General features: G+C 41.6%; 9 protein-coding genes across 27 annotated transcripts; 3 read left to right on the top strand and 6 right to left on the bottom strand.

Annotated features, from left to right (window-relative positions):
* Nucleotides 1-1,695: 1,695 nt before the first annotated feature.
* LOC110987891 (DDB1- and CUL4-associated factor 10-like) lies at nt 1,696-15,517 on the bottom strand. Of its 4 annotated transcripts, XM_022251040.2 has the most exons (7): nt 15,447-15,498; nt 12,467-12,621; nt 11,079-12,130; nt 10,437-10,550; nt 9,747-9,944; nt 8,443-8,842; nt 1,696-7,310 (listed from the first exon to the last, which is right to left on the bottom strand). In XM_022251040.2, the coding sequence occupies exons 3-7, from the start codon at nt 11,375-11,377 to the stop codon at nt 6,924-6,926; spliced, it is 1,398 nt and encodes a 465-aa protein (XP_022106732.2). In that variant the 5' UTR covers nt 11,378-12,130; nt 12,467-12,621; nt 15,447-15,498; the 3' UTR covers nt 1,696-6,923. The 4 variants fall into 4 exon arrangements, with proteins under 4 accessions (XP_022106732.2, XP_022106731.2, XP_022106730.2 ...); XM_022251039.2 differs by lacking the exon at nt 12,467-12,621 and having other exon boundaries at nt 15,447-15,517; XM_022251038.2 differs by lacking the exon at nt 12,467-12,621 and having other exon boundaries at nt 15,133-15,507.
* A 2,111-nt stretch (nt 15,518-17,628) lies between these two features.
* On the bottom strand, nt 17,629-37,379 carry LOC110987885 (uncharacterized). Its single transcript, XM_022251019.2, has 5 exons — nt 37,181-37,379; nt 29,478-29,571; nt 23,362-23,514; nt 22,428-22,635; nt 17,629-21,279 (listed from the first exon to the last, which is right to left on the bottom strand). The coding sequence occupies exons 1-5, from the start codon at nt 37,247-37,249 to the stop codon at nt 20,718-20,720; spliced, it is 1,086 nt and encodes a 361-aa protein (XP_022106711.1). The 5' UTR covers nt 37,250-37,379; the 3' UTR covers nt 17,629-20,717.
* A 4,151-nt stretch (nt 37,380-41,530) lies between these two features.
* On the bottom strand, nt 41,531-53,719 carry LOC110987882 (serine/arginine-rich splicing factor 12-like). 5 transcript variants are annotated; one of them, XM_087144779.1, is made up of 6 exons: nt 53,568-53,719; nt 51,601-51,707; nt 47,326-47,427; nt 44,726-44,933; nt 43,686-43,736; nt 41,531-42,705 (listed from the first exon to the last, which is right to left on the bottom strand). In XM_087144779.1, exons 1-6 carry the CDS (start codon nt 53,633-53,635, stop codon nt 42,690-42,692), a joined length of 552 nt encoding a protein of 183 aa, XP_087000905.1. In that variant the 5' UTR covers nt 53,636-53,719; the 3' UTR covers nt 41,531-42,689. The 5 variants fall into 5 exon arrangements, with proteins under 5 accessions (XP_087000905.1, XP_022106707.1, XP_022106706.2 ...); XM_022251015.2 differs by lacking the exon at nt 51,601-51,707 and adding an exon at nt 49,792-51,101 and having other exon boundaries at nt 47,326-47,432; nt 53,568-53,709; XM_022251014.2 differs by lacking the exon at nt 51,601-51,707 and adding an exon at nt 49,792-51,101 and having other exon boundaries at nt 47,326-47,507; nt 53,568-53,709.
* A 1,666-nt stretch (nt 53,720-55,385) lies between these two features.
* brd8 (bromodomain containing 8) lies at nt 55,386-79,634 on the bottom strand. 10 transcript variants are annotated; one of them, XM_087144772.1, is made up of 18 exons: nt 79,508-79,634; nt 74,727-74,839; nt 74,512-74,581; nt 74,107-74,156; nt 73,388-73,591; nt 71,783-71,856; nt 70,952-71,103; nt 69,900-70,022; nt 68,811-68,874; nt 67,734-67,903; nt 66,981-67,082; nt 64,284-65,051; nt 61,070-61,273; nt 60,176-60,420; nt 59,670-59,741; nt 58,277-58,523; nt 57,123-57,203; nt 55,386-56,325 (listed from the first exon to the last, which is right to left on the bottom strand). In XM_087144772.1, exons 2-18 carry the CDS (start codon nt 74,819-74,821, stop codon nt 56,245-56,247), a joined length of 2,802 nt encoding a protein of 933 aa, XP_087000898.1. In that variant the 5' UTR covers nt 74,822-74,839; nt 79,508-79,634; the 3' UTR covers nt 55,386-56,244. The 10 variants fall into 10 exon arrangements, with proteins under 10 accessions (XP_087000898.1, XP_022106715.2, XP_022106714.2 ...); XM_022251023.2 differs by having other exon boundaries at nt 61,070-61,276; XM_022251022.2 differs by lacking the exon at nt 79,508-79,634 and adding an exon at nt 75,728-75,965 and having other exon boundaries at nt 61,070-61,276.
* Nucleotides 76,125-84,543, top strand: LOC110987888 (clarin-1-like). The gene is made up of 3 exons (XM_022251032.2): nt 76,125-77,084; nt 81,335-81,514; nt 83,296-84,543. Exons 1-3 carry the CDS (start codon nt 76,817-76,819, stop codon nt 83,589-83,591), a joined length of 744 nt encoding a protein of 247 aa, XP_022106724.2. The 5' UTR covers nt 76,125-76,816; the 3' UTR covers nt 83,592-84,543.
* Nucleotides 84,544-85,185: 642 nt separating this feature from the next.
* LOC110987895 (clarin-2-like) lies at nt 85,186-92,117 on the top strand. The gene is made up of 3 exons (XM_022251050.2): nt 85,186-86,234; nt 88,827-89,006; nt 91,516-92,117. Exons 1-3 carry the CDS (start codon nt 85,937-85,939, stop codon nt 91,818-91,820), a joined length of 783 nt encoding a protein of 260 aa, XP_022106742.1. The 5' UTR covers nt 85,186-85,936; the 3' UTR covers nt 91,821-92,117.
* A 3,047-nt stretch (nt 92,118-95,164) lies between these two features.
* On the bottom strand, nt 95,165-107,711 carry LOC110987905 (metabotropic glutamate receptor 1-like). Its single transcript, XM_022251063.2, has 2 exons — nt 105,588-107,711; nt 95,165-97,599 (listed from the first exon to the last, which is right to left on the bottom strand). Exons 1-2 carry the CDS (start codon nt 107,610-107,612, stop codon nt 97,060-97,062), a joined length of 2,565 nt encoding a protein of 854 aa, XP_022106755.2. The 5' UTR covers nt 107,613-107,711; the 3' UTR covers nt 95,165-97,059.
* Nucleotides 107,712-112,004: 4,293 nt separating this feature from the next.
* LOC110987900 (trace amine-associated receptor 8b-like) lies at nt 112,005-113,741 on the top strand. The gene has a single exon (XM_022251056.2). It carries the CDS (start codon nt 112,248-112,250, stop codon nt 113,376-113,378), a length of 1,131 nt encoding a protein of 376 aa, XP_022106748.2. The 5' UTR covers nt 112,005-112,247; the 3' UTR covers nt 113,379-113,741.
* A 391-nt stretch (nt 113,742-114,132) lies between these two features.
* On the bottom strand, nt 114,133-137,405 carry LOC110987899 (gamma-aminobutyric acid type B receptor subunit 1-like). 3 transcript variants are annotated; one of them, XM_022251053.2, is made up of 18 exons: nt 137,061-137,405; nt 135,105-135,245; nt 131,446-131,616; nt 127,783-127,884; nt 125,669-125,783; nt 125,350-125,498; nt 124,928-125,072; nt 122,652-122,749; nt 121,972-122,035; nt 121,721-121,813; nt 121,288-121,438; nt 120,854-120,986; nt 120,114-120,221; nt 119,215-119,337; nt 118,486-118,669; nt 118,155-118,303; nt 117,370-117,513; nt 114,133-117,160 (listed from the first exon to the last, which is right to left on the bottom strand). In XM_022251053.2, exons 1-18 carry the CDS (start codon nt 137,286-137,288, stop codon nt 117,080-117,082), a joined length of 2,379 nt encoding a protein of 792 aa, XP_022106745.2. In that variant the 5' UTR covers nt 137,289-137,405; the 3' UTR covers nt 114,133-117,079. The 3 variants fall into 3 exon arrangements, with proteins under 3 accessions (XP_022106745.2, XP_022106744.2, XP_022106746.2); XM_022251052.2 differs by having other exon boundaries at nt 124,901-125,072; XM_022251054.2 differs by lacking the exons at nt 131,446-131,616; nt 135,105-135,245; nt 137,061-137,405 and adding an exon at nt 128,378-128,687 and having other exon boundaries at nt 124,901-125,072.
* Nucleotides 137,406-143,242: the final 5,837 nt, after the last annotated feature.

Consider the following 143,242-nt stretch of genomic DNA (forward strand, 5'->3'; position numbering starts at 1 on the left):
TGCAAGCTGTGTAAGATTTCGCCCCAAAATTTGTTGACATTTAAGAAAGTGTTTTAAATAAAAGTTTATTTCAATTAGCGAGTTCATGATTTCCGACATTGTGTTTGCATGCTCAAAAAGAGTCCCAAATTAGTAGTGATGGAACTGTTTTTAATTCTAATGTGTACGACTTACATTGTTCATTACAGTTCATTTGAAAACATTTCACAGACCTGTTTGTATTGTAGAATTGTTTGAATTTTGAAGAAGAGAGAAAAATGCTGCCTGGAAACTAATGTTTAGTTTCCATGTTTGAAAAAATCTTCATTACCCTTCCATTATTCACACATTCAGTCAATGTAATGAAGTATTTCACCTGGACATGATGCCTGAGAATTAATTATGATTATTTAAAAATTGACACACAATGGAATGAAAAAAATGATTAATTTTGTTCTACACTGGACAGCAAAAGAAACTTGCCACTTCTGTCAAAGGCTACACATAAAAATTCACTCCATAGAAATGAACAATTTTTGTACACAGGTATGGAGCAATACCCCTTACTAATCACATGCCCCAAAGCCAGTGATTATCTTTATAACAAAGAAGAAATTGACATGCACAACAACTTGGTGTATAAAGAATGGCATTCTGAAAGGCATTATTGAACACCGACAATGAAGAGAGAGAAATATGTAAAGCACTGTACAGTACGGTAGATTGTCCTTCAAGGCTAAATTTGGAGACAAAATTGGAAAAACTAATTGACTGGTCAACACAACTTGGAACAGCAGGGCATATTTTGCTCTCTGTCATTTGATGGGAGAAATGAAGGTTGATTGGGCAAAACTCTCCTGCCAGATGTTGGTATCAGGAACTGAGGTTTCACACTGCATGTTGTCATGGAGTTTACATTTATTTCACTGCTAGGCATCTGCACAGTTTTCACATACATGTAGTTATGGAGGTGGGAGGGCATCTATCAGTTATAAAAAGGGGACAGGGGCACCCAAAACTGTAGGTGAACCCAAATGTCCAAGCTGGTGCATATTTTTGGGACAGTTTCTATCTTTGAAGTTATACAAGAGCAAAGGTGAAAGAAAAAAAACCCAGAAAAAAAGGCATCTCTAAATTGACAAACGGGGGAGGGGTAAAATTCAATGCCAATTACTTGTATGTTGCATTTAGAATTTTGAGCTATTCTGTTGCTGGCAAATTATCAACGACAGTAAAACAATATCTGTGTTAACCTTTTGTAAATGTGGTTAATCAAATGCATAGAACTACACTGTACTTCCATCTTTTTGTGGCAATATTATGGTGCTGTATGCTATAATCATCTCAGCTCATCATGCATAAACTCCTTAGATCAACATGTCATCAGCTCCTTACTTCGCTGTAAGTGGCTAACTCAGACACAACAGTTGTCTCAGCTCTCACGGGTATCGATATTACTTCTGGGTTGGGAGAAGTGATTTGTGGCAGTATCTCCGATTCTCACCCAACAAATGCACTAGAATTCAAAAGACACCGTTCACAAAGCTTACCCACGTAATCCTAGAATTCAAAACACAAGACCATGTCCACAGGTAATGGCATTTTAAATCAATTGATCAATCCACTGATCAAAGAGACAATAATTTTGTTATGAAAAGACAGCATTCGAGAATGTTTTGATTGGTTGATCATTGAACTGACCAATGAAAACAAATCTGAGTTGTGAGTTCAATTTATTCTTTCTTTTTGTGAAATGATACTTAAGAAACCACCATTTTTAAGGTTCGTTCTGGAGATCTGATGCTGTGAAAGCAAACTACAAACATTTCGAAATTTTTAAAAGAGACACTGTGGGACAAATCTGTCTAAGAAATTATAATTTTACGCAAAACAAAATTTAAGAGGCTAGAATGTTTACAACGAAAATGTCTCTGACATGATTCTTTTAAGAATAAAAATATGTCAACAGTGTTCAATTACCAACAAATACCAAGTGCACAGCAACTCCATGTACATGTAGTCACTCAACAATTCATACAATTTTGCAAAAAAAATAGATTCTGCGAAAGAATAAATACTACACATGACAAGCAAAATCAACCCAAACCTCCTTTTTTCCCAAAGGAATGGCGACTTTAATATCTAAAAAATTAGGGGAATTCTTGTTACTGTATACTGGTAGTGCTGAAGTGTTTCTATCTGTACTGATATAATGTACCTCAGTATCAAGTTGTTACATTAGGTCTTGGATATTTCACTACTTTCAGACTGTCACCGTGACATTTCCATTTTATAAAATAACCAGCATACATAACATGACCTCAGTCACTCTGCCTGTGTATCTAGTGAGACGAGATACATGTATGTCAAATGTCAGGTGTCATTGGGGACCGCTACGAATGGAGAAACAGCTGAAAAATGATGAGGGGGGGGATTTTCATTAATAGATTCTGGGCAATTTGTGACGACTTTGTCAAACTGATATTTCATTGATGAAGTATTATTTTTCCACTAAAGTCAAACTTTAAAGGCCTATCTCTCATTTGTACAGTCGAGATTCCCGATTCAATAAAATCAAGATTTTAATAGCTTAAATTTGGGATACTCAACTTAAAAAGAGAAAGAAAAAAGAAGAAGTGATTGAAATAGCACAAACATAACATACATTTGTACATTTTACTAATATTGCAGATAGCAAAAAATGACTTCCTGGCCAAACAGTACCGACTTTGACAAACCATGTCACAGATTACCATGGAGATTGTGCAATTCATTGTATGCATCAGCAGGGCTCATGTGAAGGGGACATATTTTTGACAACACAGTCCTGCAACCTCTCAACTTCATGTCTGGAAGAACAGGTCACAGTTATCAAAGGTTGGAGAGATGAATTAAATTCAGAGGAAGTCGCAACCTTTGCCTATTGGACTTCAACGAGTGAAAATTGTATACTGCTCTGATGTGCAACATGCGCTTTTTAATCCCTAGAGCCTGGTGAGGGGGGGGAGTGGCACCGTAACACAGGTGGACTCCTTGACCGTACTACATTACGTCAATCGTGACGTAATAAAGACTGGCGTACAACCTGGGCTAATGCCACACTTGGCTTTACTTTGAATGCCATGTATCACATAGGCCCTACTTCGCCTAAGGCACTAGTGCATGGTTGTAAGTGAAGGAATAGGGTCTTTGTGGCGCACTGTGGTATGCTGAAAGCCCTCAAACTGTTTGTAGACCCCTCAATGTTGCATAGGCCCTAGGCACTGTGCGTACTGCACCTGAACTTGTACCTTAGACAATGTACATGTACACCTACAAAATGCACATGCACTGTCGCACGCAGAAGTGTTGAGCCACATTATTGTTCCATCCACTGAGGATTTGAAGAAAGGTTGTCAACACTTGCACAACCTGATGAAATTTTCCAATCTCAGCATCTAATTAGTATCCCTTGGGTTATGAACAAAAGCATGTCTCACATGAAAGCAGTTTCGACAATTGTTAACTGATAAACCGCATGTTACTCTTCATCATCAAATCAAACACTTGAATATTCCATCAACTAAGCACATGACGGCTTTGCATAGTACATGTATGTGTATGGTTGCACATTCCCATTGTTAAGAAAACAACAGAGTTGAAATCAGGTCAATTCAAGTCAGTCACACTAATTCAGTAACTTGCCGCTGCAAATCATCCAGGCTTGAGTCACACAGGTCAAACGGGAGATTGACAAAAGCTTTCCTTTGCCAAAGTTCATCACTTGTTACTTGTGACCAGACTGTTGGCCTGTCACTGATGACACAAGATTGACTTTATAGCTGTCTAAAAATTGGCTATGAACTGGCTACGGCAAGCACAGTACGCATGTCTACGGAACATGGCTGCATTCAACAGTCACTAGCTTCTCTACATGTATGTATTATCTGCAGGTGCAGCCAAGTGACTCTGACAAAAAATTCCAGCTCTGGGAAAAGGGTGACAACAAACTGTGCCAGACAAGACTAACTTCACAGGGTGAAGCAACAAATACTGCAGTTTTCCTAGTGATACAATGTGAGAAGAACTCATAATATAAAGTGAATATTGTAACTTCTTAGACAAAGTTTGAAATGGTATGCTATTGTCATTTTTATACCAGTGTTTCCAGGTGAAGCGATGAACTTATGCATGTCACCTGGCTGCGTATGTATCTGGAACAGATTTTGCCCTTAAAAAATGATTCTGCTAGCATTGATGTGCCAAGTCCTCTCTTACGCTCTACATAAGCAGTAACCAAGAAATATACAATGGTTGTCTGAAAAATGAGGGATGTGTTAAGACACTTACAAAACAAAAATGTTTCTGACTTCAAACTTGAGAACAGAACCAAACACCACACCTGTTAAAAAAGCACAAGTTGCTGAACGTTCCAACGGCGACCAAGTGAAAGGTTTATGGCTGCAAAATTCACCCCAGCCAAAGGTCCAATTCAACTGGTGAGAAATCGGTTAAAAACATGTAGAAATGGATGGCCACGATAAAAGTGGTGCATGTAAGGAATATAAAATAAGGCTACATAATTTGGACAATAAAATACATGCAGATGGGCAAAATGGCTACACATACATCTGCACTTAGTGAGGTCAATAATTTGACGGTGTTCCTCTAGAGAAGTTTTCAAAGTGTATCAAATACCAAATTCTTGTGTGGCATCCCTCAAAAAGTCATTATATCTTATCTTTTATATCATTTTAAAGAAGTAGAAATTTTAATTTTCCTAGTTCCAGAAGCCTTGTGAGGATAGAAATGTTCTGATCAAGAGTAGTGTTTTCTCAATCAGTTCAGCTATTTGCAGAAGAGGCAATCTGTCACTCATACAACACAGCCAGTAGCCAACCAAACTAGGTCTAGGCTTTCCAGGGCAGTATGTATCCAGTGGGGGGGGTGTCTTCCATGAAGATGTGTAAATATTTTTTTTGAAACCAGTACCACCTTTCTGTGGGTTGCTTGAAAAATGGGAACGTTGGTAAAAAAAATCCTGTTTGAACCCCGCCACCGACCCCACACCTTGATACATACCTGCTTCAGGAACTAAGTCTACACATTTCTTTTTTGCCCAAGCACCGTAAGCGAAGGTCCTATAAATGTGATCACCCGCAATTGAGCAAAGCCTGTGGGTCTGAAAAGAGGCTGTTAACTGACCAACAGCTCCTAGTTGATTTTATCACAGAGAGTAGATGCCAGTCAGTTGGTCATAAAGACAGCCAGCTCACATTGTGGTCGGGTCCATCGCAGGCTGAAGTCCATCACCTGTCATCCGCTCTGAAGCTAAGTCACAATGCAAGTGAACTGTCACAAAAGCATCCCTTTGTCATTGTTCAACCTGTTACTCATGACTGGTCTTGTGAAAGTCCTTCTGATGGACTCGATTTACAATACTTTCCATATCATAAAGGTCTATACTGTCAAAATACCTAGACTGTACAGATAATGTCTCTGACAGTTCCTGGCTTTTCCACTGGTATAATTTTAAATCTGCTCGGCCTTGCATTCTCTGCAAGGTCACTTATAAATATATCCCTCAATCTACAGTGGTCTGACCAGGGCAAAATGTCATACCACCGCTTAACAGTCAGCAGAAAAAGCCATGCTTACTATTGCAGAAAATTTTGCGAACCGTAAGCAATTTTCCATAAGCACAACCACGCTGAGCACTGCACTGAGCACTGCGCTCAGCGTGGTTGTACTTATGGTTGCGTTGCAAGTGGAGATTTCCACTGTTTTGTCACTGCATTAAGTCAATTTTTCCTCCGAGGTAAGCGTGCCTTCTGTCATGCTTACTGCTTACAGTCTCCATGAAATATACAGAGTCTCTGTTAGTGTAAAATCATGTGCTGAGTTAGTGCCTTAAAATTGGGCCCAGAACTACACAATGAAGAAAACCAAACTACGGCACTGCACTTGGTGCAAGAACTATTGTACTTTGGTCATACCAGTGGATTACATAATTGACTATTAGAGGAATACCCAATCGGTGTAGGTGGAAAAATGGTGCGCTGAATTTGCTAGAAGTGCTGACAATTCTACAGTTGATGGTCCCTACACAAAGGAAGCAGGTTGAGTCCCCCTCCCGGAATTTCTGTAAACTTGCTGATCCCATTGGAAACAGTAAATGCTCAGAAATTGGATTTGTGCAGCAAATATATTGCACAGCTGTGCAATATATCTTCACAAAGCTTGGCAAAGCTGCCTGATGTTTGAAATATTTTGGACAATAAGGATGGGGACAGTCACACCTTTTGTGACTTGCCAGGCACCAAACAGTCACTGACTTACAAGTACCTCTGCTTGCTATTTTGAAAAAGCTTTGTTTTAGTCGGTTGGCAAGTCTCAAAATAATCTTACTTTGGCATCATTTCATTTGGTCATTCTCCTTGAAAGGAAAGTTCTGACTTTGGGCAATCAACCTGGACAAGTTGTGGGATGATGGATGTTACACTGATTGTATTAGCCAGCAAAGTTGCTCACTTATCAATGACTGCCAAGATTGACTGTGCTTAGCTTTGCAAACTTTTGTCACACAAGTTGCAAGATTCACCAAGTGTGCATAAGTAAAATGCTTTATGAACTTGCTGGCAGAACTTACTCAATAAAAATGTTGGATATGTTAATTTATGCCAATGTGTAAAGTCTGCAAAAATGGCTACTGGTTCACATAGGCCTGCCCTTATTGACTATATAGTCTATTCCACTCTCCAATAATGATTGAAGGAGACCGCCTTCCTGTTGGAGACAAGCTACATTCTCAAAATTCCAAAGGGATGTTCCAAATGGAACAAAACAGCTACAGGTAGTGTGGAGACAGTTTTAGCCTGGCGGATAGAAAACATTTATAAATACCTCTATAAAATGTACACAGTTTGAGTTTTTTTATCGATGGTCATCACAGGCACTGAAGAGGTTCACAGTTTGGGCTGATAGAATGCCACCCTCCCGCACATGCTCCCGGACACCAGTAAGCAGTGGGTGGGTGAAAATCGCGAGGTCAGCACCGTGCTCTTGTGCCGCACCAGGAACTTGACCTGCCGCAGCTCACGCACGGCCTGGGGTTGGATGTCGCACAGCTCGCTGGAGTGGTCATCGAAGGCCAGCAGGCGGATGCCGAAGCCGTAGCTGGAGCAGATGAGGCGGCCGTCGGGGCTGACGCTCAGCTCCTTGATATAGCCCCGGCCATCCGTGGGCTCCCTGGTGTAGTACATGAGCCGCTTGGCTGGCTGGGTGGAGGACCCCGTTGTCTCACCCTCAGATTGTATGTCCACAGGGTCTTGAAGATCATGAACGCACGTCCACTGTTACCAGAAAACGTCAGGATGCCAGTTAAGCCTTATATTGTTGAAAACCAATCTTGACAACATGCTACTTACCATGTCAAACGCAAATAATGTGATACTTCAAACATTGGACACATTACTGCTATGGCATCCAGCATCATTTGGCTTGGCAAATCTCTTTGGCTTGACAGGATCTGCCACACTATCACCATTCTGACAAGGAGTGGCATGGCACTGTTCCAAATGCCATGCTATACTCCTGTGCTCAACATAAACAGAGAGATTATATTGCATGTGTAGTTAAGTTTGTCGTCGCGACCAACTTCCATCTCACTACTGTGCTCTTGCCAAACTCATCTTCAGTTAATTTTGGTATGGCGGTAGTAGGCTTACGGCATCTGGACCGGTAAGTGTCCAGTGAAAGGTGCCTGTACATGTACTTATCTCATTTCAGTCCAGGCTACTTAGTTTTGTGAACCCTACCATAAATATCTGTATGGCAATGGAATAACACACTTTCACTTATAGAGCATCATTCAGAGGAAACCTCATTAGTGAATTTTTAAGAAATTTAAAAGTGCAACTTAAAGTTAGTGCTAGAAGTGGTACATCATCAGTGGTTCTTTTACCATTTCACTCGTCGAAGTATACCAACAGCCACTTTTGATGAAAAAGTGTCCTTCTATTCCAGTGGAATTGTCCATTTCTACCCATCTTGTTTGATGAGTACCTTTTTACTGTTTTCTATAAAGGGAACTGAAAGCGCCAACTGAGCCCAAGGCTACCCTGAATCTTATCCTAATATTGCTTAGAAAATTGGCATTTTCAGCAGAAAGACTGGTTTATACTTTTGGCAAAACATTTTCAGTGAAATTCACTTGAGCTGAAATGTAATTTGCAGCATGAAAATTTGATCTGACTATTTTTTGAGTTTGTACCAAGTATGAACCAGCTTTGAGGCAGGTGAGGATGAATAACAAAAAGAAAATGACATCATAACGCTTTCTCACTTCTGTCGCATTAGCATTAGCTCTAAGATTACATCGTATCACAATATAAAACGCTGTATTTATTTCCTGATGAATGCTGAGCAGTTTTGGGCCATTCTCCCCCGCCCAATTCATGCCCCCGGACACAATATCATTCTCACCTCAGCGTCGTCATCTCTAGTGGTATATCTGGATATTATGGCCCACCCCTGAGGATGCACCACGAGGGACGAGATGCACGATGCCTTGCTGCCCTCTGGGAAGTCGGCCACCAGCTCCATCCGATTCCGGCCCCGCCTCGTTGGACTCTGGCCAGCCCGGCGGCACACCCAGGCGGGCGTTCCCTCCACCTCCTCCCCCAGACTGTCCAGCTGGATGTGGCGGGTGAAGTTGATGCCAGCCAGGTCGGAGTTCAGGGTGGAGAGGTCGAGATCGTGGATGAGGATGTAGAACCCCCCAGCTGTCGACATGACCAGCTTGGTGCAGTCGGGTGTGAGGCGTGTCCGCATCAGCGACTCGATGTAAAAGACTTTTTCGTGTGGTGTGCCCTTCTCCTCATAGCTAGGGGAAACAAAATGGGTTGGCCAAATTTCAAGTGCATAACGGCCAGGAAAGCACCTGGCCAAAAACAAAACTCTCAAGATCATAGATCTGCATTCCTAATAGCAATTTAATGCAATTTTCTTCTTATAGCACAAAGAAAATTTTCCTTGTTACGTGTTTCACTATTATGTCAGTTTTTTGCCTCTTGAATTTCATCAAATGAAAACAAGTTTAAATTTTAAAAGTAGGACCCCTTTTTAACAATAGAACAGCATCCACTGCAACGAGGCAATTTCACAGAGCTGATAAGTACAAAACGGATGTGCAAAAGTCCCCTGAAAATGGAAACATACGATGCACAACTTTTTGGTGACGAGTAGCCTTTGCTAAACGAGTATTTTCTGAGTTGAGCAAATTTCTGTGCCATGCACTAGGCCCATGTATTGATGACTGCCCTGTGTTGACATGTACATTTCTTGTGGGAGCTACATGAGGATGACCAGGGCCAGATTAAATGTCTCATGGGTCCTAGTTGGCAGTGTGTTCCGTGGGCCTTCTGCTTTTGGGACAAGTAACAATGCTGTAGTGGAATGTTGCATTTCATGTTGATGCTAAGCTGGAGTTCCGATGAACTGACGAACAAGCCCATGTGACACTTTCCCCAAATCGAATATTCGGAGACAGTTCACGACTTAAACTTTGCAAGTGAATGTTGATGCTTGTGTTTTGGGGTAATGCCTACGGGACGTTCAGAGATCCTCCATTGTTTGTTGCCCGATCATTTTTCATGGGTCCTGAGTACAGTGCCTACTGTGCCAATTGGAAAATCCGGTCGCACAGATCACGCATTCATATGTAGGAAAGCATAAATGCATTAGTGCATATAGGTCCACTGGGCCCTGAGCTTTGCCTGTTCCCTCACCTGTTGATGTCCCAGGAGACCACGTTGCCGTCAAACGCCGAGGTGACCAGCCGTCGCGTCCGCTGGCAGTACTCGATGCTCTTGACCCAGTTGCTATGTCCATGCAGGCACCGCACCTTCTGCTTCAGGTTGCGGATATCCCACAATGCAATGGTGGTGTCGTCAGACCCTGATGCAAACGTTCTGCTGTCCAGAAATCTACACATTGATTAATAAAAGACACTGAATAATCGTTCGCAGTTTGCTGTCTGAGATATGGAAAATTTGACTGCAGTTGGCTTTGCAAACTTTTTGCATGACAATGCTCTCTGGATAGCTTCTCCAACTTTTGGTTTAGGAAGACACATTGGAAACATGAAGAAATTTCTTGGCAAAGCACAACTCAGTTGTTTTGGAAAATTGACACTAATTTCTTGAAGTTGTTAGAAAAAGTGTGGATTCACCAATACCCATCTAGTCAGATTTATTTGAAAGACAAACAAGAAGTTGAAAAATCAAGAAACTGGCTCATTGTCATCTGGAGGCAATGAAATAATATACGCTTGTCACAGACAAATAGTCAACAACCGGGTGTGATGATGCTCATTTATCTAAATGAATGGCTCTTTCTGCTTCTGACAGGTATTAAAGTGTCTATGTTTCCCATTTACAAACGCTGGAAAGCACGCATTGGAATTGACCTACACGCACCTGATGCAGTTGACACAGTCTGAGTGAGCGTTTCGGACTGCTGTTATATGCTTGGTGGTCAACGGATCAAATAGCAACATGCTATTCTCCTCACATGCTGCCACAAGAATATCACTGCAAACAGTAGGGAGAAATTGGTTACCACTGATGGTTCCACTTCTGAGTCACATGTTACATACTTCAATAAAGCAGAGCTCCTGAATTAAATGTAACGTTCTACAAAGCTCAAAAGGATTGTCAGCACTTTGAAACCTATGCACTAGAATTTATGCATCCTTAAATGACTCAAGTGCACAGTTTACCCGAAGGGGTGTCTGGGTGTAATTTGGACAACCTGAAGGCTATTTCGGGACCCTATTTCAATGTAAAAATACATAAAAGGGTTAAAATCATAACAATTATGCAACTTGGACATCTTAATTATCGATTCAACTTCGAGGCAACTTTAGAAACTCAAGTTTCAAATGCTAGCTACGTTCTTGCTCCGAGTTGTTCAATAGTATAATGTGAAGTCCACTGAAGCAATTTAGTTTGTGGGAAGTTTGTCACAACAAACTAACTTCTTTTAATTTGCATATTCTTGCAAACCAACATAATTCCACCATTTACGATGTCAGAGAGAAGACTGCTCTTTGCTCATACCCGTGTGGGGAGAACTCCAGGTTGAAGATTGCCTCGTGGCCGTTCTGCTTGGAAAAATCCGAGAAGCCCGATGGTGCCACCCGGCCATACAGACAGCAGGAGATCTCGTTGAGCAGTCGGCGCTGACAAGACCCCACGTTGGCCCGCAAATGAACGCCGACGGCTGACGCGGCGCACACGGAGGCTGGGTGGGCGATGGGACGGTTCCACACCCATTTACTAATGGACGTTTGTTGGGAGATGCTGTTAATGTTCATGGAGCTGGCGCCACTATCTTTGGATTTCTTATTCACCGCCATGGTAAGTCTTTACAAATGTCTCTGTGTCAATGACACTTCAAACACAGGTCTTCCTCTGCAGGTCAGCTGACTTTTTCTCAGGCACTTAACGTCACACCCATTTCTGGCCAACCAGTGTTAGCCAAGCACATGCATGTCAATTAAGAGCCAAAAGTAAGATAGTCAAATTCAGTCACTGAACAATTACCACTGAAAACTGTGTGCTCTCTGTCAACATAGTGAGTCTTGAATTGCATGGATTAAAACCTGGAAATTACTCATTCCACGTGCTATCAACATTTCAAAAAAGCATTAATCCTGCTGAAGGACTTGAGAAATGGTCCCAAGAGTCGTGGCAAGATGATAAACTGTTGCTCAAGATCAGCAAGCATTGGCAGTGTACATCCAAAACCTACGCTAACTTGAAGTCTGACAGGGCAGACAGCCGACAGTTGATGAAGGGAGCGGTCGGAGTTTCATGGTTGAGGATCATTCCCTACCAAAAATAAACCTGTGGCACAGTGGTCAGTCCAAGTCACAGATTGGTTAGACCAGAAGCACATGCATTTTTCTCTCTCTACAGCAGTGTTATTTTCCTGGTCAGAACGCCAATAAATGGAGAGTCTGAATGTATCGTAAGTGCAAATCTCCACTCCAAAGCCCTTTGCTGAACAGACGACCTCTCTGTCACAGTATCCGTTGGGTGCCTCAAACAAACCGCACCCCTACTGCTGTGTCACCTCAGCCATTCATCAATTAGACTTCAATAGACATCTGATATTTAAAAAAAGCAGAATTGGGATTAGTAAATTATTAAATTTACTGTTTGATTCATGCAAGGCTGCTCATCACACACAGGAAAAGAGCTTCAGAGGTTTTGCGCCACCTGACACCCCAAGTGCACCGATATGCTAAACATCAGCATTTCATACACCCATTGTGTGCAAGAGCACTTTTTGAGATGATCTTTCAACACAGAGCAGATCTATTCTCTGCCTCAAAGCTGAAGTTCTTAATGAGCAAGATATCGAGTAAGATACCGATGACACATTTGCAAAACTTGTAGTTGCATATAAACATGTAGCTTGAGTAACTCAGCCAAATACTCACAGATTAGCTCATGGTTCAGACTGTGAGGCCTAGGCCTACTGGCAGCTACTTTTATGAGTTTCATCTTCCCCTTCCGTGTTGTCCATGATTTATCACTTAGCAAAATATCCTGGTACAGGCAACTCTTGTTTCATGATTAAAGGTCACAAAGGTTGCTGGTATCATGGGACCATAAAAGAAAGAACACATGGCCTAACTTATCAAACAAACAAAGGCTACGGAATCCAAAGGCCAAGCTTTTTTATGTTTTTTTTCAACTAAAAAAAATTTCGAAAGAGTTCCATATCAGGACATCACTTGAAATCCTGTGAAAAGGATCTATGAACTTTTCAGACCAGTCTCATAGGGTTTGTGCACAGGGTGTCAAGTGTTCTCTTTTTGAAAAATGGTTCAAGCGCATTTTAAATAGGCAAGGTCTAAGAGGACAGGTGTACCACACATGTACACGGCGTAAGCCATTTGAACGGCAGTGTGAAGTTACTTATTCCTTGTTCGACATTCAATGTTGAACAAGGAACCTTTTGATATTCAGTGCTGCATAAGCAACAGTTTGACATTCGTCAAGTGCTCAGGATGCACACCCCTAACAAAGCCCTATGCTGGCATTCTGGTTGTAGTAGAAACAATGGAATGCAACAAAACAATAATAATGTTGGTATAAAAAATGTCACTTACAGGGCTTGTTTGACCCCCAAAACCCCATGAGATCAGCTCAATGTAAGCTTGAGGCTGGGAATGGGGTTTGGGTATTTTATTTCAATTAGAGAAAAGTTTGGTGTGATGCATTCACTTTCCTACTGTGGTTTGCAAGTGAAGAATTCCAACAACAAGAGTTTAGTCAAAGCCGTGTCCATGGAATACTGCATTACGCTGCTTGAAATAGAGGCAGGGGTTGCTAAGGAGGACAGAAACACTTTGAAAAGAAGTTTATCCCGGGGCATGGTCTTGATGTACATGTACATCATTTTGATTGACTGAAAAAGTTTTGATGAAAACATCAGATATTGTTGATGTACCCTAACGTGGAGCAGCCCCGGGCCCCAACATGGTGCACTTCAATTTTTTGCCTCTGGTGCCTTGCCAGAGCAATATTTTTTTTTACCTCAGATTTCGTTATAAATGGAATTTCATCAAAATCCCAATATTCTGATTCAAAATTCTCAGTTTTACTCACCCACTGATGAAATTTTACTCTGGCTTAATGTAAATGCAAAAATGAACTTGTTTGAAATGTGCCCAAGAATATGAAAGTAATTTCTAACATACTTATGGTTAGGTGTGTTAGTGGAGCTACCAGTAATTTTAATCTATTACAATTTATCATCTTAAGAATTTCTTAAATGTTTATGTGAGATTTTCTGAGATTTTTTTCAAGTGCACAACGTTCCAGACGTCACCGTTTTTTAATTTTGGACGGAATTTTATGATACTAAAATTTTTCACAGAGGTTCAACAACATGTATTATGAAGGTTAAAGTGCCAGTATTTAACCCAATGAATTTGAAGTTTTTTCAACAAAAGATTTGGCCACTAATGTAAATAAATAATGTAAATAAGCTACTTGTCAACCTTCAAGAAGCAATGTAGCTTTCCTTGTAAGTCACGATCCGAGTTAGAACTTTGATGTATGCATTTCCTCTCGCTGGAATTTCCCAATTGATCTCGATTTCGTAGTCTTAAATTTAATGAAAACCTTGTATCTACCTTCTATTCTTGATTAAGCCACGTATTCATGAATCAATATTTCTGTTTAGACATTGTACATGTAAAAGGCATTGTTATCATTAATGATTTCTTAAAATCTCTCACTCATGAAACTTGCTGAAATCTGTAAATAGGGTTCCCATTCTCAGCAAGCTTTGCTTTTTATGAGATCCCTCCACATACTGTATGTATTATTTATACACTTTCTTCTGCTTTGCACTACATATCCAACATTTTGTCGCATGTGGAAATAAAGTGAGATTAATTTGATTTGAATTGATGTGCATTGTGGTGAAGCTTGTTTTTTAAGTTTTGCACTCCATCGCTTCTGTTGCAACCAGAATACTAGCTGGTGGGAGGGGGGTGCATCCGGATCACACGCAGAATGTCAAATTGTTACTTAAATATTCAACATTGAATATCAGACTAGTTACTGTCAAACGGCCATGGATGGAATAAATGTAAGTAACTAACTTCATATTGGTCATTTGAACTGACACTTTTTTCTGATTAGAAAATCCTCCAATTACAATATAATTTTACACACACCCTACGGAGATAGGGTCAAGTAAAGAACTGAATCGACACAAACATTCCTCCATGAGTGTCCACACAAGGTGCAATTGGTTGATCTGCATGATCGCCTGAACTTTAGACCTGCGTGATTGGTAAACTGCATTGGCTTTATGATTATTATATTAACCCCGACAAGGAAAGAGTTGCATATACGGACGCCACTTTACACCCTGTGCACAAGCCCAAGGGACTGGCTTGAAAGTGTTTTCTCAGTCATGTCACTTGTCAGTAACGACTTGGTATTTTCCCTCCTAAATTGTACTTTTCTGGACATGTTTTTGCTTTCTGATGGCTAAGTCACTGTACTGGCATCCTTAAATGGAACTCTTCCCCCTAACACTGTAACAGTTCCAAATCTTCCAATTTCAATATGATTTTACACACACCCTAGATGCAGGTCTATGAAATATGATGACCAGATGACCATGTCGATCATGTCGATATAACTATGGAGCTATAAAAAAGGAGCTCTATGATACAGGCCTAACCATGGCATCAATCATTATCCATAACTCCACCATACATGCCAAAGCCGCGCGCAATTGGCATTAACATGACATTAGCCAATCGCCTTTCCTTGTAAATTCACAGTTATGGAAGATTGTTTAAACAAAAGAAAATAAAGTGGAGGATTGCGTGAAGAGTGGCAGGACAAATGTGCAGATCGGCCGATTGAGCCCAACACAAATTCAAACACTACCCTGGCCTACGGCATATAATGACAATCCACTTCGTCGATCGTGGAGGCAGCCATCTTTTTCTAAAGCGAAAATATTGTAGAGGGCGCCATTGTGTTATGTTTGCGGCTGGCTAGCTGGTTTTTGCAGTGAATGATGTTGCTGCGCTTCGTGTCATCATGTCAACCGATGCTTGGCAAAACTGCGAGATGAAGGGCCAACTTCATTTGCCCATGCCCAACTTTCTCGACCTGTAGTCGGGCATGCACAAACTTTGGCTATCTAGCAGAATTAAAATATGACTTAAGTGCCAACTGGGCTGTGACCAGTTTTTAAAGTTTTAATTTTAGTTTACAGGCACTTTTTGCATGTTACGACTTGGGTGGCTCCAGTTTGCTGTCGCTTTGATGCCCCACTAATGCAGAATTGTTACGCTCATCTCCCGGTCCCTGCCCTGCCTGCCATCCAAAATATTCTTACAATCCGTCAGTGACTGTTGTTCCTTTTCTTAATTTATTTTCAGTACAATTTCATGATAGTGTTTAGTCGTCCATGTCCTTTTTCTCATAAAGCTTTCTCTTCAACCGAAGTTGGGAATGCCCATGATGTCTATACAGTATTAGTGGACAGTTTTGGACCTACAGCCACAGGAAAGTCACTGCCATGACAAATCAAGGTGAAAGTTGTAGCCTGAGCATGGTCAGCTATGGCAATGACAACTAACAAACCCATCCGATTCTTGCTTCAGCTGAGCCAATCGTGTTTCACCTCAGCCATAGATGCTGCACTAAACTTTTCATACATCCGTACAAATTCAGATTGTGGGGCTTCATACATGAAGTGCACGACCCAGACCGTACGGCCAAATCATCTAAAACATACACATGTACGTCATTCAAGCCAATTTATGATGAGCCGCGCCATAGTCACGGTCCGTCCGATTGGTGGGGTCACAGTGGGACCTAGGGACAGTTTAGCGAGGGAAAAAGGCGCGGGGTGGTGGGGGGCGAGGGCAAAGCTAAAATCAAATCTTTCAATTATCAAAGTTTTGTCGGGTTGTAAGCTGGTGAGAGATGGCATGAAGCCTGGGTGAAAGAAAGCTCTTCATTTGAAAATTTCAGCCTTCACGATGGGATACCTACTAGACAAAACGAAGGGCATAATTGCACCAGATGTTATAGTTGCAGTGTCGTAAAAATGTGCCTTTCTGCTGTTCAAACCTCAATGCTGTATTTGTGAACAGGCTGGATATTTTGCTATCGTAAAGTCTTTTCCGTTGACTCATTGTAGTGTACGTGCGCAGCAATGAACCAATGAACGATCCTTTCTCAAAGATGTTTTCAGTGAGCTAACTTGCATATGAAGTGTCAGCTCAAATTTGTCAGATTTCTACAGGGACGTCAGGCAAATGAAAAAAAATCACCTGTTGCGGCCTTCGATCTGTCCCCCCTTTTCCCCACGGGATGTGGACTTTGGGCTTTTAAAAAGGCGGCAACACTAACAAAGGGCCACGGGGAAGGATGACGAAACAAGACAAACAAAAACAGCACAAAAGCCGCAGATAATGCAATTTGACAGGAAATCGCTTAGCCGGCACGAGCGTATCACTTACCTACAATAATACAACGGTATACGTACAACCTGGACTCGGGAGCAATGAAAAGGGCGAGGGGCATGGTGTGTGTGAAGAGCCACAGTGCGCGATAATAGGGCCTAAATCGTCGCAGACAGTTTTGTTCCTGCAAAAGACCATACGCAATTACGCAAGGGGCTTTGGACAAGCAGGAACTTCCACCAACAGGTTCCAAGCACGCAATCATCCGTGCTTTGACTGCCCGCCGGAACGATCAGTCACGTTTCACTTGGAACACCATCACGGACAAACGTCCTCATGGGAGTATCTCTGGACGGGAAGTTAAAATATCATTTTCCCAAACGAAATACATATGCCTGCTTGCGTGTTTCTTCCACCAGGGACATGTAGCTAGCTTACTGCCCGAGCCGAAACAATAGAAAAGAGGTTTCCACTTTCCTGTGAGCGCTTAGAAATTTGGTCGCTGAAGTTAAAGGAAAAACTCTATAATTCCGAGGTTAAATGAAATGATTTCTATCACAATTCCGATTTTAACAGCAAACAATCCCTGAATACCCACACAATACCCGGTCAAAACCAACAAAACAAACTCACAAAGTCAGCACAAGAAATACTTTTTTCTTTGTATTAATGTATACTTCTTTGGCATGACATTATACAGGGGGAATACTGTACTTTACTTTATTTACAAAGTATTTTATTACTATATACAAACTAGATTTAGTCCGACGAAATTCAACTTTCTTAGATATTTATGGTGATCTTGACCCTTGGTCAGGGTTCAAACATTAAATCAAAGAGGTAAAACCCTTCACAAATAAACACTCTTTTTTTTAACCTCAGCAACCAACTGAACATCAACCCTGAATATTTAAACAACATCTGAAGGCTTGATAAGATAGGCTGCCATAAATTCCACGTACACTGTTTCCCTGTGCGGCTGAAGGCTTTTCTTAGATCTGACAGCCAGGGCACCTTGAAGCTGGTAAACGCACCAGGGAGGTAACACTAAAGCAGAGACGGGTATACAATCAACCATAAAAGCCGACTTTCACGTTGAAGTCAACAGCTGTTGCCAGAGCTTTTCGAAATGTAACTCTCAGCTCCAATGTGAAGCAAACAATTCTTCAAAAACATGCATCACTTCCGACTGTTTTATCTTGAAGAAACTGACCAGGTGAATTATGGAAAATTCAAAAGACCTGAAGCTTGTGACTCCTGCAGAATTCATGGAAAGAATCTCCTTGTTCACTGCAGCTGACAATATTTCAAGAGTTAACAGTGATGCACGCTCCCCGTTTGGGAAAAAAGGCAAAATATTTCCTTTTAAACAATTTACAACTGTCAAAAATAGTCAAAAAAGTTGTAACAACAATTGTTGTCTTCTACACCTTAAAACCACCGAGGCAAAAGAGAAAAAAAAACCTGATGTGTGTGACCAACCGGTTGGTGCAACACACATAATATCAAAATAGCACCAATGACCCCAAAAAAACCACTGATGCAATTGTACAAATGCCCACGATACTGTTCGCGGGTCATAGCATAAGCAGGCAGGAATTTTTCCGCCAGCAACTTCCCTCGCCATTAATGGTATGTCCAATGAGTGATTTTCATCCATACCAAACTCACACTGAACACCTGGAACTAATAAACAGGAGTGTTCCAATTTCATTCCTTCAAATCCAAATGTGCGGACACCAACAATTACTCCTAGAACACTTCCGAGGGTGTTTTCAAAATGCCAAAAAAGTGAGAAAATGTTACAACACTAAATTTGACAAGGACTTAAACGTGTCCAATAAATAGACACCTGTTCTAAAGAATGCATCAAACTAATAAATAACAATGAAGGATTGCTGAAGCATTTAGAATGCAAACTTAATACACAGATCTACATGTAAAAGAAGCAAGCAAACTTTTCTGTACACTTGTAACAAATCGCGGAGGCAAAATGGGGGACAAAGATTGGAACATGTTTCAACAACTAAAAGGTGTAAATGTACATGTACTTTAAACTCTGCATACTGAAAGACTACAGATGTTACATATGTCCTTTAAAAACTCTGCAAAGAATCTCAAACATTAAAGGTAATATGAAAGTCTACACTAGTCTCTACTGCTTACCTGTACATGTATATGTAACTGTTTGTCATGCAGGAGCTCTGAGATTTTAGTGTTAAATGTAGTTTTGTTTCAAATCTAAATCTATCTTATGACAAATTCCGAAATAAATGAAATCATTCTGGTCATTTTCTTCAATATGTACACCGGTGTCATTCCTGACAGCTGGCTTTACGTCTGTGTTGCAGATGAATTGTTCACTGTCCAATTATGAGCCCTTGCAAACACTTTTTAACAACTCACATGCAGGCAAAAACACAATATTATTCTTTCTGTTCACATTTGCTTGTACTATAGTACAGTACATAGGTGGGTGAAACAAGTGTTTACACAAAGCAAAGACAGTGTTAGGCACAATTTTTCCATAAGGAAGATCATGATAAAAAGTAGAAAATATGCTTTTTTATGCTTTTAACAATGTCGCGTACATTGCACGGATGACTAGTGACCTATAAAGACACCTTCACAACAGATATTACAACCTTGAAGAAATTTCAAGAATATTTCGGAGTCAGCCGAATCACAAATACAACTTTGAAGTCATTTTTCATTTGTCAACACTGCCGTTACAAGAACTACATGTACCTTTGTAAATGTGCATTATTTTTAGTACGGAAACATGCTTGCTTGGAAAAACAAACCAAAAAACGACAGAGAAATCTAAAACAAAAAAGTTTTTAACTCGAAGCGGAAGAAAACAAAACACAAAACAGGTGCTTGTGAGGTACACGTACGGTACGCCTACTCATAATGCACTGATCAATCTCAGGCACTGGCCAAAACATCCCATTTCAGTTTAGGTTGGAAAGTGGATAAAACAACACACTCCCCACCAAAACTGGGTAATAACAAATTCAATGTAACATTGCATTTCCTGCACAGCAGCATAACACCTGCAGTACATGTATTAAGTGACAAAATCAATTGCATTAGATAACGCTGACCACTCTGACAAAAGCATGCTTTAACAAGTAACTCGGATTGAGTTGTATTTGACCCAAGCAGTTCTCAATCCTACCAATGGGTAAGGGATTGAAGACTGTTAAGAGGTGATTACCAAAATTCATTTGTAATTAGAGACGTATGGGGGAAAAAAAACCCCAAACACACGTTCGACTCAATAACGCTAGTTGCTGAAGACTCAAATTTGTAAACAAAAATGCCGTATCCTTTTTGTTCCGGTAACACAGATACATGTGAACACAAATATTATCTTTGGGAAGAAAAATCTACAAATAAATAGAACTACACTGTACAGCTGCCTCACCTTGCATTGCTATTCTGATTACTAAATGGACTCCCGTTTTGCAAAAAAGAAAGGGTAACATTTCGGTGATACATATGCGGGTAAACTGTTTCCGTTAAAAAGCATGAACACCATCACCAACAAAACAATTCCTCTGTGGAGGACTAGCAGCTTTGTAATCGGCTGACCTTTAAGATCGCCACAGACTACAAGCATCTGCACGTACACATTAACAGGCACCAAACTGGCAATATCTTGCATGCATCTCAGTGTTAGGAAATAACCGCACCGTCTGCTATCGACATCTGCTCCCCTACGACTGAGTTTGCCTCACGTCAACCTGGTGACATAGTTCAGCGAGCCTTTGTCACTGATCTGCAAGTCCACAATGGTCGATGTCACTGCCCTGTCGGAAGCCGATGAGTTCCCTGAGGATGCGAGATGTGAAGGCGTGGCTACGGGGGTGGTTGCTGGTGTGGGCGTGACTGTGCCACTCCTGCTGCCTCCCCCGTGTTCGTTGCACTGCCTCAGAGGGCTGGTGGCAGGGGACAGACGCTTTGGACTGCCGGCCGGTGAGAAGGACTTAGGTGATCTCGATACGGCTGGCGTCACAGCGGGTGTGGCAACAGGCGTTGGTCTGGGCGTGGCAGCGGGAGTGGCAGCAGGCGTTGGCCTTGGAGTTGCTATTGCTGGGGTCACAGGCGTCGACACGGCTGGCGTGGCACTAGGGGTTGCAGCAGGGGTGCGAGAGGGTGTTAGAGTCTGTGTGAGTGCCTCGGCAACGGCACGCACACGCATTTCTCTTTCGCGAGATGTCTCCATGATTTGCGCATAGCTTGGTGGAGCCTCACTTGAATCTGGTGTCTCCAGTCGGCTCTCCCCTCCATCAACCCTATTATGGCGAAAAAAAAAAAATCACACAGAATTTTTTCAATGATTGCAATTTATATTATGTTAACAATGTTATCAAATTATTCTTATGTTAACAACAACTTTACAAAACTCAAAACGCCTAGCCTTGCTTTTTGCTTTGTTTGTTGCTACATAGTTAAAATGGACCTCATCGGTTTAGTCTTTGTGTTCGGTTGAGATTATTTTTCTCGGAATGCATGCAGTCACACTAACCATCACAACAATTTACATATTTCTTTCCCACAACTTGGCAGGTGTTCTGTGTGTCTCCATCTTTGATCCTGAAAGAATTTTATGATTTACTGACCAGAATAGTATCTTAATATGTACACAAGTACAGTACGTTCTTAGAGTAAACACGAGAGCAGACTAACGCCCCACTTCTAAACATACCTTGTTTATGAATTATACACTAATTGTGATTTTAATACAATGGGATCTTGATGACACATGTGCGGTAATTTTTTTTCTCTCCCACAAAAATTGAACAAATAAAATTGTCGGACTTCGGACCCCGATATCCTTCTTAATGTTTGTCAGCCTTACGATATTTTGTGCAGCCTGATTATCACGATATCACTTTGATATGATTTGTTTTTGGTAAATAAGAAAACTGACTTTAATAGCATAACAACTGGGCGATCTGCACAGGTTAGCGTTGAAATGCTTTGTGTGACTGGTGGGAAAATTACACGGGAAAAGAGACAGACAGACATATCAAACTTGTACCACGAACCACAGTTTTCCTCTTGGAATATTCACCCAGGTCTCTGAAAACACTTTATCCCTGTCAAAACCTTAATGTCACCTGAGCCGTCAAAATCTATTGGGGGGCAGAGGGCAGTTTCACAGGACTTTGCACGAATGGAGAAGGTACAAGTACATGGCTCATCCACTTGTACTTTCACATGGAACCTTTAACCCTTTTGAAAGGTGCTCAACGAAGAATGTGCCATCGGTTTCCCTTAGGAGGGCTGCAGCAACTCAAATGCCAAGGAAGTTGAAATTCTACGTGATAAATGCATGGAACTAGTCAGAAATGGCTACTCTGGAAGGGATTAACCCAGACAAAATGACTACAGACAACTGAAGAATGACAGACAACCTGAGCCACACTGCAAAACCTACCCAGCAGTTTCTATTGCCACTTCAGTCAGCCTTGGCGTCAGCGCCGACAGGCCGCTGCTGTTTCCGCACGTGTCGCAGTCTGCGTTGTTGGTGTTGCCAAAGCCTGTGGTGGCCGCCTGGATGTAGTAGTATGTGTAGGGTGGGGGCGGCGTATCGTAGCCCACTGTGTCCCCGATCTCTGAGTATGAGGGCAGCTTGCATGGCGGCACTGTAAAAATTAAGACAGCGGACAGTTCTTGTTACAAGAAGTATTTGAAATAATTTACAGAAAAAAAACAGTGGGATAAGAGAGTTCCAAAACTCCAAAAAGACTTATTTGCAAAGAGCTTCATGGAGTAAGACATTTGGCTGATAAAAAAAAGATAATTCTAGAGGCATCAAAGCCTCCCTCTAGGCTGGATTTAATGCTGCAACTCTGCTAAATTCAATAGAATCAACCACACCTGAAATGAAAGGCCTTTCGATTTTGTGTAGCACTCTACTAAATGAACGCCACACCTCCAGCCATATGCATTTAGAGTTTACTTAGACACTTCCGCTGACTGCAGCAACATGCAACCACTTTGCACTAACATTGATTTTGTTAGGGTTAAGGCCATCAAAAAGTTTAATTCCTTTGTCGACTCAAACATCACAATTATCTTCAAATTTTACAGTTCGTATCGTAGCTTGTCCTTAATAAAGTTGATACAAATATCGACCTCAGCTGTGAACTTTGGATGCCTCTACCTGTACATAAATGTTGTGGCTATGGCTGACAAAAACACATGCATCCATGAGAAAAAGCTGTATAGCACAAGCCAGTGGCTTCCAAAGCCATTTGGTACTTTTCGCCAGAGCCACAACTTCTACACACAGCCTCAAATCTGCTCATTTTAGGTGATGTAATGAGCGGATACAATCAACTGCAATTCAAAAGTCTTTTGCTGCGTACCTGGCGTGATATTGTCAAAATTGAAACCCCTGAGAAAGTCCTGAATTGAGCATGTGCGATGGCTGGAATTCCCTCTCCATGGATGGAACCTCTTCCGCTGCCAGACACAGAATCCAATGATGAAGACTATCAGGAACCAGACCAACCAAAACCCTGAGAGAAAACAAGAAATACACAAAGTCTGTGAGATTTAATTCAGAAATGACCCGCAGGGGAAGAAATGAACCTTCTGGTACCAATACAGAAGGCATTACAACTTTCAAGAGTTCATAGAAATTGTATAAAAAAAGTCTCATTCTTAAGTCAGATAATTCAAGTGACACACTAGTACATGTACAAGCCATAATACGATACACTCCCAATGTGGGCGTATAACAAAAGTGCACCTCCAAGAGTTTACAATGCATTGACCAATCACAGTGCGCGATATCTGTTGACTCAATGAGCATGTGGAAAGGGTCCACAGATTTCGCGCTCTGTGATTGGTCAATGCGTTGCAAACTGTTGGAGGTGCACTACTGTGACATGTACATGTACAAGAAATGACAAGAGTTTTCTCCCTCAAACCACATGTCAGATAACCCTACTACATATGTACAAGAAGCTGTATGTACATGAACCAGTTCTTGCGACTTTTCTCGTCCAAGAAAAGAGTTTCAACAACAGAGGTTTTTCCCTGCTTCTTGACAAAAACCACTCGTTGCTTTTAAAGCAGTCTTTGTAGAACAAAATCCATCTAAGGGCAGAGGCTACCATAATAATAACTGCATAATTTGGCACTAGCTTATTTAAAGGACGGTTTAACTCCAACTAACCAGATCCATAATTATAGTACGCGGCCTGCCATAAGTTCACTATTTGTTCCAAAGTTTCATTCTGAATGTCTAAGACACAGCCTTTTGCTCACACTGATATCAGTGTGGAATAATTTGGACCAATCTGTGAAATCGCCACCATCACTTGGCATTTTTAAACATTCTCTAAAATCAGCTCGTCAACAGTTTAAATGTTATTTTGTTTCTTTAGATATAATTTTAAGTTATATCTAATTTCCATTTTTTAAATTCATTTTTAAATTTCTTTAATGTATATGTCAGGGCCCTATGGGAGACCACCTTATGGAGAAAAGCTTACCCTGGATAAACATCAGAAATAAATAAACAAATCAATCAATAAAATATGAACTACATGTATCTGCATGGGCAGCCTTAAGGAATAACGTGCTAAAATTTTAAACTGTTGCTACTGGACACTGATGGGAAATCCCTCTCAAAAACAAAAACGATGTGTGAACCGTGCAGCAAATTCATTCCAAGAAGGCACAAATCGCCTTGTTAATACAATTTTCCCCTGGGCTGCATCAAGGATGATACAGCCCAGAGGAAAATTGTATCAACAAGCCCTAGGAGCCAAGATGGCAACTTCTGCCACAGCACCAATGAGCAAGCAAGCCAGCCTTCTGGGAAACCAGCATGCATATCTAGACAATGGCGCATCTGATTACACTGCAGGAACAGGGCATTAAAACAGCTGTTGGCAGCCTGAGGAGGGGCCCCAGCGGGAGGGCCCCAGCATGAGGTCAACATCCCAGAGAATCTTCCTGCTCTGTGGGTAAGCAGCTTTCTTGCTGATCCTCCGGGGATATTAAGATTGGGAATAATGCAGGTGGGGGGGGGAGGATGGGTGGGTTTATCACAATGTACTGGTAAGTTTACATAGGCCTCTAATTAGTTCATGTACATGTACGTGCACATTGGACTGCATTTAAAATTTACATGCTTAAGTCTTAAATCAGTATGGAGGTTTATGCACATGAGAAATTAAACAAAAATATGCCTGCCTTAGACTGTACATCATCAAGCATAAGAAAAAACATTGAAAAACCTACATGTAGTTTACTGAATTATGTTGACAGCAATACAGACTTCCTTCAAGGAAACCATAACAGAATGTGGGGGTGACCATATCCCGATAAGCCAATGCTGGTACCTGGGAGATCACCAGGTCCCCTGCGCGATGTATAAAACATGTTACAAAGCTTTCTTGGGCAAAGCCACACAGCACACACATACTGGTACTGTGTGGGTAGCGGTATTTATCTGAGAGCAATACTCCCTTTCTAATGGCACCTCAAGTTTCCTTTTTTGTCCACAGCTGCAGATGACCCATATTCAACATTTACTGGCACTGGCATGAGAATGTACGAAGTACCAAGAACACTCCCTGGTTCTGCACTTGCTTAAAAAAGGGTACCGTACACGTGCATACACATACGTGTATCCCCAAAATGCTGGCATCGAACCTTTGATATATCTGTCACAGAAATGCTCCCAGCAAAACATGTCAGAAACACCATAAAACAAGAAATAAAACCAATCAGGGGTCGACATTAAGCGGGCACACTGGTGCTTTTGCGTCCCACAAACCATGATTAGCACCTGGTAACCTGTAATAATAAAGTGGGAGGTCAGGTGCCAAACTTAGTGCCAGGTTGCTATTGATTCTCTTTGACGTGATGACACTTTATTCCAAAGAGATCATCAAAATATTTACCATGTTGGGGTAGTGTCAATAACTGGAAGCCCAGTGTCAAGGTCTCATTTTTCTGACTGACTCTACTTTTTCGGCGCAACCCTAAAATTTTTATTGGCAAGTTAGAAACACAAATTAAATAAATTAATCATGACGTCTTTCCTGTCTTCACAAAATGCCTTTCAACAACCTTTTCTTACTTTAAACCGCCTGTTTTGGTATATTTTCTTACTTACATTTGCAATTTTTGAAAAGAAACTTCTGTTATTTTCACGAGCTCCCTTCGCATTTTGCTGTCGCAGTGGTGAAAACCCATGCGCAAAGCTCAATGCATTAAAGCAATGCTGTGCTGATTCCTTTGCCCATGGCAAAGAACGCGTAATGGAAATGTGCCAACTATATGTCCCAGTCGATTACGCTTTATCAGTCATACACAACCCTATAGTTGCAGGTTGAAAAAACATTGATGTTGCAAGAGGATTTCTGCAAGTTAATTAATTCACAAAACTTGGTCTCTTGCCTGTATACATGTATTCTCTGTGTTCAGGAGTTTAATTTGAGGTGGTTTTGCTCGTGCTTGAAGCAAGCGTGTTTCCATAAAATTTCCTGCTGTGGCACAAGGTTTATCGCTTGCCTATTTAGATGCATCACACACACTTACCAAGTGATACACGGACATTGTTGGCCAGTTTGCCGTCGTGATTACCTGGCAGGCATTGTGTGAATTGTCCTTAATTGTTGTGAATTGTCTACTGTAGAAATTGTTACAAGGATTAATATGGGTTTTATTACTTATTGAGACAATTTTTTGAAGCTTTCGTCTCCATTCATGCCATTCAATCAGCACAGAAATGTTGACCCCCCCAAAAAAAAATTTCGGCAAACTGACCTATTTTTCGAGAGGCATGTAATTGGAAGCTTAACTATTATTTTTTGGCCTAATATGACTTTACCTAACATAGCTCCCTGGTTCAGTGAAACAGCTCCCAAAACCCTTTCAAATTTGAAAGGCCAGTATCTGAGTTTAGCTCCTGGGCAAAAAAGCTTGATGTCGACCCGACCAAGGCTCTGTTCCAAGCACACAGTAACATGAACACAACCACTCCTTGAACCATTAGAGATGGCCAGTTCAGCAACTCCAAAGTACAGGTATATCTTTTCCAAGCAAAGCTCTTCGTGACTTTGTGGCCCATTTTCTCCATCCTGAGGACACATGGCCCTTTTTCTCAAACAGGAAGAGATCAAGTTACACTGCTGATCAAGTCCCACCCAACTGGGTGTAAAGAAGGATATCTCCATTAAAGCCCCTGGGTGCTTACTATGACAGGCAAGGGACGCAGATGCTAACCGAATGCCAGACCCAAAGTGCAGCAAAGATAAGGAACATTATGTGTAACCCCTTGAGTTTTCCCATCAAATGAGAGGGAGAGAGTTCAGCAGAGCCCAGCACCGGTACATGTACTAGAAAAGTTCTTCCAACATGGCCTTCTTTATCTTTTTCCGAGTTCAAGAGAACGCATGCATTTCAATTGAAGTCACTTTCCAAAATAGTATTATTCTCAGTAAACATAATAAAGGCGAGATAAAATCAAGGCCAAAGACAGGGGGCTAGCTGCCTCTTCCTATCAAGGGGCCCCATCCTCTGCTATGGACACAGGGTCAACAAACCCTTGCCCCTGGATAGAGAGCTGCTGTTCCAGGAATCGGACAGGGTCTATTAAATCAAAAGTCATCAGTGTTGACTGACAGCTACAGTACACCAAGTGTGTGGTTTGGGCAGTCTGCACCGATCCAGATCACGCTCTACTGTGAGTCAGATGCATGTCTTCCGAAAAAGTTTTCGGAAGAATCTAAAAGCCCCCAGATGGCCGGAAACAGCACTTTCTGGGTGTTTTCAGCTGTGTATACACAGCCTAGAATTTGGAATCTCATGTCTGAAATTTCTGAAATTTAATTTAAAAAATTGAAAATTTGTAATTTTGGTCAACTAGGATGAGGTGATAATTTTAGACGGGCAATTGAATTAGAAAAAAAGAGTAGAAATAAATATTGATTTTATTCTGTAAATCCCTTAAATATTGAATTAATTTCTATCTCTATGATGCCCATAATTTTTCATTGCTATTCAAATTGTTTTTCATTTTTTGTGTGTGTTGAAAATAAGGCGAAACATGCAAAATCTTGGCGGAATATTTTCCTTATTTTCTTTGTACAAAAGTTCATACAGTATGCATATGGGATAACGACATTCATAAATGTGTGCAGGGCTTTTCTGAACAGTCATTTTAAAGTCTACATGAACATAATGTAGATTGGCCATTTGCTTTTCTGACACATATGGCCATGTGTCACGTGCATACTGAGCGCGTGTATCTTGCCATATGGAACTCGTTTACGGAAAAGGCAAAATCATGCTGTTACTTTTGAATAAAAAAATTGCGGAGTTAATATTTTCACCGTGGGATAAACAACAATTAACAAATGCGGTGCGATCGTTGGTTTAAAAAACGATCGCAGTGATCGTTTTATGCAACATCGAGCAGAAAATACATGCACCGAATGTTGGTAACCGTGGTCGGCGCGGCGAAAAACAGTCACGGTCGATTGTCAGTTTTGCAAGTACATGTGAAATTGTTTTTCTGCCAGATTTTTAAGTGTTTAAACGAAGTGTGAATGGGGTCATTTGCAATTTTGTCTTTCTGAAAGTTAAGCCAAATTTTCTTTTCAAGTTGTGGAACTGGGTAAAATGCAGAACTGGACAAACAACGCTGTACATCATGGAGAGGGGGTTTTCCGATCTTCGCGCACTGAGAGCGTTGCATATGCAAGCCTATGTGTGGCCTTCCAACCAATGGAAAGATTCGTTACGCACTATGTACACGTGCATTGCGTGTAACAAAGCCTCCTATTGGTTCAGGTTAATATTTGGTCCAGATATGTTGCATACGCACGTACGTGGGTGCGCAGACGATATGCATGGCAGTGCAAAGTGAAATTTACGAAGAAATTTTACGCTTTCTTCACGATCTTCATATCTTCACGATCAATCCCTCGACCAAGATGCTATTTTATTTGGGTTCTTATCGGGAATACGTGCCGGTCGGAAAAGTTGATTTGGCAGATTGTGGCGCTCGGCAATTCTGCGTGCCGGTCGGGCCCGACCGGCAGCGGCAGATCCCTGATGATGAACATGAAAAAAATTCAGAGTTACACATATAAACACACATAACACATGACTAAAAAACCTGATGTATTTAGAGCAACGAATGGTATAAAGTAAAGATACTTCTTTGCCTACAAAGCAGTAGAAATGACAAAGAAGTTTATCCGAGCTCCACAAACTAGATGAAATGCAGGTTTTACCCTTAAATTTAAATCATGGGAAATTATGAGTGTCTGTGTTTTGGAATTCCACAATTTACACGCTGAGCCGTCATGAGGAATTGTCTTTCTGACAACAGTTGTTTGAAAACAGACATAGGGTTAATGAGTGGCACAATTGGGGGGGGGGGGAGAGGAACAAAGGGAAAGTTATGAACACAGTCACAGACAGACCACAATATTGAAGTTTGTCAAATACTTACACCACAGTTCATAGTAATATGTACAGCAGTCTCCATTGCCACAGCAGTGTCCTGTGTCACACCAGTAACCTCCCACTGAACAAAACTCCCTTGCCTGAAAAGAAACAAGCGGAAAAATCTGTAATAAGTGAAAACTGTATCATTTCTTGGTTTACATTACAAACACCACACTTTGAGCAGCGCTCAGCCCACTACTGTGCACTAAAAATGCTTTTGATACTTGGCTTACGAACCATGCACTCACCACTCAACTTGATTCAACAATTGAGACTCTACAATGAAAGCCTATCCGATGAGCTATAAACTTAATAATGTCAGTACACTTGGCATTACTTTTCTTCCGAGGGTCAAAGAATGTTTTACACAGAATGCATCCCCAGTGTCATTTCAGTTTGCTGGGCAGGTTTACAACGACATTTTTTGTACATATACACTGCCATCATCTGTTACAATCCTGAGGTACTGATCAGTGAGTTTACCTTGCTCTCTTGACAGTAAGCCACAAGGCAATCAAGGTCCCCCTTTATCTTGACACTTCAAGTGGACTACAAAAACCACAGTTGATCTGATTGACAGGCTTCAACATGCCACATCAATGACCACCACTACGGGTACCACCAGAGTCATTGTGGTACCATGTGCATTATACATAAATGTGCAAGACAAAACTCTGGCATGATTTGCAGGGACAATGGTCATTTATGTACATGTAACTTGAGTAACTTCAATTTTCTGGTTTGACAAATCCAGAGGACAAACCAATGGAAGAAACCACAATGCAGGGCAATTTAAACATTTGAAACACAGAAAAAACAGAACTCAGTCACATTTTCTGTAAAACATCAATACATGTGTACCAGACATACGGATTTCAATTGCACTTTGGCAAAATTACAAATGCATTGTGTGCCTATTAATCTAGGATTTCATGCATGGTGGTCAAGTCTTCCCTGGGCATGTATCATACATGTACATGTATGACATCACACCCTCTCAAGGATACAATTACAAAACCCCCCTAGGTCATAATCTGCAGTTGGGTCAACCAGACTGTGGCTGGCCTATTGTTGTTCAGGGGCCATATTTTTGTTGTGAAAGCCTTAAATCTAGGGACCTCCAAACTGAAAGCAGCTATTATGTAATGGCCTGGTAAAGGTCTGGTTTTACAGGGGTCCAAAATAACAGCACAGCACTATGCAGCACCTGGGTGAAGGCGTAATAAATGACCAAGGGAGACATTGCTTTAGTGGTACATAAGCCAGTTTTCCAGTACTCGACTTGGGCTCCATCTCAGGCTTCAACTGTTTTTTTACTTCCTGACTTTAAGGTTGTAAGGGCAATAGTAAGTCCAATAGTACCATAAAACATCAAGAAAGATGCAAAAGAGCCAAACATTTACAGTACTTTAATTTAAGTTAAACGCTTAGGCCCACAATCGGGGATTGGTTTCATACACAAAGCCTGAGACGGAGACAAAGTCGAGTATTGGAAAACGGCCATGTACCGGTATGCATGGTTGGCCATGCAATGTTTTATGTCTCTACCAAAAAACAAGCTCATTTGGCTAGAACATACATGTACATTGTATATATGCATTGATGCATATGGCTGTTACAAATTAAGGGGGCCTTGACTGGAGGCTATTTTTTGGCATCATCAGTTTGTATTCTGATCTTCAAGGTCAGTTTCACCATAGACAAAAAGGGAGGGGGGGTTATACTTTAAGTTACAAATCAGATCACATTCTAAACACAAATTCACAGACCAATGCTTTTGGCAATGGGTAGGCCCTATGATATGATTCAAACACTTGCGAGGGGCGGATGAAATAAATCCATCCAAAACCTTCACCCCTTGCTCTGTAGCCTTGATGCATCAAAGAACACTGCATTACCTGCACATCTCCTAATTTGAAAGCTGCTGGCTGTCCCGGTATTACTGTTAAAGACTTTCTTGCAATTTTTATTTTCCAAACCTATCCGACACAAGCTGATAGTCCCCATTGTTTAGCCAGCCTACAGACTTGGCAGTTTCTTTGTCGCAGATTGTACGAACAGCAACTGTGAGGGGGGAAGTAAACAACCTTTCAGGCAGGTATGAATAATAAAGAGCAGGTCAGCACTGCAGGCACAGCCCACAGTACAGGATTGGATAAGAAAACTCATTAGCATATCACCCCATCAACCAGAAGGCCCGATGCTATTTATAGCGCAGCAAAGGTCAGAGGTTGGGAAACACTACTTGTGGTTTCACCAATCAGCTGGGCCCTTTACTAACAGCCAGCTGTAGTCCTTAGTAACCATAGGTGCGTAAGAGAGATGGCCCATGACAAGGCACTGCACTGGATGGCAGTTTCTTTATGAGTAGTGGATGACTGCCTGCAATTTTGGGTCAAACTCATTACTAAAGCATAACTTGAAGACATTTCAGCATATACAATAAGGATATTTCAGCAAAATATTCAGGAAATGCAGGCTAACAAAAAAATTGCAAGTTTTAAAATAAAATAAAAACTCAGGTGAGCTTGAAAGTCTTGTGACTACTGGTACCGATATTCAGTGTAGCTGTTTCAGTATAAAACCTTTCGAAGTACAGTGTGTAAAACCTTTTGAAGTTTTTTCATAACATTCAGGTTTTAATTCCAGTGTAAAAATTGAAAAGTTATTGTCCACGTGGCCCCCAAAATGAGAACATGCACTGAAAACACAAGGCTGTGTGTGGCATAGTTCACCAGCTGCGCGTGTCATTGTTCACAATTTCATTTCCTTCGTATGTGGCCGGTTAAGAGTTGACCAAAAATCCTTTCTGCTCTCATTTTTCACAACTGACCCACTTGTACTGTAGGAGAATTGTGCCAAAACAGTTTGTGTCTTGTGAATTACTGTCCAATTTACATGATGTATCAAGATGGACGAAGGAAGTGCAAAATCTGAGACAAACACAACTTGGCATAAAAAATTCCACAGGGTTGTCTAATTTGGGGCTTGGCTAACTCATGAACGCTGATAGTCCAATGTTCAAAATTTTAATTCCGACCAGAATACTCCATACATGCCAAGTCCATTTTTTTTTTTTTTACTTTTCACTGGGTCAAGGGTGAGATTGGAAGAAAATAAAACATCAACGAAATACTTACAACTGCAGTGTAAGTTCCATGTTTGCTTAAAGGCTTCCCTTAAAATACCCCTTTCTTGCGTTCGATATCAAATGTTATGCAAAAAACACCATAAATGTAAACTTTGGATTTTTCAGAGTTAAAATACAGTATTGCTTGAAAAATCTTCAAATCGATGAAAACATCCTGAAATCAGAAAATGTATTGACAAATCTCACCCCTGCTGGCTGTAAACCTTTAGTACTTAAGTTCAGGCAAAGAGTTATCGTACTGCACACAGAGTGTTTTCAAAAAATTACCCCACCCAAAAAGAAAAAATATCTGGGGCCAAGGGTGAATTTACTCAAAATCCTCTCAACACTTAAAGCATGCAATCATTTTTACATACGAAAACATGTTGCATGAGCTAATCGCTGGCCAACAGTTGCCATTTCAACTTGTATGCAGAATACATAACATGGCAGCGTGCAGGAAATGAAGTGGATACTCGGTGAACCAAGCTAGCTCTAGCATGATAATCTGATGCAGGCCGCATTTGATTGCATCCAATTATACAAGCATGAATATTTTACAGAAATTAAAAAAAAATAAGCTGCAGGGAAGAAACCTCTAAACAAAGTGAGTGAAACAAAGTGAACAAAAAACTCTGGCTACAGAATTTTTGCTTATGATAACAGCCATTTTCAAGTGTCCATGTTAGATTCAGAGGCCAACCTGAATGCCCTTAACACAAAAGAAATTGCCTAGACAAACTCTTTTAACAAACAAAAAATGAGGAAACCCCTCAAGGGCAACTTAAAGCAACTTCGTAACTATGACTGCTGTTTAAGGTTATAAATGTATCAGTATGTAATGAAACTACATGAATGCTCTTTAAATCGGCCAAACAATCTTAATCGAATCAACAACTCAAACAACTATCAGGTTGTGCTGAAAGTTTTAGGATATTTTTTCTCTTTTTATCATTCCCTTTATCTGTCCCTCTTTGATTGTAGTTCCTACTTATCAGGCAACCAGATCTTTTGACTGGCTAATTTCACACGAGGTTCATTACATAAATTAACAAACAAATGGTCCATCATGAGACAGAGCATCTTTACTATTGTACATGTACATGTACATACATGTACAAATGTACATGTCATCCATTTGCACAACTAAGGGTCAGGCATTTCTTTCCCCGTTTCTTTCGCGAGTGTACAAAATGTATGCCAGGAGGGGAGGGTATGCATTTGTAAACTTGGAAAAACTCAGATCAGCGGTCAATCTTTTCTTGCGTATACAGACTTTTTGAAGGAGGGGTCTGAGGACATGTTTTGTACGCTTAAATGAAAAGATGACAAAAATCAATGGTCCCAGCCCATGTTTATCTTCAGTACACCCTTTTTTGACATTTACTGGTACATGGTACATGCACATTTTGCTTAAGGCAATACAGATTTATCAAAGAGGATTTTATTATCTAGTGATAATGACGAAAACAGTGGTAAAAGGAATTGAAAATTAGTTAACTGGAGCCTGTACCAGATATAACGGACAGGTCTTGGCTGTTTTTCCTGTAAGCCTTATTACATGATGTAGTTAATTTGGATATATCATTTTAGACTTCAGAAACATGGAAGTATCACTAGCATTTTTTTCTTCAGAAAAAGGTGGGTTGACGAAAAAAGGTAGAAATTTAAAAATGCTGCTCGTGTTTACCTAAGACTTTCTTACTTTCATGCCAACATTTCTCATTCCTCTACATTATATTAAGATAATCTGGTTTTAAGACATTCTGCTGTTTTCTTGCACCTTCTCCAAAACACATTAATTTCGCAAATTGTTTTTCAATTGATAGAACAAAAAATGTGTATTTTTTATTCATAAATAACAAACACACTGATCACACACAAGTGAATTTTAGAGCCATGACCAACCAATAGTAACACTGGGTGACTCCTTAAACTTGCACTTTACATTAACTCAAAACATAACTCATGAATTTCAGTGAAAGTCTTGAAATCACACTGTACTAAAATCACACCCTCAGGCTTTGTGAGTTGGTACTACAACTTCTTGACCTAAGATGCCAAAGCAGAGCTTTCCATGCCAAGTGAGAGGGGGGCACTGTACCATTAGTCCCTTCTACTGGTATGCCTGGGCAGAATCTGAAAAACTGGGTTAACGACCCCAATCCACATTTCCCTACAGGAAACTCTGGCTCAGCTCCATTTTTAAAACCCAAGCTCTACAGGCTTACAGCAAACCAGACAGGAGATCCAATACCTGCTCATCTCAGTGAAAGCCGCTTTCACAACACACAAATACATGTACACACTGACCTGAGCTTCCTAAGCATTACACTTCCACTACAGCCTTTGGCTGACAGTGTGATTGTATGCTAATCAGGTCATGCCCCCAGATCAATTCTTATTAAAATACAACAGAGAAGTGGTAGTGTAAACATATGATAGGCCAACATGTAAATAGGGGGAAGGCTAACTTCACCAATAGCTTGAAAGGGCCAAGGAGGGGCAGGTAGTGGCATGTCTGGCTGTTCATGAATGAATGAACCAACATGCACAAAATTTACTTCAACCATTTCTCCCTCGTAACACCAAACAAGACAGACTGTTTTCACATTTTGACTGACATTTGACAAGAGTCATATTTTAATTACACCTTCTGATGTGAAGCAAATCTTTTCTTCTGAAAAGAATTACATTTAAGCATTGGAGCTCTACGATTCGCCGAAGCTGGTCCTTGGCAACTTCTTTCACCAAGTCAAAAGCAATGCTTGGAATAGCAGATAAATGCCAAAACCCTGATCTATTTTGTTCACAATAAAAAAGGAACTAACTACATTGTAGAAAGAGAACCTGAAATTTTCATCTCTACTTCGAGATGTAACCTGACCAGCTTGGTGATTTTGGGAAATACCTGTACATCATTGCACAACACACAGCAATGCCATCATAAAACCGTTGACAATAGAATTGGCACTATTCTTATTCACACTATGTAACATTGGCTGCAAGTCTACCCTTTTGAATCTATTAATCAGGCCTACAGACTCAAATCAAGCAGAATCCCCACATTTCTAAAATAGACTTGAAAAACTGCAAAGCAACAACATGATATTTGCTCAGCTAATCATAAAAAAGTCAAGAGGCAGGAGACGTGATCATGCATGTACCTCAAGGCCTTCCCTGAATGTTGGCTTCCTTTCAATCACTTACACTTCTTATCCCTCAATGACTTAGACTCTTCTTTCAAGGTTTTTTGTGTACCCTTATGTTTTTTAAAATCAAGATTCCAATGCTGCATTAAGACTCAAAGTTGCAGTGGGTGAGCTTAAGTCTGACACATGTTTACATTTTGGGACACAACAAGTCGGTTAACAGCACCAGTAAGGAATTCTTCATCAGCAATATTCATAGAAAGATAACGTGTTGTCACTCTTATGCAGTCAATAGATCAAAGTTTTTGTCCTAGTAATTGATATGATAAAACAATATGGTAGAATGCGATGAATTATAGACCATCTCGTTTAGTTTGGTGATGTGGACCTGTTCCATTGTACTGATATGGGTAACTATTTTCTCATCTCTTATAAGTTATAGGTACCGTATACCGGTGTAACAATTTTTATCATAAACCTTGGACCAATGCTCAAGTTTCAAGAATGTATAAACAAACAGCTGCAATTATGTTAGTCAATTCGGGAAAAGTTCCATATACGGACTCCACTTGACACCCTGTGCCCAAACCCTATCAGACTGTTCTAATAAACAACTTGGATTTTCCCCTCCTAAATTGAACTTTTCTGGACATTTTTTTGCTTTCTGACGGCTAATAGGTCATGTAGGTCACCCTATAGGGAATAATTACTGGCGTCCGTATATGGAACTCTTCCCCGATCACCAAACTCACATGGATGGATACGGTGCATGATGTTTTTTTGGCCTATGTGGTTTTAATCAAGTCACTGATCTTTTAGGTTATTATTTTTTTTAACAACTCACCATTTCCCCTTTGTAAGACACAAAATGTTGTTTACAGCTGCATTAATGAATGAATTCCTATTGTATGCCTAAACATCAAAACCGACAGGTCAACCATGACACATTCAGGACATTACACGTACAGTACATGACGTAGACCTAGACAATGGAGGCCTTCGCCGTTCGATTCTTATTACAACATGAATATTGCACAGCTGATCTTGCGAAATTGTTCAAGCAACGCCCGACAGCCAAGAAAACTTCACAGCTCACATTAAAATTTCAAAATGCTGCTCGTCGGATTTGTTGAAATTGTTGATTCTGAAGGTCTACTTTAAAAAAGAAATATATGATTGAGAATAATTAAATGACGGCCAGCATGAAAGAAAAATATTCTTAGCTAGCTGCGAATGTACGTGTACTTGATGATTGGGACAATGCATTTAAATGGCCCAATAGAGGCCCCCAGCAACGCGATGTTGCAACATCCTAATTGAAACTCCTCACTCAACTCGATTGCAGAACATAAGCGACCAACGCAACAAAAACGCTCAAGAATTGCCGGAAAAACCTCGATAAGCATTTGCATAAGTTTCTCTTACCTCGGAAAGGCTGGGAAGATTAAGAAGCACAATACAGAAAGTGATTCCGAAAGCGGCCACCTCCTCCATCCTCGCGGTAAATAACGGCTGAGAGTCAGCTGCGGCCCCTTCGCTCGTATCGCGATTCCTAGTGAGCCACTGATCTGTCCGCCGTACGTACGCGTGAAAGCCTTACGCTGGCGCTATGACACGCACAGGTTGATGTACGTGACGTGGGGTATTTCGAAATTCAACCGCCCTAGCCCTGCTTGCAAGGCAATCCCCGACCTTTTGACCTGATTTCATTGGGGGAAACTATTCTTACCTAGTTAAGCATGTCAAACAATATTTGCTGTACTTTTTACAATAAAGTACTTTAAACATGAATTTAAGAGAGTAACGATTTTTTCAATTTAATATGACAATGAATAACTTCTTCAGAAATTAAATTCAATTAATCGAAAATGAAAACTAGAAAATATGCTATGAGTATAAGGAACATCCCTACAAAAAGTCTAACGATCCAAATCAGGCCACACTACCTGACGTCACCTGTTTATCGCAACTGCAACCGCTTATGAATATGTTAATCGGCTAGGCTTTGTGGCCCCGCAATGTGGTTAAAACACAATCGAATCAGCTGTTCCGTTAGCCGTCACATCTCTACCGAGGATATGCGTGGTCGCGCTCGCTCCTTTCACTTTGTTCACAATAGTTCCGAGACCCCAAGTACGTGTAGTAAACAAGTTTGAAAACCGTTAGCGTGGGGCTTATGTAAACAACGTCGTTGCAGAAGTAGATGCAAGTAATGGTCTGACTTTTCAGTATTCGTTGCATGAGCTAATGGGGAATCCTTGTGAGTCAGTGGAAATGGTTGTAAGGGGAATTACAGACCATAACTGTTTCTAGAAAAAAATTTCAAGAGTGCTCTTTGTCAAGTGGCATTAAGTTGCCAACAAGTTGAAGCTTGTCGAAGTTTGACATCCGAAACCTGAATTACATTGCTTTGCCTTTAGTCATGGATGGTGTTTTTGAAATTTAAAATTCACCAAATACTTGCCTCTTAATATTACACTGATCCATCAACAGAATGCCTAAACAGAAACTGAAGCATGCAAACCAGTTTTCATGGCCATTGAACCCAATTGAGACGAAAACTAGGCAGATAAATATTTATGAACCATCTTCATTATGGGTGATGAAAAAAAAACTTTGTCAAGCTGGAGTTTTTTTTTGGGGGGGGTGCAATTTCTTTTATTTCTGAACTAATTTATTTACTTATATATTTTGAATGGCCTCATAAATATGAGACACTAAAGAAACATCCATTGGAAGATCGACAATTTCGAATATAATGAAACTGAAAAAAAGGTTTGTGTTGCTATTATTTCTAAAATCCCATTTGTAAAACAAGGCTGAAGATTAAGATTTTTAAATGAAAGATTAGTTTGGAAAAATACCTTTCTGCCTTTAATTCCAGGGAAGGACTGGGGTTCTAGTCATTTTATACCCTGAGGGTGGATTCATACGTATTCGCCATGTGAGAATGGGTAGGTGAATTAGAAAGGGTCATTTGTCATTTCTTTTTTTTTAATTTTCATTTGAATTTTCCATTTACTTTGCTATGGATTTTTCACCATTGCTCCAATAGTCCACATTTATATCAAATTTAATAAAAGATTATACAAAAAATCCACATATTTAAACTAGAGAACGAAACGAGAACCACCATTGCCGGTACAGTGGGTGTTATTTTGTTCTGATGTTTCGGGAAGATATGACCTCCGTTTCTTCAGATCTACAGAGGTCAAAATAAAAGTAGAAACCGAACATTACGAGAAAAATCGAAAGGACAAAACAAATCAAAGTAAATATGAATAAAGTCATAGAGCCAATCATAGTCAGGTATTACATAATTTTCTATTTTTCACCCTTTTTGATTCAAAATCGTGCCATTGATGTAGGCCCTTATTTGCTTTCGTATGTAGAAAACTACAAATCTTGAAAATGTTCAACCGGCTGTTAATTCAGTTGACCATAATAATACGCTCTTTGCCCGCAGCTTGAGTGAATAAGAATGTTCGTCGCTGGAATTGCCGAAGTTACTTAGCGTGCTATAACATACTGATTGCCTCATTTACCCAATAGCAAAAATAAACGAGGAACCCTTGTAGTTCGAAAAGTTGGGCCAGATACGTAACATTTTTGAACACAATTATTAAAGTCCAATCAAGGACATGCAGGCCCCGCAGTCCCACCAAAATTCATGCTCGCACCAAAGGGTGCCCAATCACTAATTCCAGTGAGAATTTCTGGCCAGCTCATTAGCATTAAAAGTGCCCCCCCCCACAGTATCTTTTGAAAAAGGAGATTGTTTGGCCCCCAAAATGGTGAGATTGTGTAAATCCTTGCCAGGATCAACTCCCTCGGTCTTTGAGCTTTCATGAGAACAGAATGGCTAAAACTACGGTTGGAAAATGGTCCTAAGTGCCCCAGAAAGTTGAGGGTTGCCATGATAAGGTAATCAATCCGCATCCCTTCTAGATCCGCCATAAATGGGGGGGGTACGATTGGTGCTGATCAAGACCAATGGTGTTGGTGCTGCGACTTTTGCAGCAAACTAAGGCCGAATTAATATCTAAAAATGTAACACTTGTGAACTTTAAGACGAATGTGGAGTCGCACGATTTTACCTAAACAAAGCGTTTTATAATACTTTCCATGGCAAAAATACACATCATAAAATACGACTGTCTGAATACCCGCGATCACGTGCAAAATTTGACATAAAAGATTGATCGAAACAAATTACACATGTCCCGTTGAACCCACCATGTTGAAAAGTAAACTACTTGTACATTGTACATGTATTTACTTTCGACGAAAATTTATTCCATCATTTTGGCAAGGAATTATATCAAAATTCGATTATATTAATATCTGAATTCACGCAAGGAATATCTATGAAGTCTTTACCACCTCTGGATGATGGAAAATTAATGTAAGAGTTGAAGAATTGTCGAGTTTTGGCCATGCCACGGTGGGTCATGTCGTTAAATAAAAATAAACCTAAGAAAATCTCCTTCGGGTGACAGCAAAGACATGTCTAATGGGACCAGTCTCATTTCCACAGCCAAATCGGCAATTTCCTAGTAATTAGTAATTGCTCATGTTTGTTATCAAAGATTTTTAATATTTAATCTTGGGATAACTTGAAAATAGTTTCCATTGTGGATTCACTTTCTGGGCAAGATTACTCTTACGCACGTCGCGTCGGCACACGATCGGAACAGCACATGTGATTTCAAGAGGGCGCTAAACGATTTCACAATCGTTGCAACTTGCAGGCCAGTAAATAGGCCCGAAATCGCATGCGCCGGCCAAATCACAATTTTGTATGCATTTAAATTCTGTTTAATAGAGTATTTCGCAGCTGACAAACTTAAAGATTTGTAGAAAAGTCAGGTAGAGGCGACCGAAATGAATTTCAGCTTGTGGCTGAGTACGACTCGGAAGAAATCGGTGCCTGAAAACGATCTACATTACATGTACATAGATTTTTCGAGAAGTGTAAGGCATAATCTTTCAAAATGGCGAGGGGCCACACGACAGCTTTTTTAGGGGTGGCCTTCTATGCAAAAAAATATCTAAAAAGTCATCGGTTAATGAATAGAACTATGGGAAAAAAGGAAAACCTGAGAAGCTGGTATTTTTCCTGATTTTTTGAAGTTCAGGTATGTGGATAATGGGGTGTTATTTAGTGGGCTGCAACCTGCAGTCTCACACAGGAGTCGCCGCCTCAGAAATCACCATCTTGCGCAGTTGGTCATCATACAAGCGAATGCGCTACCTAGTTTCAACACGACTGTACAATGAAACAAGAATTTAAAAACCACACACAAGCCCGCACAAGTCTGTGTTAACACAACATACTTTAACAACCCCCCCCCGACGAAATTCAAAGACGCGAAAGAATCTTTATACCAGGCAAGATATGGGATGGAGGGGTACCCCCCTTACCTGTCAAATACTCTAGACTACTGTTACCTAACACATCCTCCTAGAAGTCTGTAAAGAATTCCTGAGATTCTGATCAAACAAGACCAACACAAAGGGGGGGGGTGCTCCGTCTCATATGTTCCTTCAAAGGAGAATCCTCGCCGTCACCCAACGCCCGAACAAGGCGCTGTGGGCTGATGGCCTTGCACAGATTAACGCTTCGCTATTATTAGGAAGTGATAACCTCGCGGTCGGAGGTTGTGCACAAAGAAGCTAATCACATTATACACGTCCGTGATCACAGTGCAAAGCCATCAGCCCTTTGGCCCAGCGCCCTATTCGCAAAAAAAGAATCCAACCTGAATCTGGAACTCTCAAAGAAACATTTTAATGGCTGTAAAAACTGTATCCAAACCAAACTTTAAACAGCGCTAAGACATTACTATAGTGCTAATGAAATTACTACATGTTGCCACACTTAAAAAAAACACGAATGCAGTGCAATACAATCATTAACTTACATGTATCATGGTCGATCGCTTTACTTAAAGTGGACATTATCGCTGTGTTCTTCCCCTTTAAACAGTACGAAAGTAAACAGATGTGTTTTTCGTAAAAACAGTAGTAGTACATGTACTTCAAACTTACTATCATACCTAGCAGTGATTTCCATAATGTATGCGCCCGTATTAACTTTGTGTTTGTGTCTTTACAAAGCAATTATGCTTTTTTTTAATTAAGATGAACTCTGTTTTGAACATTCTTAATGGACTTTGTTTTCATCAGATGGTAGTAAAACGGAATTTCAGATGCAGCCTTTTTGCTTCCCAATAAACAAGGGTGGTTATTATTTTTTTCAAAGCAGTGGGCAAGTAATTTAATCTTCAAGGTCAAGGAAGAATAAAGAAAAGCTTGAAATCAATTTCCAACAATACCTGTTTATAAACTAGGACAATGAAAAAAGGCTCACTCTTCAACAGCGGTGAGGGAAAAAAATGAAATGGTTAAAGCAAAACTAAAGCAATACAAAAATGAAAAATACGCATGGATGGGCAGGGCTGATAGAAATCTGGTCCTGTGGCAAACATTATAAAATGCTATGCAGGATTTCAAACCTATTTCCTTTCTCATAAAAACCAATTTAACTGGATGGCACTTTCTTTGAGCTTAAAAACAAATTCCCGAAGAGGGACTGAACTACAAACAGGTTACTTTTTTTTTCATTCCATGTTGGAACTCGATTGCCCACAAATACAAGGTAACTTCTTAAATCCGCATGATTTAACAAGTGCAAGGCTAACGACAATAACAGTGCACGCAGTGAAACTGGTACTTCTTGTGTAAAATTTCTACAATTGTTTAAACTGGCGTAACAGCACAGACTGACCTCTAACACTTAGAAAAAAGCAAACGGAGAAAATGCAGATGACGGTTCTTGCATGTTCACTTTCATGAAAACAGAAAAAAGGGGAATATAACAGACATGTACAAGTTATTGACAGCGGTGCCTTCCTCCATGGCAAACTCTGCCTCAGCGACTTCGGCTTCTGGAAAGAACAAAATGATAACTACCACTGTAAGTGTTTACATTTAGTGTTGGCCTTGAGCTACTTGAAACTCAACTTCTTTTGTCACTGGATTCAAGTGTGTGTCCAGAAACTTGGAAGAGAAGCCAGTTCTAGGGGCCAATTTCATAGAGCTGCTTAAGCACAAAATTTGATTAAGCGCGAAAAAACCTTACTGGATAAATCAGGTAATCAGCCAAAACTGCCTGTGATGTATATTGTTTGGGGATTGTATTTAGCTGTCTTTTGGTTAGCATGACAATCAGATAGAGTTTGAGCTGGTAACCTTTGTTTTTTAAGCAAAGTTTTTTCCTGTTTAAGCAAACTATATGCTTAAGCAGCTCTATGAAAATGGCCCCTCTGGACTGTTTAGTGTGCACCTTAAACACTTGTCAAAATGAAATGCATAGACTGGAGGGTGGTGGTGAACAGCATGCCAAAACCAATTATCAGAAGGGGTTAAGTCAGAGGTTCGAATCCAGTCACTGGGCATAAGTTGTCACATCGGGCAAGTCACTTTATCCCAACTTACCAAGGAACCCTGAGATAAACACTGCCTGGGCAGCTCGATGAGCTGAATTGGTAATAGGACAAGCTTCACCATAGGCTTATACAATGCTTATCAAGGCCACACAAGTTTACACGTTTCCTTGTGTAGTCAATGTGAAATGAGGAGCGAGCGTATCTGCCCCACTGAGTGCCGTATCTGCAGTCGTTCAATGTTTGCAAATAGAAATCTTGCTACATTACAAATCATCGTCATGATCAATACTCTTGAGCCACACCACCATGCTTTACTTGCAGACACACGGGCAGAGGGGCGAGCATTGTGTGTAAGAACAGGTACCTGCTTCTCTTGTGTTAAAGCTGTCTACTTTGTCAAAAATCATTTCAAATTTTAATCTGATTTTCCGAAGATCTTAATCAGACGCTGTTTGCATTCTAATTGGCGTGTCTCTTACCGTGAGACTGAGCGAGAACGAGATCTGCTGTAGGATCGTCGCCTGCGTCGCCTGCAAATAAAAAAAAAAAAAAACAGTCTGGTAACACCCACTCGCTTGAAAGAAAGCAGATGAGGAGGATAACAAGCAATCTTTGTGCAGCCAAGGGGCACAGAAACTACGTTCCTTTGGTGAACTGTTTCTGGATGCTTTATAATGGCAGCAATTTACCGTATGTGCCACTGCCCTAGTCAGTTATGACAAAATTAACCTCTTTTCCCGGCCTAAGGCAACGACTATGTTGAGATCTGAAGAAAACTGTGACGGAGGTTTGTGGACTGGAAACACCATGTGAAATCACTCGTGAGTTGGGTTCTGAAGAGAACTGGGGTAGTCAGTGTTTCAGGCAGTACGCTGTGTCTGTTGTCAGGACTCCTGATGACATTGATCATATGGCAAATCCTTCACGGGCGGCAAACTTTCAGATCATGTTTGAAATAAACATCATTTGCCATGACAATAAGGTTGGGTTCAGGCGGCCTGTTCTTGACATTATTTGCTTGTTCTCACGCTCAAACAGCAGGAACACGACTCAAGAACACTGTTCTCGGAACGGGATCACAGACCACTTCCTCGTCAGGGTTTTATGGGAACACACTGGTTTCAATTTTTTTGCAAAATGAACATTGATCATTTTCCGTATCACAGAAAAGAATGTTTTTGTTTAAATAGAAAAAGAATTCAGCCCAGTTATCCAAACAGTAACTCTCGAATGATGTACATGGACGCCGCCATATTGCATACTGCTTGCCACTAACTACCAGCAATAACCAGTTGTATGTTCCCAGTGTTCGAGCTGCCAACCCAAGAACAACGAATCACGTTGTTTGTGCACATACAAGAACAAGCCGCCCAAACTCAGCTTAAGGCTCTCTCATTAATATGACACAGAAATGTGAAAAACACTACATGCAGTCGATATACAAGTTAAGTGACTTCCACAAGTCTTCAGATTTACAGGAATCCCTTTCAGCACAAAGTGCACAACAGCAATTGCCCACCTTTTGTACTTTTCTGGGGAGCGGCTGCGGGACCGTGTCCTGCTGCGGGAACGGCGACTGCGGTATGGGCTCCTGCTCTTTGAGCGCTTGTAGGGGCTGTATCGACGGTAGGGGCTCCGACTGCGTGAGCGTCTGTCATAGTCGGGACTGCGGCTGTATGAACGGCGCCGCCGTCTGTAGAGATCTCGACTTCTCATTTGGCCAGGAGCTGCAGATGCCAACAGTTTCCTTGTCAGTTAACCCTAAACCCTCCTCAATCCCCCAAAATTCTTTGGGTGGTTTTGTTGGATTGAGGATGAACGGCAAAAATGCAAGGCTGATTCGGAAGGACGCCATCACGGTTCGCCGTATCTTATTACCGTGCACAAAACTATTAAAAAAGTCAACACAGTACGCCCTTTAGGCATGCTTGCAATGCCTGGCCCAAGTTTGAAATTTGCATACTGAAATTTATGAATGGAAAAATATTCATTAACAGGTCATCTTCCATCCGGGAAATTTACCCAACTGACTTCTAAATAAGAGAATTATAAGTTGTGTAACTTTGTTAATAATTACAATATATAAAATGCAATTTTTCCACTTTTTTTTCACTGAAATTACGAAACCAGCTCAATACTCATCATTCCCTCCTCGTACATAACCACTGAAACCTCACCAACCGACTCACACTATGGAAAATAGTCCGTCACAAAGTTGCCTCTGATGCCAATTTCTAGTGCCAGTGATGATGTCATCAATATTTATCCCTTCTCTAAATTGTTCATAATAATTGATTTCAGCAAATTTCGGGGGGTGAAAATGAGTATTTATTTAAGCTTCTTCGCATTTTCCGCTGATTTTGTGCTTACTGTGCACTCCATGTTTGTTTGCAATGCACATGATGCGCTAAGGTTGCGCATATTTTACAGTTTACACGATGTACATAAATCACCTTCCTGCTCATCTTGAAGCAGGAAACAAGGCCTAATATGTCACCTTTATAGATCCTAAATGAATAAAATCTACTATTTACTGCACTTCAGCAAATACAACAGAACTTACTAGGCTTACAAGGCATTCTTAGACTGTGAAATATACACAACTTTTGCAATTTAACACCTACTAAACTGATCTTCTAAATCACGCGTCATCAGCGTGCCAGTCCCCCGAGCTTTATTAGTGTGTTTATTTGAAAACAGAGCACCATACTTTTGATTTTACTAAGGGATACAATAGGGGGCACTGTTTTAGAATTTGACATCAGCAGGCCGTGCCATGTGCAAAGGCTGTGGGTTGGATCTTGTGTTGTTTATGCTTAGTCATGTACATGTACATGTTCAACTTGCCATTACTTTGAAATCAATGACGCGGCTCAAGAAAACCATTCGCCATACCCCAACATGATGGCAGGAATTGCTGGAGGATTTTGAAGGATTGAGCTGGGTACCTCTCATTCTGAGCACAAGTGCAAAACTTGGAGGATTTTTGGAGGATTGAGGATAAATGCAATTTTCAGAGTAAGGCCACTGGAGGATTGGGGATGTGCCCTAGCAAAATGGCCAGAGTGGGTTAGGGTTAATGAGCCAGTTCTGTATTCCAACCGTGCATGCCCCCAAATGAAGCATGTCTGAGGATATTTGGAAACGGCAATACACGGCCACGAGGTCTGACGATCATCATGGCAATATGCCAACTCATACAAAATCCATTACAAAAATACTGCGTGATGTATGATCAAACTCAGTCTATTTTTTGAGGTCATGGACTGATCCGAGCACAACATAGGTGGACACTTGGGAAGCCATTAATGGCAATCTGACATGTCTGAGCCCAGATAAATGTACATTAGGGAAGCCCACAGTAATGCCAGCTGTTATGAATATATACATGTAAAAATGATTCTGCATTGATGGAGAGCCCCCTGAATGGACCAGGCTAGGAATATGCATGAGAAACAGGTAGTTGGGTGATTGACTGATCAGATCACATCAAGAACCAGATGTAAATACTTCACACGTCTTTTTGTAGTTTCTTAGACAAGTTTCAATTGAGCTGGTGCAGGCTTTCCTGACTGAGAACCAAATGACATAGAATAAAAATGGATTTACAATTTTACATGTATGCTCATGACGCTTGCCAGAATTCACTGTAAAGCCATGCATTAAGTTCTGTTCACTCTACAAACTTGTAACCTGTGGGGTATACTGACACACCAGTGAGTTGGTATTATTTTGCAGATCTTATCTGTATACACCATATGGTTACCAAACTTTGAGATACAAATTTGCTTTGATTTTACAACTGGTAACCATGCTTTTTGTCAATCCAGTCCCTGGTTCCCCAATACCCATTAATGCACATCCCTATACCAGGCCCAATTTCATGGAGCACCAAAGCAGAAAATATTGCTTAGCCCTCCATTAGCTGTACAGTCAGTGACAAAATTCAATACACTTCCCCACGCTACACTTTATATACAGACCAGCCACCGAAAGTCAGATCTGTGACCGGATTCAGTCAAGTGACAAAAGCAAGGGGAATGGCTGAGCTTGCTCTGCGGCTCCGTAACACCGACCTCCTCTCTTGTGCTCGGATGGGTCTATAAACAAGCCACTCACACTTTCGGTCTCCCTCAGCAAACTGAATATCCAGCTCCCGTCCGAAGAAGCGGGTGCGATCCAATCCGTACATGGCCTCTTCGGCGTCACGCACGTACTCGAATGTGCTAGCAGGGTCAAGAGTTAAGGCAAAAGAATGGAACGGAAAACAAGAGACCCATGCAAGGGTGCAGATACACTGACTAACACAAGGAAGACACAACATCAAACAGACAGCAAGAGCAGTGACAATGGACAAAACAGTGAGAAAACGGGTCAGGATGGAATGATTAGGCAAGCATACAAAGGCAATGCACATATTTCAAAAATTACAATCAATCCAGATTTTTTTTTTCAATACTTCTTAGCTAACTATGTGCACATTTGCAAGTTGGGGTTTTTCACTGCTCACATAAACACAATACTGAGGCCTGCAATATGTTTCAAACTTTGAATTTATTTTGAAATGGGAAAAAAAGGTGTACTCGGTGCTTATCATTGTCTTATTTGTAGTGACGGACACTTCAAAAGAACTTTGCAGGGTATGGACAAATATTTTGAGCACAACTACAGTGTATTTCACATCTTATTCACGACCTTCCTAAAACCTCCAAATCGTAAAGTGGTCCAAGCTCCAATAGCAAATAGACTTTATGTTATGGAGAGTCAAGCCTTATTGTAAAACGTGTCCATGCTCCACTTTCAGAAGTCCTCTAAACTCGTTCAAAATTCTGTTGGACTTTTTAAAGATCTTGGACAGATCTCTGCTTGGGTTGTATCTATCAACTTTCCCACGCCAGCATGCTACACAAGTGGGAAGATTTTGTGAAGGAATTTTTTCAGTCCAAACCATAGGAGGGCTATCCGGCAAAACACAAGGTGGAAAGACAAAAACCAAAATGATAATGTGCACAGAAAGTGGGACAGTCAAAGAAAAACAAAACACATGACAAAAAAGACTGAAGGATGAGAGACAGACAGACAGCCAGACAGACAGCCAGCTACGCAAGGCAGAAGTATGGATAAAAAAATGATTAATCGTGACTAGAACTTAATCACAAACACACCAACAGAAAGACTGGTGGACTTATACACATATATATGTAGAGATTGTAGGGGGAAAAAATTTAGCCTGAGAAAAGAAATTGCGCAGACATGTTTAATGACACTTGGTGCAAAGGTCAACTATGAGTTTATTTTTGGGGTTCCTTTGAGAATTACCTGTATTTCTTAAATACAAGACAATTTACTGGAAACCTGCACAGGTAATGACGACATTGCTGTTGGAAAAAGATTGCAAATATCAATGTCTACATGTATGGTATATTTTGGGATGTGGGAGACACTTCCCTCTTCCAATTCTTCCATGTATGTGTATGTGACTGGCTCTGCAAAAATGTGTATTATGTCACATTTTTTTGAATTTGAGTTATGCAATCAAATTGCTCACATCCCGAGTTTTCATTTGATATATAATTCATCCCAGTGGCATTTTGCATTTTGGAGTTATTTGCCATGTGTATATTCATATAATTTCATTTTATCACGTACTTTGTGAGATATTGCCCTTCAAACATAACTAACTATAACTGACAACATTTATAATGCGCTTTCCACAATGTTTCAAAATGCCTAGTTGTTTCTAGTACATGTATACAAATCCAATTACTGATCAAAGGCTTGTGAATAAAGAAAGCTCTTCAGTGCAATCTTGAACGAGTCTAATGATTCAGTTTCACGGATGTGCATGGGAGGAAAACAGAAACATTAAAACTTAAATTAGACACTCTCTTGGTTTTTCTTAGCAGGTCTTTTCTTTTCCTTTCTTTCTTTTCTGGTCAAGCAATTGGCCTCAAAATAGTTCCAAATGTTTTCACCCTCAACACGTGGAATGGGCCATTACGCATTTTTGCATTGCATGAGTTAACACACCTTGTTGCAGAGTGGGTCACATATGGGTAGTCCTATCAAAATGCCTGTTATGATGAGGCACTGTGTCCATTTTACAATTTAATGCCACACTGTTGCCTATCCTTTTAACCCTAACAGTACCGGGCGTTGTTTGGCTTAGAATACTCAGCACTACAAAATACTATGTAACACTCTGAGCCTGAAGGACCTAGCACTACAAATTACCATTTCTGGCTAGGTTTATTCCGTTGTTACTCGTACAGAGAACAATGAAACCATGCATTCATAGTGCCACAGCACTGTATAGTACATTGTCTTCTCTATTGCATTTTATGGCCTCAGAGAATAATAATGCCATGTCCTCTTACAAGCAACAGGGCTGAGTAGTACATTTTACTACTAAGTAGTACTTTGTAGCATTCGGGACTGTTAGGGTTAACAAACCAAAGAAGCACCAATCACAGGATTAACTTGGACGGAAGAAGACAGTAGGCTAAAAACCCATGCAAGTAAGCTGGTAACGAGCTATAAGCTGAACTGACAAAAGAAACATTGAATGGCAGGATACTACCATACCTCATTCTTGACTTGCCTTGGGCCTAACGGAAAACATGTTGGCTGTGCCGGACGACTTTATTCTTGGTTTGGACTTGGCTTTCCACAACATGCCAACAACATAGGCACGCTGTGACATTTTATACATCTTTGAATCTTGCTTGCTTGGAAGCTTGCTTATGACCAACCCAGCGCTTGACGGCTGACAATATCCCACACCAACAGCTTGACTTGGTCCAGCGGCCTACTGACTTTTGTTCAGAAGCTTGGTCCACAGACTTTCGTCTACAGTATGGACGCACCCTTGTAAATTTACCCAATCGCCATTCTTGAATTGAGCTAGAAATTTCTTGTCTTGATGGGCTTGCATGTTGTGTGACCTGTTATCCATTTCCCAAGGTGCACAAATTTGGTGACCCTGCAAGACGAGGCACGTGCCCATCTCATTCACAAAAAAAAAACACGCTTGAAAACTCTACAACCGAGAATACCCTGGTCTCGGAATGGGTCTTGTGAAAAAAATTCAGCCAACTTGCTTGATTCTTGAGATCTTGTCCGCACTTGAATACCCTTGCTTGCTACTTGTCTTGTTAAAGCATTGGAGCACGACAAATCGACTTGGAAATTCTTGCATGGAAAAAGCTGAGCTCTTGGCTTTGGCCTTCAGACAAGCCTCATTTAAGGCAAGTATCTTGCTTGATTCTTGAAATCTTGTACCGACCCACAGCAAAATCTTGACTTGAAACCCTTGCTTGTCTCTTGAGCTAAACGAGTCCTTCACACATGAAATGTGGAGTGGCATTGTAAGCCGGGCAATTCTCTTTTTGCTAAATGCACAACCACCCCTACATTTGGCGTAGTCATGTGTAACATCTTTTCTAGCACTTCTGTCAAAAGTCTGGTGACTTTCCTTAATTTTGAACAAGTGTGGCTACAAATGCTCATTAATCATGCACTTTTGGAGCACATCGATATCAAGTGATCGTCTTTATTATCGCACAATGGTATTTTTTCAGAGGTTCTGGTGGTAAGAATTTTATTTCCAGGAACAAAGACATTAACTCCCTCACTTTTGTTTCTGAAAGCCCAAACCTGCCATTTTATGAAAGTGAGAATATCTGCTATGTGTAATCGAATTCTTCGAGTCACAACCCTTCATGTCTGGCCTACACCACTCCACATACTTCATGCCTTCTTTCTAAGTTGTCGTTGAGTAACATGTGCTGTAGTATGCCCGTCAGCTCAGCACATGCATCAAGCCTTGCACAAGTGGCGAGGGTCATGTGACTTGACTACTTGTACCCACGATCCCTTGTCTTTGGGCCTGTGCTCTATAAATGTGTGAGCAAGACAAAAATAACAATATGTGTTAGCAGGCACAGACAGAAACAAAACAATGAGTCAGGGTTGAACAAGGATCTTCTGTCTTGTCACTTCCAATCAGATTTAACGTGTATCTGACAACAGCATTTTACACTGCATTAGTGACCAAAAACTAGCACTGTAATATTTTCAACCATGCCAGCGAAGGCATTGTTTTATGGCTCTGCTCACGTGAAGATTCAGTGCCTCAGGCTCGGCATAAATGTCTGGAACAGCACATCCAAGAGGTCTGCACAGAATTTTAGCATGAATTCAAGCATGCATATGATAAACACATATATTACGTTAACCAATCTTTGCTGGATTTGAAACAAATAAAGACAATGGGATGAAAGTTTGTGAGAGCAACTGTCAACACCAACTCCCGTTAAGAGAGCAGAGCCATAACACTGACACTAGGATGCACACAACAAGAGTGCTCATGAGTTGGGAGGCATGCACAAGGATATTGAACGTAACAAAAGCCCCTCGGCTCTCGAGTGTAGTGGTCCACCGGAATGTACACATCCATAATGGGGCCGTATTTTGAAAAGATCTGGCGGATATCATCTGGCCTGTGAAAGAGGTATACACACCAAATTGAAAGGGGGTTAAGATGCAGAGACAAGTATGTGCATCCAAAGCAATTACAAACTTTTCTGGTGACTGTGAAACATAGCACTTTTACAAGGCCAGCACCCTATTTCATGAAACTTGTAGTAAAATGTGCACCATGTATATGCCTTGGTGTAGCAACATGTATCACAGAGTCAATTTCCTGGTATGTTGCTCACCTGGGAAATGTATTTGCTTAAATTAAACTTCTTGGACAAGGATAATCATGGCTTTAAAGGTGGCTGTCTCTTTTTCAGTATTACAGCAGTCATAGAGCAGTCATTAAATGCGCTCTGCTAGCCCTTTTGATGAGGTCTTTTTTTTTTGAACCAGGCAGAAAATCTTTAACTCCTCTCAAAGCCAATCAAATTTTGCATCTCAAAAAAATTTAACGCTCGTCTTACAAACCTTGCAAATTTGAGCAATGACGACCCTTCAGCGATTTTGATTAGTAAATAAAACTTCTTTCAAATTTGTGAGGTGCAACTATTAACGTACAATGATTGCATAAGTTTTGCCAAACGATTTTTGTGCAAGATGTGGACTTCTGCTGTGTGTAGCTTTTGTCCAATTTTTCACAATTTGCTGCATAAACTACACGAAAACATGTAGCTTCAGTGAAGTAACGCCACACACCAAGTTCAGTGATATCAGCTGCTACAGTTCTGCAATTGCCAACAAGGGGTTTAGCGGTTTTGTTGCCAACTGTATTTTAAAAATATTCTGCAACCTGTTTACAGCAGACCGAGTAACTTGGCCTCTACGAATCAGTTTTTTAAAAAACATCTCGATATGCTCAGGCGAAGGCTGGCCCACAGTCCAAGCAGGCCTAGGCCTACCGTTCATATAGGCTTTTCCTGTATTTCACTCAAAATAGCTCATACACTGTCTTGCCCTGAACATGCTGAATCCACAGTTTGGAGGTGACCATGACAACCTAACCAAAATGAATTTTTCCATGTTTTTTCTGTTTCATTTTGAAGTTGCCTTGAAGAGGATGTCATAAGAATTATTTCGGGGAATAGTCCTATATACGGACACTAATTATTCCATACAGTGACCTACATGTATTAGCCATCAGAAAGCAAAAACATGTCCAGAAAAGTTCATTTTAGGAGGGAAAAGACCAAGAGGTTTACTTAGAAAACACTTCAAATTTTTCAGACCAGTCCCTTGGATTTGTGCAATGGGTGTTAAGTGGCGTCCGTATATGGAACTCTTTCCATATTTTGATATATATTTGGATTCCATCAGATTACGCAAAGCAAAGAAAAATCGATTTAAAGTGGGGATGTTTTGAGTTGTTTTTTGCACATGTGTAATGGAGAGCAAACTGTAATTATTTTGTACATAAACACGACAAAATGTGAGTGGATTTTCACTGAAAACCTCAGAACTCACATTTTTGTAAAATCTTTGTTCTTTTATGTTGGCCTAGGCTACATCACATTGTCTTTTTAATGTTTTTTAAAGAGCACCTCTAAGGAAAACATATTTCAATTAATCAAATGCTGGCTTCAGTTCAAATTTCAAAAATTTTGAAATTGGACATTAAATAGAGGAGCAAGGGAAAGTTGAAAAGAACTTCCATATAAGGACGCCACTTGACATCGACACCCTGTGCACAAACCCTATGAGACTGGTCTGAAAAATTCTATGGAGACCAGTGAAATATGAAGTGTAAGCTTAATCCGTTTCCGTGTATTTTCGACACGTTAAAAAATCGACTCAATTCTATCGCAATTTTTGTATCTTGACAGATGCATGATGAACATATAACTATTTCTTTTTATCCTTCAGAGTGTACATTTAATACTTACCGTGCATGGTCAGGTATATTTCGCACATAAAGCGAAGTATTTGGCGGTCGACTTCCGCGTCTTGACATGATGTCCCTTTCCTTGTACTTTTTTGTAGTGCAAATACACGATCGATGTACTCCCTGGTTGTCCGCGCAGGCATTCTACGATCGGTACAAGGGTCACACACTGCCTCTTTTATCCCGCAGCACTAACTTGACGGACACCAGCGAAATAGATAAAAACGCGGCTTCATAACGCATGACACCCCCCCCCGCAGAGGTGCGTGAGTTGAATGAGTTCACCGGAGCTGAGATGCTCACATTTGCGATTGTTGCCTACAGTCCATGGTGTTTTGTACACTGGAGTGCCATTTGCCCCCGAGGGTGTACAAAACCCATGCACTCCGTCACAGCAGGCGACAATTGTTTTTTTTTTATGGGCCTACCGTGGTCTTAGATTATACTGGAACCTTCTTCAGGTGTAACATATGCATATTTTATTGCTAGATAAAATAAAACACTGACAAATTGAAACACTTGAACATCAGCAAGTTATTAAATTACAAGGAAAATTATTGACAAACTGGTTCACTAGAGAAACCTGCGATTTGTAAAGCACTGGGGTTTTTGTTGAATAGTTAAATTTCAAGATATTATTCACACCAAGTTCCGTTGAGAAGTACTGACAAGATTGAACAGCAGATGAGAAGAGACAATAGCATAAGAGTTTTATATAAACAGCAATGGCGATCGCAGTAGGGACGGTGATTAGAGCATGTTACTCATGTTCCACAAGCATAGCCGGATGCACGAACAGAAGCTAAACAACCCGGGGGGGGGGCTCTGTCATGGTCAGAGTGAAGAGAGTAGCACATGCGAATGGACACAGTGCTTCATTGTCCCCCAAACAGAATACATCTCCTATAATAACTTGCATTTAGTACCATCGTGGCTATCCATCCTTGCACCCAAGATTACACACCCAAGAACACAACACATCAACCGTGGGAAAGATCACCGTTATCCATAATTTTTTGTGGCCTGGCAGCATCACCCATACGCTCGACGCGTGAATGACTACATGCGCGCTTGTAGCATATAGCGTGATCGATTCGCGACCAATTTAAATTCACTATCTATTTCTGATCGTTTTGCTTCTAAAAATTATGTGGGGGAAATCGCAAAGATGAATTAGACAGCAGAGGCTTTTTAATAAGGAGGGCATTGCTTGATTCAAATCCAAAAAATCTTACAATGCTTAAATGACATTGCCCTCTTACATTTTGATGGCTTTAATTTAACAATTATAAATGAGGTAAATTAAATAATAATTAAAATATTAACACTTTTGATACATCACTCAGAATGAGTGGTGCACCTAATAAGGGTCTCCTGATTTTTTTTTTTTTGCTTTCTAAAACTGAAGATATGTTGTTGTTGTTGTAGAATTAATGGCATGTATGGCATACGCTAGTGCCCTTTATGCCATGAACAAAAAAGTCGCTTAGCCATGTGGTAGAACAGCTAGAAATTCAAATAGCTAAAGACACTTGATCAGACAGTAAAGAGTGGATATGAAGATATGATATACACCTACACCTTTAAATTCCTGGCTCTGACACAGCCGTAAATCCCAGTTCCCTGTTCCAACTGGGGTGCGGCAGAGGAGGGGGGCTTGAGCATCACAAGCTTTGTGGGGGTTAAATCCTAGCCTCAGCCCCACCCCCATGACACCCCCACCACCTGTGCGCATGCACCAATGCTCCGGATTAGTTTAGTGGAGATTTCCAAAAAGCAGTACAAAATCATCCAACACATATATCAAAAACAAAGCAAGTTTGACTTTCAACCGACATTTATTTCAAAGCCAACTCTAAAGTATTTACCAACAACTTTCAAGAAAACCATTTTGGTAAGACATAAAAACTTGTGGCCTGATCTCAAACACTTGTTAAAAGCCCAACACGAATACACAGTGTGTCCAAACACTTTGCTACATTTCCAACCAAAATTACTTATTCCACTCTCATTGCAACTTTGGGTTCTTTAGGTTCTGATGAATCATTTCCTTGCTGTAACCTGTACTATGTTTAGGTTTGTGAACTTAAAAACCCCCAGAACTTCCAGATGACAAAAACTGCCTTATTTCAAACATAATGTTTCACCTGGAGTGGAAACAAAAATGGTGTGTAGTACTTTGCATTAAAGTGTAATACCAAGGGCTCAAAAAGACAATAGACTTCAAAACATGCTTATTCAGGCACTGATAACGTTTTAGGACCAGAATATGTTTACATTTGGTTACTTTATTTCTGTCAACTGAGAAAAATGGGGTTTCCTCAGAAATGCAGAGACACTGTAGCTCAAGAGCCTGAGGAAACAGAAGAAGAAATGCCCAGTTTTTGAGGTGCGGTGAGGATAACCCCAGCACTATTGTTCACAATATGGACTAGGTGAATACTCATTACACATGTTGGCCTACGAGGGATCGGAACTCAGGTCGCAGCAGTGAAAGGCAACGATAATACCAGAACACCAACGTAGTGGGGTGGTATGGCTGGACCCTGAAAGCATGATTTGCAATTGGACAAAATTCAGATCTGTTTTGGGGGGGGGAGGGGTCGAGTGCCTGCCCCCTGGAATCACCCCACACCAAGGCTGGTCTTTGCTGCTTGCCAACAGCATTAGCTCCCTCTCTAGTTCTCGTCAGCCCTTGTTCGTCTCTTCTTTCCTGAGGTGTCCGCTTCGGTAGAACTCCGCCGTGAACGTTCCTCTTCCTGTTTATACAACAAAAGGAAATTGGTTTTCCAGTTAACTGTATTTCTGAAAATGTGATACATGCGGAAGGACCCAAATTTCAGTAAAAGATTCATTCATGGCTTTATTTTGGGGCACCTGCTGAAGACAGTTCAGCAGGGGCAAACGTGTTAAAAGTAATAAAATACACAAAGCTAAGCTACATAATTTTTTGGGTCAACAGACTGCTCACACAAATAAATATACACAAATACACACAGTTCAAAGTAAACTCAGTAAAATGGTGTAATAATGGTGTTGAAATATAAATTACAATTTAGGATTTTAAAATTATAATTACAATTTTTGAGTTTACGTTACGGTCATCCTGCTAATGGACGAATAAATTCAGGTGTAAAACTAAACTGAGGCTTTCGAAAAAGACTGACCATCACTGATGAACTGAGCGATTTAGTTGAGAAAATGAAGGATAAGAAAAGGGGGTGGAGGTAGTGGAGCACACACAGAAACACAATGGATGCCAAGCTGGGTACTGCTGGTTGAGTTGTAAAGAGATAAACTATAAAGGATCAACAAGCTGGTCATAGAGTACAGTCGAACCTCGTTAATAAGAGGCCCTTCGGACTTGGCAAATTACCTTGTTATAACAGGAACCTTGTATTATCAGGAATGAAAACAATGATAAACAAAGGATTGGGACCTACGATTTTCTTTGTTCTAAGCAGACTCTTGTATTAACAGTGCTCTTATTAACGAGGTTCGACTGTACATGTTCTTAGCTGTGACTGAATTTGGGGCTTTGAACGTCTCAACTCACCCCCTGTCCCTGTTTGCCTCTCCCCCTCAGCATTTTGGTAGAGTCCGGCTGCTGTACCAACAGCTGAGTGGACACAAATTCCTGTCATACACAAACACAGACAAATCAGAACCCTGGAAATGGGTTGGCATAGAAACAAGCACTGCCATGACTGGAAATCTGTACAAACAGCACTGGAGTTTTAGTGCTCTTCATTTTATGCCTAGCTTCATCCCCCTATAAAAAGTAAAAATGCAGAACACTTCAGCCACTGATGAACACTTGCGCACTATTCCTAGTGCGCTGCTACACTCAAGTACGTTCCTCACCGTACAGAAAACTCTACGTATTCGGCTTCAATCAGTTGGAAATTGGTTGTAGGAAGACTGTTTGTCTCTTCCAGTAATTGCCATATGCCAACTAGATATAGTATGTTGAGATCGAACAAATGGACAGTCCCAGGTGCCATCTTAGGAAACCCTTTCGTGCTCAAGACCTTAACAATGTCTACCTGGGAGATCTTAGAGTGGGATTTTGTGTCGTAACCCTCGCAGGCCATTTTTTATATTTATGCCATGGGTATTTAATTGAAAATTTCTCTTTATTAACCCTAACAGTCCCAAATCCTCCAATTTCAATACAATTTTATATACACCCTTGGGGGTTAGGGTTAACACAAATGATTTAGTTATTGCTCCATGCTTTTTGGTGCGGCATGAATACTTGTTAGATTACAATTTTTGCCCTGCATGGAGTGTGTTGGCAGCCCTCTTTGCAGCTTATAAAAGTAAGCCACAGAAGCCCTATTTGTCTCTCCAAGGCTACATGGGCATGCGTTATCCAGTAATTGTAGATAAAGATCAATGATCTCTGCACATTATCTGGAGTTCTTTTCCCTCTGAAGAACATTTTAGAGTGTTTTGTAACAAGTCCAAACTCCTAGAATCCCCTCAAGTTACTAGACTTGAGAACGACCACTAATTGTTGAGTCAACCAGTCTCAGTCCCCAAAACAAGCACATGAACGATACTTATGATTTTGTTCCCATTATTTACAAAACGACCTGCGACTGGATCAAACTTGATTACAGCACTGGCCCCTTCCAGTTAGGTTAAGTCTCGACAAAGACAAATCACAATGAACCCATGGACTAGCAGGGCGAAGACTCTCTTCACCTCAATCTGTTTGACCACGTCTGCCTGCATGACGGTGGCTATCTGGTGGACATGCTGGTCAGCATTGTTGTACATGATGGCGTTCTGGAACATGAGCATCATGTCGCGGTGGAACTGCTCCGTAGTCCGGATCATGCCATTCTCAATGTTCTTCTTGATAGTGATCAAGTCCATGGGACGCATCACGATGCTCTTGTAACCCGGCGCTATGTCCTCCGTCACGGGGTGGAGAAACACATTGGCATACCTGTTGGGCCAAGGGAATGCATAATCTGGGGATAACGGCAGTCAGGCCAGAGAAAAGCACATTCTAGTTCATCAACAGGCGCTTGCATCAAACGATCTTGGCTCACTTTTTTTTCGGTAACTCTGAACTTCTCTCCCTAAAGAAACATTCGCTGCTAAAGAAAAAAAATCATGACAGGATAGTCTTTTGAATGTAAGAACCTCCAAATTACCAGTGACAGAATTGGAAGTGATGGATTGAGGGGGGTTGGGATTCACTCTCCACCATTTTGATTTTCTTTTAAAGTAAAAGGACAATGAAATCAGTGATTCTAATGACTGGCTTCTCATCCTGAGCCTCTGGTAACTCAAGCTTCAGTGAAACCTGGTACGCCTTATGGATTGGCTTTGTGAATCCTCAACTGACTATGTGCCGTTTCTAAATCCTGGGAAGGAGGTCTTTCACTGTCCACTGTGATATTACACAGGGACTCGTAGTGCCAGCGAGTGCCTAGTGTGACACATGCACTGTATGCCCACCAAACATTCCTTGGTCCCTCAAAATAAACATCTTACACGGCATATAGTTCATTAATGTATATGTTATTTTGTTATGCACGGTTTGCAGAGGTTTTTACTTGACAAACCTTCTAAAGTCTCCGGTAGAGCAAGAGGACTGCTCTCCTTAGAGTTAACTCATTAACTTTGTACATGCTTGGCTTTCTCTTGAAGATTTGGCTGCATTGTTGTCCAATCTTATTTTCTTTGTTGGGGTCATTCATCTCAATGCATTATTATCACTAATTGGTTTATTTATATATTTGATAAAAGACTGACACATGGCAGCAAGAAGGGCTGAATTATAGTCATTACAAAATGAAACATAAACAAAATTGAATACAAATACATAAAATAATTATGTAACCTAAAACAGATAGTTATATTTAAAAATGAAACCAGTTAAAGAAAATAACAAGAAGAACAGAGTAGTTGGGAGGCAAGTAAAAATGTACAGGGGAAAAAAGGAATCCCTTATGAAGAACTTTGCCAGTGAGGGGACTGTAGATTTGTTATATCTTTCAGTTCGACATCTAGGGATAACTTAAGTAGACACATTACCAGATCGCAAATGTCTACCATTACAACATAGGAAAGGACTGGTACTCACTTGTGGCTTGCGACTGCCCTCCAGACAAGCATGATGGCCTTACGCCACGTCTTGTAGGCATGGTCTTCCTCGCTGCAAGAAGGAACACAGTTCAAAAATGGTCTGTGAAATTGTATAAGGTTCTCAAAACATCAAACTCACAAACACAGAATAACAGACCATTCTTTTTCTATGTCACAAGATCTGTTACTGCAAGCCATATTGGCTGAGCTAAGGCTGGTTGTGGGTGTGAGACCAGCAGAGCACTTCACAAAAAGGAAAACTGAATATCTTATGCAAGTATTGAAATATCAAAATAATAAATAATTCTAGAAAATACTGAATGAAAATGTCTCCATCGTTGAAACAAAATAAGCAATCTAAGGGTAACTTTTCTACAAATCATGGGTGAACTTTCTGCAAACTCTGGCTGGCTGTAAAAACAACCCAGATTCTGCCTGTTTCTTTCTGTGTACATGCAACGCAAGTACATGAAAGTAGCCAAACTCAAAACAGCAATGATATACCTCTGTGCCACCGATGCAGGACTGTTGGGAAGGGAGTCCAGGAAATATGACGACTGCAGGGCACCGGTCGATGCGGACAGGTCGTCACTCTCCGAAGGCTTGTCGGTCACGTCCGAGTCTCCAGCCTCACTGTGCGTGTCCTTGCTGTCTTCATCCATCAGTGACACAATGCTGCTGGCCGTGCCATCCTTGCCGGACGATCTCCTTCCAGAGGGAGTATCCAGTGCACGGTCATCTTCCTCCTCCTGTGGTGGGAAAAGCGAAGGAAGGCTGTATTAATAAGGATTTAAACACTGGGCTGTTTTTACTTGTTAAAAAATGAACTGACCATTGAGACTACTGGCATCGTTCACATGGTTCAGCAGGATGAAGACCTCCTTAAAATAAAACAATGAAATTTGCAGGAAAATTGGTTGGGAGAGATTTTAACTTTTTACGGCAAGAGATTCATGTGATTAGAATCTGAAAATCTTGTGCTTTAAAAGCAGCTTTTTAAAATGTCTGCAAGTAGAATCTGCCCATCAAATTCCCCTAGGGGCAAAACATTCTATCAGAGAGCAACTTCTCATTTGTGATACAAAATGAATGTTAGTGATAAAGCATACAGTAAAAACCAAATCATTCTACCCACAACAATGAGAAAGATCCCATATTGTATTAAATTTGGCAATACTATCACCTGATAAAGCACTGGCTGGTTGCATCCCACTTTTGGACCCCTAATTTCTGGAATTACCCCTATGGAGATGGACCCACACACTGTGCATATTGCACAAGGTGATGTTTGGAATCAAAATACTTAAATTGGGAAAAATCAAATCCTTGATTACTTTACTATGAATGAATGCAAGATTAGTTGTTTGGATTCCAGAGACAAGAAAACTGGCCAAATACCGTGGTAGTATGTGTGCGTATCCGGGAGCTCTTGCGCTGGCTGCCCAGGGGTCTTCCTCTTGCTCCCCGTCGCTTGGACTTCATGTCGCTGTCTTCCCTTGACGAGCTGTCCCCAGGGGAAGGGGGCTCGATATGGTGGTAGTCATCCTCCCCGGGCTCTGCTCTGGGTTTTGTCACTGGGGTCACATCCGCACTTTTGTCAGCCTGCTACAATAACCAGATAAACATCCCAAAAAACCCTGTCTGTTAATTAACACAGAAAACAATAGGATGCAGATATTGGACAGCATTGATGCTGCCTTGGGAGGTTTTCCGTTTTGACCTCAGCACAAGTGGGTAATTGGTGCAGGACTGTTGGGGAAGGATTCCTGGAAGTATGATGACTGTAGGGCACTGGTCAACCGTGAGTGCAGCCAGGATTTTTCCAGGGGAATACCAATTTTTTTTCGGGTGGGGGAGGGGGGGGACATTCATCAGCTAAAAAATCAATGATGAAGGCATGCACGACTTTGTGTTGTAGTACAAATAACTGCAAACTGGCACACTTTGTCAGAATTAACAGACTTTGGTAAAGAACTGTTTGTTTCCTGTGAGAGGAGAGACAGCTATGATGGTTAATGAACAATAAATACTGGTCAGGTCAGGTCAGGTCAGGTCAAGTCAAGGTCAGTAAAATTTAGGTTTCTGTGAGTTTATTTTCATTGTAAATGCAGAAAAGTCAATGTGAGTGCCATCATTAACCCTAACAAAACCAAATCATTCAAAATCCACCAGGAGATTTTCAAGGATTTTGCAGGATTGAGAAGGGTAAACCAGGGCACTGCTTTTTCTACATGGGACTTGATACCCAGTATTTGCTGTTGGTTTGCTTCATGGGAGGGTACTTTGGAGGATTCAAAACAGTTCCCAGCCAGAATGCTTGGGGAGTTAGGGTTAATGACTGGTTTCAGACAAAAAAACAGGAGAAATTGTGAAGTCTACCCGTATGAACTCAATGATAAGGAATGAATCTAAAATGCACACATACATGTACACAGGTTGGAATGAATGGCAAACTTCCTAAATATTAGCAGATAACATTATGAAGAAATGACAGGTTTGTGGCATGCAATGACAAACGATTGCACGGAAAAATTCATCATTAGTACTGCAAGTACAGGGAGATGGCAACTGTGACTGTCACTGTCATGACGATAAATCTGCAAAAAAAGAATAGCTAAGTTTGGAACATCGGGTGATTTATGTTCTCAGGGTTGACCCGATTTGTACAACACGAGACAGACTCCCTATATTTCTGGGGCCAATTTCATAGAGCTGCTTAAGCAGAAAATTGGCTAAAACGTGAAAAAAACTTGCGTAAAAAAACAAAGGTTACCAGCTCAACCTCTATGTGATTGTCATGCTAACCAAAAAACAGCTAAATACGATCCCAAAACAATAAGCATCACATGGAATTTTGGCTGGTTGCAAATTTTGTGCTTAAGCAGCTCTATGAAATTGGCCCCAGGTTTAACATTTACTGGAATCCCCCCCTTAGTTCAGGGGTTTTGACTCACTTTTGGATGATTAATCAATGCCATTGAAAGAGCACTTACGTACGCAGTACAAGATGATGCCAAGTCACCATCATGACAGTAGCTTTTACAGGATGAGTAAGCATTTTCCATGACGTCAACTTTTCAAAACCTATTTTAATTATGATTCAGCGTTTAAAAAGACCCAAGGGAAATTTTTTTTTTTCAGTTTTCATTAAATGTTGACAGCCCTTTTCAGCCCAAACTGGACAGTAACCCCATTTCTGCCCATTTTTGATTATAAACAAGGACAAAAATGTGATTCAGGACAAAAAAAGTGATTCAGGGCAAAAAGTGATTCAGGGCAAAAAGTGATTCAGCAAAAAACACCCCTCTATCATTGACTATCAAAGAAAACAAAGCTGACATGACTGGCTCCCCTCACTGTGCTTCGTGCTTTGGGCAAAGGCCAGCTACAGTTTGCTTCACACAACAGATTTTCTACAGCGCATCACGTGACACAGGATGCACAGTTTCAACTTAACCTACACAGAAGTTTGAACGCAATAGTTTAATCTTGTCAAAATAGATTTCAAGATAGAAATGGATGAGGGCATGGTTGTTGAAGCTAAGGTGTTAAGGTGAGCTTTTGCTTTGTGCTGCCTGCACACAGCTAGCTGCAGTTGAGTCCTTTTCTAAAAGTCAACCAAATACCAGTTGCTGTTGTTGTTTTATTTTAATGGCGCTTTCAGCAACTCTGGTTATTTGCGCCAGTAACTGTACGTTTATTCATACATTCTATTAATCAGCATCACATTACGGAGTTAGGAAGAAGGTCCAGTTTTAAAGGCAGGGGGAAACCGGAGTGCCCGGAGCAAACCTGCGAGAGCGAGTATGGACTGGAAACCAAATGCACTTAAAGCCTGGGCCCCAAATAACAGAATACAGGGTGGTGCTTATTAGGAATTAAAAAGAGAGAACGCTGGTGGTCTTGGTATGAAGGCTTCTTATAAGGAGTAGGAATGTGAGATTTGGAGAAAAAAAATATGCGGAAAATGTGCACATATCTACAAAAGGATTTGTTATCAAGTCTAAGTCTTCTGACAAAGGACTGCACTCAGGTGCACATCCTCTCAAATATGTTTGTGTTGCTGGGTTTCCAACTTGGCACTCAGCAAACGCTGCCTTGGTACCTACACTGTAGGCTTGAATCCTATATCAACTAACACTGAGGTTTACTTGAGGACTTGATGGAGCTGTGACGCTTCTCTGATGGGAAATTACATGTACGGTTGGTGAAAAGACAAAAAAGTGATGTTATATAATAATGAATACCCATGCGAATGAAAGTTACATTAAACATGTTAGTAATGAGCATGCATAAATATCGAGCAAACCCTGAAACGTGTTGAAGTTAACTAAGAATGTAAATGACACTGGAAATAAAATAACAAACATTTACATGTAAGTACTTGTGTCATCAAGGGTGATAAATCCCCCAACAAGTCAACAGCATGGACAAAAATGTGCAGAAATCTGAAGAACAATTTGGAGACAAACACGAACTCTCTCAGTTAATAAGCGACCTCTTCTCCTCTGAACGTGATGGTGACTAGCAAACAGAACATGTGAATAATGTCTCAAAAACTAAAAAAAACAACAAAAAAACCCCAGAAACTGTGCCCAAAAAGGCTGTATACCTCAGCCGCACTTTTGGTATTGGAAGTAGCCTTGCGAGGGCTCTTCTTTCTGGATGGGGTAACAATCGACTCTGTCCTGCTCGGGTCAGAATCGGCAGCTTTTGGTGTGGTAATGCTCTCTGCTTTGGTCTTTTTTCCATTAGGGGTGAGGTCCACTTTTGGCGGGCCCACATTTCTGAAGCTGCGGACTAATTCCTCAGTTTTCTGTTTCTTGTTGCTCCTTTCCTTTGTTTCAAGAACGACTGCCCCTTCCTCTTTCGGCAAAAACTTCTTGGCTTCATCTACCATCTGGTTGGTGCTGGTTTCTCGCTCTTCTTTAGACTGCGCCACCTGCTCCTGGCATTTAAGTGGGGCTTCCAGCTTGGATTTCTTTCGGTCTTGGACCGAGCGCAGCCATCTTAAAGGGGATGGATCGCCGGCATCGCCTCCCTCCTGGGGGTTGTACAGGGCCGCGTCCAGCTTCTGGGTGATGGCCCTCTGCTCCTCCGGGCTCAGGCTCTTCCTTGTCGGCGATCGGAACTTGGACTTTGGTGTGGCCTGTTTGGGAGGTTGAGGGGCAGTGCAGGGCTCGTCATGAGCTATCCCTTGAGTGGGTGTTGCTGGGTAAGTGCTACTAGCTGATGATAGCTTCGTTTGATTGTTTGTCTGGAAGACATCTGATGGCTGGCCACTTTCTGAGCAAGTACCAGCTTGCTGGCCTGATGCTTGGGGAGATTCAACTGATCCCCTCGGTGCACTATTGCCAATAACTGGATTGCCAGCACCGGCCTGGTCATACAGGAACAAAGCAATCTTAAAAACTGTCTCATAGCAAAAACTAATATTCCTTTCTCTTCCCCCCCCCAAAATCTTAACTCCATGATCAACTCTTGACTTGGCCTGAAAAAAAAGTGTTTTTGTTAGATATTACCAATGTTATCACAAAGTGACAGTGTTTAATGTACGTAACACCAAGTATGTACCTTTTGGGCAGCCAAAGCTCACGTAGGAAAACATGGAGCCCCCAGAGGGATATAAGCCATGTCTGACAGGACAGCAGCTGTATATAACACAGGCACCTGTAGAGGCTGTCAGTTAGAGGCTATGGCTACGTTTCATAGACCCTTGCTATGTTATTTCCAGCCGCAGCCAGTTGGTTTGGATAGGACCATAAAAAAGGTACTCCCGTAATACTGAGTCTATTTGACTGTGATGTCAAGTTACCAGACAGACGCGTCAGGATCATGCTTTTTTGGTTGAGATACCATTGAGGTACAGAAAACATTGAATACGTCTCTTGCTGCTTTGTTATCCTGGTTGGCTGAAATATGGTCACATGGGGTTCACTAATACGGGTCAGTGCATGAAATTTGTATTAGCGTGAATTGGATCAGCGCCAAGATATCGCGCATGTGTAAATTCCAGAGTACAGTGCGCGGTTATACTCATAATTTTTGACTGGTTACAGCGCCCTCAGATGATGCGAATGGTTCACGGTTCTCAAAAACTGAATCTAGGGAAAACAGAAGTGTTCCTCTAATCGGTAAATTACTTGCTAAATTGCATTTGAGTTAATGGTTGACTTAAAACAGTTCAGTTGCAAAACCCTGAAAAGTTTTTCTAGGTTTACAGTTTGAACAGAGGTGTCTTATAAACTGGACTGGCATAATTCGGTTAGTTCACGTCCCACTTGGGCCCATGGGTGACCAGAAAGGGGTCCTCTAGGCCCCCTGCCTCAGGAAATAGGATCCTCTTGAGGTCACTCACAGTCTCTAAAGTCACATAGACAAGTACTGGTGACCTTGCTGCCTATCTATATATGTATACAACAAACACCTGAAACAAAAACAGCTTGGAAAGTGCATACCACAATTTACTACGAGTAGCATTTTGAATCTCTAGTTGAAGTCAGGGTTAACGATGCTAGAACATTCTTTTGACACTATAGCAAGGCCGTGAAATCTACATGTATACTGCATGTAAAGGTTACCGATCTATGTGAACAAAGCAAGATACATGTACATGTATATGACTCACTACTGCAATGGGTTAAAACTTGTCAAAAATGGGAGGATTCAAGAATTTTTTTTCGTCAGGTCTTCCCACAAACGTCTCAATTCCAAACTCTGCATCTAACAAAAAATTCTTCAAGACTAATTTCTATTGGCTCTGCTACTTTGAAATTACACTCTTGTCAGCATGGGCCTGGCCAATCACACTTGCCAGACCATGATGAATGCAACTGGCTAGGGTTTGTTTTACTCTTTATAAGGCTGCCTTCAGTACTCTATCTTTTCAATACACAAGTATAAGGTTTCCAATGAGAGCATGGTAAAATTGGTCAATAATTTTGGTCGTTCTACTCTGGCAAGACAATTACACTTACAACGATCACTTGAATGGATAAAGGGAAATTAAAAAGAAATGAGTTAAGCCTTTCTTGAGAGTCGAAGTGAGAGTGTAGGAACTACAGCTGTAGCACTGGGGTAACACGAATACCAATACAAGGCCTATCACCATTAAGTTGTAAGGCAATGGCTTATTTAATGAGTGTGAGTTATGAGTTCAAGTCCAGACATGTATCCGAGTACAAGTATGACAGCTACAACAATGGCATGAGTTCTGGTTAAAAAAAAACAAAAACACTGACTATTTGGGGATACACAGGAAACTTGTCTCTGACAACTGACAAAACTGGGGAGAACTAAACTGAACTACCTGAAGACTTGTTGGTTGGCGGTCGCTAACTGGCTCATCCACATTTATCATCTCCGTTTCGTGGCTTTCTTCAGTCTCGGGCACTTTGGTTTCTACTTTGGACTTTTGCATGATGTTCAAGATAACACATTCAGACAATAAAAGGTCACAAAATGGAAATTTCACTCAGTTGTACTTAACAGAATATTGGGTATACCCCATTACAATGCATTCCGTTCACATGGTAGGGCTCGTCGAGTAAACTATCAAGAAAGTGACATCTCCAAAGATGTCGATATCCGGTGTCTTCCATGGAACCACACGGTTTGCACCGCCACTATGGTGGTTATTCTTGGTTCTCAGGTAAGGCTGTGGTCGAATCTTACACAAGTCCCTGCAAGCCCATCACGGATCTTTCACAAGTGCACCACAAGTCATCCAGTCGTGAGCCGCGACACAGGCTAACCAAATGAACCGTAACAAAAGTTACTCCTTCGTCATTCATCCTGTGATTGGGCTTGTGGCTGGACTTGTGACGGATTCGACTACAGCCCTGTTATTGAACGAAAACAAATATTCATTCCGTCTTTTGGCCACCACGCATCTGTCATCGTTTCTCTGAAATCAGATTTCTGTGAAACCATTAGCTCAATGTAAAGGTAACAATTAGGGGAAAGTAAGACATTAATCAAAGAAGGAGTTGGTAAAAAAAAATATGACGAAAGAAAATTCCTCATTCTTTGGGGTTTAAGCTGCTAATCCTTTGGGGCTCACCTCTCTGGTTTTGACCATGCCCTTCTCGATCTTCAGTATGAGGGGTTCCTTGACCCTCGGGACGGGAGTGCCATGCTCCGAGGCGGGCAACGAGCTCTCGTCCACACTCTGGGAAGATGGCGAGTCCACAGGGTAGGGGCTCAGCAGCTCAACCAGATCGCTGGCAGTGGCTACAGGGAATGGGTAAGGTACATACTGAGTGAAAACCAGAACGAGAGGAGGTGCAGCTCTTGGAAAAGAGGAAATACAGGCTGCACATACATGTTTGAAGGACTGACAGACCTGTCTTTAATCCTAGCAGTGCTTCATGTAAAAATATTAGACATAAACCATAATAACGTCATTCTTTTTTACATGTGCGTTTTTTTCCTATAGCAGCGATGCGGAACACGCCAACCTCGCAGCCATAAGAAAGCGCACATGTAAACAAAGCATGACATTATTTTGTTACATGTCTACTGGGGTGCAAATTATGACTTTGTGGTTTCTCTTTCTGTTGGGTAATTTGGCATGGTTACAAACATAAATGAGAGTGGCACACACAAACATTTAAAAGGCACAATGCTGCGGTTGATTTCTGGTATACATTCTTGGTGAAGGAAGTGACACATGTCGTCCCGTGATTGCATCCGCTCTGACTAACAGCGTCCCTCGTAGGGAAGGAGGAGACAAAGTGCACAGGCATAGGCTGAATAGAAATTGGTTGTACTTGCTCAGTGGGTCACCGACCAAATGCGCATGAACTTGTTCCCGTAAGCGGCACTTTCCTACAAAAGGGACATCCTCCCTATGTCAAACCATGTCATCTCTTGCTCTTGCATGGAGTGGATGCCCCTGTGATCAACACAGCCTGTGTAATTGGGCTGCCTTTGGATCAACTGGCCTCTGGAACTTAACACACACGTTTATGGCAAGTGGGCCCTGCTGCTAGCCAGCAGCTTCCATAAATGTTTGTGCTATTGCCACTGACAGCTGTGTTTCAGATACAAACTGGCTGAGGCTTAAAGCAACTGGTTTGTTTGGGGGGGGGGTGTTCTCTGGCAGGAGCCTGGTGGGGGCGTGCCCTTCAAGACTCACCTGCAAGCAATCTCTCTGCTGTCTCTTCACTGTCTTCCTCTGCGGCAACCTCCTCTTCTTGATTCTGCAAGGTCAAATAAATCTATCAGCATGTACGTCTTTACTTTTTTGCAATACAAAGAGGGACACCCACTTTGAAGATGCCCCATAGTCATGCAACATGATCTCTGTGGGATCACTGCAACAGAGTTGACAAAACTAAACAACAAAATGGCGCCCAAATTTGGTCGAGTTACCGTCTACTTATCATTGAGAAATATGACAAAAATCACAAACCTTAACACCTGGGCAAAACATGATGGTTCAAAGTGATTTGTTACTCCTGTGTGTTGGTCCAGAACGATCATATGACAGGGTGACATATCCACATGTCACACTCACCATGAGACATCTCATTCTTCTGATGGTGCATGCACGCACATGTGTACGCACACAAAACAAGAGCTTCGGGAAGTTTGGCGCGGTACCCAATATACGTTTTGTGAATGGGCTACCGGGGAATTTGATCAATGACTGCGCTTGTATAACAGACTCGTTCCCGTGCCCGCAGTGTATAAGGTAATGTGGGGACCGCTAACCAGACTATATAAATGTACTCAATGGTACCCGCACTAGTTTCACATTAGCATTTACGCATTTAACAAAAGGAGGGGACAGTGCATTTGCAAACAATGTCATTTACATACGTTAACTGTACAGTTTTACAGTAGGCCCATCATCTTCTGAAATTGTTCAGCTTGTTTCTTTGAATAAATTCCTTAAGACCGAGGTATGACAAAACAATTGTTGATCGCTGTGGTGTGGGATATGACATTGTGAACACGCGAGGGATGCATTACCTCGGGGCGCTATGCCTCCCTCGGGTGTCCACAACGTCATATTCCACACCACAGCGGTCAACAATTGTTAATTGATGCCAAGAGAAAGTACTGGCAAACAGCATACAAGACTGCTACATCACAAATATTGATGTTAAATGAAGCTCTTAAGATGAGAGAAAAGATCCTCAAAGCTCTCAATAAAAATAGCTGCCCGGAAAAGGAACCACAGTAAAATCTCGAACTCAAACAGAAGTGAGATTATCCTTACTGTCGCTGTTTCTGTTTCCTTCTGTAACTCGTTTGCCACGATCGACGTCAAGAAGTCAGTGACTGAGTTTTCACTCTGTTTGGTTGCTGTGTCTTCAGGACCTGACCCAGATTCTTCAGTGAGCTGTTATGGAAAAAACAGACATGCAAGGCGGTTGTACTTACTTGCAACGTAGGCGTAATTGGTAAAGATATCCAAGCACGCCATGAAATTTAAGATTCACGGCAAAACCTCCAGTGGTTAGTACACTAAAATCAGAAGCGGCTAGTGTGGATTCTCCAAAAGAAATTTCATTGAACATACCATACGTGCGGCACTCCAAGATGGTATTTTTGACATAATACCATTTGATTCTCCTATCTCACTGGTTTATGTATCCACCTCATGAGAAATAAGCAGTCGCCTGGTACGTGTATTTTGCCCAAACCTCATCATACCTTATTTCTTTTCAAACAAGCGGTGACTGATGGAATTATGACTGAAGAAAACCTGCGCTGAAAATTTACCCGATTTACTGTGACTTAGATTTCGAGCGTGTATCACGTTACCAAGTTTAAGACTTGCAGGTAAAAACTGTATACCATCCTCAATATAGATGTCATAGCTACATGTAGGTAACAAAGTACACTATCATTTACATGTACCGTATGTTAACAATGCAAGGTACTTGTCGGCATTAGTGAGAAGTGGCGACTGCAGATAAAGAGGTTCTATCTACTCATGAACAGGTACCGCCCTCACATGCTCAAGAGAGAGAGGCCGATGGGATGACAGTGCCAAGAAGGTGCCCAGCACCCACGCAAATATTCGATTCCAATGAAAACTTGTTGAGAATGCTCGAACAAGATGGTTGAAAGGCATAAACTTGAATGCATGTGTGATATGTCAACCCAAATTATTTTGATACCAATGTGTTGTCTCTTTCATTTGGCTACAAATCTTGAGCGAGGACAAGGAAATCTGACTCCTCTGGTTCTCATCGAACCAGTCTGCTCATTCCAGTGTACGTTGAATGGTGTATCTGTCACTTATTTCCCTACTCAGGCTCTTGCCTTGACTGGTGAGGCTAGCACACTGTCTTCCACCTCTACGCTGTCACCGACCGATGAGGTCTCTGACTGGGTGCGAGTTCCAACGCGAGGATTGCGCACCTGTGGCCGACGTTTGCTGGGCGACTGAAAGTTGGGCTTGCTGGTTGGTTTGACTGGGTGAAAATGAGAAATGACCGGAGATTCTTTAAGTCTTTTAGGAAGCATCGAAGAGGCCCAAAAATACCATGACAACTGACAAGAGATTGTGGGACCCAATAGTTCCCACTTGTAAAGGAGGTTTCAATTGGTGAATTCCAGTGGATATAAACACTGACCTGACTCTTCAGGAAACTTGCAGAAAAAAACAAAAAAACAAAACGACATTGCAATTTTCTGTGACAACCATGTGGTCTGTGAAGTGAGCACTAATTTTCGTGAAACTGCAGTCCAAACTTCCACATGAGGGATGCAATTTTACTACAGATAAAACAATCGTTAAAATGGCTAACTTGCGACATAATCTTGAAAGTGTTAAGAGCACGGCAAGGAATGGGCTTTCTTGATTCAAAATAAACAGTCCACAAGACACCCCGGTAGCCCTCTTTCCCAATCCTCAAATCATGAACCACACTCTGTACGTACTTATCAGGTGTCAGGAGGTATCAGTGAAAATTTTATAGAGATGGCAAGATCTGAAACTGTTACTGAAGTTGAGAGAAACTAAAATATGACCAGATTGCTTCCCAAAAATCATTAAAAAAACCGAGAACAAACATATGAGCCCCTCACCTTGAAGATAAAATTGTTCCTGGCACCAGGAAGCAGGTTATTGAAATTTGGAAGCCGGCTTACCTACAGCAGCTGCTTTAGTGGCTTCTGCGGCTGCTTTCTGTGTCTCCTCGGCTTCTTTGGCTGCACGCTTCTCTCTGATATGTCAATAAAACACCAACGCTTAACTACTCAACAGACATCATCATCTGGATTACATCTACCACCGCTGTGCTGTGATACAGAGTACCGCAGTGAAACCATCGTGCGCATAATTATGTATGTGTAAAAAGACATGACTGCGGGAACCAGCGCGTGAACCAACAACACGTGTAGTCCTTTTGTTTGCGCCACACTTCCTGGTTCAAATGATGTCGTGCTTCGGTACTCTGTACCCGATCGACTGACAGGCGTTCATGCATGCATTTGTTCTGCGTAATGATATGCAAGGTGCTGCCACTGAGTGGACCACTGGTGCCATCCAATCTTGCGATGGGGATAATTATTTCTTGGAAAGGGATTACACTTCACTCTGACAACATTTAATCCCAAAGTTATCCCAGTGAAAAAACATCAACGCAAACCTTTTCATGTACCGGTAAATATGAAATGTACACATACAGTACATGTGTTTCTGCTCATAGTCTCTCAGCCTTTTATTATATACACAAATAACGTGGTCAAATCCTATTACCCCGGTACCAGTGGAAGTGCTGTCCAACTGGTGGACATCCTAACATATTCAATCTCAAGATGATGACATTTTTACAGGCAAAGTTTGAACAACCTCGGATTATTCACAATGGGGTGATGACACACTGATCCAATACATCCCAGGCTGGTGACATCTCCAGATTAAATCATCATACATGCAAGTTGGAAAAAACCTGAAAGTGTTCTGAATGTCGAGGGGGGATGAGGGGTGGGGGAGATATTATGACAGTGTCTCTAATCTGGTCCTCTTGTATTCACATCTGACAACTAAAGAGGACCTTACCTTTTTATCCTATTGGAATCTTTCAGAAAGACAAAAAACCTCTTTAATTGTTCAGATTGGCATATTTCAGCTCAACGAGCACCTTGCAGTGTTTTTTTTTTTTTTTTTAACATTTTTATCTTTTTCTTCTACTCTGATGGTTTTTCTCTCTTCGTGTCAAATCCTTTGGGGGAGGCCCTCTTGGCCTTGTGTTGGGTGATGGTCGTGTCACAGTTTAATGTCACACCATGTTACATTACAACAGGATAATGGAATCTTGCTTGTAACGCGTGTATGCCTAGAATTACATTTCCATCTTGATCATCTGTAAGATCTTCAGGTTTCTCAAAGGGTTTTTTCAAAGGAATCTTGCAAAGATGCACTGTTTTGTGCAACCCTATACTCGTCTTCAACGCAGGAAAAGTAACCATGTCTGTATGGCATCAGAGCTTTGCTCAGAAATATAAAAATCTGTTTTCACACAAATTCAAGAGGCATGAAAATAATTTTTTAAACAGCAAAACAAAACTTGAAACTTGAGTTTAAAATAAAGACAAAGGTGAACTTTCATGGGTTCTTCTCCCAAAAGAATTGTTAGTGTACACTGGACAGACCCTTAAACAATTTGGAAGGGACCTGCACTGTACTTCGAAACTAAAACCACAAACAACAATATCGAATATAAAGAATAGAAAAGAATATAAAGGACTTACTCTTGGACCTCTTCCCACATGGACTGCAGACGGTCGTCTGCCCCACCGCTGCGGATCTCCTCAATCTCCAGCTTCAGCTGCCGATATCTGGCCTTGTCCTCCTCCAGCTGGACTTTGAGCTCAGCGATGCGCTCCTTGGTCACCTTCCGCACGATCAGGTCGCCGGGCGTCTCCACCACCTCGCCCCTCTCGCTTCGCTTCCGCCTGAGGATAACGAGAGAGTGGTGATAAATATTCAGATTTGTTGACAAGAATGAGATGCAGTGGGTAACCCAATGAGATGCAGTGGGTAACCCAATGAGATGCAGTGGGTAACTTAATGAGATGCAGTGGGTAACCCAATGAGATGCAGTGGGTAACCCAATGAGATGCAGTGGATAACTCAATGAGATGCAGTGGATAACCCAATGAGATGCAGTGGGTAACCCAATGAGATGCAGTGGATAACCCAATGAGATGCAGTGGGTAACCCAATGAGATGTAGTGGGTAACCCTGAGTCACCTGGAAGCATTTCTTTCCAGAGGAAAAAAAGAAAACTGGCTTAAAAGCATCAAGAAGCATACTTTTGAAACGGCCAAAAACTTCTCGTTAATGTAAGAAACTTGTCAACTTTTACAGTCACTTTCACACACTGTTAGAAATCCACAACGTCTAAGGACAGTTTGATCATTGCTACACTTCGTTGCCTTTTGGAAGAATTAAAAAAGAAGACACTTACTTAGGTGTTTCTACTGTTTCGAGCAGTGCTGAGTACTGTAAGGCACAATTCTGTGAAGCAAGTTCAAAGGACAGCAATTTCATTAATAAAACACACAAAATATTGAGACACCCTATTTACCACCCAAATGGCCCCAGGTACATGTATGCTTGCTCAGAACCATCTGAAATCACCTGAAATTCCAAGATGTCCCATGATGACTGATTCTTTTGAAGAAATTATTTATTCACGCCTCTTTTTTTTACCCGATATATCAATTCATCTATACTTTTTGGTTTTGTTCGGAGATGGTACTGATAATTATTCTCCATTTGTTATACTAAAAAAGAATGCATTACCACCCCATTTTAAGTGAGGAGATGGGTGGGATGGGCGGGGCTTGGGCATCATCCTGCCCGTTCTTACCTTTTGTGAGAAAAAGTCGGGTGGCCTGCCTGGTTCACCAAATGGCTTGATGGCCCTGCTGACTGACACCCTGCAATGAAACATTGAAAGAGACGCTAACAAGGAATTCACAGAGCTGCTTCCATTACGCTGTCCCTCTGTTGTAGAGGCCAGTATTATTAATTACAAAATCCATACAATATTCTACAAAAAAAATTTGGGGAAATATGCCGTACCAATTTTGGTCGCCACTTCTGATGACTGATGAAGCCAAACAGAGTTTCTCACGAAGGCTCCACTGGTCTGCTGGTGCAACATTCAGGCCAGCCATAGTCCAAGATTATGATACCTGAAACAAGGGGTGGAAAAGTGTAAGGACTCGTCCGCAGAATTCAGAATATTTTTGGTGACATTTTCTGAGAAATCAAGCAGAAAGGCTGGTTAACATGACATGCACAGAGCAACATGGCAACGGTATCAGGTAACAAAGCGCCCTCTTTGGTTCATGCACAGCACCTCCTCTCGGGAAGCTTTTGCATTCACTATTGTTAACACTATAACTTTGAGTACACACACATCTGCTCAAAGGGGTCGGCAATCGGAAATGTTGTGCTGAGTTGCTTGGCAATTAAGCTAACATTGCAATTGAATTACCGGTAGTTTGAAGTGCTTAAGTGTCACACTCCAAACTTCGGTACATGTACATATAAACTGTACAATAATGTACATGTATTTGAACTGCATTACCATGCCAAACAACTCACATGTAACAGCACTACTGCCTTTCAGATTGCTGACCCCAATAAGTGGATACATACATGTACATGTACTGTACATGTACTGTACATGTACGTGAACATTATGAAACATCAAAGCCAATCATGATTATAACATCAAATCCTGCAAGGAGGATTTCTAAAAAAAACACTGAGAGTATCCCTTTTCTTGTACACATTCATACAGGATTTCCCACAGTAAAAAACTCCACCAGAAATTATTGCTACTAATCATCAATTTACCAGCGCCTTTGTCCAATTCGCGGCTCAGCAAATGACACAGATCAACGATTGTCTGTCTAATACAAACCAGCAAAACTAACCTGTGTCTATTACAGTGATATCAAAATTCTCCACACAGTTGACCTGTTATACTTTGAGCAGCCAAGCAGTGTGGCCAGCTGGCCTCAATCATGTCAATATGTACATAGTTTCACTACATACATGTACATGTACATTACCTTGCTTGTTAAAGAGTCTAACACCGTTGTCTTTATGACGACATGTTTAGTTCAACTGATACTCTGCTTCTACACTGCAAAAATGGTGAACATTGGGTACTAGACTATTGAAACTCTACAAAATGTGGCAATAAAACTGCACGCAGCAAACAGTTTGATTTCAAAATCACTGAGGGCATCGCTGTCCTTCCACATGAGGCCAGGTCACCAGTCTACCACCTGCAAAGCAGGGTCTAGTGGAATAGTCAGGGTATACTCCTTTTATAAACATGGATGCAAACATGAGAAGGTGTGCAAAAGACAAAGGGGATCCTTTGTAGGGATCAAAGTCCACTTTGTATTGCTGATTTCACAGTTCGTATATGGCATCTAGAGACTACACAGGCTAATACTGCATACATTTAGCATCTGATGCCAAAGTCCGGGGTCTGTCGTACGAGTGATTGGACACGCCTGCTGACAAGTAATCACTGATTTTGGGATTTAATAAAGATCTTGTTTTTCCCAGTGCTGCCAAAGTCTCCACTGCCTGGCCACACTTATCAATAAGAGAAGTAACATGCAATTAGGCATGGGTAGTTGTGGGTAATTTTTGTCCATCCGTGGCTGGTACACACGTACATTGTGCGGGACACATGCAGAGAGACTGGTAATGGCATAGCAACACAGTACATGTGACTGATACTGAATTACCTGCAGCACGAGTTATCCCACAAAGTAAGTCTATTCAGCAATTTCTCTGAGTGTAAGCTGGATAATAACGTTGCATACTCTTTGAAGTGGCCTTTGAGCAAGCTGCTGTGTTATGCAGAGTCTGCATATGTCTGGTGCTCAAGTTGAGCGGTTGAACTCCTCAGCAAATTCAGCGCACTTTAAAACAATCACCTTGATCGGGATTGATCACCGGAGCACCTACTAGACTTGACGCTTGATTTGAGAAGCAACCAAGCCACACAACAGATCCGTGGAAACTGCAAGCGCATGTTGGCAGATGTCAAGGGATAGTGGCCCATCAACTGGTGCCGCATTTCCAAACAGGTAGATTCCACCCTTTCTGCCCCCGTCCCCACAAGCACACACCAGCGAAGCATGGCTTCCAAACGCAGCAAGGTCCCCCTGGCACTGGTCTTCATCTTCTCCTTGGTGGCAGTCGGTGCCCTCCTCGCGGCCGCTGCCACGCCCCACTGGGTTGCGGGCGTTGCGGTGCGGCAAAACCTGACTGACAACGAGCGCCCGCAGGTGCCGGACGAAAATGGGCAGATCCCTCCCTTTACAGGCTACATCCAGTTTGGACTGTTCAACGGAGAGAAGATTTTCAACTTTGGCTTTACCCAACGTGCTCCCGTTTATTTCTCGAGTAAGTAGATTTGCAGTTGCAGTACACGTACAAAGTACGCCTCAATTTTTTCTCAAGTCTGCGGTGAAGACATCACGTACATGTACATGTAGTACACACGTGATGAACTGCATGCTTTCATGGGTTTTAGTTACTTCCAAAAAGTGAATGGAGATATCATTAAATGTTGTATGCTCAATACTTCATTAGCTTGTTCAGTAAGGATTCTGATTCTACAGGTGTATACTTTCACAGCACATGGAGTGATTTAACTCGATGGGAAAAATGGTAATTTTTGACTTTGATACGACTTTTCACACAAGAAGGTATCTGTGAATGAGAAAACATGTAAAGTATAATGGAGCTGGTTTAAACCACATGTAGTATGATTGAACTGAAAAGGGGCTGTAGACCAGATGCTGACATGAGGCGCATTATCAAAAACACTCCTTTAGTTGTAAGTTATGTAAGAGCCACAGACAGCCCAAAATTCCATTCGCCTCCCCCACCTCACTCTATACACAGGCTAGTCACCACCAGTCCGATAAACTTCCAGTTGGTTGGTACTGTAACCAAATTCCATCAAAGGACAAAAGCAGATGACTGGTGGACAAAGCATGGTTGAACAGTCATCACCAGTCAAAGCTCAGCTACTTATTACATGTACTGGTATATATATATATAGTTATGTACATGTACAGCCACAAACATAGCCAGTCCATTCTGCTTTATGTAGGCAAGGGAACTCTTAAATGTTAAACAGTCACTTGAATGATTCGACAACTTTGCACAGCAATGATAGAGGGTTATGGGGATAAACATGGTGGGTTACTTTTAAACTGTAATTTAGTACGTTTAAAACTACATATAATGTTTCAAATTTGCACAACTTGTGCAATTTTCCTCGAGCAATTTTTATTAGGTTGCAGATATTTTAAATCTGTGCAGATAATGTTGGGCACAATTTTTGTATGTGCCCAATATTTGTGCCTCGAACAGTACGTTTTTAAAGAAGTCATGATGGTTGGCATTTGACCAAGCCCGGGAGGGGCCGGTGGCCCAGGGACTCCCATTCCCTTCGAAGTCTTCAGCTACAGGTATCTGGCACCAGTCATGCTGGGAAACTGTTGCCTTGAGTAGAGGCTAAGATTCCAGTACAAACTAGTATGAAGTTTTGGGGTCATTTCAAAAGCCTTCTTTTCCCTGATTGTTATTTAAATATGTATTTTGTCCAGGATCGTACTTTTAATTCTAGTGCAGATATATTTCTAATGAATAGGCTACATGTATGGCACTAAGAATTTTCCAAATTAAATGTTAACGGGGAAATTTAATAGTTTTCACAAGGAATTTCTTTCAGAAGAAAAAAAATTCCGAATTAAATGTCGGCAGGGAAATTTAATTACTCTAATGTGGCAATTTTCATGAAAATTTTTGAATGGCAAAATTTCTCACACCTGGCAGGGGTGGTGCATGACGTACCTTGCCCTGGCCCCATACATGTAAGAACATATGGCAGGTACGGGGTGGTGCAGACATCCGGAACTCTCACAAAATACCGATGTAAACAGTGACCGTGGCGACGTAGACATGCACCAGCCAGTCAGAGGATCAGATTACACAATCATTTCATTGATCAGTACGTCGTGCGCACATTCATTTCAGTTGTTTTCATCAGTTGCTACCCGCCATTTTGCAAAACTCCCCGATTTCTGCACCACCCCGTAGGCTACCACTCACGCTGTACACGCAGCTCACACACGTGAAACAGACTAAACAAAATTGTGCAAAATGTGTACATGTAAAGTTAGTTGATGTCAGTCTCTTACATGTTTCACGCGTCACGTGCAGCTGTTGCATGTGGTTCATTCTGGCGGTCGGCATGACATCACTATGGACTTTTAACACATGGCAAAGGGGCACACTCACCCTTCGTGCTATTCAATCCTATGTACACAAGTTCCCGAATGTGCGACTGCAAGAATGTATCCACACAATTTCTAGCACGCTGTGCGCAATTTTTATGGCCATATCTGTGGTTGCCCAAATTTAAACATTGCAGATGCAATTTTAACTTTCAAAAATTGCGCTAAACATTACCAACCAACAACACCTGAACAAGCTACCGTGGGCATGGTGGGGGTACCAACAAGCATGACAGTGACTGACAATAGCCTCTTTTCCTACCTCCATGCAGTAGCTAACATTAGGCCTTGTCCACTTCGAAAACTAAAAGTCACTTCTCCGTCATGACGGAGTATAGTCATGATGATAAGCCTAGTACTAGTAGTAGTGCCTTTGAGTTCTTGAAGTACTAGTACAATGCCTACTACATTTTCATTGTGGATCATCTATTTCTATTGTGGCTGCTGCATCATCTGATCATGGTCATATCCTTTAGATTCTTGAAAGAACAACCAACTCGTAGAAAAGAAAAGACTTACTCAGACAGGTGACAATAATTGTACGGTTATCTTCCTCCCCTGAAATGTCAATTTCGCGCACCGTGAAACTGAAATTCTCAAGTGGTGGCTGCCATTTTTCTTTTAAGTAACCTGTGCTAGAGGGCGCTTTTGCTGAAGCGGGGCAAGCGCGCCTGGGGTGTGTTTTGCATGCCCTTTACGCAGTAGTGCCAAGACGTACATTATTAATTTTTCAAAAAGTGAAGGATTTTGCCAACTTCGTTTGACAAGAAAGATTTTTCCACAGTTCGTTTTTACAAGATATATATTTTTCAATTTCGTTTTTAAATGTCATGAATAGGAACGAAAAAAAGTGTCTCATGGGAACAAACATTCTATAAAACTGTTCACAAAAACTTGCTCAAAGAACGACTCTGTCTAAAAAGTAATCTTGTATGCTCGTTTTTACAGTTTTTCAAAATTCGTTTTAACGAGATATTTTTTCTCGAAATTAATTTTTGTGAGAATTTTTTCAAGTTCGCTTTTATGAGATATAAAAGCGAACCTGCAAATAAATATCTCGAATAAATTGGGAAAAATACTTCGGAAAGTGTATCTCGTAAGAACGATTTGTGTCCAAGTTACAATGTTTCTAAAATCTAATTGCAATAAAAATGAACTTGAAAATATTCTTCTCGCAGAAAGAAACTTCGGAAAATATACGTATAACTGCACTTTTTGAAAAAAAAGAAACGTGTTTGGGACGTAAAAACGTGAACCATAAAATTTATCCAACAGAGACAAAGTACCGAAGAAAAAGACGGCCTCATTAATGAACATTATTTTTCACTCAATTTTCGGCGAGGCTTAACGGGTGGTGCTCTCTCTTTTCACATTCCAGAATAAAGTATTTACCTCTTTTGGTGTGCTGAACGTAACACATTTTCGAGTGCATATTTTCCGTTTTGTAGAGACAACATTTTTTCTGTATTTTCCGCCAGTTCGAAGGATCTAGGGCTGCCCAACTGTAACTTTCGGTTCTCGTTTGGTAAAAAAACAAGATATCACGCAGGGGTAACCAATGACCCAAGCAGAAACATCCTTCAGGGTTGCAGAACACACCCCTGCGTCTTCACTGAGAGAGAGAAAAACCCACCTGCATAAAGTGCTCCAGGCGATGAAAAAATCTCATCACTGATCTGAAGGGAAAAACACAAAACTGCCCAACAAACAAAATGACGCCGTGAGGACGTGAAATTGAAGCTTCGGTTCAATTTTCGACAGATGATATATAGTACTTTTCAACAAGATATAGACGTGAAATTAAACCTGGGGACACTGTGAAACTGAATCGTCTGTTCAATTCGCGTGAGATTATAGAGTGCTGTAGTTATTACAATTCTTGAAAGGTTCAAAATTCCCTGAAACTGGTCTGCGTCTGAAACCAGTTTAGGCATATCCTTCCTTTTCAGACACATTGATTTCGAGGTTCAACTTCATAGCAGCGTTGTATGCTGAGCAATAAAGCTTTGAATTACTGGTGGTCGGACACTTGCTTTTAGTTCGCTTCCTACAACGTGGAGAGCCTACGTCATTAGAAAAGAATCGACCTTGTCATATTCAGGAAACTTATGCCACCTATGTGCCTGCACGAGGCCGAAGGATTTTGTAGTAACTTTAATAAGAAAAAAACTGCTGCAACGTCAAAAGTTATTTTAAGTTTATCAGGGTCATGTTTTCTTCAGTTTCAGTATTGCTTTTGTAAAATGTTCAACGGATCTAAGTCTAAGTCTTTTAAGACTTTAAAACCGATTCAAAAAATGCTTGAAAAGATTATTCTTTTATGAAAACTCATCTCTTCTTCGACAGTTTTTGAAGAGCATGCAGAGGTGTACAGCATTGGGTTCCCAATTGCCGCCTTCGTGTCTGTTCTGATCGCCGCTATTTTCGGCCTCGTGTCAACCATCTTCGGATTAGTCAACACAATAACCGTTCCCATAGAAACCATCCACGGACCAGTTGGACTCTACGTGTGGAATGGAATTGGAGGTAATTTTTTGAAATGTCGTAATTTGTTATCTTGTATCTTGAGCTTGAATTCGCGTGGCGGACGTCCGTGGAGAGCAAGGAGGCTCAATTAACAGTAACACTGACCAATACAAGCCGCAAGCACCGGTGGTCAGCATTGATGGAAACAGACATTTTAATTTGTGATGCCGCGTTGAACATTCAAGAAGCCAAGTCTAATTATCAAAATAATTGAACTCGTTCTAGCTTCGGTGGATTTTCATGCAAGTGTTTTGTGTCCGATTCGCCGGCCAAGTTGCAGCCGGATAGGGGGAGCGCTTATTATTGGAAAAAGGTTCATACATTCGCATAAACCCTGAAAATTCGTTGAAAGTGTCGTTAAGGTAGGCCTATTTTACTGGGCGATGCACGTCAGTGTTACATTCAATTCGCCCAGTAAAATAGGCCTACCTTAAGGACACTTTCAACGAATGTTCAGGTTTTATCTTTTCTTTTCTTTCCTCGTTTGGAAATTAGTATAGGGCCAGGATGATTTCTAAGCCACATCGCGCCCTCGTATGTTTCCGTTGTATAATTTTGGGAATTAAAGACGACTGGGCCTATCTGAGTCACGTTTGACAGTCAGGTTGACAGAAGATTTGAAAGTTATTCATTATAAAGTGTGAACTCGAAAACAGGCGATCACCTAACGACTGCCAGAAGAATGTTTGAACTGGACCCTCAACCGCAATTCTGAATTACTCTTAGGTCGAGTTCGGGCGCCGTGTACGTTCTTGACACGGGTTTGTTGTTCTCGTGCTCGAACGGCGGGAACACGTCTCAAGAACACTGTTTTCTTAACAAGATCACACATCATCTCCTCGTCAGGGTTTTACAGGAACACACGGAAAAGCTGCAAAAAGTGGAGAGATGGCTTCCAAAGCCATAGACAATGGGAAGTTTTGCAAAATTAACACAAAACACATAAGTGAATGTTCCTGTTTAAATAGAAAAGAATTCAGCCCAGTTGTCCAAGCATTAACTCTCGAATAGTTTACTACGATATGGGCGCCGCCATGTTGCTTGTCACTAACTACCAGCCATGACCAATGGTACGTTCCCGGCGTTCGAGCGGCCGACCCAAGAACGACAAATCAAGCTGTTCGTGAACATACGAGAACAAACCACCCGAACTCAGCCTACGTGAAAAGTAGACATTTCAAATAACACTTTTTGATCTTTTCCTGAAAAGGGAGGGCGCTATTCTTATGATGTCATCACAGCTATAAATGGAGAAAGTCGCGCCAACTTGAATTCAGACTTTTGAGCCAAACTGGCAGTTTACTTTGTGTGCAGTACAGCAGGTAGTTATTGTGGATGTGCACTGACGCATTAAAAGTACACCAATTTTGTCCCAACCATGTCGCCACTCTCTAAAAACAGCTCTGGGTGTCATTAAAAGAAGTCTATTAGTTTTACGGAGTTATCTGTTCAAATTTTGAATCCACATGGCAAAATTTCCAACGGCAAACAATTCAAGCAAGTATTTGTACAGAAACTGCTGTAACACTGAGGTTTTTGCCTTGGCTGACATGGCACTTTTGGTCATTAACATGCTAAAAGACGGAAGCATTAAAGTCATAAAGTACACCGATGCCCTTAAAAATGGCACACCACGAATCTAAAAGTCAAATTGTGATGATGGGACACCAGGGAACCATTAGAACTGTGTATATTTAAGGGCTCTTTCATGCAGATGACTAAAAGAGAGAAATGATCAATGTAATTTATTACTTTTCTTAATTCTTGATTTTTACCGGCAGCCGTCTGCAGCCTGGTCGCCTGGGTGATCTATCTTGCTCTCCTCTTGACCAAACTCACCACGAACATCCTGAACAAATCAGACATAGATCCACCCAACAACTTCCGGACGGACTCCGTGTCGTTCGCCTACTCGTACTGGTTGGTGGTAGTTGCCTGCGCCTTGTTCATCCTGAATTTGATTTGCGTCTTCTTGGCCAAGCTGCTCTCGGATCCGGACTTCTTGCAGCAACGGAGGGGGGAAAAAGAATTCTCCAAGGGAGAAAATAACGTTGGGATGGATGAAATGATGTACTAAGAATGCGTACAAACTTGTTAATGTCTCATACTATGTACAGTATAGTCCAACAGATTATGTGCTGTATGATCAGTTGTGTATTTAGTTTTCATAAAAGCTTGAAACCAATACAGAGGCATCATTACGAGAAGACTGTTTTTGATTTGGGGTGTGATATTCATTTTCAAGTGGGTTGAAGCATTATGTTCACCGCGTCATGGGAATAAACTGAAGTCGAAGTTTCTGAGCGACTGGTATTGAATACGTTAGTACCTATCGCCGCAATTGAAAAACACACTGAGTTTTTCTGTATACATGTACCTTATGCCTTGTAGTCATGACCTCCGAACGGTCCACTAAGGACTTTACTGGAAGTGGAAGCTGACGAGTGTGGCGCGGTAACTTGTATTTGGAAGTGTGGGGCTTGCGCTGGGTAAAAGTTTTAAAAATTGGGGCTAGTATTGTCTACTGATGCTTGAGATAACTTATTTCAGAGTCTGGCGGTTTCTGGTTTAAATTCTTCACTGTTAACAAATTTGAAAAAAAAAAAACCTGCATGATTTATCTTTCTATAATTAGAGCTACGATATTTATAGTCGTTTTGCTTTCGATTTTTCCGCTATTTTGGCACAGCATGCGCTGTAGTGATTTTTTGTATGAAAGAAAAACAGTTAAAATTCAAAAATGCTCTAAAATAGTAATGTATCCATCGGGAGGAGGTAATTTATGGAGACTTTTGCATTATTTTCAAAGATATTGAAATTGCCAACGCGAAATAGAACTAGTACCTTCCTTCATAAAGGAAGGGCTTTTTTATGAAAACTGGAAAATCTTATCAGGAGAGAAATGCCCATTACCCAGACTCAAAATCGGTATATGTCACCGAAGAAAAGGGAAGCAGCTTCATATCACTTTCAAATATTAAATAAGCATTTATTTCGGTAAGCTGCATTTGAGCAAATACCAAAATAAATTGATAATTTTGACTAATAAAGCAATACACATTGTTTTAATATTGTTTCCAGAATTTGCATTTTTGTGTCTCAGATTTTCTCTAAATAGCACAGTTCTACAAAAGCTTGTAAGACTTCTCACTTGGGGTCCAGTTCGTTCCATTGTATTTTTTTCTTTGATCTCTTCCCACCTTACACCCCTTTGTTGCTCAACCATGCCTTTCATGCAGTCCCCTTTATCCTTTGCCCCTCATCCAGCCTGCAGCTTTCCTAACCTTTCCTTTTGTCCTCTTGCATTCATCCATGCTTGGTTGATTCTCTGCTTGCTTGTTTGTCCTGTCCACTAATTGCCTTTGAGAAAGATTCTGCTAGGATCGAAACGTCAGGCCCTCCATATTTTGTGAAACTTAAATTTTTAATTTTAGACACCGAAAATACAATATCTAAAAACAACATTTTACTGATTATGAATCGTAGTTTTATTTCGAAAACGGATGACACTATGAATATATTTCAAGGCGACAACACTGGTCAATGAATTAACCTGTGACCTCCCCCGATCGGATTGCAAAGTTTCCCAGTGCGCTCTTGTATTCAAACCGACGTTGACTCTGCATCTGCTCACTCAGGCATAACGATTTTCCAACCTGAACCGCTCTGTATACTCTGTCCTTAATCTAGCCTGAACTCTTTAGCAAATGAACACGATTGTTCGAGCAGTTGTGGTGACATTAGCGCGACTGTTCGGAGAACACCGTCGCGTCACGATTTTTGTTCCTTCTGAACTCAACTCTCTCAAGACTCCCGCACTGCCACTTGTGCAAGAATCACCTTAACTGGTCTGAAGATTGATTACACGACACGTAAACAATGAATTGATCACAGAGTTATAACTTTACTTCGTGGATTTAAACCTACGTAGCGGTATCACATGCGTATACAACATGAGCAAATCACAACACACCCAAACGGCCATTGTGTTTGTCGCGATACCTGTTGCATGACGGTAATCGGTATTGTAAACTGAGGACTGGATGACGTACTAAGCTTCGCGAGCGGTTTTGTGGTGGCACCGGTCTGTGATCTCCCCAATGTCAGGTGGGTGCTCTAGAAAGTCCACTGCAGCGCATCCTTCATCAAGTTAGTCGCGTAAAGAGGCCTCTTTCGCACGGGAAGTACATGTACATGCAATACGTGATGGCATGTTCCTGCTGATGCAAACATCTAGAGGAATGTTGTATGTTTGGACTGCACGGCAGTCATATCGTGGCCAGTTCTCATCGGAGAGGTATTAAACTGAACCTAACCTGCTCCTTAAGAACACGTGAGTGGTGAGTGCGGGCAGGGCCTTCACCTTTAGCAAAAAAATAGTTTACGGAGAGTCAAGTGTGAGTCAAGATTCCCGTCAAAACCATGATCATCAAGCGGAGGACCACTTTCTTCTTTTTCGCCTCCCTGGGCGCCTTTGTCTCGCTCATTTTCACCGGCGTGGCCATCGTCACTAGTCACTGGATCAATGCCCAGCTCCAGAAGAACACGACGGGCCAGCTGGACCCCGCCTTCCCGCTGAAGGACTATCTGGGCAACAACCCCATCCAGTTCGACCCGGACGACCCGGGGGCCTTCCTCGGCCTGGATTACTTCGGCCTCTTCCAGGGCTGCAAGAAGTTCAATTACGGATTCGGGGCCAGAGAATGGAACTGCTATAAAGGTTTGGAGAAAGTTTAGTTCGGAAAGAATTCCTTTTCAGACCCTCAAAACTTTTTGACTTTTATAAGCACCAAGAAGTTGAACCCTACTTATCAAACCCTTTCCCTGGTAATTAACCCCCCTAAAGTCCCAATAAAATTAACAGGCACCCTTTAAAACTTGGTGGTGTTTGTGAAAAAAAATTTGGACGGGCCTAAACAGAATTCCTCCCTTTGTGTTATCAAATACGAACTTTGCCATTACAAATGTATTGCTATTATTGATTGAAAATAAGTGAATTAAATTTTAGAGCCAGATAGCATCCCACAGATGTCATGTACTGTTTTATCATCGTTTCCGCTTGTATGCAAAAATTAAACATTAAAAAAGAAATATCCCTCATGACTCCCCAAAATTCCTGGATCCGACCCTGTTAGCATCTAGAACAGTAGAACTCCGGTATGTAGTAACAAACGCCACGAACAAACATCTCAGAAAAAAGTTGCAACAATTCATATCTCGTGCTCAGAGGGTTAAAGCTTGTCAAGAATTGCCCCCCCCCAAAAAAAAAAGAGAGAGAGAAAAAGAAAGCCTCGATGCCTTCTTTATTTTATCTGACATTATGAAGCCGTCATTGTTGTTTCGGTAGGTTGATTTAGCTCAACACAAAAGCTTCATGCTCACAGGATTTGCTGAAACATAGCCATTGGCGAGCAAAAAAATAAGTTGTGAAAAATGCACGACTCCCTTATATAATTCCTATAATGGAGGTCCCCGTCACTGCAAAAGTTTTGACTGTTAGCTTAAAGGAGTAGTTACATGTATAATGTAAGTTTCACGTTTGCCCTCTTAAGCGACAAAGTTTGCGTAGGTTTCGCTGTGATACATCGCATGTTAGTGAAACAAAGAGTAAAGAGTAACTCCACTTACACATTTGGTTTTAAGGTTTCAACTTCAAATTGTGACAGACCGTGAAGTTAGTATAGAGAATGAGCAATAAACAATAATAATCATGGAATATAATCACTCTCTTTGACAAACATCTCATAGGTCATGATTTGATTGTAGCCACAGTTAATGTAGTGATGCAGTAACTTATGTTTTCACTGCTGACACTTGAGAATGGAGAATCGTGTGTGTTGGTAGCATGCTTATGCGTTTGGTTAATCATAACTGTTACAGTTAATATCAAGAGTGGTGCGAGGCTTCACAATGTTTTGCTTGGAATATTTGTAGCCTTACCCTTTTCACTTAAACTTGACAGGTTTCTATACATTGATATAAATATGTAAAATAATATTTTGCCCTCAGTGCTTACTTTCTGTGCGTGGGTGGTTTCAGGCTCCCGTTTTGTCTGAAATTCTCACGCAGCAACTTCGTGGAACCACAGGTTGTACATTCCATGGCTTTGCCAATCCCGGGTGCTTAGATATTGTACATGTCGTTCCATTGTGATGAACAAAAGCTTTGTTTATGAAAGAAGTTGGTGAATAATGGGCTTTGTTCAGTGCGTCAATAGTATGGGGTTAGGTACAAGGTTAGGCTTGTTTGCGATTATTTTGTTGGCAGTGAAAGTTTGTTGAAGATTTTTTCCAAAGATATGTCCAGAAATTGTTGAGTTTTTGTCAGCACGCCCAAAGGCACATGATAAGAATAGAATTTCGTCGTTAAAGTTACATTCTTGTTTAATGTCAGGCACTCATTTCATTGATTTAAAGAATGTCAAGGCGGACGTTAATATCAGATTTTTTCCAAGTTCCATAATAATGTTCCATTGATTTTGACGTGAAGAAAATGGATTTTATGCCAGATTTAATTCTAAAGACTCACAGTTACATTGTGAGTGGCTTTGAAATGATCATTTATTGATTATGCGGCATTAATACTTTTATAGGATGGTTGTCATCGTTAGTCCTGATCATGTTTGGCCTGAAAATGTCTTGTCTGGCCGAAACAGCACTGGAAAACGTGCTGAGTGGAGATTTTGGGCCTTGTTTATGAGCGGACCATCGTCACATTGAAAGCCTGGCAATCACTGTGAAAATTTCGATCGAGTTAAGATGCGTGGGAACGATGATGCATTATACTAACAGAGGCAAATAATGGATTGAAAACGCAAGTCACCTTTACTTCCAGAATTAAAAAAATGCATAATTGAAAGCGAGACAAACACTGATTTCTTTTCAAACTAGTCAGGCACCTTCCCATTTAAAGGTGTACAATCAATGGAATGGACTAGGGGCGCGATCTGAAACGGCCATTTGACTCAACCTTAGGTTTTACCATCGTTCTGGCCTATGTCTTCAGATAATAATCTTGTATCTTGACAATCATGCCGTTGAATGGCAGAATCAATGGTGAACGGTGCAAACCAATCGAAAATATATTGGCTCTCTGTGCCTGCGTGGCGGGTGCCATTCTAAGCGCGAGCCATGGGTGTTGACGGCACTCGGTGTGTGCTCCTTCCTCCATGGTGTATTACAAACAGTATGGAAATTGACGTTGTTAGACGAGTGTATGGTGCAACGCATTTTAAGAAGGCTAACGCCGTACAGATGAATGAATGTGACATTAACACTGTTTCACACCCCTTTCTTTTCTTACCGGGTTCCAGTTTTCAGCGAGCATGCAAATGTGTACAGTGTGGGCTACCCAATTGCTGTCTTCGTCTGTTTGACCATTGCCATCACCTTTGCCCTGGTGTCAACCATCTTCGGGTTGGTTAACACGCTGACGGTTCCCATAAAAACCTTCCACGGACCAATGGGGCTGTACTTGTGGAACGCCATTGGAGGTAATCTCTCACGTGTTAGTATAGTAAAACTAAACTATGTATCCTGCGTGTCAAGTTTTCTGTTTTCTGTGCGACCATAAGGGTTTCGGTGAGAACGATAGACACTGTGTGGCTTCAATAATCAAATAGTAGTTGGACAAAATTGTTCTGGAGCTGAGTTAAAAAAACCAAAAGAAACCGGTGAAGATAAGAGGGTGATAAATGGTGGAATGGAGTTACCGGATTGGAGGTGTATAGAAGATCTGAACTAAATACACATATCTTCAGAAGCACTTTTACTGTGAGGCATGGGTCGTTCCTTCAGCACCCAACTGTAAATTATGTTGAATCAAACGGCTTGAAAACTGCATCTGAGCTTGTTTGGTATTCTAGTCGGGCACGATCCGCAGCGCGAGATTGGACAATTTCACTTCCGAGTATCCGACTCATAATGTGCAAAATCATATAATATGTACAACCAAATCATGAAATGTTCTTGTGATAATTGTTCCAAAATGTAGAAACCATGTAACTGTCGTTATGTTTTATTGAATTAGTCACTCTACGTTTTCATTTCGAGAGCAATATGTATATAAGCAATATATATATAACTCTAGGTTGCTGGTTCAGTTTAATCAATTGCGTCCTTATAGCTGTGTTCACGTGACTCTTCTGATTACCCTGAACTGAAAAAAACTCAACTCTTGATGTGCGCATGCGCACGAGAATCACCCATCTGGATAACACAACTTGGCTTTAGTGAAAGTTTACCCGGGCGATATAAAACAGCGGTTTCCCAGTTATTTCAACACTTCTATGGAATGATACATTTATTTCTTCCTCAGACACCGTATAGAGTTCAGTTCCTGATTTCTATTTCAAACCCACCATGAGCAGTTCAATTCAAACTCATCATAACTGCGGTAAATTCATGTTGTGCGTGCATCGGCATGGTATCGAAAATTGAAATTGCATTTATTTTGTCAATACTATACAATTTTAGCGCTTTGACCATTTAAATTCAGAGAGTGCATTCTTTGCATTTCCAAGTCCACGATACGAAGGCCCATAAATGTTTCGACATTTACTGCGTTTCCTATTAATCCTTCACAAGGAGAATAGATTGAACAACACGTCAAGGAAGATGCGTTTTGTCAACTTATCATATTGAAGAAAGAAATATCGAAAGTATAATTACAGAACGCGTTCTTGTCTAAAAAAGCTGGACATTATGTTTTGCCATAATAATTCAGATTGAATTTAACGATCAGGTTACTAAAATAAATGAGAAAAGAAGGATTTCGTCTTTTCAATAAAACACCGATTGTGACAGACGGATTGTTGAGAGTTCGAGGACGGAATTGCCCTAGCGAATATAGGCTTCCCTGCAATTTTAAAACCTATTATCATTCAACTTAACAAACGCTTTACTTCAATTTCGTCTCCAGTCATTCTTTGATTCCACGTTGTTTATGATCGGTCTTTTTCAACATCTGTCTACTCGATGTCGTTCAGATTTTATGGAATTCGTCTCACCTGACTATCATCAGTCTGATGTACGGGGATTGAATTATGCATGCTCAATCGAATCCAAGAATGTTTCAATCAAATTCTTGCGGTGGTGTATAAGCATGTTTAAACGTATTGGGCTGCTTTGGCATGGGGAATCGGCTGCTTTGGCATGGGATATCGGCTGTTTTGGCATGGGGGTATCGGCTGCTTTGGCATGGAGTATCGGCTGCTTTGGCATGGGGAATCGGCTGCTTTGGCATGGGGGTATCGGCTGTTTTGGCATGGGGTATCGGCTGCTTTGGCATGGGGAATCGGCTGCTTTGGCATGGGGAATCGGCTGCTTTGGCATGGGGTATCGGCTGTTTTGGCATGGGGTATCGGCTGCTTTGGGGTATTGCGAGACATTGGAGGGTTAACTAACAGTCCAAAGGACAAGAGGAAGAACTGAATGGCTTCTTTCTGAAAGATGTGAAAATGTTAATTGTTCAGTTTTCTTTTCATAAGTATATGCATATTTCTAGCATGAAATGGAAAGGATTTTATTTGCCTATGTATAGACCTCATTTCTGCCAGTTGTTGAGGCAAATATGTTCAAACCAGAAGTGAACAGGTAAAATTTAATAATACCACAGATACCGTACACTATTATGTGACAATCAGCTTTAATGAAATTTCTATAGCATTGACTGCGAGATGAAACAAAATGAATGCTTGATCCATTGTACGTTCGGCATTGCGCAGGACGAAATTGAATTGTCTTCACAAAAAAGTAAGGTATAAATTTCGTTGAACAAAATTAATGAGCGATCAAGACGAAATCGAGCATCGGGTATGAAAGGTCGTAAATTTTGGAGACAAATTGGAAGGTAACGTTGTATAAAATTGAACGAAGCAGTTTTAACACGTGCAGGGTAACTTAGTGTTAAAATTAAGTGAGAAAACCTATGCTGTTGGGTTATTAATTAAAGAAATCAATAATTTAAAATTGATATTGTCCCGTTTTAAACTCTCTGTATAGCTATCGGCAGCTTTCTTGCGTGGCTGTTGTACTTGATCTTATACCTGACGCAACTCACCACCAATGTCCTGACCAAGGCAGACATGGATCCACCCAACAACTTCCGGACCACTTCGGTGTCTTTCGGCTACTCCTACTGGCTGGCTCTGGCAAGCTTCGTCCTCTTCCTCCTCAACATCTTCTTCGTCTTCCTGGCTCACCTTCTACAGGAACCGGACCTCTTGAAAAGCAAGAAGAAGAAAAGCGAGCCCAAAAGCAGCAAAGGGACGGGAAACAACAACGTGGGCCTGGGGCTTATGTACTAAGGTGCTGACTGATAAATGGCCGATCTGTTAAGCCCCGCCCTTGGAGTGAGGTGGCCAATCACAGAAGTCGGATTTGCGTGCATTTGCCAAAGACGCGCTCCTTAGGAACACGCATGAGTTCTTCCTCGAGATAAGAGGACGTAATTACTTGGAGCTGTCATTAATAAAGTGAATGTTTGTGAGTGTAATGATGAGCATTATTTCACGAGGTGGCAGAAGGAATGGGCTAATCGTCGACTGGGAGGTGAAGCTGAGTGGAATGGAGCATTCCGTCTGTCACCGGGTGAGATTATAATTCCATCAACACTTTATTTGCTTTATTTAGAGCCTCGACAAATTTCTGCCTTACCCGGATGAATCACAAACTATAATATATGATTTGGCACCGCGGCTGCGACGAATAATTCACTGATCCACGACGAACGATCTACTAGTTAGAATGTGAACAACAATACAGGTCGATATATCGCTATATGACAATACATGTATATGCCAAAGTGTACGGGCATAGACTGAGGCCGTGTCCGAAACGGGCTTCTAGAGCTACGGCTAGGTCTTTTGTCTGCGCGTCTCCACGCATTTCCAATGGAGCGAAGACCTAGACCTAGCTCTAGACAAGAGATTCGGATGCAGCTTGAGACACCAAGCTACCCATTGCAGTGTTATGCAACGACTGTGCTTCTTTCACTACAGTTACCATGGTTACGAAAGAGATTAGCCCGTCCGAGCTCGTTGTTCAAGGCGGTTGCCGGGTACTGGCGAATGCGCCATATACCTTAAAGGTTGCACATGTTGCCATATACTCACGCGTGGAGTGGGGCTGGTGAGATCGGTCTATATTTGATTTTTTTTTTCAATACTGAACGAGTAAGTACGCGGTCTTTTAATTTGAGGAGAAGGAAGACTTTACACACAATGAAACAGAAATAACTTTCCTTCGTTTTCTAGTTTGTTCAGACTTGATGGGTAACAGGAAAGCTTGTAACTATGATCGCATAGGCCTAGATGTCAAAATTCATGAGAACGAGTATCATTGCTTCGCAAAAGCGTCTGCAGGGTCAGTAAGATCATGTCAAATTTTGTCAGATGTACGAGTGACACAGCGTCGCATTGTCAGGGGACTCGAGGGCGAGAGCCAAGGCGGGTTCAGAGTCTGTTGATATAGCTGCATTTCAAACTATAACAGCTGGCAATATCGCTTGCATCATTAGATTTTAACCTTGGACTCTGGGGGCTCCGACTCATTCGACCCCCCCCCTTGCAGGGGCGCAGCAGTGGATCAGTAGTTTCGAGTCAAGGGCGGTTTATACATTGTAGATATAAAAACTAGACGGGTCTTGTAGTGCAGGTATGTTCTTGATATCTCCTCTGTTTTTTTTAGGGGGGGCGGCCCAGGAGGATTAACCATCCACCCCCAGAACATTGTGTCGGCCACTGTGCCCTGATGCACCGTACCAACTGGCTGAGTGGACAGTAGTTCTTTAAGATGTGAACTGATTGTGAACTCATGACTGCACAATATTTAGCTGCATATAATGTTAAATAATATTGAGTATAGTGTCTACTTCTTGCGTTTAAAATAGTTTTTTCTCAAACTACTCCCATACAGGCGTAATTAGAACTAAAAAGAATATTTATATTGAATTTAACGAATAACTGCAGTGTTGGGAAGAAAGCACATGTACAATGTACCCGTATAGGTGGCAACGCGAAATTGGAACACGCTTACTACATACTAACTGCACTGTAACAGACTAAACCAACTCAGTATACGACAGATTTATTTTATAGGTGAAATATTAAATATATTTAAGATCTACTGTGAATAATTTTTGAAAATTAAATTACATTAGGGCACACTGCCGCTTCCATTGACAAAACGTGAATACAATGAGCACATTAATATTTTTTAAACAATACCAACCATGCTATACACAGATTATCTTGCAACAGTTTTGTGGAGTAAATGTATCGCTACAAGAAAAATTTCAGGAGTCCTACACAAACGCAACTCTGGACAGAGCTGTTGTTTCTCCAGTCAAAATCAGTCAACTTGTTGTTAACGCACTGCAGTCGGAGAGGTGGAGCGACTCATTGACTGCCTGGAGCGAGTGAAGGCCGGAATGCTAACTTATTTGGCGTGCTGCTGAAAATGGAATAGAGAGAGAAAGAGAAAGACTCGGGAAAACTCGAGGAGGAATTCACCTACGGGAATTACACCAATAAATACGTGAATATGCAAAGAGAGACAGGTATCTAAGATATTTAATAACCACGTGCACAATATTAAGAGTGATTTAAGCTTTTCCTCTAGCAGAAATAATTACTTTCAGCTAACTTAATAATGCATGTTTTAGTAACAGTAATAGAAGATGTATTCATAACGCCTTTTAAGTACATCGTTGGAACGAACTCAGTTATTTACAGCTAAAGTCTAAGGGTGTATGCAACATATTATGTGTCATTAAAATCTTTGAAAATGAACCTTCGTGTTTCAAAATACCTTTGTTTTGATTGTTGTTTTCTCTCTTCAAATGGTAATTTCTACCATGTTGATTTTTATGCCAATGCAAGTATCAATGTTCCTGAGCAAATCTATAATGTCATTCAAGGGAAAAATTCCGAACACTGAATTGATTTTGTATGAAAACTGTTGGAATATTCGATGTTTTATTATTTTCTGAATATCTTTTTCTTTGGTAACTTGTCCAAGTATATGACAATAAACTAACGAATAACTCTTTCTCGGAACTGCTTCCAATGAGCAAAGTTTGGGTGCACAATATCTGAATGGGGAAACTTACAAACTGAGCAGTATGCCCCTTTTGACATCATTGCAACAGCGCCCCCTGTCATCTTGTAGAGCATGATCAATTAAAAGCAAAATTCTAAAAAACGCCCTTTTCAATTCACTTAACTCCAACAGAATGACAGATTTTTTCATACAAGGAAGAAAGGTATACGATTGTACAAAAAGTGAGTATTTAAATTGTGACCTCATCGCTCGGACCCTATTGAACATGTTGCTCCCGCCACCACGCTCCAAAAATCTGTTTACTTCGGAATTAAAGTCGATATCTTGTTATCACTTTGTTAAATACGTGTAGGCGTTAGGCATTATTTGTCAAATTCCACAAATCTAAATGTTCAGCTTCTAAGCTATAAACATCTAAACCACGAAACTTGCTTAGCGACTAAACATGCAGAAAAGTGTTTAACTGCTGAAGACAGTGTTCGCAGTGTACTCATTCGCGAATGGTGGCAGAACGTGGTCCATGCCCCACCCAAAAGGGGGATATTTTTTTTCTTACAGAAATGTAGTGAATGGTTATTTTGGGAGCCTATAGCGCTTCTTCTTTTCTAAAGCATGTAAATAGTCAACAATTTAGATTCTCCCCCAAAAGAATATAAATTCTCAATTTTTAAATCCCCGACAAGGACTTCCCCGAGATTTGATTCTTGATCTGCCTATACCCAACTCACTACCCGTAAAAAATTGTTGTGCCCATTATGAAACAGCTTTATTTATTCCGAGTTTGCTCATCATAAAGCCGTTGCTGTTTTCCCCCAATCTTGTCTGCGCAGGTAAACTAAATTTTATTTGCACTCGATAGTTAGCATTCTACAAATTTGTTAGAAAACATGACGTGTTTTGCCGATTACGTTGAGGATCACCGGAGGTCACCTTCTAAATCCGATGAGTGAAACTTTAGGGCCTAGATGTTTCAGAGCGAAATCGCTGTGAGACAACAAGAACAGCTTTAATAAGAACCCCTTTTAGTGGAAACTTGAGTGAAATCTCGATCTATTCTGTTGATAAATTTCATTCGAACTCCTGCTGTCCCAAGTTTCAATCAAAGGGAGTGAATTTTACCGGAGTGGAGTGAATTCTTACTTTTGGAGTTTACCAAAGTAAGAGGACCCGACGTTTCGATCCTATCTTTCTCAAAGGCCTTTGAGAAAGATTCTGAATTGTATGTTAAGTCGCTGTAGCCATCAAGCAGTTGGCAGCAGTTTATGTTTTTATATTTCTATGAAATTCAGAAAGCAAGAACTGCCTTTATGGATTAAGGAGAAGGGGGTCATTAGTGTTTTCTAGTTGGCTTATGAAATTCTGGATCACTGCGGCTATTTGTGGATATCGCTCGTCGACTACTGGTACAAGAAAGCATGCAGGCGCCCGCATGGTTATATAGTGGCGGTTTATTTATTACAAGTTGATTATAAACCTCGGAATGTGATTTAAACGTCTGCGCTTCATGGTTACATTTAGGCCGTTTCCTTCGAGAACTGGGACTTTGAATAGATACATATATCTTTCGGGAAGACAAAAGGACACCAGAAGAAGTGTTTCACAAGGTTTTCACTGCAAATATTCGCCTTACACAATGGGTTTTCTGAGTTTGAGTTGAACTCCTACATTTTGTTGCGTAGTCGGAGATAAAAGGTTGATGGAAATTAATAAAGTTGTCGACTGACTGAGACCTTGCCTTGTTCTTAAAGAAGTGTGTTATGCATAATGTATCTATAATCATTATGCATGTATATGTATAGTTGTGCAAAAGCCCCAAAAGGAACTCATTCGGAAAGGTATGTTTGACCTTTCAGCCACAAATTACACCATTCTGTGGAAATCAAACGCGTAGTGGGTGAAAGTTCTAACTCTCGAGTTCCTGTGAAAGTACGGGGAGCGCCAGCGCGTGAGCATGGAATATTTGGTGACGTAGACTTGACCAAACAACACTACGTATCCTGGTTATATTCATGCCAAACTGAAATACATCTATGGATTATTTATAGCGAGCTTGGTGGCAGAAGTGCATATTGTTGTAAAAATGGAGTGTCCAAATAGAACCAAAATTGTGTACTTCTCAGTAAGTTGACATTTTTCCTAAATTGGTCAAAAGATCAATTCCGTACTCTCTGGGGTGCATTATTTACAGCGAACTTAGTCGCAGAAGTAGTTGTAAAGTGTCCAAGTAGGTCCACTAGAATCCAAATTGTGCACTCTTCAGCAAATTGGCTTTTTTCCTAAATTGGTCAAAAAATCAGTTGCTTACACTTTGAGGTAGGCTACAGTTCGTCATAATCCGCCTACTTTTTGTTTTATCTCAATGGTCATTTAATGATGGCAATTTGACATTGATTTTTGGCATTTTCAATCACTTGTTTGACTATTTAGAGTCCCATTCCACTTCAGAAAAGGAAGGGCCCCCTTTCCAAAGGCCAGGGAATAAATCTAGAGGGGGCCATTGTTGGTCTCGATAGTGCTGGGAGCGGGGAGGACCTTCACGCGCCGGAGTCCCCAAGAGCCCGAACTGTTTCCTAAAGAGCTAGCAAGGTTTGGGGCGATGCCCTCCGGCCGGCTACGCCAATCAGACACCTCCAAATCCTCCACGAAGCGGGCGGCGTAGAGCTTGGGCAGGTAAACGCAGACCAGTGTCAGGTAGGCATTAAGCAGCAGCGCCACGCAGAGAGTGGCCACCTTCTGCAAGACCGCCACGGCCGTGGTGTAGACGGGCACGGCGGCCAGGCACAGCACCAGCGTGGAGTAGACGCTGACCGCGATGAACTTGGACTCGTTGTAGTTGCTGGGCACCTCGCGGGTCTTGAAGGCGTAGTAACAGCAGGCTAGGATAAGCAGCAGGTTGTAGACACACGAGGCCAAGAACCCTCGGCCGAACTCACAGAAGATCTCCACGTGGTTGTCGTACTTAGACTGCTGAAAAAGTCTCGGCAGAGAGGGCGCCCATATGACGGAGAAAATGCTGACAAGAAACTAAAAAATAAAGAAAACAGTATGTCAAAGACTGTATTTCCAGTATTCCTTCAAACTTAACTTTAACCCCCAAAACAGAAAAAGGCCCCAAAAAATAAAAAACAAATGCAAAATTGAAACAAAAAATTCGAATGGAAAGTGAAGTTTTTCGATTGAAACAATTTTATTCACTATAAGTGAATTTGTGATCTTTGGAAAATAAGAGAAAAATAGGATATAGGGTAAAATCTGACCAACGGGCGGTTGCTGTTTGTAAAAGAATGACATCAACATCCTCGTTAAGGTTGTAATAGAGTGGTAGTGGCCGTGGCAATTTCCATCAATGATTGAGCCCCTTCCTGTTTGGATAAACGCTTGATCAGAGCAATGGTCTGCCAAGCATAAATGAAAACCCCCTTTCCGAGGTCGAAAGAGAGTGGATTGAGAGTAGAGGAAGAAATTGGAGAGATTAATGAGTGTTTTGTCGTTTAAAAATAGACAGGTTTTTCAGGGGAGACTGGGAGTATGTTTGTAAGGCCGATCGATTGAAGAGATTGTTTTGGCAAACACAGTAACGGGGCTTTTCATTTGTTTACTGAAATAGACGTCATTCGCGAGAAAGCCATGTTTTATCTTTTTCCCTGAATCTATCAAATTCATTTTGATCTATTAAATGGGGATATCCAAGACAAGATATGCGATGGAGGGGTACCCCTCTTCATGTCCAAACCATATAGACACTCGAGATTTTTGTTACCTAACGCATCTCCTGCAAATGTCTTGAAAGAATTCATGAGATTCTCGTACTAACGATGACCAACACAAAGGGAGGGAGGTTCTGGTCGTCCCACATCTTGCCTCAAATGAGCATGGCCTTTACGGCCACAATAGGACTAATATCGGCGACCCAAAAAGGAAGTGCCATAGATACAGGACAAAACGCTTTTATCTTTAGACCACACTCGTATACTGGGCAGTACACACTCATTATATCCTCTGCATCCAATAGGATATTGTGACTTGCCTATAATTCTACTCAGCAGTCAAATTAAAGCCTGTGCACTTGAGTATTACAATGCAACTGCAGTAATTGAGACTGCTCGGTTTTATCTACTTACTTAGCTATTGATTTCTTTTGGACTTTTTTTGTGAAAGTCTCTCTTCAATCCAAGTGTTCTCGTAGACTTGTTTCCATCCGTGTATAAATAAAAGCATCCTGCTATCCCCTGTTTTGTCTTTGGGACAAGAAGCGAAGCGAAGAAAGACGACGAGAACGGTTTGCCTTGTATGGAAGCTATAAGTCGCTATGACCGGATTGCTAGGGACTTCTGCCGCATCCTGGCGGACAAAGCATTCTCTGCATGGGCGTAACTAGCCGTCAAAACTTCGCGGCAGCAATGTGAACGTTCATGGTCTTAGAGTCCCCAGAGTAACGCACACTGGCGTCTCCCGTTGGGATGCTCGACTGGGTGTGTATTGAATGACAGATGTGCCTGATTATTTTATCACCGAACTCCTTCGGTCATACAGATGTAAATGCTTCTGCTTCATTCTAAAATATTCCCCAGGCTTTGTTGGATGGGTGACGGGTACGGGCAGCCTCGATTGATTAATTCCTTCCCAAACTCCCCTTATGACGGAATTGAAGCGACCGTATGAAATTTTCCTTTCTTTGCTGCAATAGGGGAGAAAGACGTGGGCACGGGAAGCCTCGATGGATAAGGTCCACCCCAAGTTCCACTCCCTTTTAGAATCGCAACTTGAAATTCTGACAGGAAGGGAATCGACCGTGAAGGAAAGATCAAATGTCAAATTATACAGAAAGGTATGTCTTAAGGCCGGTTCATGTATGCTTTGTGTGAATGCGAAAACAAAGGGTATTCGACGTCACGGAAAATTTGCGGCGATATTTCGCCCGAGTTGAAACGTGTTCAACTTTTGCAAATTCCCAACGCAAATATTCAATCTGACGTCACAGTTTCGCGTTCGTTTTTCGAGTATGAACTGGCATTTAAAAGGCTAGCACAAAATTATGTGGGTTTCTCCCGTCAACATTTTCACTTCACCAGCTGCCGAAATTCTTCTTTCTTTAATAATTATAAAGTTAGAGGATTGATTTTTCAAATTTCTCGTTAGAAAGAAGAAATTTTGTCATTTACGATGCACTCTAAGCTCTCCGTTTAAGTTGTTTTGGCCTCGTTGTGGATTCAGTCTTTTCCCTTATCCTAACCATTGAACCGATACTTTTCAAGGAAACCCGGTGTACATTACGTTTTCATATTTATTTGGGCTTTGTGTTAACAGTCACCTTCCCAAACTCCTTTTGCACAGAAAATGAGATCAAATGGACAACATAGACCTGGTCTCTGTACTCCATTTGCCTTATGCCGAAAAAAAAAACCAGCAGAATTGTTTCCAAATCCGAGGTTCAATTCAGTCAGTTGAGCTCGCAAAATGTGACGAACAAGAGGTAAGGGTGGAAACGCTTTGGTCTTCTGAGGTCCTGCGGTCCTCAAAATGAACACTTCCGACCAGCAGGGCTCTTTTCACCCGATGAGGGGGTGCTTGTACTCAGGGCGGATATGTGAGGTGAATGAAAACACGGTACCATGTTGGTACATATGTGTCGCTTAAATGTCAAAAACGTGTATATTGCGCATATTATTATCATCGCTCGGGACGAAAGATATTGACAATTGGTCCTCGGCCCCCTTTATTTACAAGGAATTAATACAATCAGCATGATAAGCACCAGACCAGAATGTATTTTGGCAGTATGAAGTTATGGTTGTTTATCCGTGGCCGAATGTTTTGGCGACTCTGGCGAAGCGTGGATATTCTGAACAATGTTGAACTGAGGAATAGAGCTGGTTGCCAATCAAAACTGGTAGAAATTTTCCTCGTATTTAATGATCGTTTTTAAGTCGTTGAATTGTATATTAACTACGAAACAAACATTACGCTTGCCTGAGCAAGTTACAGACACCAAATATAAATAATGCATATACTGCTTTCCGGTTGTATGAAAAAAATGCCATGGTGCCCAGTCTTTTTACATTTGTTTCCAAACTGTTCGATGAATGTCTCGGTTCGTCGCTTTTGCGAGTAGGCCCTATCTGTGACCCAATTTGGATTTCACGAAATTCATCTTATCTTGCAACTCATCATAGGACTTAAGATGAGTCCCTACTTAGGCAAGACGTGTTCTGAGATCAATTTCACAAAACTCATCCTAAAAAAAGATGCATTGAGACTTGAAATTCGATGGCTATTTTATGTTTCTCTTTACTGCTTGACGAAACAGTCGTTGAAAAGAACAGGGAAAACCACCATCCTCTGCAGGGCCATGGACTTGCGCGTGTATAGAACACAAACTTTTGGGTACAGAGATTGGGTAATTAATGCTTCTTATCATTTTCATCATTCTATTTTAAAAGAGAAGTAGGTGTTTGCACACTATTTAACTATACTATACTATAACCCTTTTTATCAGAACAACGCACATATATAAAATCTTTTCACGTCTGTTTCTGCAGCTGTTTGCTTCCTCGACATTGTTAATTTTATAATAACTCTTTGACGACACACCTTTCTCGTTTCCAGGTGGTTACTGCACATATTTATGAGATGAAACGACTCCCAGACCCATTAACGTGAGTTGCTAAGGAAGAAAGGACGCACTCCAGTCATCTTAAATTTGGGGAAATCTAGTCTTGGACGAATTACGAGATAAGACAAGTTTTCCTCCCTAAGGCGCGCCTAAGCTTTTCGTGAAATTGGCCAAGGAGTGGCAGATACAAACTTGCCTTCATTTCTTTCAAATTGAACATAAGCTACGCGAGGATGCCACTAGCGCCGATGTACACGTGCATGCTGGGGATGACGTCAGATGTTTTCAAGGACAGTATGTTTCCTTCGCCCAACGTATTTGAAAGGTACTTGTTTGTTTACATCTTACTGGGAATTTCGTTTTCTGAAAAGCTCATTGAAAGTATTGCCTGGCGAAAAGTAAAGCTACGTCCAAGATTTAAATCCTCTCATCCAAATTTCCATCACTCATCATGCATTAAATTGACAGAATACTAAAAAATAGGACTTTTGTCTCTCAGGTATACACGAGAGCTCCATGGCTTATGCAAGCATATCTCAAAGGGTCCGTAAGAAATCCCCAACGTCTCGAGACGCTGATACTGTAACTCTAGAACAGCTAGCATCTACGCCTGCGCGTTGCATTCGCCTGTACACGCCAGGCTCAAGTTTCTTGCTCTGATTATAATGAAGCAAGCAGTTTCTTATCTTTCGAAGACCCTCGCCGTCGCTGTATGCGCATGCCCATTCGTTAAATGCTGCCACATTAACACTGGGCTCGCCAGGAGTTTTCCGGTGGGACCATTTTTTCCAGGGGCAAACTTCCGGGAGAAGCATTCATTAGCAACGAACATGCATTATTGGTGGAAGGGGGGGGGGTAAGTGGCAAGTTTGAGTATTTTCGAGCAAACTGTTGATTATACCCCCCCTTTCATCTCTTTCCCCTATTTCTTTAGCTTTTTTCTCTTTCCTCCTTTTTCTTTGTCATTTTCGGGTGTGTGTGTATGTGGGGGGGGGCGGCAGTTGCCACCCTCTCATTGCTGGCTCTCTATGACCCAACTGTCCTAGGCCTGACGCCCATCCATCATGGCCATATAGGCAAAGACCACGGCCCCACGCATGTTCTTTAGAAAGGAAGCAAGCCTTCGAAGTTTATAACTGAAAAAAAGTGTGAGAAAAACTTAAAGCCAGAACTGGATTCCAACAATAACGACAACCGCGCGTGGCACAATTGGTGACCATTAGGCAAATCGATAAAGCAATGTAAAAAGCCCCAGTGGTTAACTTGATAACGTACGACGATCACGTGGTGCTTTGACGTCTTTTGATATGACCCAAGGCTTTTAGACTTCGTAGGCCTACATGCAATATACAGCGGTCGACAAAAAGCAACCTCGCAGAGACGCTAAGACGCAGAAAGCCTTCCCCCCATCGCTATCTCGTCCAAATGCCCTGCAAAGACCATTAATTTTCCAAGCTTCGTTGCCTACTCTTTGCGTCAGTGCGCAAAGTCAGTGATTGGTCGACAATCTCGCATGGATGCGGAGACATAATTTATCTCCTGCACCTCAAAATAAAAAAAAAATCCATGCGAATCTTCTTCTGTTTGAAGAGTTGCTCCGGGGAAGGTCGCTCAGAAGAACTAATGGCCTGGGCGATGGAATCTTGAAGGAAAACGAGCTGCATCTGTGATATGATTTTTATCTTTCTCCGCTAGCCCCATTCTGAATTGACTCGAAAAAAAAAACTACATCACAGTCCCCAAGGACCTTTCAATACCTGATTTTTCAAACACACACACGTACAGGTCAAAACAGCAGCGATCGTGCCGGGATATTCATTCATTCATTATCCACCCCGAGCAGGAGCACCCTTCATCGGTTTAAAATGTCATATTGGTTCGGCCGGGAGTGCTCATTGTATTGGTATAAGTGATGTGACTGCAACGCCTGCGCGGTTCATAGTCGTCCGTGAACCAGCGATGCGTAGTTACTACCAAAGAAGCCTCCGTTGCTTGGAAAATTGCGCCCTCTCTTGGCCCATCTCGGAGCTGATTAGCTGCACTGATTGAAGTTTGATCAGAAACAAATTAATGAAGAATTCGAAGCAAAACCACAACCCAGCCTCCATGGTCGATACTCATCTCCGACTTCACCTCTTCTATAATTGCATGCGAAAGTAAATATTTTGCAGTCATTCGAAAAAAAAACGAAAAAAAAAAGAAACTCGTCAACTGCATTCACTGAGAAACTCGAACCAACATTCCAGTTAAAGCTTGAGGTTTTGGACTCGACTGCACTTGAGAGCAACATCGTGAGACAAAACTTATGCCGCTTCAGAGAAAGTCGGTCTGCGAAAGCGAAGTTGTTGGCATTAGAGCCAGTGTTTCATATAATTCCATTTGCATTTCCCGATGGTCATATTAAGAGAACCAGCCATTTTTGGTTTTTTTTGCAGTTCGTGTATCAGAATCGATAGTCTCACATTCGTATCTTTACAACTTTTAGGCAAAATCACCCTACAGAAAAAAAATCAGAATTCAGGTTACCATCACCCCTTCCTAACGGACGGGGGGAAACACCTCAGCCCTTACTGGATTAGAACCCAGTACTTGTATTTTCCGGCTGTGCTGGTTCTTAATTTGGCTACAAGAAATATCGGTCTCTGAAAGTTTACATCGGTGAAATGCAATATTATGATTGTGGCAATAGACAAAAGTGTTAATTAACCTTACAAGCTCGAAAAAAAACAGCCCTGTATCAGTACAAAAGTGGTAAATTTCCCCTAGACACGACGGCAGCTAGCCAGGGAGAGGGAGAAGTTGCCCGGAATGTAAACAAAGCAGTTGATTTTTAAAGTTGTGCTCCCTGCGTTGTGTGAAAACTGCCCAGCCGAATATTACTTTTGCGCGTGCGTGCGAACAGTTCATTTCTGCCTAGCCTGCCGAAAAAAATTCTCGGATATATTTGCGACCCGAGATACAACGAGTCGTAAATTTGGTTGCAAATATTGACGTCAATATTGACGATTGGCGATGTCCCTCCAGGGCCACGGTATAAATCCCCCCATTCCAAAGCGACTTAATTAACAGGCGCGTAGTTGGGGTTTCAAGCTATTCATGGTGACAGACAACTAAGATGGACAGCTTGCGGTAAACACCATGCAATATCTCTTTTTTTGAGTCTGTGTGGTTCTGATAAGAACCGGAGAGGCTCAACGTTTCGGACAGTGTGCTCTGTCCGTCGTCAGAAATCCCATCTGTCGTCGCTCTACGGGGAGCCCACCACGACCAAGGTCTCCTATACCCAAGCAACCTTCCCCCACCACAGCCCATGACCAACTGACATGCATCAGTACCAGGAGGATCCACCGTTCCACCTGACTACACAGCAGGATCCGTCACACTCCAGTACCTCCAACCAGCATATAAGCCCCACTCCCTGTCGGCATCTCTTCAGTCTCCTGACGACGGACAGAGCACACTGTCCGAAACGTTGAGCCTCTCCGGTTCTTATCAGAACCACACAGACTCAAAAAAGAGATATTGCATGGTGTTTACCGCAAGCTTTCCATCTTAGGCGCGTAGTTGTCTTGCACTGACTGAGGTTACATACTCGCAGCTACACCAATGGCACATTGAACGGACAAAACTGTTGCAAACTACTACAAAGTACGATTTTGTACTCATTATGAGTTGCACAGCAGACAAAATGAGATCTACATGTGTAAATCCTAAATATAAATCCACATTTAAGCTGAACAAATTTTCGGAAAGAAATTCGGGCATATTCATATCGAATATAAAATTGACCAGAAAATATGCGAACAAAAAGAGATAATTATGCGGACAGCATAAAGCCCCATTTAAACAAAGTGCACGAAACGTACCAAATGTTGTTAGTTTTAAGTAGGTAGATTGCAACATAAATAAAATAGCCCTGGGTAATAATGAGGTATTACAGTGTTTATCGCAGTGTGTTGTTCGGATAGAATGAGGGTCATTTGTGTATATACCGCTGTCGAAGCTGGAGTACTTATCCGTTTCCACAAGACAGTTGTTTTGTGTAAACAGCAATTATTTTTCAAGGAATCATCTTTCACACCTAAAAACGGTGAGATCGCGCCTATTCACGTTCTTATGGCCGAATGTAACTCGTACATGTGCTATTTCTACTACTCGCATATAGCATACGACGACCCCTATTCCATGTACCGTGGCAAATACAGCGATACATTATTACAGCAAAGGGTTACCAGTCTCGTCAAAAGGCGGCATTGGTGAGCGCGTCCATTGCTATTTTGGCGAATTATTTCAAATATTAAAAAAATCGTACCGGAAAAGGTGATGCGGTACAATTCTTTTGTTATTGAACACTTTTGACCGTAATGTGAATTAGACTCAGAAGGTAATCTTGCCTCACCTGCATGAAGGTCAGGATGGAGGCAATAATCAGCTGATCTCGCGGCCCGACAAACTTAGGACGCCTGGTGGACCTCTTGCCCGCCTGAAAGATCCGGTAGATGCGGTTGACCTTGAGCATGGTCGGGGCGAAGGTGAGCGTTAGGCAGAGCGCTATCAGCGTCTCTGACATGAAGCAGGAGACCGTGGTCGGGTGGGCCAGGATCAGGAATGGAGACAGGTAAGTCGCCAGGAGACCGACTATGTTGACCATGCTCAGCTCCCTGCTGGTGGCTTTGATTAACGGGTGCCGGCGGTAGTGCAGCATACCACTGGCTGTCAAGACAGTGAGGGCCACACCCGTGCAGGACAAGACGAGCACGAAGAGCGTCAACGCATTCTGCCAGTCCACAAAGGACGGGACTATCATCTGACAGACGGTAAAGTCTTCCGACGGCCACTGGTACACGCCACACTCAACGCATCTAGAGTCGCCTTCCACCACTGCGTTCTCCGGGCATCTCTGGCAACCGTAGCAGCATTTCTCCTCCAGGGGAACGACTTTGTAGCCCGGGCGGCATTCCTCCCGGCAGACGGACCTTGGCGGTGAGACGTCACCGTCGCCCCACGGAAGGCTTCTCGCATGAATATGTAGCCTGTCCCCAGCCATTGCCCGGGAGTCCCAGTCCCCGATTTCAATGCCCGAATACTTGCCGTTCAAATACTGGAGGCTCTCCACGGTGTACTTTCCCACCGGGTCACCGTTCTTGTCGAATTGAAACATACCGTCCACACCATGAAATCGGATGCCCTTCAGACGGGATGTCAGACCTGCCCCGGTGACCGTGCCGTTGGTGAGGCAATAAACACTCCCTTCGCAATCTCCTTGCAGAATTTCATTGAGGGCCAATGCAAACGCGTACACAGCATCCACTACATAATGTTTGTCACCTTGGGTTGTTAGAGGACAGGTATTTTTTCTTTTACACACTTCAATTTCAGTTTGAAACCATGGACTCCGATCCCGAGCATTTTCACCTTCTTGGACTTCCCGGAAGTAGTTTACAAATCCGGGCACTTCCTTGAAATAGTTACGTATGGTGAAGCTTCCTTCCGTCAGATTTGCAAGGCCCAAACTGAAAAGGGTCGGGGCGTGCCCAAAGCCGTCACTGGACACGAGCTTCAGCTCTAAATGATCGGGTTCTGCTTGCTGAAGAGCTCTCAAAATGTCGTAGTCTGAAGTGGAGAATAAATGGCTGAAGAAAACGATCACAGAAGCCTTCCTGAATTCCAGGATTCTGTCTACGATCTCCTGGATCTCGTTCTCGGTTGCTCGATCACGAATGGGCAGAGAATAGGCCAGGCAGATGCCGCTCTTCTCCGCGAGACTCTGGATCTCCTGTGCACCGTGTATGCCGTAGCTGTTCACGGAGTATATCAGACCAACATAAGACCAGTTGAATTCCAAGAGGATATCAACGATCGCCCCGACCTGCAGATTGGCCGAGGGCCACGTGCGCAGAAAGTAAGGGAACCGGCGTTTGTTACTCAGCTCGCTTGTCGAACCCTTGTACGCCACGACGGGAATCTCATAGACGGTTGTGACCAAAGCCGTTGCAATGTTTGACGTGCTTCCAGCGGCGCCGAGGATTCCGATGAACTGCCCCGTGCCGGGCGGGGCGGATGCACCGTCCTCCGTTTCGATCACCCCCACCATGGAGAGGGCTTGGGACGCCACGATCGACTCGTCTCCGCAGTAGTCGCGGATGTCAAAGCCCAGGGTGACATTAGGCAACAGGTCCGAGCGGTTGTTGATCTGCTCTATGGCAAAAATCATCAGTTCGGATTGTTCCAGGTACTCCCTCAACACACCCCAGTCACAGACGCCGTACCTGGAGTAATACATCGGGAACAGGCCACCTATCACGAAATCGCCCGGCCTGGTGTATCTTGTCCGGGCTCTCTGTGGGAGCAAGCCCAAAATCGTTAAAAATGCACTAAAAAACAAAACAGTCCACAAGACGAGGGACTTTGCCATTGTCTTCATTTTGGTACCCGAGCTGTTTTATTCTGAATTCGAAACACCACTGAGCATCGAGTCAACATTCACGTGTTAAGTCTTTCTGCCGCTCACTGCGTACACTTGACGTCGGAATACAGGAATACTGCAGTAAATGGCTTGTGTGTTCCGCCTGCCCGCGTAGTCGAAGAGAAAGGCTACATTAGGGCAATTTCGTCACACACGCTGTGAAGCAGTGATGTGCTCTCGGCTTACCCAGGGACGAACTGTGCTACATAAAGTGGACATCCAGGACAGATCGCAAAAAAGACTTCGTTATGGTGTGGCCCTCGGCTCAAAAGTAAACAGTACAAAAGCTGATACACCATTTTGAAAAACATTTTTAATGAAGTCTGAATATAAAAGTTGTGTACATGGAGAATGAAAAGAAATAGCAGCCACGAGATACACAGTTACGGTGTCTCTATGCCTTCCAAATTTAGTCTTATTGACGGAGAACAAAGTTTGATCCAGGAACACCGATCTGCGAGCCAAAGAGACCGTTTTGGCTAAACACATAGAGTTACTCAGATTACTATCTGCTCGTAATGTAGAAGTACTGGCATGATTTATAATAAAATTAGTGGATCCTAAAAATATAACGATATCTCCAGGTATTCATTATTGTTACCAGTGAACGGTTCGTTTAAAAGAAAGCCCTCTTGATGTCTGAAACATTAAAGAAACTAGGGGAGCATTAAAGAAATCCGGTGGTGATTTTTATTAGACAATTTTTTTTTAAAACTTAATATCTCTCCTTCATATTAATTTCAGTACCAGTGACGTTTGGCTTTTCAGGGATCCCGTAGCTTTGGCTATTTTGGGTTACAAGCCTAATCACTGAATCAAGACGACTACGTCATTGGTGAACATCCTCTGGTAACTAACATAGTCCGTTCAGCAAGAAGTATTATTGTATTGGCTTTGATCTAAAAACTGAATTTATGGCTATATAATTGATTACTGGTTTTGTGAGAATGTATCTGGTGGTTTGTAAGGGCAGTAGAGAAACCAAACTTTATAATTAGACTTTTGGTCGCCGCACAATAGAATCGGTGATGCGCCTAATACTGGAATGTGTGTACGTGCGGTTTCTTCCCTTTCCAGACCAGTCTTCAAACTGTAAGTGCTGTGGATACTTTCCTCGTACATTTCCTGTCTAATCATCATCATCTCACATCCTCTCATTAACACTTTAGTGTCTGTGTGAATCTTGGGTGCATATTTTGATTATGAAAGTGTGTATTTTATCATTGATTTGTCGACTGGATTCGCGGCAAACTTTTACGTTCAGTCACATGCATGGTCGAATGCATTGTACGGTACGTGACATACCAGGTACATCTAGCTCTCTGTTTTATCGTTGAAGAACTAAATCCTGGGTTGGTCTCTTGGTTATATTGCTTAATTAGGGCGTTTGGCGTGCCTGACATCGACCTAGAGACTTAGCTTGGCGTTTGGGGAACTGAACTGAGTCGATCTGAATAGGAACTTAGTTGAACTGAACTTAAATAAACTATAATAAATTATACTGTATAAATTCAGATGTTCATAGGGGTTTCTAATATATCATATGGCATTGAAAATGTGAAAGTCATTGCACATTATTACTGTTCATAGTGCGATACTGTTTGTCAGATTCAGTATTCATTCTTTTCTCTGTCAATCATCAAGTTTTGGGGAGCAAATTAATAATTGAATTATTTAATTATTTTCCTGTATGGTGGGATATATCCGACTCTTTTCTCAAAGTTTGTATTGTCTATCACTGCCCTGCCCGGCGCTTGCTACCCTGTGATTGTAAATTGAAACAGCGTGGCCAGTCGCCTTCGATGTAAAGATTGTGGTCCGACGTAGCCTTACTCTTCTCAGAGGGGTAGGGTCGGGGGGGGGAGTTCCAACGGGGGCAGTTCCCCCAACCCTCCTTGACTACGGCATGCATCGTCACTGCCACAAAGACGGGGGTAATTATTATGAAGTCAAATTAATCTGCATCGTCCATTATCTAGAAAGCTGCCCGGAGACAAAAATCACTCTATAGTAACTGATGGTGTTTTCCCAAACGCAAGCACTTTCCAAAATCAACTAACTTAACTAAAGGGACAAACGGGGATGCTATAAAATTAACATTTTCTGATTTGCATACGAGTCTGTATACTCTGTAAACAAGGCCTTGTGAAACGGAAGGAAAGTTCCGAAAGACCTTCCAAAGACAAATGCGTCTGAGCGGGACCACTAGACGAAGTACTCAATGTTTAGACTAAAATACATCAGGGGCGTGTTTTGGAGACCCGAACTATGGACTTGTTTCAGCTTTGGTAATTTTTTTTAGCGTTTTCGCGACACGGTTATGACTCTGTGTCGCCATTGTTCCGACTGACCGAGAAATGAGGGTTCGGGTTAGTTCAGCAACGGTTCCAAATGACAGCAAATAAACAGACACCTCGTCGCCCCAAAACGAATTTCACATTTTAAAATTTGTTGTTATTAAATTTTATCACTTCATGATCAAATTATTTATAAGCAGCAAATTTGGCAGTTGTACTCTGTGTTCATTTTCAGTGTTTGGCAGAAGGGATAGCATTGTTGTATAGTAGCTTCCAGTTACACCTGTTTGCATTACACGTGCAGGCAAACATACTTTGGTTAGGAGGCATTTATACACGGAAACCCATTGAAACTTTTGCGACAAAATTGGGATCCTCTCATCCAGAAAACAGCCAATCATGGCACAGACGGTTGGAGGGGGTAACCATCCAATCAGAGATTTTAATCTTTGTTACTTGGCAAGGCCTGGCCAGAAGCCAATGAGAAGTTGGGTTAGTTCTTTTCTCTTTGGGGTTAAAACTTTGGGCGGGAAGGACAGATTGCCGTGTTGTCACTTTTGTCTCAGCCTATGAAGGAGCAACGGCTACAGTCAGATTCTTCTAGAGATTTTTTCCCACCACTTTCCCCTTCCTCCTCCTATAAAACACCCCCATGGCTTAAGAATGATTGTTACTCTTGACATTATGAAATTTTAAATAATACGTAGAAGAGATAAAGTTCATTGTGATGAATTACTTAATTAACTCAATGGAGTAGCTAGTGTCTAATGGTTGCTGTAACCATGTTTTCCCTTGAGTAAGTGCAACAGGCCTAGGGGAGCATTTGAAGCAAGATATGGGACGGAGAGAACCCCCCCCGCCTTTGTGTTGGTCACTGGTTTGATCGGAATCTCAGAAATTTTTTACAGACTTGTGGGGGGGGATGTGCTAGGTAACAATAGTCTAGAGTGTATATAGGGATTGGACAGGTAAGGGGGGTACCCCTCCCTCCCATATCTTGCCTGGTATACAGGGGAGAATAAACCATTCTTTTTTTCTGTAAGTGCAAAGAAAGAATGGTGTCTGTAAACTCTTTTGCTGACTTTGCATAATACATAATTATTACAGATTGGTGAAGTTTCTGGTACTGTCCTAACGAATTGTCGCTTCGGCCTATCATATGGTAATTGTCATTGAGCTGTGGTGCTCCAAGTCAAATGGTGCTTGGATGGAGCTATGTTTCTGGGCCTTTGTGGGTGCCCAAAACATGGATATTGGTTTAATGTGTCGCATGCAGGATAAATCGGCTGCCCAGATTTCGGTGCCCGACACATCAATATGATGAATAATTTCCTTCTGGCTGAGGCGTGCACACACACACCAGTATTTTGTCTTTGTGTGTTACATGTTGTCTGCTTATAAATACAGTGAATCAAAGAGATACTTTTCTGCTAGAACGTTTGTAAAAAAAAAGAGAACAGCACTGGAGAGAAACATGCCAAAATTGATTTAGTAAAAAGAATATTCATCAGCAGTGCCGTCTGCTTCCTTGCGCTTGCCTCTGTCAGATGGTTCTTTGAGGTTTTTGTGGGCTACCCTTGACATGTTCCTGGTTATTGCTTTGATGTCAAAACGTGTTCCTTGTTAAGATGTCGCAAAAATGCGCTCAGGCTGTTTTTAATACAACAAAACTGTACTGACCGAAGGAGGGCGCCATACCGTCTCCTTGTGTCAATTTTAGCAGTCTAAAGTCAGTGGTGGCGTTTTATCTACAGTTTTTAATATATACCTTAAATCTCCATTATGTCTCAAAGTACAAATTGCCGGTAATTCTCATTTAATGAACTCTGCCACGAACTACTAGTAACGTTGGCAAGGCGTTCAAAACGAAATACTAATAGAATTTCCCCTGTTAATCACGAAATACATTGTGCGATTCCAGGGAACGGAGCATTTGCGCAATCAAGTTTGGATTATTACTTGACTATAAACCGTCGGAACTAGGCTATTGCCCACCGTGATCCTGTGTGACAATAGTTTCGTCGCGCTTCATTGCGGTGCATCATCGATTTCTTTGCAGGCTTGCCAACAAAGCCGACTCCTTCCTAAGGTTAGGCATTGTCACACAATAGATTAGAAGGTATTTAAATGAGCCCTCGCTTCATGTTGTTCTATTGTGTGGTGATGTCTGGCCTCAGGGAGGAGTGCGGCATATTGGCAGGTTTGTCTTTGGCATTTAGCTCAGAGTCATGTCACATAATGCTGGCCTATGCCTCTAACAAGAGCAGACTAGATACACTGTATTCGTTGGTTGAAGATGCGTGCAGTTACAGAACCACTATTAATTCTTACAATGAATGATTCTGCTCTGACTGACCTAAGTGGTGAGAATGCAACGTTAGCGACCTGTGCGGTGAGATTTGACATGTCACCAGGTCGTGCCGAACCTATCGTCGTCATAGTGACAAGTGCCTTCATTCTAGCGGGAAATGCGATCATTCTGGTAACCCTTGGCACGACCAAGTCCGTCAGCAACCCTCACAGTTACCTGTTGTCTGCCCTAGCGGTTGGGGGCTTCGTGATGGGCTGCATTGCGGCTCTAGCTATCTACCCAGCGTTGGCACACTGCTGGCCCTACGGAGATACCGTCTGCCAACTGTCGGCCTACACCCTGAACGCCTGCTCCACTTTCAATCTTTTAATCTTAGTTCTACTCAGCTTAGAGCGATACGCCGCTACGGTTTACCCTATCTGGTACAGAATCTTCGTCACTAAGGTCAAGATGGGGTCTGCCATCACCTGCTGTGGCAGTTTATCGGTGTTGCTCTTGGTCGTAATGTTCATTCTCCAGAGCGACTACGAATACAGCTTCCAAGCGTACATCTGCAAGACGACTTTGAGCAGCTTCGAAACCTATCGATGGATTTTGTCTTGTGTGCTGTTAATACCGAGTTTCGTCATAATCACCTATACCTCCGCTGTTATGCTGCTGACTGCACTGCGACGCTCCCGTCAGCGCCAACGCTTGTTCGGCACTTCTCCAACTGCAGCGGATACGCAGCCGCGCTCAAACACCCGTCAAACGTCGACATTTTCCCAACAGAACTCACGTCTCCTGAAAGTCTCCGTCCTGATCTTACTCACCTTCTACGTGTCGTGGGTACCGTCTACTGTCAGGACGATACTGGAACAAATTAATGTCGACGACTTTGACGTTTCCACCAACGCTCCAAAATTTGAATTTATAGCCAGTTGGCTGTTCATCTCCAACACAGTCTTCAATATCTTAATTTATTTCTTCATGATTAAACTTTTCCGGGCTCGAGTGAAGGAACTATGTGCTAAACTGTGTTGTTGTGCATGCAAGGCATTCAGGAGATCAAGATCAAAAGACGACGGATTAACCACCTACCCAAGACCTCAAGCCATCCCAATTTCTGTCATATAAAACAAGTCAATCCACGAACTCATTTCCTATGCTGATGTATTGGACAGGGCAATCCCTTGTTGGGGAGAATGGATAGGCAAAATAACCGACCACGGCTAGTATGGGAGCTTTATTGATTTTTCTGGTGGGGAACCAAAAACTGCAGCTTAAACAAAAAGAGACAGATTTTCTTTCCTGTCACCACGTTGACAGGCAGTGGAATGGATCCCCTTTAGATCAGAATCTTGTCATTATCTGAAACAAACTCGTGGTTCAAATTCTTAATAGGACAGAGTAGTTTGCGATCATTACTTCTGTGTTTAATTCTGTAAAACCTGTAATTTTCCCTAGAATACATAGTCGGAGACAATGTTACAATTTTTTAAGTGCAAAATTTGACAAAATAGTACTTTTATAATAAGAAAAAATTCTTTATTTGTTCATATTGTAAAAGTACAGTTGGCAATAAAAACAATAAACCCTCGTTACAACATTAATTAAAATCATCTATTATTGAAGACGACCAGATAAGGAGAAACGAAAATTTAAGTACATTATTCGACAAATACATATTGGCCACACACAAAAATGAAATCATCATGGCGGTTGTTTCTGATATAAAGATATGGATTGGAACTCGTAAATTATTATTAATGAAATAAGACTTTTTAGCAACGGAATTTTTGATCCTGAATAAACCAAACATTTTATGACGGGACCCAACTTCATACTGGATACCACAAATAACAATGCTCTCGGCTTACAGCATACATAGGTTTCCAAAATGGTTGCTTTGATTTTTATTTTCTAATAACTTTAAAACCGATGAAGATTCTGGAAATTAAGGCTTGGTGACGGAACCAGACTGGTATGTAGCCAGGGCGTGATTTTACATAGCAACATTTTACATAGCATGTTTCGGCGTAGTCTGGTTCTCTGACCAAAGATTTCCAAAGACTCTTGATAAAGTCTTAAGTCTGGTATCACCCACGGATATAAATAGATCATACCTCAACATGTCAAAGGTCACAAGGAAAGCCCTGGGTGGATCCTATGTTTAGATTTCGCTCGTCACCAAGCCCCCGAACAGGGCTCTAGGAAGGGGCTTTGCACTGTGATTAGCTATATCGTGCACGACCTGTGACCGCGAGGTTATCACTTCCTGTTAGCGAAGCGTTATTTATATTTTCGGTTCGCCAATGGAAACCCCTTTGGCATGGGCAAAGTGTCTGCTATATTATAAAAACATGGCCTTGGTACAGTCACTGTGGTGACTGATCACGTGTCTTTTGGTGATATATTTCAAATCACTGGTTATCTTGATCAATTTTTGGATGAACGAATTAAGTGTTGTAAGAATATTTTCAGTAATGAGGAAGAAAAAGAAAAAAAAAAGTAAAATTGCTAACCGCCGCTTTCTTTGCTCTATGGTGTGACCCATTGAGTGAGCTTGCGCGCCTGGTAGAAATTTACCCACAATGCTCCGCGCGTCGTTAGATGTGATCCCTTGTGACGTATTTCCTTAACTATCTGTGCAAGGCAAATGTTTAGGTGTACGTGCAGGCTGTTAAATGTTGGTGATCACTTTGAAAACATTAATGAAACTCAAAAAAAAAAATGCGTAGGAAGGCAGGATCACTGTGTGGCACGTGAAGAGCAAGCAAAAGAAAAATATCATATCAATTTATGCGTACAGACACGGCCGGAGAAAATGCCCGAACATCAACGATGCTATTCTAATGAGAAGGGGATGAGTTCGGAGTATTTTGGCTATTTTTGGAAACTGGAGGAATTACTCCTGTTTTGGGCACGTGGACATTGGTGATACCGGACCCTTGATTCGATGAGAATAGTCGGAATCATCGGATTTGATATCCAGACTAGTTCAGCGGGGAAATTTTGAACTACGCATGGCCGATTTGAGGATAATTTGCATACGTAATGAGGCTGTGAGAATTCGTGCCATGCAAGCAGCTGTTTCATTTCACTTTTTTCACTTATTGGAAATAAAAATATCAGACCAAAATATTTACATGGTAGAATTAGGCCCATTCATAACATATTTTGTGAAGATAAAAATCAAAATTATAGCAACAGAGTGGGCAAACAAAAGCTAGTGTTTTCTGTCTACAGCTCTTTTCTTGAGCAGTAGTTGACCTTTTGGCACGATTTTTGAAGGCCTGAAACAAGGAATTTGACGTTTTATTGAACATTTTCACAAGTGGGCTGAGGTGGAGAGAGGTGTGGAGGTTTCAGATTTGTTGACAGTTTTTCCCAAGATTTTTTTCTCTTCCCGACTGGACGCGTTTGCATATCAACCAAAACTCAACACAGATTACCTAAATTCCCGCATTAATCGTATAACCTTGTGGGCGTTGAATACAGTGCTTCGGGAATGAAAGACGAAGACGATTAGTGTGTTAAGTTCACAGGAAGTTCATTACTTAAACCGATGTCTATTTGCCACGATTATAATACTGCGAGGAGACGTACGAGTTCACAGCATAGCCCAGTCGTTACATGTGAACCTCATGTACACCACATGTACCTGTACAGTGCCATGCATAACGTACGTCAGTACATACTCCAGGTGCCTGCGTATTAAACCGGCAGTTGGTACGTGGTTGTACACGTGAACATGAATACATCGATCGCGCTGCACAAACGGTGTCTAAAACTCACGAAAGGTGAAAAAATCTAGCTAGATGAAATTGACTGGGTTGTGTAGTCTAGTTTCTGGTCTGTCATGTGCAGTATCTCGTCGTTCTGGGAAAACTTCTAAAATTGAGAAATCTTGTGTAAAAAGGAACAGGAGGTTACTAGCAACACTTTGTGGCTAAATTTGACATTCACGTAGCATTCCTTTTCACGAGTCGGTGGTTTTCTATTTGAGTTAGGCCTTCTTGGGCACATTTTACACTAGCTATTGCGCACCTACTGACTGCCAGCTCCCATTGGATAAATACCTAAGTCGCGTGTTACCTTCCGGTTCGGCCTGTCTCTTCTTTTCACTTCAATCAGCGGGAGATCTCAGTTACAGGACCACAAAATCCCACTCAGGTGTACATCGTAAGAAGAGCTGTAGGCCTATACGTCACAGCAAAAACATTTATTTTCCTTTATGTTATCGTAAACGTGGACCTTAATTAGCAAGCTTTGCTCTTTTAGTGTATAAATTACTGCATTGTATTTCTTGAATCTGTAAAACCATTTGAAGATAAAAAGGGGCGATTAACACCCTGACGAAACCTCACAACACAATTCAAACCACCGGAATTACTGGAATGTATGCGGTTGACCCGTAAGACTAGGAGTCCATGGGCCTACAAATTTCTGCACTGAATGAAGACCACCGTGGCGCGGGACATTTCGTACTCAGCCTCAGTACTAAGTGGTTGAACCAATAACTGAAATGAAGGACACTAGAAAATAAAATGAAGCTATAGCCAAAGCATACACTGAACTCTTTATACAATACGGTTGATATGGTAATGTATTCTATAAAACAACACAACATGATACATATTACGACGGAATTAACAGAATAAGATAAACTGCAATACGGTAAAGGTACAATGTAATAATACCACAATCAAGCTTGTATACAGCGTCGTGAAGTTGTTTGGTTTTGTTTATCCCAAGTGAAGCCAAAGTGGATGTGGTGTCAAGGCAATGCGCGGTGTACATCCAGGGTGTGCATATAGGCATGTATACCGGGCAACCTATAGTAGGCTGCCTTGTGTACTTGAACTAGTGGTGGGTTCTCCTGTAGCCCGGCCCACGTATTCCACTCCGCCGAGGTTCTGCAGAGAGTTAGAGAAACACTTTATATTAGGCGGGCTCTCTTTCTTGAGTTGAAACCCATGTACACCAGTTAAGACCATATCAAAGCAGCTGAGCACTGGATGCCGAACTTTTCGTCTCCATTACTATCTGGTAAATTCCAGCCAAGGAAACCAGAATTTAATGTCAGTGCTTGTCCACCTGTCCATCAGCTAATCTTTGTTCTTACCGAACATTTGCAGTTCTGCTTCAACTGTTGTAACTGCTGACGGAGCAGCTTCAACTCCTGCGACTCAGAGGAGCTGCTGCCCGGCTGATTCGAGTGAGATGCTACGTCACTTTTTGTCGGTTGCACGTCGTTTCTCGTCCGTACCTGGAAAGAGTGAGCATTTAAACCCTCTTTTATTAGGGTTGTAACGAAGGAGACAGTGCGTAATTAGATGTTGACACGCAGACAATCTGGGAAGAGACTCCGAAACCCCGAAAATTTTCGTGCAGTTGAAATGTCCTTTTAGGTACCTTAACCACATTTTGAAGCCATATGGTGGTACTCTCGATCGATGTATTTGTTTGTATTTGGGAGCTGGCGTGTAATCTTCATTCATGTGCGGAAAACGGGCAAAATACGTGGTTCAATCAAGCACAAGAGACATCGTTGTATGGCCGTCACGGCAGCGTGCGTGCTTAGATGGGCCTACTCCGACGACTCGACCAAGACAGTCTAGTTGAAAAAAAATTAACTTTCCCATCTGTCTGCGTCTTTGTTTGCGATAAAGCGTTTCCATGTGACTGTGTATCATTGGGAATTGATGGGCGGTAGTCTCTGCGTCTACGTCGATATGGAATCTGGACATAACTAAAGGAAAAAAATTACACGATGCAGCACGTTGTAAAAAATTTAAGCGTGCAACAAGGAGCAAATACTATAAGAAAGAAATCCTCACATGTATCAGAAAACGTTGGTTTGGGCTTCGTGAATGACTTTATTGTATAATTAAGTTGATATACACTTACCTTTGGGACGAAGACCACACAGAGTGTGAGGGTAGTGGCCAGCCAGATCGAGGTAGATACTAGAGCGTAATTGGCATTTCGCTCCTCCAGAAGGAAGGAGACTGGGGCGCCCACTAAAGACAGGATCAAGATATTGTAGACACAAACACCTGAAGATGAAATTGGGAGTAATGTCGTTGAAAATTGGACGGGACTATTATCTTCCTTTTTAGTCATGCATGGATGCTCAGAAACGGCTAATAGATCGGTAGAAATAAGCATTAGATCAAATACAACTTATTGACGAAGGAAAAGCACAGTTTTTGACGCAGAATTTTAAACTTCAGCGTACCGATGTATTTGGAGTCGTTCAGCGCCGGAATAGTGACTTTCCTAGTCTCCCAGGCCAAAAATGCTCCAAATATCAGCAGGAGGCCATTAATGATGTAGAAGGTACCGATCCAGTAGGTCTGGTTCCTTGATTCGCAAATCATACGGATCGGTGTGTACACGATATCGTCGTTATCGGTATCAACCTGTGAAATGGTCAGAACGTCATAATTTAAAATCTGTGTGGAGCAAAAATCCCGATCAACAAACGTCATTTATATTTACAACTTACGATTCCATGCTCGTTTCCAAATTGAATATGAAAATTTCTTTTTTGTCTTTTTAGTCTTTTTAATCTATGATGATCATAATCGTCTTCGTATAATGGCAACAGCTGCTGTATACTGACAGCTTCATTCCATAAAATGATGGCTTCTTCAGTTCCTTCAAGTCACAGTCCCGATTTGATTTAATTTAGTGGCGTAAACGTAACTTTATATACAAGGAGGCACCCCACCTCAGGGCAGAGATCGGTGCCAAGGTTCTGCACATTTGAAATATTCACAACCCATGTGCAAGCCATAGGGTCCATCAACTGTCGGTGGCTCGTGCAGTGCAAAATGTTGCATCTCCAGGCGCCCTGCAGAAATTTCGCCTTAGTTTAAATACGACACTAATAGAATTTGCTAACCACACGGTAATTGATTTTTGATTGGCCAATTAGCGGTATAAACGAAACAGAGCAGCATACCACTTTACTTCCGTAAATTTCAGCTGCCGTCACTGGATCCAGTACATTCCATAGAGTCAGTATTAGGATATCAACGACAATCAAAACAGCTACAAAGCTCAACAAGCGGGTGTCTTTAAGCACCTGTAGGATTGCAGAAAGGAAATACTTTAAGAGAGTGTCCTTCTATTGTAAGTATCATCGATCATCTTAAGACCGTTCAGAAGACTAGTCACAAGAAACAGGAAGAGCAAGGAACAAAGGAGAGGTTTTGTTGTGGTTCATTTTGAATAGCTTCTGACTTGATGTCTTGCTTCCAGGGTTGCAGTCGAGACCACTTAAGACCTTCACAAGACCACACAAGACCAACACAAGATCTCCCGTCTGAATTCAAGTCGCAAGCTTTCAAATGAACTGCAACAAAAGCATTCCTTTTGTCATTGTACATCCTGTTACTTATGACTGGTCTTGTGCATGGTCTTGTGTCTAGTCTTGTGATGGTCTCGACTACAATACTGCTTGCTGCCGTCTTGGGATAGTCCATTGAGGTCTTATTATGGTCGTAAGAGGTCTCGACTGCAACGTTGTCTATTATCATGGCATCCATTTCTTGTATGTTAGGGCAGATACATGCACAAAACGGTTTGAAAGCAGTGTGTGGCAGTTTTTTTCTCGAGTTATAAAGAGCAACGAAACATGCTCAGATGTTGTGGGTGAGCAGGATCTTCAAAAACGTCTGCTACATTGTGTCAGTCATGCATGCTTGTAAACAAATACACATTCCTAGACGTCACAAAAGGATCTAGTCTTGTCAAAGCTGCATGTTTGTAAAGACACCACACCATTTATCATTCAAATTGTTTTTTAAATAAATGTGCGCTTCTTCTCAAGTACTGGTATTCCAGCTACCCCCTTCCTACCATTTTCATGACCGTCTTTCTGGTGAAGATCTTGTGCACACGCCACGTCTTGCTAAACATGGCGCCAAAGGCAGCTGAAAAACCTATCGCCAGGAACCACGTCTTTGCCTGCAGTTTACAATACAATCAAGCTCTAACTGAAGTCACTGTAATGATTCAAAGGTGTACATTTAACTACTGACTTAACCCTCAAAGAGCCGGGTAATTTTGGACCATCTCACAGCCGGGGGGGGGGACTCCGCTCCACAAAGAACTCGGCTGAGCCATGCTGGATGTTTTTGAAAATTAGCATGTAAAGACACTGCTTATCATTACATATGCAAAGTTTGAAATTGATCAAACACAACGGTTTTGCTGTTACGGTCATTTTGAAGGTCAGTGCTACACGCGTGCCAGCCCGCGTATATCGAGCAACACAGAGGCTGTAGTATATGGTTTTAAATTTGGTTGACCTTGTCTCGGAAAAACAATAGTAAGTCTGATCTTTACCAAATGGGTGTTAAAATGACCGCATAGAGTTACTCTAAGACAACTACCAAGGCTCAGATCCTGAAAGAAACGTACTGCAGTAATATGAGAAAAAAAGTACAGGGGGAAATCTCGCCAATGGCTCTTTTCCGGTTCATACCAGGTTGCCCTTTTGCTGCCATGTGTGAGTGCGTGTGTTCGTTCCATTTCCATTGATCTTTGCATTTTGAGTTGTCTGAATCTTTCAATCATCGAAATCAACCAGCATCTACCTTACACATCCACACAAAGGTCGCAGTGGATACAATAGCCGTATCCACACCCTGGCAGATGATGGAGACGTAGGCTAACATTCCACCAATCAGCATCACGTTGTTCATGTTGGGGCTAGACATCTTAATCACCCTGTGAACGAAGATATTGGCGGGATGGTGACGGAGACGGTCAAGCAATTCAACTATTTTGACTGTAATCAAAACTAGTAGAAAGCTCACTGGACAATCTAATTGACCACACCAAAGATAGCAACTAAATTCGATCCATTGTTGAGTGTAATATCCAACACCAATCCTGAGTGAAGAGCTATATACACTTACAGCAGTCAGTGGTTATTCAAAAGCGCTTGTAACTTAAGAAACACATAAGAGTACTCCCTAAAGAAATATAATAAAGAAAGTCAATCTTATTTTATAATCCAATATCAGACCGTTTTTTCCTATAACGAATGTTGAAAGCTAAGAAACAAGAAGCCAGCACGATTCCCAGCGTTGCGAAAACGGTGCCAGTCACAAACACAGGCTGTTTGATAGTTTGTCGGTCTTCCCGCTCAATTATGAAATCAATTGGGGGCGCACCACCTGGATTCCAGAAATAAAAAAAGACTTCCTCAAATTTCAAAGAAGAAAACTAAACAATATTACATACTTTTGTCTAAAACACCGTTGTCGGCAAAATACATTATAACTGAAATACATATGTACATGACATGTGCCTGTCTACCCTTGTCTTAATATCTACGTAATTTTGTTTCAGGATGGTTCGTTTGAGTCTTTCTCTGGATCCTGGATTGTCAGCTCTGGGTAAAACATTGTAGTGAAACAGTTCGCTTACTTAGTACAAAGTAATCAACGTTAAGGCACCTGGCCAAACTATGGGTGGGTAACCTTTCACTTGTAGCTCCTTGCCTGCACCAACAGTAGGGTCAACGATGCCAACACGAAGAGTCTGGAGACCTGTTAAAATAAAGTACAGCAAAACAGTAGGCCTACAACTTCAATCCGATTTTGCATCAAATCGAATCCATGGAAGGTGTGTCACTATTTAATTGCCACTGACAAATAAACACTGGATATTTGTGATGTAATCGCCGATCTTGTTTGGTCATACAAACCTCTGATTTGGAGCAGTTGTAGCAAACCGACCCGATTCCCCTTGCTGTCGAACTGAACCGGGCCCTACAATAAAACACAATGTTGTGTGGCTTGAAGCACATGCTAACCCCGGGTTTTGTATTTTTATCGTTATGACAAGGGCCGTGTCGGAATAACTGGCAGTGGACGATAATAATATGCGTACCGATGTGTACTGAAAACGTTTGCTGCCGCTGGGCAGTGACGTGTTCCTATCAGTCAGCCATGTGATGCGCGATCACTGTCCGTTTTCCCAAATGAGAAGAAAAACCTGAAGGCACGAAAAGGAAGCCCTCGACCTTGCCGTGAGGCTCGAACTTATAATAAGACCACTGATCAGCCAAATTGCGCACTCTCAGCCCAGGATTACGTGAGAAATCGCACAGGTTGAACGCAGCGGGTTAATACTCCCATCGCACGGTTTGTGCACTGTCACTGTCAACATCGAGCCTGCGTCCCTAAGCCTTAGAAGCCATTCTTCCAACGGTGCCCACCCTTATAGAGGATGACAAGCCCACATTTAAAGGGTTTCTGCCTAAGACTTACCAATCACTTTAAGAATTAAATTCCCAAGCCCCTTCAAGCGAATTAAAAAATTCCTTTTCCTGTCTGTTTACAATTTGAAATAGGACAAGGGCGATGCAAGTGTAATGGAAAGTACCGACACTCCCTCGAACTGCATATTGCTCATGACGTCGAAAAGGATTTCCGAAGTCGCACTGTCGTTGTACGTGAAATCAACTAGCGTCCGGGGAGGATCTGATAAAAAAAGAAGAAAGAGAAGCAATACCTTAGTGCGTTGGGTTCAGTTCTTATGAATCCAAATCACCCTTGCGGACTACTGTATTCGAATACTGTCATATACACTCTGATAATTTTTGTTTTCAGATTTTAAGGAACCTCCATGTACCTCGTGTGTCACGTCGCATTACCTCACATCTCGACTCGTCACAGAATAGAAAGGAATAATATCGAATGGAATGGAACAACATGGAATGGATCCTCACGGAATGGAACGGCAGTACAACAATCAGGCTAGCCTTGGCTCAAGTTGTTACTATCTAATACGCGAGCAATAAGCCAATTGCGAGTTAAATTTGAATAAAATCTGGTACCGGTACACTCTGTTCTCTAAATTCATGTGAACATAACATTTTGAATTCTCCATACTAAAACCACTGTTGCTATACCTCGTGATTTGGGGCACGCTTTTGCTTAGTTACATAAGGGACGCCTTGCAACAATACACTGTTCTCAATGGATAAGAATGTCACAAAGGAACCAGTCCATTCCAGAGATGGTGGTCGCTATGCAAAAGCTTGCCCCGAATTACGAGGTATAGCAACAGTTTCTTTAGTCTGGGGAATTCAAATTGTTACGTTTCTGTGCATTCAGATAACACAGTGTACCAGATTTTATTCAAATTTAACTCGCAAGTGGCTTATTACCTATGCTTTCAATGCCAAGAAAATTTCAATCAACAGAGGGCGCAATTTTCTGCAGTCGTGTAGTTACATCTGGGATATATCGTTTTCGATGGCGGGAGCAGTCTATGGGGTAGTGTACATCACTCACGTGACAAGAGTGATGATGGGCTGTGCTGAAATTATACAAGTAAAAGTGCAACGTACTTGACGTTCACACACGAGGCCATCAATTCCTTGGATGCTCGGAACTGAGCACACGTAAAATTCCTCTGACCCAGGGGGTATAGGAGCCCCCCATCAGCTCGCCATAGATGTAACTACATGTAGTGGGGAAAAAATTAGCCATTTTCAACGTTTCTGTGCGTCTTGAGTCTCAAGAGAGTATTGACCCACACAACATGAGCAAAGTGAAAGGATAGACGCAGATCAAATAGTTCACAATGAGTGGAATTTTCAAAATAGTGTATCAGCGTACTTTGTAGACATTCTAAAGCCATCTGAACGGAAAATTTTGTTGTAAAATTTCGGACTTATAATAGTACCATTTAAAATTATTATAAATTATAGGTTTTGGCTCAGTCGTTGATTGTAATCCCTCGAAATTCTGGGGGCAGTTTGTCGGAAGTGAAGCAAAGCCAGCTAGGATTAATCGACATAATAATTAGCCTATGCAAGACCTTCGCAGAAGTCGAGGTTCGTTGGGGGATCCACACTTGTATAGAGAAACGCAAGCCACTGCGCAACTGAATACATTATAACACTGATTAGAATAAGAATGCGGGCCGACAGAGCCTCTAAGAAGGTCTCAGATACCGGTAAGATTGTAGTCAGTCCTGATAGCAGCGTTTGGCCCCGAATCATGAAAGGTTGCTTGGCATTCGCCCGTACTACTAGGCCTACTGCTACTAAAAAATGTATCGCAGCAGTACAAAGCATTCAAATCAGCGATCACACTGCCAGTCTTTCCTTAATAAGAAACATCTTATCCGCTAACCCAATGGCCTGTGGATATCTTCCGTGTCTCTCCAAGGAATAGGCTGATCCATTAAATCTGTCGCTCCTAGGATTCTTCCAACGTCCAAATGTCAATCATGATATCAAGAGTGGCATCCATTCTACTCTTCGCACCAATGCGCCACTGCTCGCGCTCACTGTCAAACAATACCCATCTATACACTATATGTATAGTTTACCCATGTTTCCAAACTAGAGCAAGAAAATGCTCAGAAAAAAGTTTTTCAATGCTAAATACAACGGTTTTTGCTGTGAAATAAAATGCACATCACGAGCCCTTTATTTCACAGTACACAGAGCCGGCGCAAATGTTTTCGACCATAATGCTTTCCAATGCTAAGCACAATGTTGTTCTTCAGCTTATCAAAAGCAAGAAAAAAAGGCAACTCATCGAAGGCTAATACCTCCAACAGGTGCTGAAATTACAATTTTTCAATCACTAATGTTCGCAAACGGTGCCGTGACCTACTTGTGGAACGTGTATTAGAAAGTATACCCAAATCTCGAAGCTGACTGTCCGCTTCTTCGAGAGCTAAGGCGACGCTCCAAACCGAGTCGTACCCAAGGGTACTGTACACTTCCAGAACCTCAGCTTCGTCTCCCGCAAAAGCCCGCAGAGCCTCTGTATAAGTATCTGCCGTCTGATTGAAAGATTGGCGGTTGATTAGTGAAGCAATGTTCAAAGGCATGGGAGAATATCCAAAGCAATAGGCCTAACAGGATATAAATTCCATTTCCGAGCAAGCACTAGTGTGCTAGTGTTATAACAGGACCCAATAACAATCATTACCCATAATTAAACTTCTAAGGCAGCGGTCATTTCGTTTCTATTGTCCTTCGCTTTTTCAGGGCAGACTAAGGGATGAAACATTTTAACAACAACAAAAAAGATTCTCCGCAGAGCATCGTTTGACTTACAAGTCCTGCTACTGACGGCTTTCTGCTTCCTGTTACGGGAAGGTAAACTCCGGCAACCCCAAAGGAATAGGCAGTAACCTCGTCCATCTGATCGATGGTACAGTCAATGGAATCGTCTGGAATTCGCCACCATCCCGTCGCAAACCACCCTTAAAAGCATTAATTAGCTTCCTCGGTGATAAAACCGTTTAAATTTCATAAAGAAATGGAATCCATGAAATACTGCGTCTCTTTATTCAAATTTTTATACATATTTTGGAGCAGTAAACAAGACAGTATCTCTTTAAACTAAATGGAGCAGAAATGACTTCTTGTATACCTGGTATTATCCAGACATACTTGGCACCGTACATCTGTTGGTGGTAGGCTGCACAGAAAACTCGTCTTGCCATGTTGCTGTAGAAATTGCCCATAATGATACGGGCCCCAACATTCTACCAAGCGAATGAACAACAAACATGAAGATCTTACATTCTTAAATCCTACATTCTGAGCCATTGTTATCTTCCTTTTCTCGTCGATGAGCAGGCGGGCAAATTGAATATGATTCTCTGTCAATCCAGATTAGTTCTGATTATGTCGTGTATGTGCGGCCATAGTAGACTTTCCAATACAGCAGTTGCTCTCCGTCAGACTTGTATTCGAGTCACGAAACATCGAGTCCGAGCCCAAGTCCGAGTCACATCTCTGGAGTCTGAGTTCGAGTCTGAGTCCCAAGTCAGTCGGTTCGAGTCTGCGTGCAAGTCACGAGTTACATAGGTCGAGTCCAAGTCAAAGTCACCTTTATAATTGTATGGGGAAAACATTTTCAGGTTTGCAACTGTTTCACTTGCAGAAATGAAACATTTTTCCTTAATTTTTGTATTGCAGAATCTTCCGTTGCTTTTTCTCTTAAAATTGTTTAATCCAAAATTGACTACTTTGGAATGGATGCCATGACCGATCTTCGTCTTTTCACACAAGCACAGACCGTATTGGGGTGCAGTCCACTAATTCAAGCAATAATTTCCGCCAAGTTTATTAGCATTAAAAGGGCCCCCCACAGTATCTTTTGAAAAAGAGGCTTCTTTGGACCCCAAAATGGTGAGATTGTGTAAATCTTTGTCGGAATCAAGTCTCTGGTTCTTTGGGCTTCCATCTGAGGGCAGAAGGGATAAAAAAAAATACGGTTGAAAAAGGACCGAGAAAATAGAGGGTTACCATTTGAAAACTGGCTGCGTGCTGACTTTTGAACTTCGACTTTTCGGAGGTTGCTTTTGTTTTGCGTGAATAATTAAAAATGTAATTGGTTAACCCCCCGAAAATTGAAAAGAAACTGAAAGATTGATGACCAAATAATAATTGAAATTTTGTGTGAGACACCCCAGGGATGTTGGCTTGCATGTTATTGAGCTCTGAACAATGGAGATTTTACACTCTTTTAAAATGGGGCGTGAATTAGTGGACTGTACCCATAGACGTCAGATCATCTAACCCATAACCAGCTGCAACTGGGATTCTTTGAACAGCAATATACGTGATTCAAAGCTTTGTCTTGGCAGGGCACAGTCTGCATATGATACAAGGGCAGGGCACAGTCTGCATATAATACAAGATATGGGGCGGAGGGAACCCCCCCCCAATCTTTGTGTTGGTTATTGCTTGGTCGGAATCTTAGGAATTCTTTACAGACTTCTGGGGGATGTGTTTAATAGGTAACGATAGTCCGGAGTGTGTATAGGGATTGGACATGTGGGAGGGGGTACCAATCGGCCCCATAACGTGAACGGTATCCCAGTCTGCGTCCAACAAGAATAGTCTGATGCCAAATACATCATCGTGCATTAACGCAAAGTCAAGTTTGGACGACAAGGTACATGCTTTGATACATCGATTGATCAATCATTATATGGACAACCACGTGTGCACCGCAGTAGCCGCATCTGGAGCTGTTTTGCTCAGTGAAAAAAACTTAACGATGTAATTTCTGCCGAGTCACGAGTCACTCAAGTTGAGTCTGAGTCCGAGACCGAAATTTAAAGTCCACGTCCGAGTAATTTGTCGAAGTGACTCAAGTTCGAGTCATTAAAAATGTGATTTGAGTCAGACTCGAGTCCCAGTCACGAGTCACACAAGTCTGCTTTCGGGCTCAGAGAAGTGCATTGATTTGCCATTTAAATTCACGAAACCTGGAAAAACGTGCCAATGAGTGAAAATATGCAAGAGCTTGCCATAACAATGTTGATTTAAATCTTGATTTAAATTGACGATTTAGATGAGGGTAATTTGTATCGGCCAACCATGCTGATGTTCAAACAACCGTAAGAACGTTACGAGTGCCAGGAGAGTAAATGCCAAAAGTGCTAGGAAATTCCAAAATGTGGGCACATGTATAAATTGCAAATATAAGGAAAAAGACATCATTAGCTGTTGAACTACAGAGTGTTGACATACCTTGATGTTTTCAAGTTGTATGGCAGGGTCTTCGACAAAGCTCTCAGCTGCCAGAATGTCTATGCCGGAAGATCTGGCGTCCCGTTGAAAGTCAGATACCGCCTTTGACATAACAGGAAGGCACATAATTATCAGCAATGAGACAAAAAAAAAAACCGACCTTGCAGGCTCGATCTTATAAAGCGGTAGACAGCTAGGCACCGTGTCTTTCATAAATATATACTTTTGGGTGTCATGGATTTTGACGGATGTCGGAATGCAGAGATAGAATAGACATCAAACGTAAAAGTGGATTTTGTTTTTTAATTCAAGAACGCATTAATAACAATTGAAGCATTTTCTCCTATGCACCCACTCAGACCGCAATCCAAAATACGCGAGGTCGATTGTTACTTTGTAACCGGACATTGTCAGTAGTCAAGACGTCTGAAGTACAATGGAAATAGAACTTTTTTGTTAAATATATCTCTATTTCTTTTCGGCCCTGGAAAGCAATAACGAAAACAGCGAATGCCATGTGACTGGCTCTCGGCGTTTCAATATACAGAATCTGTGGGTGAGGCGTTGCAATAATACTTATAGGCCTATTACTTACACGCTCCGAATGTTGACATTTTACTGTAAAAGCCTCATTTAGTAACGTCGACTGTTGCATCGGATGGTTTCAAGCTAGCGTGAGCGTGCACTGAGTGTATGGCTCCCTGACGCCGAGCACTATTAACCATGTGTTGCCATACACCATACATATTCAAGTGCTATGCTTGTATTCGATCAGTCACCCACCTATACCCAGCAAGAAATGAGACTGAGGGGTACCCCCGAACATGTCCAATCCCTATACACATTCCAGACTATTGTTACTTAACACATCCCCCTAAAGGAATTCCCCAGATTCCTGCAAGACAGTGACCAACACAAAGCAGGGGGGGGGGTTCTCTCCGTCTCATACCTTGCTGCATATGCACCCACCCTTACTCATGTCCACCCAATTGGGGAAAGATGCCCGTATGCAACACGTGTGAGCCAACAAACGATCTTGGCGATGTTCATGATACAGATGTACGTCTGTAACATCTGTATGACACTCCTGCAGAATGTTACATTAAAACGGCGTGTTTGTGGCTTTTCAAAATTGTTCCCCTTTTGAGTGCTATTTAATACATTTTTGTTGTTAGGAAGTCCAGTAGGTTTTTCATAATCTGCCTTAATTTATTTCTCACCACCAAATAGTGGGGATGATTAAAAAAACCCTGCTTCAAAATGGCGACACATTTGGTACTCTATAGAGTACTCTATGGAGTACCAAAGTGTGACGTCATGTAGAACCAGTAAATGCTGCACAAACGAATGGAGAACGCAAGCGTGGTTCACGTGCTGGTTCTCGCACTGATGCCTTTTACACACTTTAGAGAATGTAAGTGATGCATTCGCTTTGGTATGGCTACATGTCGACGATCGAGCGTGATACTTCACCAGTCCTGTGCAATAGTACATTTGACGTATGTGCGGATCCTTGTCACGTGATGAAGAACGGACCAGTGAGAGTTCGCTCTCGACCATAAATGCGTATATGAGGTATAGTAAAACAACTAAAACATAGTTTATTTCGGGAAAAAAACAAGCTTTCTACGGTATTGTAAGTTGACAACTTCATCCGGTCACACTTTTTTATAGACCTATATGGCCATTTTGACACACGCAAGAAAGTTAAAATGGATGGTAATGCAGCCGTATAAGCATGCATTTTTATGCATGGTTTTCTGGCTCAATCTTCAAATTCATTTCAGCTTAATTTTGAATGCAGTTTAAGACTGTGAATGGCATTAATAGAAAGATGGTTCAATTTTAGCTCTTTGCACACAAATGTAATAACCCGACAATCAAATTTGTGGGTACACTTAATCAAATTTACCTTATTTTCAAAAGTCGTGAAGATTGAATTGAAAGCGAGGGTAGCTTCTTTTTATTTTGGGAACCGAAAAAAATGAAAGGAATGAAGTGAATGTTAATTACAGAATAATTTCATTTACAATGATGAATAATTAAAAAAATTGTGATTTATGATGTCTAAATGTTTTAAGCAACGTTTTTAAAAAAAAAAATGGAAGTGAAGCCAAAAGCACCCAAAATAGTCCGGCAACGGCCCACAAATCACATTGAATAAGATAGATGCAGTGAATATCGCCGAATATGGTTCCCTGTGAATAATATTAAAAATTACAAGTGAAGAACTTCAATTTTTCCAACCCCATTGGTTTAGAGATTTGACTGCAACTGAATTCACCAATGGCCAGATATTTTCAATTCCTTTTCCATTGTCGTTTAAACACATTTCGGGATGCAGAATCAGCTCTTTGGTTTCCCAGGCTAAAAATGAGACACGGCACTCTTGTTACGAAAAATTACTGTTTGCAGACAGGTGTAGTATGATGTGCTACTTTGATTATGTTTTCGATCTGGAATAATTTAGCACTTTGAAGGTCTTGCTGGTGAGAAATGCACGAGGGAGGAAAAACAAAACTATCAAATGACAACTTTCATTAGTTTCCCTTTCGAAGGTTAAAACCACACTATTTTTTATTTAGTCTATTTATAGCCCAAATAAAGAACATAAAGGAATCCATTTACAACCGACAAATAGCTTCAGGAGTTTTATTACTAGATGCAATGTCAGTTGGACGCGCAGGCGAGGTCTTCCCTATCGGCGCGGCCCTAGGCAGGCTCGCACGTGTGGCTTGTTTCCGAACGACCTTGCTTTTTCGAAATGTTAAACTGGCTCGTTCTCAAAAAAGGCGTCTTTAGACACATTGTTGGTTAGACCTCTTTCCTGTCATTTCTGCAAAATGACAGTTTGCAAGAAAGAGTTTTGTCCCATAGCCATCTTTAAACCAAGGATGCTTTCAACGATAATTTGTTTTGTTACTCTTTGACAACTACAAATGAAGGATATTCACCTGTGTCTATGGGTATCCACCTCAAGCAGAAGCACCCTGTTATCAGGTGAAAAGAGCCGCGAAGTTCAGCTCCGACCAAAGGAGCTTCCGCTACGTGCTAAGAAAATTGAGCCCTCTCTCCCCCCAGCTGGAAATCACGCGTGGACGTTACGAGTTGTATTTTTCCTTTCTTTTTTATGGGTTCTTATTCGGGAAGCAGTAGGCTCTCGATTTGGTTTCCTAGGCTGAATATGAGACACAGCACTTTGGCCACGAAAAACTTTTACTGTTCGTAGCGTAGACGGGAGTTGTAAAGTACAGACCCGTCTCTTGTGTGTAGGATAACCTTATAAATTACATGTACTTTGAATTGGAGAGCGGTCTAACAGGGAGGTTTCAATATTGCATTAAGGGGAAATAACGCGAATGGCTGACGTGCTCCTATAGAGAAAGGGTCAAAGGAAGCCGACTATGACACTGGCATTAATGAGTACATGTCATTTTTTTAAAAAATCAAACAAACAAAAAACTTTCTCAAATTTCAAACTCCAAATCTCACATTGAATGGCACAGCACCTGTGCAATTAAGGGGACTCATGTAATATAACTCTTGCTGACTGCACGCAAACAGACTTGGGAGTCACATGACCAAGCACATTACCGGGTCGGTAGACATTAATGGTGTCGATTCATAATAATTTCAAAGGAATTTCAGAGAAATGAGGCTTACAAGAGAGAAGAGGTCACGGGACTGATGTAGCGTGGCCACTTTGTTCCAGTTAAACTTCTTCATTGCAGCCAATCGGACCACGTTGAAAACAGATTCGTGAGGCGTCATGCGGAAGAAACGAGGATAGAGGAGACGATTCGACAGCTCCGAGGACGACGAGGCGAAAGCCAGCTTAAACAAAACAAGAGAAGCACAAAACAAATTTACAGTTTGTCGCCTTGTTAAGAGTTTTTCCCTCCAAAACTTTACTAAACACCTGTGATTTTTTTATGACTCCACTAATGTTATAATGAGCCCAGAGCCCCAATGCTGATTTCACAATGTGGCGTCGTGACATTTGATTCTTGTACCACGGGGAAAAATTCATATCCGGCAGGCCTTGCTTGCCGGAGGTGAATTGCTTATCCCATTCGCTTGATACGAAACCATCGGAGAATCAGTTGTACATGTAGATCCTGTGAATCCACGCCCCCAATTCATTTTTCATTTTGTTGGTACCTCAAACACCTTTGTAACGACGCACTCACTATCCGGTTCGTTAGCCGCTGTCTGACGTCGTTCTAACGAAAATCACGCCCACTCACGCGGTTTTGCCGTGTGACTGTTGGCGAAAGGAATTAGCGTCAATCTGGCAGAGTAACCAACTGGCGCCCGTAATCATGCAGTGTCGTTTTGTGGCGTGGTAACCGAATTGAAATTCACCCCTAAATATCTCATGATGCTACCCGCCCCCCCCACCCGGATGCGCCACGGCTATTTCAGAGCTATGTCGGTGTACTTTCTGTCGTCGGTTTTCAGAAAGAAAAAAAAAACACACTCTGATATCCCCCGAGCGCCACTGCCCTTAACAAGTAGAACGTGCGCGTGCATGACTGTAGTTAATAGAGGGCCTGGTTGTTTCAAACGGATCTACAGCCCTGGACAAGCTTCTCGGGACACATGTTAATATAGACCTTTTTCTTGTGATGTCACGATCGTGCTGTACCTGTTTTGTGATGGTAATGAGTGCACAGTGTTGTGGTGGTAATTAATCTACCTATTCAAGATAAACTACCGTAAATGGGGTAACTTTGGGCCATTTTTTTTTACATGTATGTTATCATTTCTTCTCAGTTAAAGACAATCAACTTCCCTTCTTTTCAGAGCATTGTGATACTCATCTTAACGTCGATGCTGAAAAAAAGGAATTTCAAAATTTATTGGTGTCTTGAGGCTTAAAAAAGCGGTGACCAAAGTTACCCTGGGTTTGGGGAAACATTGGCCACCTTTCGTTTTTTGGTCTTCATCAAAACGGGGCATGAAAATCAAAATATAAATGGTTACCACAAACAACGAAGATGTTACATAATGAATGACTATGATATTTCTGGATAAAATGATACTAAATACGTCCGCATCCACTGTATGTTTGAGAGAAAAACAACGTTTCAAACCCTCTAGTGGTCCCGCCGATCAAAGTTACCCCATGTTACGGTAGTCAAACATGCAGTGTTCCCACGAGTGCTTGCACGTGGTTGAAGCTGCCTGTAAGAATACGCGATCACCGTGGCCAAGGCGGTCCACGTGTGGTAGTATTGTTCACATTCAGTGCAATCCAGTCACTTGGGTTGAAATGGTGTATAACCATCATACCCTTTGCAGATCCCAACTCCCCGGTTAAATTCTTATATTGAGAGAATTATCTTGTTTCAGAGACCAGACATGTGACGTATAAACAGTTGAATCTTTACTGCTGATCTGATCTGGTGAATTTAAGATTACACACATTAGTCGCAATAAGGTGATGAAGAGGAGATTGTGTGTCCATTCAAGCTTTAAGTGTCAGGGACAAACAGTAGACAGATTTAAGCCTACATAACGAAATCCATCACAGTCCTATTGACAATGTCTAGGGGTGTAAAGTTAGGAAAACCTCGCCGGATACACATAATAGGCACGTATAAACTCAGTCTGAATTGGTTCAGAGTCGTCAGTGTATGTGACTGTGCATCGTACTACCGGGTGGTTTTGCGTATGCTTTCCGTCGTTGTCCCTGGAAAACAAAACATGGCAGCCGGCGGTTGAACAGAAGGTATATCATTGGACAAATTGTACAAGTAGGGGTTCAACGTATTACGATACACCGTGGCATTTCGTCCCATAACAGTTATGGGTCCAAAATTGAAGCGTTTCTGATTTTGAAAGGCCCATTCTGGTACAGAAACAACTGATAATCTTGTGGGGTTTTTCCTTTTTCATCATTCCGTTATTGGCTCGAAAAATGCAACGATGATCCATCAAGAGCCCCAAAAGAAAGGAAAGGGCAGACTCAAATTCTGTAACGATGTGTTGTGGCTCACCGTTGTCATTCTGTATATCGCGCGCGCCGCATTTGTGAGGGCATGTTACCCGCTCTGTTCGGTGAAAGCGAAGAAAGTGTACATGCAATCATTGCCCAGCATTTCACAAACATTTTATGCACGATTAGCTCAGTGTCCCTTAGACTTCATCTTGTTGCCAAATTAAGTTAACAGAGTTTAGACCTGGAGTCCTTAAATTCTATTGCCCAATCGACGATGTCCAAAGATGTAAAGAAATAGTACCTCGCCGGATACACATAACACTAGGCACGTAGAAACCCAGACAATCCTGGACAAAAGTGTTGGGACACCATGTCGATAGCCATACCCTTTGCAGGTCCCCCAGTCCCCCAGTCAATGTTGTCATCTCGGGTAGGAGCGAACATTACTCATTGAGACCCAACATTGAGAGGGAGCCTGGGGATTTGGGGCTCAAGGAGATTTGGCTAGGATTGTAGATCTCGATCGGTGTACCCTATCGCTGGTTCGCGCCCTCCCGATTAGGCGGGTTTTGGTGTATGTGAACCAACGATGAATGGATTCCCGTGATACAAACAGGCCCAATACACAGCAGAGTACACTGTCTTTTTTGGAGAACCTGGTTTCACTTTTCATCATCTTTCCCTTCCCTTTCAGACTTAGTCATCGAGGTTCCCATTCCATCATAATAATTATTTATGTACAAAATTTAATACTATTTTGCTCAACACTTTTTAAAACTGGGCCTATGCGTTTTCTTTAATTAAACCTTTTCCCGAAACACGTACGGGAAATTTTATACTCAAAAGATTACTTGCCCCAAAGGCGTGGTATAGTGACAGTCCGGGCTATGTCTTTCGATTCCTGTTGAAAACATAACCTTAAGCGTGACAACGCATCCTAACCTGCAAATCTGTATCCACCTCGTTTGTGGATCGAAAAACCGTACAGTTGGAGCGGTATACGTGAGCTACCTTCGATATGTAAATAATACGGTCTCGACGCACAATCGCGGGTAAACATACAAAGTACTGTGGTTTGACATGAGTGTGTTTACCTGCGGTGGCATTTTTTCTTTTCTTTTTTTAATGAAACATCCCAATACAAGCGATTCACAATAGTGCGCCACCAAGAATTTGCAACACGTTGGCCAATCATAAGGCGCGAAATTTGTCGACCCTTTCCAAACGCGCATTGGGTCGACAAATTTCGCGCATTGTGATTGGCCAACGCGTTGTATCTCTTGGAGGCGCACTAATGTGAAACGGCCGTATTAAACTCTCAAAATAATTTTTTCCTGCCAGAGGTAAATTCAGATGGCTAGTTTAAGTTAGCCGTTACTTGTAAGAGGTTCCAGTGATGAGACGCTTGTGCCGTGGGCTCTGTAACAACGGAGCATCCGCCGCCGAGGACCATTATCTTGGTCGTTGAGGTGTCGTACAGTTCCCGATACATAACATCCGTTGCCGTTCCTCCGTCGCACTGCATTCATTATGAAAAGACAGTGGACTATGACAGTGGACTATGAATCTACTTGTATGGATATCCATGGTCCCTTGGCAAATAACTGGTCCCCTGGGATCCCTTATGCGTCTGGTATCTGTTTGGCAAATTGCCTCTGTCAATGTTAGAACTCTTTACATGTAAAATGTACATGTCTGGGTTAAAACCTTGTTGTTAGACTTTATTAAGCATAACGATATGGGACATGCTCAGGACTAGTGGTGATTCTTTCAATCTATTCCCAGGGAATATCTCTCAGTCATTTTGAGGCAAATGCTATGGAAATAGGACCATTCAGATCTTTTGGGCAGGTGTAGTCCAAAATATGCAGAGCACGACTAGCGTGAACTAAAACGATTGTAACACTTAAAATCCTTTGTCGGATTGAATTAAAGCTCCATTAGGTGAACGTAGAATGAAAATTTATTTTATGTTTTTGCTCAGCTTGGTTGGTGTCTGGAAAACCAAGAGCCTTGGGAGGAGGGTGGAATGGCCCGCAGCTGTGGGGTCATAAAAAAGGCCGATTTATAAGATAAATTATGAGACGGACATGGTGGGCCAGCTGACGCACTATAATTCGGGCAAAATGGGCCCCTGCAATTCAGTGGGCCTGGCATACTAGGTTGCCCGGACAAAATGGGTTCCATAAATGAATGCACGATGACGAGAGACAAGGGTTCTGTGAATAACTATCGGATGGGCTAGATGCAATAGACCACCGCACGCAATCAGCCGGACATAATGAACCTATGGACATCGTGAGTCGGGCATAATTACATTGGTCAGCAAACATGATCAGGAAAAGCGCATGGGCATTATTGGGACATGCGTGGGCACGATCAGCAGCAGGCGCAGGTCCGGGGGGGGGTTCGACCCCAAAACCCTCTTACTCTGAGACACAAAAGGGTAAAAAAACAAATGGGGAAAACATAAAGCATAAGTAAAGAGTACAACAATGGTGAATGCACCGATATCATCTAGGGGAGTCTGGTTGGCAAGACAGTTCTTTCCTCGCCTTCCACATCTGTGGTCCCGAGTTCGATTCCCGGCCCGGTCCACACGTGGATTGGGTTTTCAGTCCCTACCTGACTCCGTGGGTTTTACCCAGAATATTCCTCTGGGGTTTTCCTCCCACCTCTAAAACTGTAACTGCTTCTTATTGTCTCCCCTTTACTGATGTTGGTGAATGTGGGTCGTTTGGCGGCTGCCCGAGGCGCCCTTGTATGCCATCGGCTCAACTATGTTTAAATGTATCCGCTGTTCCACGCTTAATCTCTTCTTGTACAGCGCATTTGAACATACCTATATGAAATTTGTTCTTTATAAATGAATAAATTATTGTTAAATTATCATCATTTTAAAAAATGTGAGTCATGTAATGCTTAATCATCGCTTCCACTTGTCCGCAAAATGAGTGTTAAGAAAAATGTCCGGCCTGAACCGTCCCCGGAAAAATTCCTGGATCCGCCCCTGCTCAGTCACAGTATGCTGCAAACGTTATAAAGTCTGTAGTGCCCCCTATAAGGCTAGGCAGGTCCAGCTGGCGCAACAGGGCCCACTCCTTCAATCTTTTCTTTACCATGAGGAAAAGGCTAATTTGTTGGTCTATTTCTTTTTCCTTCTTGTAAAAAGAAAGCCCCTAAATGTAGCAACACTCCACAGAAAGGCTAAAGGTTAAATGAATAAATTCGAAATTTGTGGCTCCCGAAAAACAAGCCCCCCCCCCCGAAAATGTATTTCCGGATCCGTCTGGGGTGCCCCTTCATTTACAAAAGGAGGAAAATGCATACTTGCCTTAGTGTCGAGTGGCTTAATAACTATCTCGTAGCCTGGCAGTACATCGGGGTTAGCGTTGATGTGTTTTACGGCGAGCTGGCTAGATAGCAAGAACACCTTTCCACCCGACCAGGCGCCAGACATCGGATAGAGACCAAGGATATGGAGTTGAGTAGCGTTGGGATCGCAGACTGCTGAGCCGATGTTGCCGGCCAGCCACAGGAAGGGCAGGACCGCCACCAGCATGTTTGACCCAGATGACAACTAACTAATGTAAGGAACAGACGGTTCGAAGCTTCGCAAGTCGAGCGCCGCTGAAGTTCAGCGCGAATTCAGCCCACACACAGCATTTCCGCAGCTCGAATGAAAGCATGCGTGCCACGCACGCACGCACGGCAATATAGTTTATATGACCCTTGGTGCGGAAACTTTAGAAAATGGTACAGTTTGATTGGTTGAGGCATTTCGTTGCAGGCTGTTGGCTGATATAACTCCGCCCACCGCACTAATGGGAATGTAACACGTGATTCTCTCCAAAAACCGGCTGCATGTTAGTTTCAGTGGCGCTGTTCGGTAAGGATGATCCGTGGTTAAGAATCCAATGTTCTACTATTTTTTACCCCGAGCTAGGGTCGGTCGGTCAGGACAAAAGAGGGGGTAAACACTTGCTTGTCCCCAGAAATGCTTAAGATTATCACTTTTCCCATTTTCTGTTTCTTGGCAGGAAATTCCAGACAGGGTCAGCCGCATAAAAAGTGCTAAAAATAAGACTTGTGTTAAAATTTGACACGTCAGCCGGGTAGCATATCTCACCCGTTTGCATTCGTTTAATTAATGGTTCCTCGGTTCCATTTAGAGTTTTGAACTTACACAATTTTCCCGATGAAATTTGAAGTGCGGGCAGTAAATATTGAGCAAGTGGGTGTACACACGTAGTAAATACAGGACGCACATGAAACACATTTTTCGAGTTGGGGACAGAAATCCGATCGGTGACATTTTCGAATTGAAAAAAAAAGGAGTTCACATGGGCGAAAAAAGGAGGAACAAAAGTAAGTCCTTGATTTACATTATTCATGTGTGCGTCTCAAAGAAACAAAAGAGGCCCACGTCATATCGATGCTGGGTTCGAAGGCGTGGTTTTGACTTCCAACATTTCCCATCTCTGAAAAAAAGTTTGAGAGGCATTTTGAAGTCAGGGTTATTTGTGTTCCAATTAGTAAGATGATATAGTCCAGGAAAGCATCGCCAAAATCCCAGCTTGAAGGAGTGTTCATAATGGGGGAAAATGGGTCACTCACAGGAGTTTTGACAACTAAGCGAGTAGTAGAGAACTGACAGTTCTGGATCACACGCCCTTTTCTGCCGTTTTCAGCAAAAACCCCTGGGTAGTACATCGACTCAAAAAATCGGGGGAATCCCCTAAAAATCTGGAATTCCAGATTTCCCTGGGTACCTCATCGACCCAAAAAATCCGGCTCTAAAATACCGGGCGAATATATACATTCTGAGCCAAAATCTCTTTTACCCATCACACGCAGTATTCCCTCCGGTCGTACTCGCTACGCTCGCTCACCTTTTGACCCCGGCTGACTAAACAACTCGTGACTTACACAAACAAAAAAGGGATTTCCCCTTGCGAACAAGTCTCGACTTGCCCGACCTGAACTCTGGACCTCTACTTAAAGCATGGCTCTGTTTACAACCGCCTTAAATAAATGCTCTTTGTATAAATGGAAGAACAAACTGGAAACTTGAATTGTTATTTTTGCAAAGACGTTATTAGTTCTCGGAGATTGACGGACTGTTTAGAGTGCTCTCGTTGTTTTGCTTCTAAAAATTTATATAACTGCGTCGAATGTAAGTTGTGTAAGAATTGTCGCCATTGTAAAGATTGCGTTAGATGTAAGGGTTGCGTCATTAGCATCAATTGTGGTAGATGTAAAGATTGCGTAGATTGTTTTAATTCGTATGACTGTAGTTATTCAACCGCGTTGAATGATTGCGAGGACTGTCACAATTGTAACAGTTGTATCAAGTGTTTTGGTTGTATCGATTGTACTTGTTGCGTAAATTGTGTAGAGTTGCATGGGTATAATTATGTAGCGCGCGTAGATGGTAAGTTTAAAAAGCTGAGACCTGTGCGAAAGGGGGAATTATTACCCATTTCAGCTACTAAACTTGACTCAGTTCTATATAAAAGTGGGTTCATTATTGAATATGACACAGATCTAAAATTTATATTTTAAATAAAAATGATAAAAAATTTAAAAAAACCTTATTATAAATAGAACATGTATATCGTCTCAAATGATCACAAACGTCTAAATGCCGGCAACAAAAACCCAAAAATTACCTACGGTCCCTTTGACCCTGAAAACTTAGTCATTTTAAGACCCGCAAAGAATTCTTCTAAGATTCTCTATTCTCACGAGGGGCAACACAAGCGATTGTTGATTAGGCTCGAAGACCCTTGTTACGGTATAAACCCGGTTTACAAATATGGTACTAAGGAACCTACTGACCAAAAACAAATTTGTTATCAACTGTCTCCCAATACTGAATCGCTGCTATTACGTATAAATGATTCAGTTTACAGACATTTTGAAAAATTAACAGATGAGGCCCTGGAAGACCTCCCCGTGATTACGCGTAACTCTTTTAAGGTGTCTCAAAAACTAGATGACATACCCGATCAAATTAATTACTTAGTTAAACCGGCTTATACCGATAAAAGTAGGATGTACGTTAAGATCGCCTATGACGCCTCTTTGGTGGATAAATCGTTTAAAGAAATCGATCGCGCTCTTTTTGCAAATAAGAAATGCCACGCGATCTCTTTGATCTCTCCTAAAGATATTTACTACGGTGCACACGGTTCACTTTCTTGTGGAGCGAGCGTTAGATATCGAGTCATATCGGCTATGCTTACGGTTGAAGAAAAACCTTACCTTTTGGACGCGTTTGATTAAAAGCGAGCAGAGCGAGCGAGTACGACCGAAGGGAGTTAAATAAAAGTCAGTGAAAGTCAATTTAACCTCGGTTATCCCGGGATTAAATTTTTTTTGCTTTAAATAAATAATCTCTTTATATAAAATGACTGATGCGGAACTTTGCCACTTGCTGAATCTAAAGGAAGTACACATAATTGGGACAACGAGAAATGTTCAACCGAGAACGAACGAAGTGAGTTGCGATCACCAAATAGTTGAAATGGGTGAAAGATACGCGTGTAAACATTGCGGTCAAATTTTTGGGTGGGTTTCTTCGTTTGACGCTGCAGAAGTGGGAGATCGGTATTACAAGCATCACGTTTGGAAAAAACCTAAGCCGCCAAAATCGAGAAAAACGTTGCTGAAGTATAATATCTGTTTTCAAAACGGCGAAGCGGGTGAAATAGAATATCGATTGAACCAAGTTTTAAATGGTAATATTTCTCGAGGTAAACCGTTGAAGGCTTTAATTGCAGTCTGTTACCAAGACGTCACTGGGGAAACCAAATCTAAAGTTAAAGAACTTTTTGGTGTCTCGGATAGGCACTGGGAAAACGCTATGGAGAAGTTTAAAAATAGTTTAATTTAAAAATGGAAACACATACGTTTTACTTGACTGAAAATCCTCAAACGTTTGAATTAAAAAACGAGATTAACAACATTAAAGGCGATAAAGTAGTCCGAGTCAAAAACATTCAGTTTGAAGCTGAATATTTATACGTGGCGCAAGACACCGACATTCAATGGGATACAAATTTGGACAGAAACGAAAAAAGAAGAAAAGAGACGGCTCTAAAACTTATTTTGACGGGAATGAAAGAACCTATATATGCTTTGCTAGCTCCAAGTTTGGCTCAACCGTTGCCCGAGTCGCAAAGAGGAAGCATCGTGGTGTCTACCGGGTATTACGGAATCGACTGGTTTGATTTTATTTTAAACGCCATCCCTGGAGTAAGTTTTAAGGTGCACTCGGAATCAAAAAGGGTAACCTTAACCATTACAGATCCCAATCTCAAATTGCGGCTCAATAGAGAGGTGGCTAACTTGTTAAACTTACCCGAAAACAAACTTTCGCCCAACATTATTTATATAGGTGAGTATAACTCAACTCCTATGTTTATTCACTGCCAGCAATTGGAGCACTCTGTAAATTTTTATAACGGAAAGTCTTCTAACCTGCTCGGCGTTATCCCTTATGAATCAACGAATAAAACACCCAAAAAGCTATTATCTCGGAACATAGACGAACTCACCTTTTCTTTGAGAAACGAGCGAGATGAACTCTTAAACAACGTCGGTAAAATTTTGATTGAATTAGATATCTATTAATAAAATGGAGAAAGATATTGAGACGCATACATTTCACTTGACTAATAATCCACAGACATTTAAACTAAAAAACGAGATTAAAAACGAAAAAGGGAGCAAACGTATCTGCGCCAAAAACATTCAGCTAGAAAAAAAGTTTTTTAACATTATGAGAGAGACAGAGATTGAGTGGGGGGTAAAAGAATTATCTAACGAACCCGGTGATGATGGATCAATCAATCAAGCCTTGGTGCAAAAATATAGTGATCTATATATAGGTGAAAAATATGAAATTGAAAAACCAAGTTTACAATTAATAGATGTTTTTTTTGGATTTTATTTTGCGACTCAAAATTTTTTAAGAAACATACAAAAATACACTTTAAATTGGGAATATAATGTTAGACGAATAAAAGTATATAAAGCACACATGTTATCTATAATAAGTGTAATAAAAGACAAATTTACTGATTTTTCTTCTTTTTATTTTGGTGTACATTATAAGCCTTTATATTTTAATCTATTATCTAATGATACTTTACGACAAGAAATGGAAAAAAAGTTAAACCTTCTTGACAGCGGTTCTTATGAAGACGAGCTTTTTGTAATACAAATGCTAGATGACTTTTTTTACCCAAGAATGATTACTGAAATAGATGTAAGTTTGATCATTTCTTTGTCTTTTCAAACGACACTAGCGGGCATTATACACGCCCTCAATCAAATTTTTGATAGATTAGACTATGCAAACCATCTAAAGGGCAGGCCACCACCGACAACTGAAGAGAAACAATTGTTCATTTGGGATACTACGTCTTCTACTGTACAATCTATTTTAAAAGGCCAAGCAAAACCCATATTTAACCAACTTTACACAAAGCAAGCGTTTGAGTCTATAAGTATCTCTGGATTGACTGGCAGCATCACCTTAGAACCCGGGTATTACGGAATCGACTGGTTTGATTTTATTTTAAACGCCATTCCAGGCGTGAGTTTTAAAGTATATGAAAAGTCAAAATCGGTGACTTTAGTCATTTTTGACCCTTATTTAAAACTAAAACTAAACACGCACGTGGGTCAATTGCTCGGCCTGCCTTCTGTTGAATTACAAAACTTTTTTATATACAAAGGTAAATATAACATCGATAGTATCAAATATCTGTTTATACACTGCGAGCAGCTCGATCCAAATTATAACTTTTATGACGGGAAGTCTTCAACTGTACTCAGCACCAGAGACACAGCTCTGTGCAATTTAGAGGTAAACCCAACCTGTAAAAGACTCGTAGATCGGAACATAGACGAACTCACCTTTTCTTTAAAAAACGACAAAGGTAGGTTGGTAAGCGGTGAAGGAGATGGAATTTTGCTCGAGGTGAATATTGTTTAAAAACTCTTAATTATAAGATGACGACTAACATATATCCTGATTTAAATTCGGTGGAAGCGAGCGAGAACGAGCGAGCTTCAACCGAACAAGCGGAAACAAAGATTTACAGACTCAAAAAGATCGAAGAAATTAAATCTCAAATCCAAAGAGAACGCGACGCGCGCGAAGCTAGTTACAAAAAGATCAAACGACTCTTAACCGCGCTCGGGTACGTAGAATACGGCGTGGAAGCACTAGGTGCCACATCGGCGGCCGTAGGCATTCCCGCCATTTTGGGAGTGATCACTGGTCCCGTCGGGCTCGTGATGGAAGGCGTCGCTATCGGTGCGTTTGGCGCTTATGCGGTTCTAAAGTACGCATCTCGTAGACTCACCCACAAAACTAAAAAACACGACCAAATTCGAATGTTGGCAGACGCTAAATTAAATACAATCGAAGAATACGTATCTCACGCGATTGAAGACGGCGACATATCCCAGGAAGAATTTGCCCTTATTTTATCCGAGCTG

This window comes from Acanthaster planci, linkage group LG13 (genome assembly GCF_054643075.1).
Source record: "Acanthaster planci isolate LZ-2023a linkage group LG13, COTS_SCS, whole genome shotgun sequence".
Taxonomy (NCBI): Eukaryota; Metazoa; Echinodermata; class Asteroidea; order Valvatida; family Acanthasteridae; genus Acanthaster; species Acanthaster planci.

Bases quoted from the DNA above. Each gene is read 5' to 3' on its own strand.
- LOC110987891 (XM_022251039.2), bottom strand. From the start codon at position 11,377: ATGGCGGTGAATAAGAAATCCAAAGATAGTGGCGCCAGCTCCATGAAC. The intron at 8,843-9,746 runs GTGAGGGAACAG...TGTTTCCCCTAG, and splicing joins GTCTCCTGGGACATCAACAG to CTATGAGGAGAAGGGCACAC. The intron at 7,311-8,442 runs GTGAGAATGATA...TTCTGGTAACAG, and splicing joins CTAGAGATGACGACGCTGAG to TGGACGTGCGTTCATGATCT.
- LOC110987885 (XM_022251019.2), bottom strand. From the start codon at position 37,249: ATGGAGGAGGTGGCCGCTTTCGGAATCACTTTCTGTATTGTGCTTCTT. The intron at 22,636-23,361 runs GTACGCAGCAAA...TAATTTTTACAG, and splicing joins TTTTGACAATATCACGCCAG to TGCCGCCATGCAAGCTGCCC. The intron at 21,280-22,427 runs GTAGGTTTTGCA...TCGCCATAATAG, and splicing joins GTGGCAATAGAAACTGCTGG to GGTTGATGGAGGGGAGAGCC.
- LOC110987882 (XM_087144778.1), bottom strand. From the start codon at position 47,623: ATGTGCATTGCCTTTGTATGCTTGCCTAATCATTCCATCCTGACCCGT. The intron at 44,934-47,325 runs GTGAGTGGCTTG...TGGCATCTGCAG, and splicing joins TGCTGAGGGAGACCGAAAGT to CTCCTGGCCAAATGAGAAGT. The intron at 43,737-44,725 runs GTGGGCAATTGC...TTTTATTTGCAG, and splicing joins TCCCCAGAAAAGTACAAAAG to GCGACGCAGGCGACGATCCT.
- brd8 (XM_022251023.2), bottom strand. From the start codon at position 74,821: ATGGCTGGCCTGAATGTTGCACCAGCAGACCAGTGGAGCCTTCGTGAG. The intron at 74,582-74,726 runs GTACGGCATATT...GTTTCATTGCAG, and splicing joins AGAAGTGGCGACCAAAATTG to GGTGTCAGTCAGCAGGGCCA. The intron at 71,104-71,782 runs GTAAGCCGGCTT...ATTTTCACCCAG, and splicing joins CACTAAAGCAGCTGCTGTAG to TCAAACCAACCAGCAAGCCC.
- LOC110987888 (XM_022251032.2), top strand. From the start codon at position 76,817: ATGGCTTCCAAACGCAGCAAGGTCCCCCTGGCACTGGTCTTCATCTTC. The intron at 77,085-81,334 runs GTAAGTAGATTT...CTTCTTCGACAG, and splicing joins TGCTCCCGTTTATTTCTCGA to TTTTTGAAGAGCATGCAGAG. The intron at 81,515-83,295 runs GTAATTTTTTGA...TTTTACCGGCAG, and splicing joins CGTGTGGAATGGAATTGGAG to CCGTCTGCAGCCTGGTCGCC.
- LOC110987895 (XM_022251050.2), top strand. From the start codon at position 85,937: ATGATCATCAAGCGGAGGACCACTTTCTTCTTTTTCGCCTCCCTGGGC. The intron at 86,235-88,826 runs GTTTGGAGAAAG...ACCGGGTTCCAG, and splicing joins AGAATGGAACTGCTATAAAG to TTTTCAGCGAGCATGCAAAT. The intron at 89,007-91,515 runs GTAATCTCTCAC...CTCTCTGTATAG, and splicing joins CTTGTGGAACGCCATTGGAG to CTATCGGCAGCTTTCTTGCG.
- LOC110987905 (XM_022251063.2), bottom strand. From the start codon at position 107,612: ATGAAGACAATGGCAAAGTCCCTCGTCTTGTGGACTGTTTTGTTTTTT. The intron at 97,600-105,587 runs GTGAGGCAAGAT...TTTATTTTTTAG, and splicing joins CCATCCTGACCTTCATGCAG to TTTCTTGTCAGCATTTTCTC.
- LOC110987900 (XM_022251056.2), top strand. From the start codon at position 112,248: ATGCGTGCAGTTACAGAACCACTATTAATTCTTACAATGAATGATTCT.
- LOC110987899 (XM_022251052.2), bottom strand. From the start codon at position 137,288: ATGCTGGTGGCGGTCCTGCCCTTCCTGTGGCTGGCCGGCAACATCGGC. The intron at 125,073-125,349 runs GTAAGTCAAACG...TCTTTCAATCAG, and splicing joins AGCCGTCAGTAGCAGGACTT to ACGGCAGATACTTATACAGA. The intron at 118,670-119,214 runs GTATGCTGCTCT...ACCATTTCACAG, and splicing joins AAATTTACGGAAGTAAAGTG to GTTGATACCGATAACGACGA.